This window comes from Parasteatoda tepidariorum, chromosome 10 (assembly GCF_982258835.1).
Source record: "Parasteatoda tepidariorum strain Cologne lab strain chromosome 10, Ptep-v5.0, whole genome shotgun sequence".
Taxonomy (NCBI): Eukaryota; Metazoa; Arthropoda; class Arachnida; order Araneae; family Theridiidae; genus Parasteatoda; species Parasteatoda tepidariorum.
This window is the reverse complement of record NC_141764.1, coordinates 58,167,396-58,311,574: the sequence shown is the minus strand read 5'-3', so window position 1 is coordinate 58,311,574 and position 144,179 is coordinate 58,167,396. Positions and strand designations below refer to the sequence as shown.

Here is a 144,179-nt window from a genome sequence, read left to right as displayed (position 1 = left end):
TGATCAATTGGATTAAAATCCGATACCTCGTCGGCCTTTCCAAGCGCAGGATATCTTCACTCCCAAACAGCTCTATGACAGCCAGTGTTCGATGAGTTCGTCCAGGAAGAGATAGAGAGAGAGAGATGAACTCAGAATCCAGAGCACCTCTAAAAGGACGCACATGAAGAAAGAGAACCTCGGTACAACAGCGTGCACCAGTGACTGAACCACCTTTGGAGATGTGTAGTACTGATACCAAGCAGAGGAGTTATTACGTGTTCCTTGCTCTCTCCACACGTGTATGAGTCCAAAATCACTGGTCAGACTAAATCCGCTCTCCGTAAAGAGCTCACCATTGTGCATCTGATCAATTGTTGTGTTCCTCGCATCGCATTAAACGGCGTCTCCGGTCAGCAGGAGTTAATGAAACATGCCATACTGATCATCATGCAAATAAATAATGCATATTCTGTATCCTGGCCGCGGTAAAGCACGATATCGGGAGTCCAATACTTTGCTTGTGCCTAGCGATTTCTCCTGCTGTCAGTCGTCTGTTCTTTCCGGTCAGTAGGACTATTTGCCGGACGTCCGCTACCATGGTTGAGCGAGGGCGACATGGTTGAGCGAGGGCTACTAAACCTCCGGATAGCTCATCCTGTTCTCTGAAATATGTTACAAGTTCGTGAAACGATACTGTAAGCCAGTGTTTCCCAAACTTACGACTTTTACGTACCTTTTCTAAACTTTTCGTAACGCTGTGTACCACTAATAAAAAAAAAAGAATTTTTCTCTATCAAAAGTTTTTACAAAAGTTAAAAATCACAAATGGCTGTTGACACCATTAATTATTAACTGTTAACTCTGCAAAAAATAGCCAATAGAAAAATACGTAATAGTACATTTTCATGGTTAGCTTTGTTTTTAAATAATTTTTTTTGAAATTTTCGTTTGTTATCGCATAAAAACGCTTACCCCTTTTGAACTATTCCCGTACCCCTAGGCGTACGCGTACCACACTTTGGGAAACACTGCTGTAGGCCATCCCTAACTCAGCAGCCTCACTGGTCACACTCAGGGCTAAAGAGAATAGAAGGGCTAGTTCACTCCGCTCTTAGAGCTGAAGCTACGATTTCCCTCTTCATGACGTCACTGTGTCCACAGATCTCGGAGATCGCAAGCAAAGATATTATAACTTTGCATCTTTCACTTTGTAAAAATAAGTTAGACTTTTTCTGGTTATTAGTTTTCAAACTTTACGTAATTAACATATTATTTCCGTTCATAAACATAGTTCAAAGAAACTTTCTTGGCCATTATATTAAAAAAAATACCATTTTAAACTTATATAAATATTTTACTAGCTGGCGAAAATGACACTATAAATACTTTATTTCAAAAAGTTCAGTTTTAACTTTAATTATTAAGAAAAATGAAAGCATGTATCGACACTTTGTTTATCTGCATATTCTTTTATAACAATAAGTTGAGTTAAATTTAGAATACCTGATTTTAAAATATGCCGTTAATAACAATTTGTTCATACTTAATCATTAGGAAACATCAACCTTAATCGCTAATTACTGAAACAAAATAATAATTTAGGTTCATAATGACATTGGAAATTTTACAATTGTTTATAGATATTTAAATTTGCTATGATATAATTTATAGATATTTAAATTTAAAAGAATATAATTTTTTAAAGAAATCATAAATATTTAAAATAACTACATTAAAAAATATGTTATGAAATTAGGAGAATTTTAACTATATACTATACATCTTATTTATACTTTTTATTTACATTTTAATTTTCTTTGACTTTATCCATTTTTTAATTTTTTTCACCTGCCTTTCTTTTTTAAGTAACGAGGCGGTTTCTATTTAGATAATGAATTTTATAAAAGTTCTTAAAGATAGAATAAACGTATTGCTGTTTTATATTAACTGTGTCATTTCGGAATCCATTCTTTACATAGTTGTTCATTTACTTTAGGGAACACGCGGAAAATTATATTTTTTCCCTTTGTTTTTCTATCAGAATTTTTGCAAGTCGCACTCACGCAAACTGGCATTTCGAAAATAGTTTTAAATTTTTGTAAATTCACTGCAAAAACTGAGGAAAGTCATTATAGAAAATAGCAAATGTTTTAGAATATGTCACAAAAAGAAATGCTCCAATATTAGTTAGAGCTAGTAAGGCCGAACGCTCCATCTTGAAGTATAAGTGCGAGCTTTGAGCCAAAGTAACGTCACTAGAGAAAATCGGAGGATTGGCGCGGCGAGAGTTTCTTCGAAGGAGTGAACCAGCTCTTCTATTCTCTTTAGCCCTGGGTAACACTTCGACCTTCTACCATCTTCTCAATGATTCGATCTCGAGTAAACTCATCGAGATGTTTCTTTATGTGTTGTTTGTTGGCCATATCATACCGTGCAATATCATTCACATAAATACTGAGTTTCCACCACCAGCTCGTTTTATTTCCTTACTACACGCCCCCGTGTACGTCATGAAGCATATATGCCAATTTTCCACTTTACCTTACCCTACTGGTTGATCTTCTTAATGACCTTCCCCTCCGTTGTAACTGTCTCTTTTGTTGTTATGCCAGATTTTCCATTTCGTCCTTAATTTTTGCTAGCCAGTGTAATTTAAAATTATTTTCATAAAATAAAATTTTTACAATTTAAACTTTATTTTTTTAAAATAAAAATTATAGTTCATGCATTAATAAACTTAAGGCACTTTAGAGAAACTATTTCCTATTTTCAAATTATGATTTTGCGTGTTTAACTAATTAAGCAAAGCTTAATTAAAAAATTCTTCTCTATAAAACTTTTAATTAATTTAAGAAATACGAAGTTAAATTGAATGGAAAACAATAAAAAGTGGTTGTTCGTATGTTTCCATCAAGGAAAGAACTAAAGCTCCTATTTTATGCACACTGTTAATTATTTCAAACAAAACTTTTTTATTTTTATCAATACATACGGGTGCTTAACTACTTAACTGAAGTGAAAATTCATGATTTCGATAAAGAATGTTTTCTGATAAGATAAATAAAAAAACTCAACGAACTGTGAATAATTTTCGCTTTCTAAGAATTTCCTTAATTATTATTATTTGATTTACAGATGTTTGAATACTATATTAGTTTAAAAGATAAAAAATATTCAGATATAAAAATGTGAAATTTTTTTAGAGAAAAATGTAACGATATAAAACTATTAATTTTCTGGAGAACTTTTAGAGAATTTTCATCCGTATAACTTAAAATATAATTTAGTTAGCATCTTGCACATATTAGTTGTAAGAAATTAATGATTCCTTCGAGATTTTTAAATAAGTAACATATATATATATTTAAAACATTATATAACTTACAAAACTGAACTTTTATTTAGAAAAGGAAGAATATAGAACATTAATAAACTTTCATATAACTGTATTTACTATTATCTGTCTGCCTTATTCGACATTTATCTCGCCTTATCTGTTTATTTTTCCTTATAATTGCCGGCATTGTTTGAATTACTGGCATTTGAACCTAAGCTTAGTTTTTTTAAATTATTGTAATAGGTTTGGCTTTATTTTTTTTTTAATTTCCTTGCTTATCATAAAAGAACATATTTTCAAAATTACTTTGTATGTATTAAAGTACATATCGCTTAAAAAGTTCTTGAGATATAGCGAAATAAGCAAAAATCAAATTTAAATTAAAAGGTATTAACTTTGGATCGCTCATCTGACCAAATTATTGGGGCCATATGAAAAAAATCTTTTCGTGTCTGATTTTGCAACTTAAAATATCGTCTGCACTTATTAATTAGCATATTTGAGAGCACCTTTTCGAACCAGTAAAACCGAGTCTTGAACGTTAAGATACAATTTTCAAAGATCAAGACGTTCATGTTGGCCCATTTTTCCTTTCTTTTTTTTTGTTCTCACTTGACGCTTCTACTTCAGAACATAATTATCTTTATTCTAGAACAAAAAATATAAATACCTTTCTTTATAAGATTTTACTTCTGTTTCTGCGACATGTTCATGCTCTATTCGGTTCTGTCTTATGCTAAGAAATAATAATTATTGCAAAGCAATTATCGGGGCTGGTGAGCAGCACTGAGCAGGGGGGTTAGCCCCTTATTATATAAAACAATATGCTAACTTACCTTAATAAGAATATGTAAGATGAATTGAATAGAAAAATATATTTAACAAAAAGTGTCCCAAGGCAAAGTAATCAAGTAATCCATTCATAACTACAAATAGAACAAATTTTTCCTAAAGAAATATTTTTCTATAAGTAAACGTTTTCTTCTTATTATTAAATGTTTCATCAGAAATATATATTAAAGAAGAAAATGTAATATCAGTAGTCATTTTTTTAAATTAAACTTTTATTCGTCTTCAACTAAGTAAAATTAATCAAAAGTGCTCTTCAATCGGAAAAGACTAACATTCTTATTGATGTTTTGATTTTTCCCCCTCTGAATGTATCTTCAAATGCTCCTTAACAATTTTAAGGCGATTAATTTATTTAAGAAATACCTTCGAGAATACAACGATGTAAGAAAATAAATTCGAGCAGAAGACTAAGAATTTTTATTTAACTTAAGAATACAGATTTCAATTTAAATATTGCAACTCAATGATTTCTGAGGAAGGTATTACTTAATTAAATTCGAATAAACTCACGCAAAAAGTAGTTTTGACAGAAAATACTGATTTTTAATTTATTTTGAATTTTTTATTGCTTTTGATATGCATAATATGTATGGATATGCATTGTACAATGTATATGTTACCGTGAGTAATCCAAATCAAGAGAATGTTGACTTTCACCGGTGTATGTCAACAATCATATAGTCGCTTTGGTGAATGTCAGAAATATTTGTTATATCTGATTTGATATTAATTTATTCTGTGATATTATTATATTTATTCGATATTTTAATATCTGCTATGTATAGATTATGAGAAACACCAGTGTTTGGAGTACTGGTTAAATGCATACTGGACTGTGGCACTTGACCTTAAAAAAACATTGATGTAGGTCATGCCGGGTAAAAACTCTGAGCCTTAGAAAAACATTAATGTAGGGCATACCGGGTAGTGGCACCTAGTCTAGCACTAGACCTAATATATATTTCAGACATTTACCAGAGCGACTAGGAGATTGACAACCTTCACCGGTGGAAGACAACAACCACCACTTATAATAACATATACACAATAAATTATTTGGTGCATAGTTGGCTCCAATTTTGGTGATGGGGCAAACTAAAATTTCTAACAGTGCATGCAGTCACTTTTTTTTATTTATCCTGCCACTGGTATAGTTTTATTTATCAATCCTTTGTTTTTTTATTGACAACAAATATTTTTATGTACATTAGAATCAATTTATGCCTTCATTACGAGAACATTTCGCTCAGAAAACAAGCACATTTTTAGTAATATATTGGCACTATTTCTTTCAAACAATTGTTATTTTGCCATTTTTATATATTATTTGCATGCTTTTATATTATTATTATTTTAAAAACACATATATGTCATACACAAATTAACTACACATTTAATACCTAAATTCAAAATAATTTTATTTTACTGGTTATAATATCGATTGGTTAAATAACAATCAGAATGTTTCAAGCGCTCAAAAACAGGCGACTTGTTAGACGTCAAAGACGTCAATCAAGACTTGTCAGACGTAAATAAGAAGTAAAAAAAAGTGATTTGAAATATGAAACGAATAGTTGCCAATGAAAAAAAGAAAAATAGAGACGAGAAGCAAAACTAGAGAAACCTCAGTTGCAGAGAGGGAAGAATCAGAATAAAACGCATTTCCTGGCACTTTGGAGAAATGATGAGGAACTAAAGTCGTAATCAACATTCATATGACCTTGACGAAAGGAAAAACTATTTCCACCCTACCTACATCAGCTCGCTTAGATGCCCTGGAATCTTGTTTTATTCATATGAATGATGATTGCCTTGTTAAGGGTATTATTTCCTCACCACCTCTCCATAGCGCATGGAAATACATTTTAACCTGATTCGTTCCTATTGACCACTGTGTATTTTCTTGTTCTGCTTTCCATCTTTTTTCTCTCTCGGCAACAGTGGTTGGTCTAGTTTTGCTTCTATCCTTTATTTTTCCGTTTTTCGTTGGAACTTTTCGCTTTATATTTCAAATCACTTTTGTTTCTTCTCATTCAAAACTGGCAAATTTTGAACACCAGCGCCTGCTTTTGAGTGCTTGAAACATGTCGACTGTTATTTTCTACTTATATATCATTAAAAAAAATTGAAGTTTTTAATCTGGTAATATCTTACTGTTTCAGTTTCTTGACATTATTTATTTAAATTACCATAATAACAAATTAAAACTTCATTTTATAAATTTTATTTCAAACATAAATATATTTCTCAAGTTATTTCCATTATACATTCGGCGTAAACATATACTATTCAGTGATGGCGTATATTTGCATAACAACTCCCATGTGAATTTGATTTAAGAAGACACCTGCGGTACAATAAAATTCCCTCGGCATATCTTCTCCCAAGTCTGAATGTGACGACAGAGTAAAAGATTTTCTTTTTCACTTGAATGGCTCTTGACAGCTATCGATTTCATTTTGTACTCTCTTATGGGGCAACATTTATAATCACAGGGGACGGACATCTTTCCTCTCGAATGCACAAATTTATTCTTCATCCTTGAATGAAATTCTACTTATATGCTCATATGTTCCTGAAGTTATGTTTAGTATTTTAACAGTATTATGCTTGCTTAAAAGATTAGTGATAGTTTATGTATTGCATTAGTTAGATTTCGAATTAAATTTTTTGGATTTTATAGTATCGTTGTGTTTTTTTTTTTTTTTTTTTTTGTATATTTAATAGTTCTTTTGTGATTAGTGAAATTTTATCAATTATTTTTATTCAACAATTGTATACAACTAATAAATAATTTTGCGTCTTATTAATTCGTTTTAAAACAGTTTCTTAAAGGTTCTACCACCATATTAAAAAGAAAGTTTTTTGATGAATAGTTTGCTATTTTCATGCCTGTTGCTAATTTAGAATAATTAATCATTGTCCTCATGCTATGGTTTGTTTATGTTTAACCAGCCTTAGCAATGACAATTATGAAAATTGCTCATACTGTGAATGCGATGAAAAGCAACAGTTTAGGGAAAATAAAAAGATTTTGTGTTCTGAGTTTTAACCCTTGAAGAATTATTCCATACTATAATATTGTTTAACTTTATAAAATTTGTTAAAAATGGGAATTATTCATTAATTTTTATAATTTTGATCTAGATTGAAAAACCGCATAAAATCGATGCTGTTCTCTAAGAAAGAGTTTAATAATATTTAAAAAAACTTATTTAATCAAAGTACAGCTTAGAATTTAAAAAAAAGTTTCTTCGAGTTTAAGGCACTGAAACTGTGATTCTTTTCAAATTATCTTTGAAAAACATTCTTAAATTAAATAATTACACACACAGGCCATTGAATAAAAATCCTACACGATTTTCTGTTAATAGTTCGCTGGCAGCGAAGTAAACAAAATCTGTTTCTTCATGGAAAAAACCTCATTAGAATGAATCCACTTCAGGTGTGTAATTATCAGGTATTAAAATTAAAATTTTATCATATGAAAAAGAGCTTATTGTTGGTTCCAGTTCATCAAGAGCCCCGAATATAAAAGCAGCAAACCTCTCCTAATCCTTAAGAGCAGCCCTATCAATGGTTTTCAAAAGTGGTAACAGAACCCACAGAATTATCAAAACATGCTGTAGTTCAAGCACAATTAACCAAAACCGTGATCGGCATCGTCTACTTATGTCGCAAAAATAGAGGTTCAGCTCACAAAAGCCTTCAAAAAATTACTTTCCCTGCTAATTTCGACAAAAACCATGCGCAGAGGATGTATGAGTAGTGTGAAAACCCCAAAATAAAACCTCTTCTTTCTTTCCAAAGTGCCAAACTTCGTTTTCATACGTGTCGGTAACGACTGCACTGGAAATCTGCGATTCAGGAACGGTTTATATGGACAGATGAAACATCCTAAATCAGTGAAAATGTCGAGAATCAGTGAAGACATTCTTGGTTTTCATTGATATTTATTTAAACGTCAAACTTCACATAAACCCCACGAATCCATGATACCAACCAGCCTTGTTCACACAGTTTAATGGCATCATGACGTTGGTCTTGTTCTGCTGGTATAGAAGTAGTGCCCTGGTGTCCCTAAAATGACAAAAAAAATCCATGTTCATATTGATAAATCAATTACATACTGCTATGTTACATTTTCACTCCGACGTTGACAGATACATTGTGTCAGAAATGTTCAAAATTTGTTCAATGAACATAAATTTGTCTTCCAGCACCTATTTTTCTGGCCATCGTAAAACCCTAATCTGAATCTAACAGAAAAATTCTTAATCCCCATCAGGAGCCAAAATATTTACGATCTAAAATAAATATTTGTAATCCAACAATCCATATTAAGATTCTCAAATTAATATTGAGAACCACAAACTAGTATTAAGATCCGCAAACTGATAATAAAAGCTACAAACTAATATTAAGACCTACACATTAACATCAATACTCACAAATTAATTTTAAGTTTATATACAAGAATTAAAATTAAAGTCTTACCTAACAACGTTTATTGATTAGAATACGTATTAAGAAGGAATTTCCATTTCAATCTATAGTTATTGAGTATTCTGAAGCTCTCTCTTGATCTGGTCGTCTTCGATTACGATTAGCATGTGTTAGATTAAATTTTTGTTTGTTTGTATTACCGTAAAACCGTGCAACTAAAATTCAAAAACTCTACATTTCTTAATTTTTTTTATGAATTCTATGAAAAAGCTGTAGTTTTACAACTAAAAAAAATAAGTTAATTATTCTTTTTTAATATTTCTATTTATTCAGAACTAAGCACGGAAATCCATGAAATAACTTGAAAAATAATCTTTCTGAAAACCAAACAATTAATCTTATATTATACCATACCAATCCAACCTTAAGCCACTGCTAGAACCACGTTTAAACAACGTTTATTATCTCAACTGATTTAACCCATTACAAGGCTTTTATATTTCTTGCATGAATATATTTATATAAAGAATAAGCAACTTAACTTATGCATAATTCATGAATTACATTTTTCGTATGAAACGTGTGCTATGAAACGCAAATATTTTGTAATTCTATTGTAGGACAGTCAAAAATCAATTCTCGAATCAAACAACAATAATATAGAGTTCATTACGGAAGTTATCATTTTATTCATTTTATTAGTTTTCAACTGAAGCGAAAGAAAAATTGGGAAATAAACTATTTCTCGAAGTAACTTATCTTGGCTCTGACAATAAAATTCTAAATAGCATATCCAATACTACGAGAAACGAGCAATATTCTATAAAAATTTCGTAAAACTAACTTTTATTTAAGTATTTCACAAGGATTATTAAGTAGAACATATTTTATTAAAAAAGAAAAGGTATTCAGATAAAAATGCTAATTATGTACTATATAAAAACAATCTAATACGTATCATGCATATTAACCATAGAATAAAACTTCGTAGTAAAAAGTTGGAATCTATTGAAAATAATTAAAAAGTCTAACCCAAAATGACATTTAGTAAATGAATACAAAATTTCATACCATAACAACAGCAGACAATTTGTTTTCTTTACTTATCAGTAAAATCGCTATCAACGGGTATTTGTTTATTGATATATCAAACTTCTTCTCCAAAGTTCAACATTAGACTACAGTTACGCTCATGTATCATGGTTTTTACGAAATAATGTCATTTAGTTTAAAAGAATTATAAAAATAAATATTAAGAGGGGTGGGTATGGAACACCATATATATAAAAACTACATTTTACATACAAAATTTCACATCCATTTCACAAAACTTTTATGAAACCCATACATAAATTCAAATGTGTTTTAATCAATTTAAAACACATTTGAATTACCCTTCTGAAACCCCTAAATAATAAAAGTTTGTAATTTTAATCGCGTAAAAAAATTTTTCAATTTATTTTATTAGAAATTTCTCCTCTACTTTCTAAAGAAATATAGAAATAAATTAATCAAAAAAACTCCTCAACTGATACTAAATTATATTTTTTACTCATAAATTCTAATTTTGTTAAGTTTTGTTATTTTGCACCAGCTTGTTATTAAAAATAAATTACTTCAGAATATAAAAAAATGATTGGTACGGAAAAAGTATAAAGCAAACAGTAACAAAAATAAAAATACAACAAAACACAATATGTTATCACAACACGTTCTATTTATTTTAAAAATAGCTTTCTTTATAAGAAAATAATAACTTATTTCGTAAAAAAGCTTATTGGTTAAATTTTTTTCTTTTTCTTTTGAAAAAAGTAACAGTTGCCGACGCTTTCATGGTTTCGGGTTTCTGTCATAGTGTTACACTTTGTTTCTCCACATAAAACATTTTTTACACAGAAAATCAATAATTGACAGATGTCTGTAAACAGAAAAGTAAATACATTGCATCAGAATAAAAAAGTTTAAAAATTCATTAATTAGTTTTTAGCCATGTGTCGTGTGCAAAACTAGAAGCACCAACCTGAATAACTTTTAATCGAATGATCGGATCTTTATGTTAAAGCAATCAATCTTAATAGTTTAAGAATGTCACCTTAAATATGCTAATTAGTTATCGCAGATTTTAAATTACGAAATCAGGTGCAAAAACATATTTCTTCTGAATAAAATTACCTTTTTTACGACGGATTTGGATTTTTAACCTCCAAAATAAAGGTGGTAGTCGTAATCTAAGAAATATGGCCCTAATAGTTTGGTCAAGAAATCGGTTCAAAGCTTGTACCCCTTAATGTTAATTTTGCTTTTTTTCGTATTTTAACATATCTCTAAAATTTAAGCGAATCGAAAAAATTTTGTCAGTATTTGTAAAAATCACTTATCCAAAAATGATTCTATGCAAAAGATAATTTTTATAATCTTTCATTATTTTAATTACTTTATTTAATAATGGTCTAAAAACTGTAACGTTTAAATTTTTTACATCATTTTAAAGAACGTAATTTTACATAGAAAAATACCAAATTTGGTGAAATCGGTTAAATATTTCCTGAAAAATTGAATTTTGAACAGGACGTATTTTTAAAATAATGGAGAATACTTACATCATTCTTCCACGCATTTGCACTATTTATGAATTGCTTTTGCCTTCAAAAACATTAATTTTGGCTGCGTTTTGAAATTGTCAGATGACAACGATAGCACGAGAAGGATTAAGTTTTTGCCGTCTCACACGTTGTTAGAAACTTCACAGAAACTTATTTAAAATGCGTATATGCTTTTTGTTATGTAATAAAGATATGTATGTTCTCAAAAGCGGACCTATCAATTATATCAAATAATTTTATTACATTTCATTTTTGTTTACTTCTATTCTATTAAGCTTTCTCTACTAGAGCTTTCATTTTGAAATTGCGGTAAAATAACCGACAGTCCATCTAATTAACCATAAAATTTATGGTTAGGATCACTTCTTTATCTTAGTGGCTTTGATACCTCATACAACTGGTACGGTAAAAAACCGTGTCAACAAAACTATATTGTTTCTTTTTCCATTTACAACTAGCATAGTTTCTAAACCACGTAAATAAAACTTAAATGGACATTAAAACTCTGTGGCTGCTCTCTCTTTTTATGCGTGAATAATAGTTTCATAGTCTAATAGTCTAGTAGAGTAATCGATTGAAGAGTGTGGGACAAAAAAAACTCTTCGTGTATTGAAAGAATGGAAGAATTATTGCATCAACGTTTGGATTCGAACCCCTGCTCATCTGGTCAAGAGATTGACCAAATTATCCTCTCAGCTACAGTATGTACAACGAAACAAAATGGCTTCCTATGAGGTACAGAGATGCCAATTGCTCCGGACAAGCCAAAATAATTTTAAAAAACGGTAAATAACTACAAAGTAAATTTTGCTTTTTAAAATTTACAGTATGACATAAGTACCATAAAATGGTGAATTGCATAAGCCTACGAATTATTAAAATCTACTAAAGTGAATTTATTAAACCAAGAATCACAATTGATAAACTACCACTTTAAAATATATATCTGCCGTCCGGAGCAAGTTGGCATCTCTGGAGGCACATTTGGCACGGACAGAATTATAGTTGTTAAACCGTATTTTAACAATCAATAAACGCTTTCTTCTCACACTTAGCAGTTTGAATATTTTTATATGGTTGACTGTTTGGTTTAATATGGTAAAATAACAATTAAATAAATTGCTATTTAATCATTTTAACCGAGAAATATCTAATAGTGTATTTAAATTTTTTTCATGTTCACCCAGTTAATATTCCCCTGCAAATAAATTAATTAAAATGCTATGACATTTAACTTAAATATTATTTAACATAAATAAATGCGTATATTACTAAAATAGTAATTGTTTTGTGATCTAAGCCCTATATTCAATTTTATATATTTATTTTTAAATCTGAAAATACATAATAGAAAACAGTAATATATAACAATGTCCAAATGCTTTCAATTTTTTTTCAAACATTTTGCTTTCCATTGAAAATATCTGGATCTGTTTTATCCAATTGAGGAACCTCTTTGTATGGTAATTTTCCCAAGAGTTTGATTTGCAGACCAATACGGAACAATGCGTTTCTCGCTTGTATGTCTCCATTGATTGATCGTGATGACTCAGTAAAGGATATCCATCTTCCATTTCACTCTTTCTTGGTAACTATTGATTTCTATATTGTGCTTATACAAGAAAACATTTGTAATCACAAAAAATAAATAAATATGGATTTTGAGTAATCATAGTTTTAGGATATGAAAAGAGATGACGAATTTTTTTAATACAGGAATCATAGTTTCAGTATGTAAAATGTAAAGAAATATTTTACTCTGTTATTTTATGTACAGAATTTAAAGTGAATTGAAGAAATTTATAATACAAATCTTAAATTCAGGATAAAGATGATTGGATACACAAATGAATACATATGATTAAGAAATATTTAATGAAATATATCATAGTTACAAGATAGAAAAGAAGAATCACTCAGTACAATAATCATAGTTTAAAAGTTCAAAAAGAAATGAGTTCCTTGCTAATATGTCTCAATTTATTGATGGTAATGATTCAGTATAGAATAAGAATCTCCTATTTCACTCTTTCTCGGTAACTACTTATTTCAATATTGTACTTATGTCAAGAAAACATACGTAATTATAAATGAATAAATGTGGGTCGTGAGTAATTATAATTTTAGGATATGAAAAGAGATGACGAATTTTTTTAATACAGGAATCATGGTTTCAGTATGTAAAATGTAAAGAAATATTTTACTCTGTTACTTTATGTACAGAATTTAAAGTGAATTGAAGAAATTTATAATACAAATCTTAAATTCAGGATAAAGATGATTGGATACACAAATGAATACATATGATTAGGAAATATTTAATGAAGTATATCATAGTTACAAGATGGAAAAGAAGAATCCCTCAATACAATAATCCTAGTTTAAAAGTACAAAAAGAAATGAGTTCCTTGCTAATATGTCTCAATTGAATGATGGTGATGATTCAGTAAAAGATAAGAATCACCTATTTCACTCGTTCTCGGTAACTACTTATTTCAATATTGTACTTATGTCAAGAAAACATTCGTAATTATAAGTGAATAAATGTGAATCTTGAGTAATTATAGTTTTAGGATATGAAAAGAGATGAAGAATTTTTTAATACAGGAATCATAATCGCAGTATGTGAAAATTTAAAAATTCGTTAACTTAGTCATCTTAATCCAGGATTTTATAGGAGTAGAAAAATTTTTTGATTTAAATCTGTGTTTTAGGATATGGATGAGGAAATATTTAATAAAAAAAAGTATAGCTTCTGAATGTGAAAAGAGGTGAAGAAATATTTAATGGTATTACAGTTTCAGGACGTAAAAGGAAAAAATAGAAGCATTCAATTCAATAATCATAGTTTAAAACTTGAAAAGAAATGAGTTTCTCACTTGTATGTCTTCATTTTTCATTTCACTCTTTTTCGGCAACTATTGATTTCTATATTTTACTTGTACAAGGAAGCAATCGTAATCAGAAAAAATAAATAAAAAATGAATTTTGAATAATCATAGTTTTTGGGATATGTAAAGAGACGAAGAATATTTTTAATATAGGAATCATAGTTTTTGTATGTAAGAATTGAAGAAATGTTTAACTCAGTTTTCTTATATCTAGGATTTAATAAGAGTAGAATTTTTTTTAAATTCAAATCTTTCTTTTAGGATATGAATGAGAAAATATTTAATACAGATTATGACACTTGGATATGAAATGAGATGAAGACATATTTAATACGTATTATGTCTCTAGGATATTAAATGCGACGAAGAAATAATTAATACAGGAATCATTGTTTTGGGCTGTAACAGGTGATTGAGATTTATTTAATGCAAACATCATAGTTTCAAGATGGGAAAGGAAGAGAAGAAAAATTTAATACAACAAAATATAATAATCAAAGTTTCAAAGTACAAAAAGAGATGTAAAAATACTTAATTCGGAAAGTGCAATTGATTGAAATATGTATTAGTGTCAGATTATGAAAGAAAATATTTAATATAGAAATCGTAGCACCAGAAAGTGAAAGGTAATCAAGAAACATCTGATACAGGACTAATAGATTGGGATACAAAAGAAGGTAACAAAAAACGCATTTGATGAAGGTATCTGAGCTTCAGGATATAGATAAAGAAATATTGAATACCGAAATCATATTTTAGGCTATCAAAGGGTATAGAAATATATTTAATGCAGGTCTCATAGTGTTTGAATACAAAAAAGATAAGTTATTTTACACACGAGTCTTATTCCTGTATTTAAAACGAAGATAAAGAAGTATTTAATCTAGTTTTTTTAACTCTTTGTGTTTAATTTATTGATATTAATCTGCAATATGTCTTGGTAAGATTGTAAATATTTTCATAATCATTAAAATCTGAACTTTTTCATATTCTTATCCACGTCTAACTAAAAGTAATAGCAATAATTCTTCAAAATTTGAAACATCAGCTTTACTGATACAAAAACCTAAAAAAGAATCAAAGTTTATTATTCCCAAGCTAAAAATTGAAACTTAAAGATACTTTAGATGATATCCAATCTTCTTTTTATATATATATATATATATATATATATATATATATATATATATATATATATATATATATATATATATATATATATATATATATATATATATATATATATATATATATATATATATATATATATATATATATATATATATATATATATATATATATATATATATATATATATATATATATATATATCTTTTTCCAATAGTAAATGTCAAATTAACTAGCAAGTAAACTATTATTACATTTTTTTGTGAAACTTTCAACTGGCATGGGAACTAAAACTTGACTAACGAGAAATAGATTGGTTTTTATGACATATATTAGAAAGAGGAAGTAATATTATCTTCAATTTTTGTTTCATATAAAATATAATCTCATCTTTCTCTCCAAATAAGCGAAATTTTGTGTAAATGTTTATTAATAAATCGAGTACCGATTTAGATCGAGATATTTTCTTAAGTTTTCAAATTTTTATTTGATAGTTTGTAAACAATCACAATTTCCTCTGTCATGTGATTTCGGCGCAATTTAGAAAATGAGAATTTTTGTTGTTGTAAATCATTGTTGCAGATTAAATTTTCCTCAATATCTTTTGAAAGGCTTTACAGATTGCCATGACATTTTTTGTTACAGTTGCTGATGAGACAGAGTTGGATCATTTCACGATATTTTCCATTCCTCTACGTTGATTTTATAGTTTGAAATATTGAAAAAACATATTTTCCCATTGTTCTAACATGCGTTGCATGGAAACAGTATTTTTATAAAATTTTAAAAAAATGAAATTGGGAGAAATCTCTGTAAAAAAATTTAACAATCTTGAAGTTCGCTTAAAACAAGTGGAAGCAAAAACGCCTGCTAGAAACAAATGCGCAGAGACTAAAATAAGTTATCGCTACATAAAGAAATACTATATTTAACCGTCAGTGGTAATTTTAAACTTAAATATGCTTATTCTCATTCATTCTAAGGGGTTTATATTTATTAAAATCTAATACTGAAACTTTTTATTACCAACTATTGTAAATAATAATTAACTGTTAACATATTTTTAAACACTAAGGTTTATTCTCAAACTTTATATTATTTTTCTTTAAATAAAAAGATCAATAAACTTGAAATAAAATATTTTTTTGCGAACGATAGAATACATAGCTGCATCAAATAGGACAACATCGTGAATTGTATATAAAGGGATAATTGCTAAATAAGGCACTATTGTGAATAATAATTAATTTTATTTGGATAAATATAGATCAATAAAATATAGACAAATAAAAAATAATGCAACTGAGCTGGATTGGGAAGGAATCGTGATATACCTTTTGACAATGCATCGAGATATTAAAGTTTTGAACTTATTAATCATGGGAGTTAATGTTTGCGGGTGACATGACAGCTCGAAAAAGTCTCCAAAACATGGTCCTTATAACCGATAAGTAGAAGATGGTGATAAACTTTTAAGTCATGGATGTTAATGTTTGTGTGGATGACATGACAGCTCGAAAAAATCTCCAAAACATGGTCCTTATAACCGATAAGTAGAAGATGGTGATTAACTTTTAAGTCATGGATGTTAATGTTTGTGTGGATGACATGACAGCTCGAAAAAATCTCCAAAACATGGTCCTTATAACCGATAAGTAGAAGATGGTGATTAACTTTTAAGTCATGGATGTTAATGTTTGTGTGGATGACATGACAGCTCGAAAAAATCTCCAAAACATGGTCCTTATAACCGATAAGTAGAAGATGGTGATTAACTTATAAGTCATGGATGTTTATGTTTGTATGGATGATATGGCAACGCGAAAAAGTCTCCAAAACTTGGTCCTTATAACTGATAAGTAGAAGATGGTGATTAACTTATAAGTCATGGATGTTAATGTTTGTGTGGATGACATGACAGCGCGAAAAAGTCTCCAAAACATGGTCCTTATAGCCGATAAGTAGAAGATGGTGATTAACTTATAAGTCATGGATGTTAATGCTTGTGTGGATGACATGGCAACGTGAAAAAGTCCAAAACATGGTCTGTATGACCGATAAGTTGAACAAGATGGTTAATTCGTTAGTCATGGGTGTTAATATTTATGTGGGTGACATGACAACTCGGAAAAGTCTCCAAAACACAGTCCTTATTACCGATAAGTAGAAGATGTGAGGCTAGGAGATAACCGCGGATAGATGCTTTAAGCGTACAAAAATTGCATATTTTAGCACACAGATTTAAGACTTCAATCAACTGAGTCTCAAATTCAGATAAATTTTAAAAAAACTAAAAAACAAACAATTTTCCATCTAGTCTTATAAAAGTGAAATAAAACTAGTTGGCAAGCTAAAGTATATAGATATTAACTACCAATTAGACGCGTCAGATTAATATGAAGAATTTAGACTAAGTTAGATTAATATAACTTTTTAACGCCAATGCTTGATTGTACTGTCTTATTTAATCAACCCCAATGTCTAAAAACTAACTGACTGCTAATTTATTCTATTTTTATTATTTCAAGTTTTCGTTTATTATTATTTAAACATTTAAATATTTATCAACAGAATCCTCTTAAAAATAAATTTATAAATTATTAAAAATAAATATGACTTCCCCTGTTTATAAGAGCAACGAAAATTCCTTACTAAATATAAAATAAGCGACTTGAATCGTCAGACAAGTTTTGTTAAAAATTATTTCGAGAGGAGCATTGACTCGTAACAGGTATTCGTTTAATCATCTTGAAATATATAACTTATTTTTATCTTGTTATTTACCGTCGATAGATCAATAAAAATGAATAATGGTACTCTTCAAATACTCCTACGAAAAATAATATATCAAAAGAACATATGTACCTGATATTCGATTATGAATTAATCTAACTAAACTATCAGAATAATATATACAGAACTGTTGAGCAAAGAGAAATAAAGCACTTTATCATTATTAGTTAGAAAGATTCGTATAAGATTTTACCTATCAAATGATGAAGAATTGTTATCGTCAATGAGATCAAACTATTTATTATTTTTTTGCAAATTTATTAAAAATGAGTTTTCAAAATAATTTCGATAGTTCTTAGATTAAAAATTAGGAAATTATATACTTTGTCTGAATTGTACTTTAAAAATATCATCGATTTTTGAGGATCGTATTAATGCAATTTTATCCGAAGCATTTTAGAAAGGATTTAAGAAACTATAGGAACAGCGAAAGGAAGTGGGAAAATAGGGTGCAGACCTGGAACGGGTGATTTTCTCATGCATGAAATATTGCACCATCTAGAAAAAAAGGCGAAATACAAACTTTTGATCAGACAACGCTTTAGCCTCATCTGTATTAATGTTGGCCTCTCAAAAGTTAGGTCATTGCATACAGTGATAGCTTCAAGTCCTAAAAATTATAATAGTATTTTTGTCGTAAACCCAAAAATTAGGTCGGTAGTCCAACGACGATTTTGACGGAAAGAAATCGTGAGGGCTCAGGGAATAGAGTGTTCACCCACCAACGAGGTGAATCCCAACGATAGCTGGTCAATACAAAGTCCACAGCCGACTCGCACCGAATACAGTGCTGACGCAAAATATCCTCAGTGATAGACGGATCATTGGTTATAATCTCCTTTCCTTTTGGCTAACCAAGGGAGGTTTTCGAGGTTTTCCTCTCCATGTAACACAAATTTATTTCCATTAAAAGTTCCATAAAAATTCAGTTACTTTAATCAAAAAGTCCTCAACGAAAGAAAATTTCTTTCATTACTTGATTCCTTTGTCTTCTGGATTACGTTCAAAATTACAAGGCTACGGAGTTGAACATTAGTAGTCAATAACCCAAGATTGGGTCGGATGTTCATCATAAAATATAAAACAAAATCAAAAATAATTGTTTTATAAAAGCATAATTGTTGTTCTGTTTCTGCAAATCTCTCTAATTCATATCATTTATTTCAATTTAGAATTTTTATTTCATTAACTCATTATGGACCAAAAATTCTAATTTTTTTATGAAAAGAATTAGTTTTAATAATTTTAATAATTGTTTCAAATTCTTTTTTACGCAAGAATATATTTGAAAAGAGTTTAATTTAGTAGCGAGCGAAAGGAGCTTGGTTTCCAAAGTAAACCATTTACGATTGCTTAACAATTTTTAGGGGTTTGGGGAATTTCAGAGAAAAGGTGGTGAAACCCACTAGTTTAAATTATTTCGAAACATAAAATGCTGCATTAAAAATTCAACAAAATATGCGTAAATATAAACTCATATTGCACAAGTAAGAGGGGATTTAATTTTCACGTCTATTTGCATTTTCAGATGTTGGGCATTTTGGAAACTCTTTAGATTTGACAAAAATAATGGTTATACATCATAGTGAATTTGCAATTAGAATGCTCGGTACAACATTTTCTAACATTTTAAACAAAAAAAAATGCATGCTAATTAGATCAATGACAATTTTGAGAGATAATAAGACAAATCATGCATAAAATTATACATAATAAAAAAATTTAATTAAAATCAAACTATGAATTTATTTGCAGCAACTTTCCTTGGGAGTGAAATTAAAACTTTCTTTTGAGAGCTAACTAATTTTAGGTGTACGAGTTCTTGTCGCAAAACTAAACTTTTAACTATAATAACTTTTTTTAGTTTAAATAATACACGGATCTAGAACAAGCAAACATTTTAAAGGAAAAAATTTAATAAATTTAAAAATAATAATTTAGTTAAATGACGCTGTTGAAGAAATCAGCAAAATATGAAAATAGTTTGAATTTATTTAACCAATTTAATTAAAATCAAACTATGAACTTATTTGCTTTACTTTTCGTTGGACGTGAAATTAAAACTTTCTCTTGCAAGCTATAAATTTTATGTGTACTGGTTTTTGTCGTCAAAACTAGACTTTTAACTATTATAACTTTTTTTTGTTAATATAGTACATGATTCTTAAACAATTAAAAATTACATTTTAAAGCAAAAGATGCATTTAAAAAAAATTATTTAATTTAGTCGTGCTTCCTGCAAAATGGGCTGCGAGTATTGAGTAAATATATAAATTAATTTGAAATTTATTTTACCTTAAATTATTTTATGAACAATAATTTAATAATTCTAATCAGTTTGCTATATTCAAAAATAGTATGAAAATGGTAGTATTGCACTATCGAAAAAGTAAATTTTTGGATGAACAATATCTTCGTTTTTCAAAGATCTAATAAAAATTTGATATTAGAAATTTTGATTTAATTTTTCGAATAATTAGATTTTTAACCCATAAAAATATCCTTTCTTATTTTACTCCTCGTGTCTAAAATTTTTGTTATTTTTCTTTATAGTTCATCACAATCTTCATATAATGATTTAAAAGATTATGGGATTTCTTTTCTTTGAAATAATGGTTTATAAAAAAATTTGTTATGGTTTGAGAGCATCAAAGCATATAATCTTCTCATTGAAAGTTAATTTTTTATTTTAGTTTCTTTAAATAATACTCAAGTCAAACATTGTTTCTTGAGATGCGAAGCATTTGAGATTTTTATGAGTTTTAATTGAGTTTTAATTAATGAGATTTTTCTGCAAGTTGAAATTCCTTTATATTTTCATACATTTTAAAATTTAGTAAAAAATGTATAAAACTTAATTGAAAGTTTTGCGTCAGTTTAAATGAAAAAAATTCTTAAAAGTTCCACTTAAAAGGTTCACTTCCACTTTAGACTCACATGATTAAAAAATAATTATTTATTCATATTTTTAAAAATGGATGTAATCTTTACTTAGCAACTTGTATCAGAAACATAACAAAAATACTAAAGTAAAAATGATTTATTTTTCATTTTTTTAGTATTTATACTGTACATCAACAAGAAAAATTCTAAATACATAAATATTTAATTATCTGACTCCGCATTCCTTTCAGAATTGGAATCTAATTTCATTATAAATTCCTTAGAGTTCCCTCGATGATTGAAAATTCCTAGCTCGGAAAGGATTAGAATACAAAATATAATAGAAAGTATTTAAAATTTTTATAATTTGAATGTACAAGAAAGTTAAACCAAGACATTCACAATAATACTGGTAAATATACTGATATGCCTGTATAAAACCATTTATTTCACACAAAAATACTGTTATTTAAAAACAGATGCCTGTTTTACAAGCTGATAAGTATTATTATTTAAATAAAAATCCTTCTTACCTTAACAAAGTCTGAATAAAGTGACTATGACAGTATTGTTGTCGGTGCGAGGCGAGAGCAGCATTCATATGACCAATCGGCTCTGAGATTCGGGCCTATATCATCTCATTAGAAGGCGTGCACCCTGTCCTCTGACCTATCGCAACTCTTAGTATCTCAGAATGAAGAAATATATTCAACTGTTTTTATCTTAAAAGTCTTAGTTATTGAGTTATTGAAGTAATATTTAAGTGCAAAAAGTATAAAACTATGATTGCCCACCCGTTTATGTAATATATATATATATATATATATATATATATATATATATATATATATATATATATATATATATATATATATATATATATATATATATATATATATATATATATATATATATATATATATATATATATATATATATACAGTGGAACCTGTAAAAGTGACCACCTGGGTAAAGTGAGAATCTGAGTAGGGTGACCATTTTCTGCAAGTTTTATTTAAAAAGTCTTTTTTAAAGACTCTTCATAAAGTGACCACCTCTATATAGTGACCATTTGACTTGGTCCCGAGGGTGGTCAATTTAGACAGGTTCCACTGTATATATATATATATATATATATATATATATATATATATATATAGCATAATATATGAATACAAAGAGGACAAAAAGAAAAAAAACGAAGAAAATTAAGAAAAACAATAAGATTTAATTGGTGTGCATAAATTGCAAGTAAAGGTAACTCATAAAATAAGTCCAAAGTGCGGGAAAAACAAGGAAAAATAAAAAAAGGGAAGAAAAAAAATAATAAAAAATCAGGAAAAAGAAAGAAAAAAAATAATAATCCGGAGATATATAATATTTTTTTCAGATGGATATAATATTTTCATTATCTCGCACGATTAAATCCTCAAAAAGGAGTGCCTTCTAATATTGTATAAATATAGCCAAAGCAAAACATATCAACACAAAAATGTGAGGAGCAGTCAAAAAAATTATATATAATATATATATATATCTTTATATATATATTTCGTCTGTTCGTGTGTTTGTCACTGAACTCCTCCTAAGCGGATGGACCGATTTAAATGAAATTTTCTGTGTACCTTCAGAAGGATTCGAAAATGGTTTGTCTCTAATTTTTTTTTTCATTTTTTGGACAGATTTAACGTATATTTTAAATATATCTTTATTTAATCGTATTCGGATCCAAACTAGACATAGAAACATAATAAATCAAAAATAATATTCACGCACGTTGCAACAAGTCATATTAAACTCTAATACTTATGCATGCCCTTAAAAGAAGAGCATCAAATATATTTGCAAGTATGTGAATAAAGGCAATGATATAGCAGTATTTCGAGTTGAAAATACCAATGTGACTGCTCTTCCAATGTGCTCTTCCAGTGAATAACAACGACGAAATAACGCTGTACCAAATGGGCCGGTACATCAGCTCCAATGAAGCTGTTTGGCGTATCTTTGGTTTCCCAATTAATGAACGGGATCCAACCGTTATTCATTTAACCGTCCATCTTAGAAACGGTCAGAGTGTATATTTCACGAACGAGACAACGATTGACCGAGCTATAAATCCACCAAAAACTACACTCGCCAAATTTTTTGAATTGGGTAATCGTACGGATGCTTTTGGCGTCTTTGCACGGACATTACTCTACTCAGAAGTACCACCCTATTTCACATGGGTTCGAAAAAATGGACACCCCACAAGAAAGGCACACCGGTTGATGCATGTCCCGGTTTATTCAAATCAAACGCCTTTGGGAGAATATTTACAGTCAATCCAAGGCAGACTGAGTGCTTTTATTTTCGACTGTTGTTGGTTAATTACACCGGCTCATTGTCATTTCAAGATATATGTAAAGTCGATGGAAATCAACATCCAACGTATAAAGATGCATGCTTTGCACTCGTCTTGCAGGAAGACGACAGCCAATGGGAATGTATGTTTGCTGAAGCAGCATTGAACTGTACTGCAAAGCAAAATCGTCTACTATTTGCTATAGTATTAGCTACATGTTTCCCGTCCCGTGTAGAAGCGTTATGAGAATATCACAAAGATTCGATGACTGATGATATACGGTATCAATATCGCACACGTTGCAACGATCTAACGATAGTATTCAGCGATGCTATGTACAATGAAGCACTGCTTGTTATTGAGGATCTTTGCATTATTATTGCCAAATTGCCACTCAGTCATTTCGGTATGCTTTCGCCAAATCGAAGTGTATCTGATTTATTAAACACTGACATGAATCGTGAACTTCAATACAATACGATAAAAATGGCAGCGATTGTTACTCGCAATGTTCCACTAATGAATGAGAAACAATGGAGCATACTTCGCTAATTCTCGGTGAAATACGATCAAATAATGGCATCGCGTTGGCCGTTGCATCATCTGGCATTGCGGCAATTTTATTGGACGGAGGCGGAACAGCTCATTCAGTATTTAAGCTGCCACTAAATATTCAAAACAACCCAAATGCAGTGAGCAACATAAAAAATATTTCTTGCATGGCCACAGTGTTAAAACACAGTAAAATTATCATCTGGGATGATTGCACTGTGGAACACAAAAATCGCTTGAGGCGTTGAACAGGACATTGAAAGATATAAAAAAATAATGGCAAATTATGTATTTGGCGGCACTCTGTTACTCCTTTCAGGTGATTTCAGACAAACACTTCACGTCATTCCGCGTTTAATGTACGCTGATGAGATCAATGCTTTCTTGAGATCATCTCCACTTTGGCGTAATGTTGAAAAAGTTCTACTGAAAGTAAATATGCGCGTCCAAATGCTTCAAGATCCATCTGCTGAAACATTCTCAAAACAATTGTTAGATATCGGTGATGGAAAGGTTACTAAGGATGAGACTGGCTGCTTAAATTACCGGACGATTTCTGCACAATCATTGATTCACAAGATGCTCTCATTAGCCTAATATTTCCCGATGTACACACGCAATGCATTCATCATGAGTCCCTTAGGAAAATTTGCCATAGGTTTGCCATAAAAAATGCCATAGGATATTCCTATGGGGTTTTGCCTATGGCAAAATTTTGCCATACACTTTTGCCATACATGTATGGTAAAATTTTGCCATACGTATATGGCAAAAGTGTATGGCAAACTTTTACCAAAGGCAAAACCCCATAGGAATATCCTATGGCAAATTTTTGCCATACATGTATAGCAAAATTTTGCCATACGTATATGGCAAAAGTGTATGGCAAAATTTTGCCATAGGCAAAACCCCATAGGAATATCCTATGGCATTTTTTTATATGGCAAATTTTTGCCATACGTATATTGTAAAAGTTTATGGCAAAATTTTGCCATAGGCAAAACCCCATAGGAATATCCTATGACATTTTTTTATATGGCTAAATTTTGCCATACGTATATGGCAAAATTTTACCATAGGCAAAACCTCATAGGAATATCCTATGGCATTTTTTTATATGGCAAATTTTTGCAATAAAACTAAAATGTGCTACAGCTTATGACAAAATATTTTTCCATAGGCTATGGTACACCTTTGCCATACAGCTATGGCAACATTTCTCGTTGATATTTTACCATACATCAAAAAATAGTTACTTACAAGAATCTTTCGCAATGGATATTAAAAATGCAAAACTTAATAATTGTAGAATAAATATATATCCAGAAAGCTTTTTTTTTTTTTAAATTTCTTTGATAAACTTCCCCTGTTTCACTTGCAGAATCCTTTCTGAATGCTGATCTTATTCAAATAAATTTTAAACGGTTAGTACTAACCGTTAGAAAATGGGTCCGGTGGTCGGAGTGAGTGGGGAAAATATTGGTTAATGTTGATTGGGAACAAAATATATTGAGTACAGGCAACCAATATTTGTTAAAACTGTAAAAAACAAGAAAATAGAAAGTGGGTCTGGAGGTCGGAGCGAGTATAAAAAACGTTAATTTGATTGATTGGCATCATAATTAGTTAGTAAGCGCCAGATATTAGAGGAACCTATTTAAATAATGGTCGGAGCGAGTATTAAAATTTTTGAAGTTTTGATATGTGATACTAAACTTAAAATTAAACAAACTACTAAAACAATAAAATACTATGAAAACACAAAAGATAAAGAGTGGGGCTGGTGGTCGAAGCGAAATTAGTTTAAAATTGACCAAACGGGACAAAAGCCGAATATGTAACGGTGCAACCAGTGGTGGCATGTGAACAAAATTTTATCTATAAAGAAGAGATGGTATTAGACTATGAAAAGCTAAGAATAGAAAACATGCTAAATTAGTTGATCCCCTACTAGTGAGGGATATAAAACTCAGAAAATTTATGTTGAGTTGTGTTTAGCACAGTTAGAAAAGAGAACGCAATATAGAAACATTGGTAAATACAAAACATGTTTAAGACATGATTAATATTGGTAAAATTAATAAATGCTCTTGACACTTGGTCAGGGATAGTAAATAAAAATTAATTGGGTATAGGGAATCGCTATGACGAAAAAGTTGTAAACTTAAGGAAATGATAGATTGTTAAAAGCATTTTTGGTAACAGCAGCAGATGATATGGCCAGGGACTGTCCCGTTGATGATATTGAAGCAAAATAATTGTCAACCAGTAATCCAGCAAATCTAGTTAAGTGATGACCCTAAGCTATGTATAAATATGTAACAGAGCATTGTACAAGTATATGTGGATACTTAAGAAATATTAGTAGTAAGATAGTAAAACGCAGAGGCATAATAAAAACCAATTTAATGGCAAGCAAAAATTACACACAAAATAAAAATATAAAGCCCTAACATATGTAAGAAAATGTAAAAAAGCATTGCAAGAACCTAAGTGGAATTAAAATCAAAATCTAATGAGAAAGTAAACACTGACTTTGATATTGATATATGACAGCAATAAAATGAAATTGTCGCGGAACAAGTTAAAAGAATTAAAAAATTTTAATTATTAAAGAAATTATGGATCTGGCTTGATGATAAGAACTTCACTGCGTTTTTCATCATGAAGATTGTTTACAAATTGCTACGGGGAATAGAACATCATCAATAATGGAAAAGTGATGTGACTTTAAAAATTTATATAAAATCAGCGGGAGGGGATAAAATAAAAAGAAAGATGTTGTTTAATCAGAAACAGTTGGGAGAAAGAAATATAAAAATTTTAGATGAAAATATAAATAGCAAGATATTAATTAAAGTGTACAAAGTCAGCGTTAACCAATAGCAAAATTTAACATAGCGAAAACCTATACCCAATCGCGACATATTTTGAAAAGATACCGATAATAAAAGTACCAGACAGCCGGTAATTAAAAACTTAATAAATTCAGATAGATAATCGCATATGCGTTTGCAATAAAATGTTTTAGACCAAGAATGAGATCGAAAAAATATTAAAATGAGTAGCCAAAGTTAGCGAAAGATTCCATTAGTAGTGGAATACACGTTAATATGGCGGTCTGATACTCTAAGCCTAAATCAATGGAACATCAGATTTCAAACACTCAAAAATGGAAATATTGGCCACCCGGAGGCCGCAAAAGACTCACCAGGAATACCTTGTGGGATAGCATGTTGAATTTAATTAACTTCGGGGTGGAAAAATGGATATTTCCTTCTTTTAGAAGATATTTTTGAGGACTCCATAGAAGATGTTGTTTCGTTGGTGGGGATCTAGATCAGCTTTTCCCTATGGTATACTGCCATACAAATCTTTATAGTTACCATTGGCCTATGGTATACTGCCATACAAATTTCTATGGTTGCCATAGGCCAATGGTGACGTGCCATACAAATCCTTCTGGTTACCATAGGCCTATGGTATACTGCCATACAAATCTTTATTTTTTCCATTGGCCTATGGTATACTGCCATGCAAATTTTTATGGTTGCCATAGGAGAATGGTGACGTGCCATATAAGTGCCATGCATGTCTCTATGGTTACCATTGGCCTATGGTATCTTGCCATACAAATTTCTATGGTAGCCATTGGCTTATGGGGTTTTGCCATACAAATTTCTATGGTAACCATAGGCGTATGGTATCTTGCCATACAAATTTCTATGGTAGCCATAGGCTTATGGGGTTGTGCCATACAAATCTCTATGGTAACCATAGGCGTATGTTATCTTGCCATACAAATTTCCATGGTAGCCATAGGTCGCCATAGATTACCATAGGCTTCTCTATGGCAAATTTTCCTAAGGGGTGGCTGGCAGAAAGGGTGATTTTAGCAGCAAAAAATGCGGACTTCAACGAATTGAATCTGTAGATGCAACAGTTATTGCCAGGTAACTTGGTGACATGCAAATCCGTTGATGCAGTTTGCGATCCCATTGAAACTGCAAATTTTCCAACAGAGTTTTTAAACTCATTGGATTTACCTGGCATATCACCGCATAATTTGGTACTCAAAGTTGGATCTCCGGTTATTTTGCTTCGTAATTTGAACCCACCTTGGCTGTGCAACGGCACGCGATTAGTAATTAAAAAATTAATGAACAACGTCATCGAAGTCATTATTTTAAATGACAAATTCCGGGATGAAAGTATATTACTTCCACGAATCCTTATTATGTGCCAATCCCTATTATGCCCCCTATTATGCCTATTATGCCCCCACACATGTGCCAATTCAATTTAAACGCACTCAGTTCCACATTAGATTGGCATTCGCAATAAGGCCAAACAATGTCTGTTTGCGTCTTAGATTTGAACACACCATGTTTTTCGCACAGATACGTGGCATACTCTTTAGTGGGCAAACCATCCAGTTTATTTGTGTTAGCTAAAGATGGAATGACAAAAAATATTGTACACTCCATTGCACTAAGAGATTAATATTGTTGACTAATATTTTCAGAATTCGTTGTATATATAATTTATAAGAAAAAGTTGCAATAAATTTAAAAAAATTATTATTTGGTGTGTTGTTACTTTCACATTCCGCCATTGTTCACAGCGCTCCATGCCTCTTCCACTCATATACCTTATACGCACACATTTACAATAAATAAGATACAAGGAGGCTTTGCCCCCTGCTCGCTGGCTCACGCCAACCCCCGGAACTGCTTTTGCAGTTCATTTCGGATAGCTTCGCAATCCGATGCTCGCTTTGCTCGCTCATTGGATACGTTCTTAACGTCTAGCTTTTGTATACTTTTTTGAACAATGAAGTTCTGAAATCTTTTCACTGTAGAAAATTCTAAGCCTGTGCATTTCAATATTAATTTGAAATTGAAAACAGTTCGCATATTTTTCTTAATCACACTATTCTAAATTTCAGTTGTTGAGAAAAGTAACTGTTGTAAGTTTTGTTTTAAAGTCTTTCCCACCAGAGGGCTAAAACCATGTGTTGTAAAACAATATGTAATAGTAATGAACGCCGGATGTAAAGCATCGGCTTCGATGAAGATAATTTTGTGAAAATTTTCTTGATAATTCGGTGAGAATTCACCCGATTAGACATATGATATTCACTACATGCTCTTGCTCGCCAAAGCCTATCAATTAAAACGTAATAGCGTTTTATATAATATAGATTAGCCATATGATGCTCACTACGTGCTCTTGCGCGCCGAATCCTATCAATTAAAAATGAAAGCTGTTGCCAACGCGAGAAAAGAAATATCATCGGTTTTATTGATACATACATACGTAGTAGCGTTTTATATAATATAAGATATATTTTCATACTCTAGAAATAATCCATATGGCAGAACATCGTTTGCCGGGTCAGCTAGTATATATATATATATGTATATATATATATATATATATATGACGCAAACAGACATTGTTTGGCCTTATTATATAGATGTAGGAAGCGTATTCCATACGTCATGCACACATACATATATCATTGCGCACCCTCCCCACGCATATCATGGCGCACACCCTTCCCTCCCCACACACATCGTATGTGATGGTAGCCGACGAGGCAGACGGCCTCTTCTAATAAGTTAAGTGTCTTGTATTTTGTGTATTGTCCAGTGTTATGTCCTATATGTGAATAAATGTTACTTAACGTAGTTCTGATGCTCCTTGCCTTCCCCCATATTTTGGGGGCTCGGCCTTCCCTCCTGCAATCCTAAGACAACAATACCCCTAGATACCTGAAGCTGTCGAAAAATAAAATGCACCAAAGACGTTCTACATTTTATTTTGATGAATTGCATTAAGACGTTAACAAACAGACGTGTTGTGTTAAAGGCAATAAATGAAGTTCTTCTACTGGACGATATGTTACAATATTTTTTTTTGACGGACGGACTGCACCCAATACCAAGGTAGGCGAAATTTTATTAATTTCGTATTCAGAATTTTTATGTTAAATAGAATTGAATTCAAAAGATTAGTAATTTTGAACAGTTCCAATTTCCGCGTTAATTTGTTTTGAATTGTTTAATTCTTAATCTCTGTTTATCTAATTTCGATTTGTTTAAATTTTCATTGTAAATTAATCATGGCACTAAAATTAGGAGACATCCCCCTAATCGCCAATTCCTTAAAGTACGGAACTACTCAGGCTGTTAAAGCTTTAAATTCAATACTAGCACTCCCTGTTTTCGATAGAACATCGAGAAAAAAGATAAGAAACTTTTCAGCATTTCCTGATGATTTTGATTTCGAAAAACATAAGGAAAATTTGTTAGCTATTCTCTCTTTAAAAGAATTTATTTCAGTAGCTAATTTGTTGCATTTAGAAGTTGAAGGTGATGAGCAAATTTTATGTCATAATATATTAAACGCTTTATCAAATATTATTGAATTTCAAAAAACATTAAGCACAGATTTTTTATCGGAAGACGAAAATGAAACTAATAATCCGATATTCCCGCCGAATCCAATAAATCAGAATACTAATGCTTATGATTTTTCAGTAGGCGCCAATCAAGGTCAGCCAACTACCCCCGTTAGTGAAGAGCTTGTATCAAATATTCAAGGTCTTTCATTTTCTTCAAATCAAAATGATTCATTTAGTAAACAAAATAATGTAAATTCTTTTTCGAATGAGTTAGCGAATTCGGAAATGAATTCACAGTTCTGGTTACTTTTAAGAGACATTTCTTCTAATTGTAGAAAATTTTCGGGTGAAGATTTTTATTCTATTAAAAGTTTTTTTCGAGATGTTGAGGAAAATTTTGATTTATTCCCAGCTATAAGTTCCTCTCAGAAATTAATTTTTGCCAAGCGTTTGATTTGCGGAACTGCCAAATCATTTTTGTTTTCAAAAAGAAATTTAAATACGTATGACGCGTTCAAAGATGAATTAATTAAAGAATTTTCAGATACTGTTACTTCAATAGAAATTCATCGAGAACTTGAAAAACGTAAAATGTTGAAATCCGAAACTTACTTACAATATTTTAATTCAATGCGTGAATTAGCTAATAGATGTGACTCTACTATTGACGAAACATCCATAATTCAGTATGTTATAAATGGAATTAACGGAACACACTCTGAAAAAATTATTCTTTATGGAGCGAATTCTTTTTCGGAATTTAAGCAAAAATTACATACGTATGAAACTTTTGTAAACAATAGAATCAATAATCCAAGTTCGTCAAATTTTCCCCATACACATGATAGCCAAAAATAAAACAACTATAGAAAGCCTTCAAAATTGAATGTTTTGGAATCAGCTAAAGCTCCTCAGCGTTGTTTTAACTGTAATGATATCGGTCATTTATCTAAATCGTGTCCTAATCGTTTACGTGGTCCCAAATGTATATCATGCAATCTGTTTGGTCATAAATCCACAGAGTGTAGGCGAAATAATCGAAATGATAATTCTGCACCACATGCCAATGTAAATACCGTTCACGAATCTCCTTCTCATATTAATATGTGTAAAGAAGTAATAATGTCTGATCAAAAACTTAATGGTTTAGTAGACACATGTAGCAATTTGACATTGCTAAGAAAAGTGGCATATACAAAATTAGGCGCTCCACCATTAAAAAGAAACAATAAATTGTTAACTGGTTTTGGTTTTTCACAAACAAACATCATCGGTTCTTCTGATTCCGAAATTATTATTGATGATCAAAATTTCCCTGTAACTATTTCTGTTGTGCCGAATAATTGTACAAATTATGATCTAATAATAGGTTGCGACGTTATTCAACAAGCAAACCTCTCTATTTCACCTGCCGGAGTTCAATTTACAAAAATTTCTAAACCCTCTGATAATGTAATTGAAAATTTCGTTATGACAATTTCTGACGATTCTCCCTCTTATGATATCGGTCCTAACGTTTCGAAACAAACTCGTATAGAAGTTGAGCAACTTCTAATGGCTTATTCGCCAGAGAAAAAGAAAACTGCTAATATTGAACTTGATATCGTACTAACTGACGACGAGCCAATTTTTCATAAACCCCGACGTTTGCCATTTGTTGAGCGTGGCATTGTAGACGAACAAATTGATGAATGGGTTAAAAATGGAATTATTGAACCTTGTTCATCCCCGTACGCTAGTCAAGTTGTGGTAGTTTGTAAAAAGGATGGTAAATCTCGAGTTTGTATTGACTATAGACGTTTAAATCGAAAATTAATTAAAGATAACTACCCTCTTCCTTTAATTGATGATATTTTAGATTGTCTTCAAAATTCTAAAATTTTTATTACACTTGATCTGAAAAATGGGTTCCTACACGTTCCGGTTAATGAAAAAAGTCGTAAATTCACTAGTTTTGTTACACATAATGGTCAATATCAATTCAGACGTATGCCCTTCGGTCTTAGTAACGGTCCATCAACTTTTATGTGTTACATAAATGCTATTTTTCGAGACCTAATTGCTAAAGGCATTGTTTTGCCATATATGGATGATATTGTTATCCCTGCTGCTAATGAATCTGAAGCTCTTAAATATTTAAAAATTGTTCTTGAGGTAGCTCGTGATTATGGACTTGAAATAAATTTTCAAAAGTGCAAATTTTTATATAATAAGATTGAATTTCTTGGATACGTAATAGAAAACGGAAAATTATCACCTTCTCCGTCTAAAACTAAAGCCGTTCTGAACTATCCAGATCTCAAAAATGTTAAAGACGTACGACGATTTCTCGGACTTACTGGTCATTTTAGAAAGTTTATACCCTCGTATTCCACTATAGCAAAACCTCTAAGTGACCTCCTACGTAAGGACAGCCCCTTTCAGTTTAAAATTGATCAGAAAGCCGCATTTCAGAAATTAAAATACTTACTTTCCCAGAAACCTGTTTTAAGTATTTATAATCAAAATTCTCCTACTGAGATTCATACTGACGCATCAATAGATGGTTTGGGGGCAGTCCTACTTCAAAAATCTATACATGACAACCAACTCCATCCAGTATTTTTTATGTCAAAGAAAACATCGGACAATGAAAGAAAATATACTAATTTTGAACTAGAAGTACTTGCAGTTGTGGAAGCACTAAAAAAATTTCGTATTTATGTGCTTGGTACCAAATTTAAAATAGTAACTGATTGCGACGCCTTAGTGAAAACTTTGAACAAAAGAGAACTTAATTCCCGTATTGCTAGATGGGCACTATATCTTCAAGAATTTGGTTATACTATAGAACACAGAACTGGTTCAAAGATGTGTCACGTAGATGCTCTTAGTCGCTCTCCACAGTGCATGGTCATTCAAAATAGTTTACATCTTCAGCTACTAAAAGCGCAACAAACTGATGACCAAATAACTGTCATAAAAACTCTTCTTCAAAGTACACCTCACGATGATTACATACTAAAGAACAAATTATTATACAAAACTGTTAATGGAATCGATTTAATTGTAGTACCTGACGAAATGCAGACCAACATCATCAAAACTGCTCACGAACGTGGTCATTTTGCCGTATTACGTACACAAGAATTGGTCAGTAAAGACTTTTACATACCACATCTTAAAGACAAAGTTGAGAAATGCATTAAAAATTGTGTTTCATGTATCCTAGCAAATCGAAAACGTGGCAAACAAGACGGTATGCTACATCCAATCGAAAAAAATGACTCACCTCTTCACACTTTTCATTTAGATCATCTAGGTCCGCTGGCAACCACCTCGAAGAAATATAAACACATTTTCACAGTTATAGATGCTTTTACTAAATTCAGTTGGCTCTATCCCACCAAATCCACAGACGCTGCAGAAGTCATAGATAGACTAGAAAAGCAAAGTCATATCTTTGGAAATCCAGCCAGAATAATAACTGACAGAGGATCTGCATTTACCTCTGCTGCATTTCAAGACTACTGCAATAAAGAAAAAATTGCTCATGTTGCCATAACAGCAGGCTTACCAAGATCTAATGGCCAAGTTGAGAAACAAAATTCCACCATTATTGCCGTCCTTTCTAAACTCTCAGCAGACAATCCAGAGAAATGGTATACCCATGTTCCCAAACTGCAACAGATACTGAACTCAACGTTTCAGCGAAGTATTAAGATGACGCCCTTCGAACTCCTCATTGGTACGAAAATGAAGTCGAAAAATGATATCAAGATCATAGAACTGCTAAACGATGAGACAACAGCTAATTTTCAACAGCAACGAGATGAACTACGCAAAAACGCAAAGAACCAAATTTGCAAAGTTCAAGATGAAAATCGCCGTTATTATAATCTCCGTCGTAAGCACGCACAAAAGTTCAAACTTCATGATTTAGTTACAATTAAGCGAACACAGTTTGGTCCAGGTTTAAAGTTAAAGCAAAAATTTCTAGGACCCTATAAGGTGACAAAAATCAAAAATAATGACACCTATGACGTAGAGAAATGTGACTTCGTCGATGGACCTTTCAAAACCTCTACTTGTGCAGAGTATATGAAACCATGGCCTCACGATAATGAAAAAACTTAATTTTCTATTTGAAAATAGTCACTTTTTTTTCATGAAAGACTGATTGACTTTATCAAGAAACTAAACTTTTTTTTCCTTCCTTTAATATCATTGACTCTAAATTTTATATTTAATGATTTATTTTTATCTTGTTTTAGAGAAAATTTACAGTTGCAGATTAATGTTTCATTGAAATGTGAAAAAGCTGTTACTGATATTTGTTTAACTATCGGTAATGTATGAAATTTTTTTATATTCTAATATTTCAGAAGATTGTAATGTAAACAGAAAATTGTAATACTGTGTTATGAAAATGTTTCATAATTGTTTTGCTAAAATTTTTCAGATTAATTTTCTAATTATTTGATTGTATTGTTAAATATTAGTCAGCTTAATTTCAGCTTTTTTTTTTAAATTGTATTGGTAGATGTAGATAGTTTTCAGATTTAATTTTATTGCTTGTAACACCAGGCGAGGTCGCCTTCCTGGTCATGATGGCCGATGTAGGAAGCGTATTCCATACGTCATGCACACATACATATATCATTGCGCACCCTCCCCACGCATATCATGGCGCACACCCTTCCCTCCCCACACACATCGTATGTGAATATATATATATATATATATATATATATATAAATGAATAAATGAGCACATAAATCGAACCTAAAAAATTAGACGTTTTTTGAATTACAGGGCAGCTAAGAACGAGATTGGTCAAATTGGCACCCTCCATCATTCCGGTAATTATGCTTTGAACACTGAAAAAATACTTAAAATTAAAAAAAAAACATAACTAATCTGTTTTTTACCACTACATATTTCTTTAAAAATTCAATATAGGAAACGAAAATATTTTCGCCATTTTTAAGCACGATGCTGAAAAGAAATATTTTCTTTCGGCCTTCCCTTATCTAAAAATTCTCTCATATCGCAGTGTTATATAGATTTTCAAAATATTTCAAATACCTTGACACATGTTTAACAGTACATATTTAACAGTACAGGAACTGTTTTTGACCAGGATTTTCAATAACAACTTGATCAAATCATTAAAAAAAGAAATTGACATTCGTAATAACTAATTAAAAAAGCTTTTCAAGAACCAAGAAATAACGTATAGTGCAATCCATCAAAACTATAACTTGAATATTCACTTAGCCACAAGCGAGAGAAATTAGTTTCATGTCATGAGTTGAAATAAAGGAATCAATTTAGGATTCGACTCGATTTTTATCAAATCTTTCTGATAGAATTTTTCAGAAAAATTGGTAGAAGCATTTATTTTAAAGCGCAGGAGCAAATCCATTTTATTTAATACCATTTTTCAAGCAAAAGTGCCAAATGGAGCATAAAGTGGAAAAGCAATAAATGAAAAATTACCGCCTCCAGAGAATATTTTAAAGAGCGTTTCAGTTCACTTTTGTAACTTTTCTTTTCAGATAAGAGAGAAAACATTTTTTTCATGAAATTGATTGCCAAATGTTCGAAGAATGGCACTCTACTTTAACATTTTGGAAAAGAAAAAGTAATCTGACTTAAGATTTTTACTTTTGTTAATAAATTTTGACCCACTTAAATGATAACTTGTCATACGAAAAACAGGTTAGTCGTAAGTTTTTAATAAGGGTTTCGATATAAAGTACTTGGTAGATGGTAATTGGTTGCAACGAAAATTTTAATATATATTACAAGATATTTAGGAAAAGCGAGGATGTATTTTAAATTTCTTGTGTGTATAGTACAGCTTTAGGTTTCTCAAAAATAACCATTTAAAAAAAAACAAGTTTAAAATAAATAAATAAATAAATACCAGAAAAAAAGAGAGATATATAGTTTGGAGTGTTATGCAAAGAAAGCTGAAGCTTTCATTCCTTAAATAGCTTTTATTAGTTTTTTAATTCGTTTCTAATTTAATCAAGAGATGGCACAGTTGACTTGAAAAATAAAAAAGCAATGTTTATGCTGCATTTCAGAGCATTCTGTTTCATGCAAACATGAAAAGATGGAAACACACTGATTGCTGTTCTCTGCTTAGGAATCTGGTTGCATTTTTTATTACAAGTTTTATAAATTAGTCATAAATTTAATCAACAGATGGCGCTGCTGAAAAAACTCTTTAAAAATATTTTATTCTACATTAGAAACAGAAAGATATAAAAATGTAAAGTTCTATTAGTGTTCTGCATAAGAATCTGGAGAGATTTTATTCTACGACTTTTTTTGAAAAAGTTATAAATTTTATCAACACTACTGACTGAACTGTCAACTAATTTTTTTGCCGTTTTTCAGACTATTCCAATGGAAATATTGTTTCTTTTACAGTTTCGAAAAGTTATTTTCATACACTATTTGGAAGATATTATTCTTTTTCCCAGGACAATGATGGCAGCTAGGGACGTTTTGTTTCTGTAATAAAATACTTTTTTCACAGGACAGGTTATAAGCAGTTATATTCTTTTTGTTTCTGATTATATATCCTTAAAATTTATTTTATTGCATTGTTTTTTTTTCCATCTGTCCTAAATTTCCATTTTCTTTAATGGGGAAATATTTATATAGTATAAAAAACACTGGTAGGACAAAGGTGACGGTAACAACCGAAAACAAAATAAAAATACATTGATAAAGAATTAAAGCGAAACATTGTTTTATTAAGAAATATAGTGACACCAATTCGAAAATAAAGCTTTGGGAAAACACACTTAAATTTTTAACAGATTATATAAATACGCTACGCTTATTTAATGTATAATATGCTATAAACGCGCTTTAATATTTCAATTTCGTTTCAAAGCACATATTTTTCGATTTTTTTTTTAAACTTTGCAAAAGTTTAACTTTTAATTACATCAATCGTTAGTTTGGTAAAATTACTTCTTAGTAAAAATTCTAGCACATTGTCAAAAAATTCCGTTCTGTATTTTATATTTTATTATTTATTTTATTTTCTTGATTTCTAATACAGTTAATATCCTTGCTCATGTATCTGAATTCCTTTAGAATGAGTTATACTTAAATAATCTATTTTTGTTATTTATGCTTTGCAGAACTGTCTTACAATATTATAATAAATGTGAAACAATATACAGTAAAACTTTAGAATTTAGTTTAATTTGGATTTATGTTCGTTTTTTTTTTGTTTCAATTTTAATATAAGTAAAAAAATAATTTACCTGCATGTTTATTTCAATTATTTATTAATTCATTTTGAAATCGAAACACTTATGCAATTTCTAGCAAATATTTGACGTTTAAATATTTATCATTTTATTTAAACTATCATGCTCGACGCAATATATTTGAAGGAAGTGTTCCGAAATTTCACGCATCCTAACCAGTTTCAAAACACATATTTTTCGATTTTTCAACTTCGCAAAAGTTTATCCTTTACTGACATCAATTGTTAGTTTGGTAAAATTACTTTTTAGCGAAAATTCCAGTATATTGTCAAAAAATTCTATTCTAATCTAAACATTGAGTTATTTATTTAATTTAGATTTCAATTGCATTAAATATCCCAGCCCATGTACTTAAATTCGTAAGAATGAGTTATAATATTTAAATGAGTTATAATTTAGGAAGAGTTATAAATCTATTTTTGTTATTTATGTTTTGTGTAACTGTTTTATACTATTATAATGATTGTGAAACAATTTAAATTACAACTTTAGAATTGGTTTTTGAGTTTTTATTATATTTTTTTGAAAAAAAGTAATAACTTATTTGATTTAGTTTAATTTGGATAAATATTTGTTGGTTTTTCTTAATTTGAATGAAAGTTCTAAATAATTTACTTATGTGTTTATTTCAACTATTTATTAAGTCATTTTAAAATCGAAACTCTTATGATAATTGTAGCAAATATTTGACACTTAAATATTTATCGTTTTATTTAAGTTACCATGATGTTCTACGCAATATATTCGAAGGAAGTGTTCTAAAATTTCACGCATCCTAAGGCAACGAAATTCATTCCGAAAGTGCCATTCCCACATACTCATCGAAATATGCATATATATTAACGGAGTTCTGATTTTCGACGACGATCGAATGATATGCCTAACTCCATTTCGAACACTCTCGAACAAATAATTAGATTGAAAATTCTAAGTAATCCGATTTTCAAGTTGAAATTGCATTTTAATAAGGTACTTGAAAATGCCTATAAATTAATTTTGAAATAACATTAGAAATATTTCGTTACTGTCATGCCTTTTTTATATCATTTGTACTTGTTAACTAATTATATCTCCTTAAAAGGGCTTTTAAAAAAATTGATCAAATTTCTGTTATTTTAAATGACCGTTTGCTTTGAGAAATTTCTCCCCGAATATATTAATTCTCATTTGGAGGGTTACCTTCAGGCAGTACAGGATTTTATTTCTTCCATGTCTATCTACAGAAAATTATACATTCGGATTTTCCTTAATCATTCTGTGATTTATTAATATATTTTCTATATTTAATTACCTTTTAATCATTAAAATGTAATATAATGCTTATTACCTAGTAATAGTAAGTTATAGTTAACTAGTAATAGACATGAATGAGGAAAACAAAATTTGAAACAGTAAAAATTAATTTTCCAACGGAAAATGGAAAATAAAGGTGAAAAGCAAAGCTAAAAAAAGGCAGTGGCTTTAATAGGTAAAATGCATTTCCAATGCCATGAAGAGGTGGTGAGGAACTCATGTCGTTAGCAGGTGAATCAGTACTTATATGAATGAAATAAAGTTTTGAGGCATCAAGACGAGCTAATGTGGCAGGGTTGGAATGATTTGTGTCATTATCGAAATTAAATTTATATCCGGTGATATCAGCAAATTTCATAGTTCCAATTCCAATTTAAATGTGAAATACCATTATTCTAAGGCTGGTGGCGGCTAGAAGGTCGATATTTGCCAATTTGTCTGGGAAATAAATGCAGTCGATATGCAATCCCTTATCATGCTGTTCGTCACGATATTGTGAAGCCTTAATTTCTTCAGCCTGCAAGGGAATGTTTGTAGTGGAAACATATTACTACATGGAGAAAAAATTTTTGACAAAATAACCATACATATATGGTGAAAACACTTCTGATAAAAAAGCAATAATTTTGGCTACTAAGCCAAATTTTATGTTAAATAAGTCATTAATTTGATATTTTTTCAGTTCATTATGGTAATGATCAACCGGAAATTCTGATTTTTAAAATAACAGTTATAACTATTATACCTTTAGTAAAGCGACAGAACTGAAAAGCAAATTTAACCGAACAAGTGGTTTTAATGCCATTCTCTATGGTATCATGATAATATTATCAAAATGTTCATCAGAAGTATTATACTTTTAACATTTATTTTTTAATTTTAACATTTTGATGTTTGTGCATTTTATTAAATTAAATAGTAATAGACCTGATAATCTGTTTATATCTCTGTGGTTTAGTTAAGGGCGGTTTACTTAAATGATGGATAGTAGAAGTAACGGTGAATTAATTTCCCTTGATAATATTTTGCAATTATTACACTGGGAAAATGAGCCCAAATAGTGATTTAAAGTGTTTTAAAAATGCTATATTTTGATTGATCAAGCTATGGTGTTTATTTTATGTATCTCTTATGGGGTAGTTGAATTTATTTACCTATTAATGTCCAGTGCGAAAAAAACGGACAAACCTGAATAAATTTTGATCTAATGATCGGGTCTTCACTTTCTAGGCCTCAATCAAAATGGCTCAAATGGGTGACCTCAAAAATGCTAATTTTTTAGTGCAGACAATTTTTCAAGTTATAAACATAGCTTTTTTCGACAGAGTCGGATTTCTAACATCCAAAATATAGGGGGTAGCCCCAATTTGTGAAGTGTTTTCTTTTTTATTTTTTGTTATACATGCATATGCAGATTCAGGTACTCATTACAAAACACCGTTAATATACCCTAGTAAATTAGAAAAACGGATACCTCAAAAACATTACAAAGATGCATCTATTGTATAGTGGAGTTAAGAATACCGCCATATTCCTGGGTATATGTTTGGGGGCTTCTCTATCTTATGTTACCTGTATTTCGACATGACAAGAACTTTTAATTCGAACTTTGTAATGAGCAAACAATCCATCACATTTGTGTGTAACAATAAATAAGTCAATATAAATAAATTCAGGGTAACGATGGGATTCAAACCCACTACTTCTACTCTTCCAGTTTAGGAAGCTGAGAGAGCCTTGAGGCGTAGCAGTTTAGTTACTGATTTAGTTTTACTTTAAACAGACATTTGTATCTTTACAAATCCGCATTTTTTATTATTTTAAATGCTCGAATATGCCAGTTTGTAGTTTACATAAAAATAAAAACAGCTAAGTGTCGAAAAACAAATTCAAAAGACGCTTACGAAATAAAATAGAAGATATCAAACTTAATCTTTTTGTGGCATCTCAAATTATATTATCACTATCAAAATTACCAACTTTTTTGATAAAATTACTAAATTTTACCCCATTTACCACCAAACAGAGGATAATAATGCCATAATGTATTGCTAATTTTGAAAATTTTTACTAAAGTGCAACGATAAAGAAATGCAACAATTTACGGTGTCCTGACAGAAAGCACTAGAATGTACAGTAAACATGTTTTTTTTTTCTCATAATATATAACAGTAAAAACTTGAGAATTATCTCATTTTACTGAGACTCAATTCACTTCATATTGGGGCCTATTATTCATAGATATTTTAAATAATAAAAATCTTTTAAAATTAGTTAAATTTTATATTTATGATCTTTTAAAATCATTTAATATTTCAGTAATAAGTGCAATAGTTTTTTCTTAGTGTCTTTGTTTTTATAGTTACAAAAATATTTTTTATTCTGAATATAAATTCTTAATGTATATACAAATAACTCTTACGTGTTATCCTTTTTCAACACGCGGAGTATCTTATTTCTATAAAAGTCGAAAAATGCACTGTCCAATATATTAGATTTATCAAATATTTCTTCGTCTCTAAAAATCAGAGAATAAGTATCTTAAATTCCTTCCGTTACTTTAAACTAAAAAGACCTCTTAAGCAGCTTGTAGGTCGAGTTTATTGAAGTGAATTCTCTAAGGACTTGATGGTTGTTTCGTTTCAAAAAGCATTTCCGTACAAAAAAAAATAAAATTGTACAAAATTCGTGAAATTCATGTTGATCGCTGGAGGGGTTTCAAGTAGACTCTGGAAACATGTAAAAATCCACTTTGTATAAAGGTGCTTTAATATAAGAAGATTTAAATGTAATATTTAAAGAATGCAAAATAAAAAATACAAGCATGCAAAATTTTATTCTAATGTATGCTTCGAAGAACCAAAGACTAAGGAATATTCCAGATGCAAAAACAAGTGTTTCAGCACTGTTAGAATTTTCATTTCAAAATTATGTTAAAATAACTGGCAGCATTCGGCCCAACCAATTAACCGTAAAATTTGCGCCAAAGAATAATTTTTACCTCTACGGCTTGAAATCGTTTGCAACTAATGGTTAAAAAAACTATGAAAACAAAACTAAACAACTTTTTAATCATTTAAAAAAGAAATTCAACAATTGTATAAAAGAAATTTAATTGGACATTAGAGATAGTTTAGCAGCTCTTTGGTGCTACCATCTTTGCGTGAATGAGAGTATGGTATTCTAATAGGCCAGGTTGACAAATCTGAGAGTGTAGGACACAGGAAAGGAGGAAGTTTTGTGGTGTCAATGCTGAAACTCGAACCCCCGTTCCGTCATTCATAAGATTCACAAATTAGATAAGAAACTATCAAAATCCAGGGCTAAAGAGAATAGAAGGGCTGGTTCACTCCTTTGAAGTATCTCTTGCCACGCCGATCCTCCGACGTCACTCTAGTGACGTCACTTTGGCGCAAAGCTCGCACTTTTACTTCAAGAACGGAGCGTTTGGCCTTACTAGCTCTAACTAATATTGGATCATTTCTTTTTGCGAGATATTCTAAGACATTTGTTATTTTCTATAATGACTTTCCTCAGTTTTTGCAGTGAATTTACACGAATTTAAAACTATTATCGAAATGCCAGTTTGCGCGATTGCAACTTGCAAAAATTCTGATATAAAAACAAAAGGAAAAAGTATAATTTTTCGCGTGTTCCCTAAAGAAAATGAACAACTATGTAAAGAATGGATTCCGAAATGACACAGTTAATATAAAACCGCAATACGTTTATTCTGTCGTAAAGAACTTTTATAAAAATTCATTATCTAAATAGAAACCGCCTCGCTACTTCATAAAGAAAGGCAGGTGAAGAGAATTAAAAAATAGATAAAGTCAAAGAAAATTAAAATGTAAGTAAAAAGTTTAAATAAAATATATAGTATATAGTTGAAATTCTCCTAATTTCATAACATATTTTTTAATGTAGTTATTCTAAATATTTATGATTTTTTTTAAAAATTATATTCTCTTCAATTTAAATATCTATATATTATATCATCGTAAATTTAAATGTCTATAAACAATTGTAAAATTTCTGATGTCATTATGAACCTAAATTATTATTTTGTTTCAGTAATTAGCGTTTAAGGTTGATGTTTCCTAATGATTAAGTATGAACAAATTGCTATTAACGACATATTTTAAAATCAGGGATTCTAAATTTAACTTAACTTATCTTTATAAAAGAATATGTAGATAAAAAAAGTTTCGATATATGCATTCATTTTTCTTAATAGTTAAAGTTAAAACTGAACTTTTTAAAATAAAGTATTTATAGTGTCATTTTCACCAACTAGCAAAACATTTTTATAAGTTCAAAATGGTATTTTTTTAATATAATAACCAAGAAAGTTTTTTTTGAACTATGTTTATGAACGGAAATAATGTGTTAATTACGTAAAGTTTGAAGGCTAATAACCAGAAAAAGTCTAACTTATTTTTACAAGAGAAAGATGCAAAGTTATCATATCTTTGCTTGCGATCTCCGAGATCTGTAGACACAGTGACGTCATGAGGAGGGAAATCGTAGCTTCAGCTCTAAGAGCGGAGTGAACTAGCCCTTGTATTCTCTTTAGCCCTGATCAAAATCAAGAAACTAATAAGCTTCATTAGGTGATCCTAATTGGTGAGATAAAATTCTGGTTTTTTTTTAACCATATTAGGGGAAAGCACAGTTAATAAACGGTTTTTCTCACAGTTGACAGTTTGAATACCACATTATTTACGATTATTTGACTGTTTTGTTTGAATATGGTGGAGTAACCATTAAATAGTTTGCGATTTAACCATTTTTTCCGAGAAATTTCTAACAGTGTGAAGAAATTATCCTCTTTGCCCTCCCTCCATTGCAACGCATTTTGAGATAATACAAGACTTATTAATATTTACTTTTATCTAAGTTCAATAATTTATTTTATTGCTTTTTGGGTTTAATTAAAATCACCAATTACATATAACTAGGAGGCTCCGCCCCCTGCTCGCAAACGCTCGCCAACCCCCGAGAATTGCTACGCAATCCTATGTGGTTCACGCCGTGAACCATGGCTCGCTGCGCTCGCTCGCCAATGAACGCAATGTTCTAGCACAAAGACATAATATATTATCATCAAAGACATAGTATTTTATCATCAAAGACATAGTATTGTACTTATGTAGAAGAATTCTACCAATGTTCTTATTGGCTTTTAAAAAAGTGTATTAGCTATTTAGATTGTACATGGAGAAAAAATCAAAACATTAGCTAAATAAGAAACATACTAGCAAAATAAATTATCAAATATTGCATCACTAATATTCTGCATCTTAAAGCGTGAAAATTCAATGCATAAATAAACGCGAAATATAAAAAAATTCAATGCATTCAATACAAACACTTAAACGTTTTTAAGACGTTTGGGTAGCTCCCAGTAGAAAAATATCAATTCAACAGCGGCCTTTTAAAGTATTCTCACTTCAATTAATTAATTAATTCCTAATTGAGTTTAAATTAAATTCGCGATCGCAACGAACTATAGGGGGCGTTGTTGTATGAGACGCTTACCTGCGATTTCCATATGAACCGTCATTCAGTTACTCTGGAGACGTCGTTAATGTAGCGTGTAGCATTGCAACGTTCCTTCTTTAATGTGGCTTATTAAACTTAAAAAAGAAAAATGCTTGATCTTCTTTCTTGTGCAACCGAAAACAAAATGGTATCTCTTTTTATTAGAGAAGGAATATCCAAAACACATCGGAAAAATATTTGTACATTAACAGAAAAAAATATGTATATTCTTATAAGAGTTAAAACCTAATGCCCGAGAAATAGTATTACTAAATTTAATGATATAACATGAAAGGCCCATTTAAACTTTACATTCTATAGTTTTAAGAATCATATTAGTTCAAAAATTAAAATGAACAAAAAGTATACATAAGCCTCATAATTTTATGAAATTTAATTTTGTAAACAACGTTTTTTGACAACAATTTTTATCAAAAAATTTCAAGTTTCAATAAAAATCATTATTTAGAAACTAAGAAACGTAAAATAAAGAATGCTGACGAAACAAAAAAAAAAAAAAAACAATTCTTTTTTGTCGCCATTTTTAGTGCTACGAATATTCGTCTTTGGGATTTGCCAAAAACAAAACAAGATGCAATTTTATTTTTTCAGGAGGGAAATATTTTACCGAAAAAACGAAAATGTACCAATTCCCACAACATAAAACTTTATCTTGGCAAACGTACGTTTTGGAAATGTTATTTCATTTGGAATCTTATTCATCAGAGTTCATATGGCGATATGATTGTTTTGAATCTATGCTAAACTCTATATCGGCTCATTTTCCACCGAAATCCAATTAACTATTTTGATTTTAAATAAAGTGTTTTATTTTATGAACTGCGCAAAAATTTTAAGTGTAGATTGGCGGCACTTAAAAACCGCCAAATCTGTAGCGGCGGTGGCGTTAATACGTCGTAAGTACCGAATTTTTATTCCATACTTTTCTGAATCATATTATTTCAAACATTGGAATATACAAGAAGTATACATAAACACATAATGTTATACCATTTAATTTTTCAAAAGTATTTTGAGAACAATTTTTATCAAAAAATTATAAACTAAAAAACGGAAAATAAAGAATTCTTAGGATAAAAAAAACGATTTTAAGAATTATTAACATTGAAATAAAAACTTTCATATTGTTTCTTTTTTTATTATTCTTATAGTTCTTAATCAGACGTAAAAAACCATTCTGTAGAGAACCATCATCAAATGAAAAAAAAATATTTACAAGCAAATTTTTTATTGTAAAAATCATTGCACTTACCTGATTTATGATTCCCGGAGAATTCCAAAATGATAAGTTCCTTGTTTGAAAACTTTATTCTCAAATAATAGATACATAGTTTATACCTTCATTACTTTTAGATAACATACTACACAGCAAAATTTTATAATTGATATGAATTTGAATATGTAGCTAAAAACAGAATAGCTGAATTCTAGTTGAACTTATTCTTTCAAAATTAAAAAAAACTTACCAAGAAAACGATTTAAATTAATTAAGAATCAGCACAAATGGCACTATTTCAAGTAACTTGGATAATTTTTTATTGTTGTTTTCCGAATTATATGGATACAGAAATATATACTATTCTATAACGAAGAAGAATATGCTATAACTATTACAATTCTGTATGTTCTGAATTCATATTTATTCACTGGAATGACGAAAGCAATGTTGACTTCACTTTAATTCGTAATGAATTGAAGACAGAAGAAATGCATTTTACCTTAATACACACATCTGTAACAGTATCCGAAATCGGAAGTCATCAGTTGCAAGTTTGTTGATAATAGAAATTAAAAATTATTGAGGAATTTTTCTTCAAATGTTTGGCGTGTTCTGTTCCTGAAAGATTTACTAATATTCTGGAGATTTTTTTCAAGTTCTTCGGCCTTTTCCTTAGGGAAATTTTGTTTCTTATTTGCTGCTAAAAAATGGCGTCTGATTCAGTCAATGACTTTGATGGAACTAAATGAAAACGTGATAAATTAATGTCCGATATTTACAGGCTCCCGCTAGACGGCGTACTCGAGCGTTGCGATCGCGAATATTGTCATGTTTTTAGTGCATGAATCTGAATTGAACAACCTGATAATGCTCACTCTGGTTATTGTTATCTGGTTGCTCACTACGTGCTCTTGCGCGCCGAATCCAATCAATTAAAAATGAAAACTGTTGCCAGCGCGAGAAAAGAAATATCATCGGTTTTATTGATACATACATACGTACGTATTAGCGTTTTATATAATATGATTAAGTAATTTTCATTTTTTATAAATATTTCACCTATTATTTCATTAATTATGAAGTATATTCACAAAAAGCAAGTAAGGGGTATTATGAGGCAGGAATTAATATTATTTGTCTAGCATTTACTCTTATACGAAATGCTCGTAATCTAATCTTCATTTAAAAATTTTAATACATAAAAATTCACAAACAGTAAGTAATATAAATCTTTGTAAAAATAAATTATGTTTTATTAAAAAATATTATTATACGTTATACAGGTGCTTTTCTGTTTTAAATTTGGCATTTCAATGATGTGTGGCAATAACGTATTGATAATAATAATCTAAACAATGAAATAAAAGTAACAATAAAAAGTCATAGTAATAATACAATAGCATTTTTAAGTAAATGAACATTTCCAAATAATCTCAGCTAGCATTGGATGAATTATGCATTCAAGAATTCAAAATTAATGTTTATGATTTAGGAAATTAGCGATTCAAATAAACAGTCTCAACGAATCTATCGACTACTGTTTGCTTTGTCCGCTGTTTGCTTCGCATACCAGTCCCTACGATTGCTTCATAATAATTTTTTTCCCAATGATAAGATGTTTAAATCAAATAGAATTTTATTTACTTAAAAAATACTAAAATTTTTCATTTTTGCTTTTATTGACACATATTTAGTTCCTGATTCTGTTAGGATAAAAATTGTTTACTACAAAGATTCGTGAAGAATGTTATATTTTAATATATTCTTTATAAATGAAACAAAAAGGTTAAAAAATAAAATTGCGTTAAAAGTTTCAATAGATTTTCTTTCTTTATTTATCATGTAATCTGCATACGTTAACTGAATGCAAATTTTAAAATGAATTATAAAAGTAATTGTAATTTATTAAAAATTAAATTCCTCGTTTAATAAGTTTAAAATGTTAACAAAATATCTTTATCATAAAATTCTACACAACACGGTAATAGAATGCTTGTTTTTATAATGGAATAAAGATGCATTACACAATATTTTAAGAAATTTCTGAATTATAACCAAAATAGAAAATGCAACAGTAACAGAGAAAAACCTTTGCCAATGTTCTGAAAAAACATGGATTTTCAATTAGAATTTAATAAGCTATTTCAGTCTGAGTAATATTTTTTCGCGCATTTAAAATTTGCATAATGAAGTATTCTTTGCTTTTAGTTTGATTTTGTTTACATAATTATTTAATTACTTAAAAATTTTAAAATTTGGTAACTTTTTCGCTTTTAATATTTACCAAGAATCCAATTTTTACTGGGCGAATAAAATATGTATGAAATGTTAAAAGGATAATTTTACCATGTGTTAGGATAATACCACGTGTTAGAAAAGGATAATATTACCACAATTCATAATTTTATTTTGAAATTGAAATATTAGTTTACAACCAATTGATCTATTTTTTCAACATTAGCGTTTCAGCAGATCTATTTTCAGATTTTATTTAAATTATTGACGTATTTTGTATTGTTTTCATTAGATCGCCATGATGATATATTAATTCAGGGTAAATATTGATTTTGATATAGAAAAGGGGGATAAAGGTGTTAAGGTTTAACTTCTGTTGAATTTGCAGGTGGCTAAAATAGTGGCCGAGTATAATTCTATCCCTAATATTGGGTATGAATTCATTCATTATTATTATTTTTCTCTTTTGACAAAATGCCAACTATTGAAAAAGACTTCCTGATAACATGATGTCTTTTAGGAGGGGTTTATATTTTCTCTTATGTTATTTGACAATGATAGAGTTATAATTTAACAACAAATGAGATTTTTCAATGTGTTCTCAATAATGATATTGAATAGATCATTGTTATTGATATATTTTCCCTCCTACGTCTTGTCCTTTTTATTATTTCCAAGATTTCTTTGGTGTTACTCAATTAGTTAAAGAATTATGGGAAATTTTTTCACTGTTCCATTTACATACTTTGCTTGCTTTTAGCGCCAGATTCAAGAGATTCCTAACAGTACACGGAGCCTTCCTAGAGACTCTTTCTGATCCAAAGTTGGAAGATTTAGAGATTTTAGAGACAGAACTTGATGCACGAAAGAATTTATAAAGAAATCAGTTTGCAAAGAAAACGTAGATGAAAACAATTTAGAGTCTATTATGACATTCATTCTATGAGATAGATCTGTGAAGTTGTCTATTCTATAGTTTTTATAAGTGATATAACAAATGACGAGAAAAATCAAATTCCAGGCACACGTTCAAATAAAAAAAAAATGAATGAATGATCTGTTATAAAATCAAACAAAAAAATTGAAAATGCTTTAAGCAATCATGCAAAAATGCCTAGAAATCATGAATTGTGCTTGCACTGATATACTTAAAAATCTTCGAGAATATGTAGAATATCTCATAAATAAATAACATTTTAAGTTTAACTAAAAGTATAAGCTATTAATACATTTCCATAATTGATATTTGGGCGAAAGGTATTTAGACATTAAAATGGAAACTATCTATTCTGACAGAATATGCGCACTGGAACGCAGCTAAAGTAATCGTAGCGACCATCGGTAAAAGAAGCTCCTGCCAAGGGCTCATGTTCCAAAAACGGAACATCGTTAAAATCGCACTTAATTATTTTCTCTCACACTTCTTTATTTCATTGTATTTAGATACTCTTTAGTCGTAAACTTATCAAAATTCTAGATGTTTGGGGATAATCCTTTCCTAATTCGGTGTTTAAACGGTTATAAATCAGTATTTATAAGTAAATATTGCGTCAAAAAAGGGATTATAATATAATTTACTGACAAATATTTTTATAAATTGTATTAATTTTATGCTGATGACAGTAAAAGATGTTTGAATCTTCTTTATTCATTATAGATTATATCAAGTAATGTTTACTAAGAATGTATGAAATGGTAAGCTGACAATTATCTTTATATGATGTACGGAGCAGGAAATTGCACACAGATTGCACTCAATTGCTCCAGATGTTTCCATTTATTCCTTAAAGATTATATCAAATATTGTTCACTTAGAATGCATGAAATGGTAATCTGACATTTACTTTTATATGATGTACGAAGCAGGAAATTACACCAGAATGTACTCAAAAGCAACTCACGTTGATAATAAATTAATTTAGTTGTTATTGTGTACAGTTCGGGTTTCCTTTTGTATGTACAATTTCAAAATTTTGTTTGACTTTATCATTGTTACCCAACGATGTCTTTGTCTTACTATATACGCCCTTTTGACAAGAATGAAGAGGAATTACAGCAAGAACGTACCAGTTCAGATTCGTAATCTAATAATTCCACAGCAACTACCACTGAACTTGATTACTTCTTTAGTGTCAAAAGTTCTTCTGCCATCTGCTCCGGAATGAATCCATTGTTCTTTTATCGTGAAAGCAATAAAGACTATAACATGCTGACTTGAAACACAATTTCATGAAGCAGAATTGTTTCCTGCGCTTCACGAAGTCAAGGTATAACCTGATCAGAAAAGATATTCATTTTACAAATAAAAATAAAACTTACTATAATGCTTCTGAGTTTTGCAGGTATAAATCTAATTTTTGTGTGTTAATAACTGGATATGAGCTTTGATTCTCTTAATGAACATTCTAATAGTAAGTTATTATTTTAAAGGTTTAAAAATTAAAAAGAAGAAACTGCGATTTGGTAGTCTTAAACCTACTTAAGTGTTTATTTTCAAATTTTTCAAGAAACTCATTAAAATTAAAAATGTTTATTTATTGTAAATGTTATACAATTAACAGGAAGTTAAAATTGAAACCAAATCGTAGAAAATTCTAAATTGATTATTTAAATGATCATAAGTTTTATCTTATGACTTACTAAAGCAAAATAAATTTCCTCTTTCTTTTACATTTAGTTAATGCGATATTTTATTTTTCCTTTTTAAATACTCCTCAATCTCTGGTCGTGGGATGGTGAGCAAATTTTAACTATGAAATGAGGAACAACAGTTTTAATTGCAGATTTGGATTCTCCACAAATAATAAAATAATTTGACTTACTGGTACTTGCATATTTTGTTTCTGGTGGCACTGTAATTACAAACTGAAAATTAAGTATAAATACATTATAATGTAGATGTGCTTCAGAATAAATGTCAGATCATTGAAATAAATTTTATCCTGTTTGATCTTATGATAAACTTTAGTAATGACACTGAACTTGTTCGCCACCCACAACCTCAGCTCCACCTCTTGGGAGTCATCCCAGTCTATGGGTCGGGATGGGGTAGAGTTTGATGAAATTGATTAAGTTAGTTAGAATTTTCAAAATATAAAACACAAATATTTTTGTATTCCAGATGCGCGCATTTTAAACAAATATAATATTTTACGATAATGGCATCATATGTAAATACAAAAGGCGTCATCTGATTACAAAGAACAGCAAGTCAATTTGAGATTTTTCTGAAGAATACAAATCTGAAATAGAAGAGTGTGCATCTTAAAAAAAAAATTGAAATTGACGTTCACTACATCTTTAGAGGTTGAGATTGGAGAGTCGAATATGACACCACTTAATAATATCTTGAAAATATTTTACTCAAGTGTTTTTAGATTTTTTTTTATCCTATGCATATAGATGCATTTGAGCATTTGTATAATTTTTGGAAACCCTCTACCCCACATTGTCTTCAACTATTACCAATCCTTTTCTTTATACAGGACTTTTTCTAAACCTCTAGAATGATTTTGATATGCAGGTTGTGTTTTTCGATTCTCACTTTCTTTCTTTTATAATTTTAATTGAGACCAGTGCTTGTGGACCTTATCTTGGTGATTTAATTGGTCGAAGATATTAGTCTATCATGTTGTAAAATCATGAATGTTTTATATTCATTTGTTTTGTTTTATATTCCACCAATTTTTTTAATAGATCTTGGATACCTTTACGTCGATGATTTCAAATCTGCAATTGGTCTCTCTCCCTCTCCAAGCTGCAGTTTTTATTTTAATTTTTTTTAATGATATTTTCGGTCTAATATTTTTTTTGAAATGCACACGTTTAAAAATTTTAAATAACACAGGGGATAGCATAAATGCAATGACAAGCTCCTATGGAAGTTAGGACACATCACTTTGATTAAAATTGCTGTAACCCATGCCCGAAAATGCCATCATACGCCACCAGGGGTGCTTCCCAGTCACGAATTGTTTCTTCGTGTTGTATTGAAGATGCTGCACTAGGAAATCGTCTCTAACCGCACACGATGACATTTTTGGTCATGGCCTTTCATGCAATTTTAATCCCGATGATGTGCCCTAACCACCCTAGAAGTTTATCGCATCATTTGCACCACCACCCGTTATATGTACCGTTTTTAATCTTGTACATTTAGCCAAAAAACGAAATAAAAATTCCAATTTTAAAAAATCTGTAGCTTTAGAAGCGAAACTAATTTCAGATTTGAAATTCCAACATCCGAATTAGATAAATTCAAGTATTTGTATAAATGTAAACCAAATGTACTCGTTTTTCTTAAACGAAAACAAAAATCCACAATGAAAAGTTTAAACAAGCAATTTCGCCATGTGTTGATCATAGACTAACTATGCACAGCACAAAAATCAAAACAAAAATTTAGGTTTTCAGTTGTATCCGTCAAAGTTATGCTGCATATAAATCAAAAGAAGAAAATTGTGCAAAACATAGCTCTTTTTTAGTTGAAACAAAATTTTCATGTTTTAAACTTTATTGTAATAAAAATTTTGAAGATTGTAAGTGAAAGCGAAGTTTTTTTTTATTTTTTCGTGCATGAAGAGAAATGTATTTTGTTTCTATTTGAGTTCAAATATATATTAGGTAAAGTTTTCTTTTTCAGCAAATACAGTATCTCTCAAATATTTATCGGAGTAAAGAAATATATGTTCAATGTAATGGTTCACAATTTGTTCCTTTAATAAATTTAAAAATTCTTCAGAAAATGTTGACCTTTGCTTGCGTATTAAATTCTTCAAATTTATTTTCTGATTTAAATAAGTAAATTTAATTTATCATGAAATCGTACAGGGTAATTATTTCATATTAACTTTTAAAATAGCAAGAAGTTTAGAAATTTAATTATATATATATATATATATATATATATATATATATATATATATATATATATATATATATATATTTATATATATATATATATATATATATATATATATATATATATATATATATATATATATATATATATATATATATATATATATATATATATATATATATATATATATATATATATATATATATATATATATATATATATATATATATATATATATATAAATAGATAGATATATATAGATATCTATACACCGAAGAGCCATTACATTATGACCACCCTGCTAATAACATGTAGAACCAACTTTAGCTCTCAAAACTACTAGCACCCACAGTAGGATTGATTCCACAAGGTGCTAATAGGTAGTCTGAGTTATCTGGTACCAAGCGCTCGCCAACTGGTCCTGCAATTCTTTCTGTAACAGAGACAAAATTTTCTGTAACAGAGACAGAGATCAGCAGTAATTTTTTAAATACAAATTGATTTTATAACGTTACGTTGCTTTACAGTTGCTTTGAATAATATTTCACGACGAATAATATTTCAGAATAATTCATTATAGCATTATCATGATGATTTTTTCAAATCTTTTTTTTTTCAATTTATGGGTCGCAGAGTCTTTAAGCAAACATTGAAAAAAATTATTAGTTCATGCTGATGATTTTAAGATTCTATTTTCCACAATGTATTAATTTATTTCTGTCCAAGTTCTATCAGTGTTATAATTATATTTGTATTTCTAAAGTTGTGTTTTTTCCTTCATTTTGATAAAAATATATTGAATCAAGATGTAATTGCATAAATTTATGGCATTGGTTTGAAATGTTTTATTTAATGTATTTGTGTATAAAATAGAAATTTCAATTCAATACCAAATCTTTTATCTTAGATTTTAGTTCTATTATTCACAAATGTTTCTGTAGCATTTTTATTTTATTTTCTTATATGATAAATTCTACAATGCCAAAATCTTCATTGATAAATCATTGAAGAACATATCAAAGCACTTATCCAAATTTATTCTTCTATTAGTTTAAAAAGATTAATGGTGCATGTAAATCATATAAATATGTATTTTATTCAACATGGAAATAAATTTACGAAATAAAAAAAAAACACTGGCAAATTTGCATGTCAAAATAAAATCGCTATTCACTTAAGATATCATTAAGACAAAATGCACACTGTATTTCTTAACACCAGACATCCTACCAAAACATAAATGGTTTTACAAAATAATTTTATAAATTCAATCACAAATAATAAAAGATAACGATAAACTTAATGTTTAGCTAGTAGTCAAGCTTTTCACCACAGAGGACTGTTACTTCCATTTGTTTGTTAAGAATTGCTATTTTTTTTAAAAAAATATTCTTTTAAAGTACGTTTCTATTTTACATGTCTCTGCATTAGAATGGAAGCTCTCTGTGATGATATAAAAATTCAATTATTTTTAACTGAATGTAATATCGCACAGCGGTATGAAAAAAAATTTACAAATCTGTTATCATTATTGAATAGTTTTGCTATTTTTGGAAACAGTTTTTCATACTGGCTTGTCTCGCTTTCACAGATGTTCCAAATAAATTGAAGAAAGTTATGAAAACTCCTATTTTTACATCCGCCATATATGAAACCATCCGTGCATAAACTTGGAAGGTTTTTTCCGGTGTTTTTATTTTCAAACTATTTCTGTGGCATAGTACATTTCCTAAGGGATTTTTATTCCACGTAGGGATTTTTCTTTCCACGCTGGCTCTATTTTCGCACACTTCTCTTGTGACGCAAAGCTGATTCCTTTAAGATTTGGCCGAGAAATTTAAAGAAGTGTTTCTTTTATAAAACCCAAAACACGGGATTTCGCTTTGTGTGCGGGCAATAAAACCTTTTGAAATTATCAAAGACGTTGCAAAATTACAAAGTATAAAATTTTACCTTATGAATAAAACATGGAACGCATATTATGCGTTCATATATGTAGTGTTTGATAATTTCTTGTAAAATCATTTCCATGTATCAAGCATAATAATCAATCATTGTCAAAATATGAGAAAAAGGGCTTGCTGGTTTCAATTACTTGATTACTGAAAATTTGAATATTAAAATAAAGCGTTGTTGTGAAATAATGAAAAAAGTTTATTTTCGTATTATTTTATATTATGATATATAATTATATTTATTTTGTATTAATACCTTAATGGATGAAACAAAGGGGATAATGAGTAACAAGGTTAAAAATGATATTTTGCATGGAATTATCTTTGAATAAATGAATTTCATTTTTGAGTTCAAGAGTTTTTCCATTCACTAAAATTCTCGATAGATAGCGAAGTAAGCTAAATTTAAAATCAATATTAAGAGGTTCAAACTTTAGACCGCCGCCTTGACCTAACTATTAGTACCATATTTCTCAGATTGCGGTTACCCCTATATTTTGGGAATCAAAAATATGATTTGGACAAAGAAAAAAGCATTTTTATACAGATAAAGTACTTTTTAATGTCTGATTTCATAACTTATATCATCTTTACTAATAATTTTTTTGTTTTAAGTCACTCCTTTGAACAGTTCAGATTCAGTACTAGCAAGTAATTCAGAGTGTTCAAATTTATTTATTTTTGCATACTGCACATTTGCATGAACACTCTGGTGATGCTCATGGTCGTCTAAGCCGTCGCTCACATCACTCATGGAGAGCTGTGGATGGTAAGTTCGATCCTGGAATTCCACAAAACAGCTGGAGAGTATATGAAATAAAGTGCATGTTTAATCTTTCGAATCTGAAAGTTTTCTTGTTGATAATGCGTGGAAGTTTAGAGAGAAGAGTACCAGCTCAAAGCCAAAATTACGTGGCATTCCTACCATGTCCGTTAAAGGTCCATTAAAGAGCCGCTAAAATGATGCTAGGTGCTAGGTCATAGTTGGGTTAAGACAATGATGCACATTAACAAGCGTATGATAAATGAAAAAGTTTAGGTAAAAGTTTTATTCTCAGTTATTTATGCAAACTTTTTATGCATTTTTCTGCCCAATAATGTCTGCAATATTAATTATATATATGTTTTTTTTACTTATTTGATATCTATCTTATGTAGATTTTTAATATAAAATTACAACAGATACAAAAGTAATATTGTTTAGACTGAAATCAAAAATCTATAGTTCTTCCTGCTTTATTTTTGATAAAGATTTAAAACATTACTCTTTGCTTACAAATCTCGACTTCCAGGTATCATAAATTTACAGAGTTCATCTCAAACACGTCTTCTTTTTCCAAATCCAATAATTCCAATTCACTTCCCCTCAATTAGATTCAGCTGTCGACAATTTTATTGGCTGATGTCCAAAGGATGAGATCGAATACGTACATGGTTCATACTTCTTTTTAGAAAGATTTTTGAAAGACAAATGGAAGATTCAATTTTATGTATTAAATAAAATTTTCTCAACTTTTATAACTTAATATCTTTTGAACCAATAATTTCTTACAAAAGTACAATGAACCAGTAATTATTTTGCCCGGCATTTAACTATTTGTATATTATAATCATAATCTAAGACCTTGTGTCTGTATGTGTGCTTCTCTTAAAACTCCAGAAGCATTTGTTTTTAGGCAGTGGCAGCAGAGGTCAATTTTAGCTCTCGGTTTTAAAATTTGTTCGAAATTTTCAATTAGAGATCATTCAGGAGAACCGAATTAAAAATGAAATTTACTCATTGGTTAAATGTCAGTCATTTTAAATTAAATTATAGTTAATTCTTCAACTATTTTAAAGATAACATCAGTGATGTTTGCTAGCTTATAACTCTATTTGGTTTTAAAAAGGGTTTATTGTACGTATTTAATTATTTACTTATTTAATTATATTATATATATATTTCAATATATATTCATTGCAATATTTCTCTATAAAAGCAATAGTCCTGAATATATGATCACTAATAACTTGAGAACAGGAGCACCAAATTTCGATCAAATTTATTTCAGAAGGTTAAAAATTTACAAGAAATGGTATGAAAACAATCACCTCTCTTTCTCAGTATCCATAGTACAAATTTCATTGATGAAAACCATCGTTTTGGATCAAAACGTGTGCTTTCATGGAAATGCCATCTTTAAGAGATATTTAAAAAAATCGAAGAAGAAGAAATAACAAGGTAAAATTAAATGTTCATAAAGCTTTCTAAATTCATAGTTTTAAGTCAGAAATAAGTCGTGGTAGATACAAATATGCAGGCTAATATAAGTTATCGAAAATTGAGAAACATTATAATTCACCGTCAATGGTAGTGGTAAAAATTAATATGCTTATTCTTATCCGTCCAGTCGCTGTTTCAATTTTAAGAATAGATATTTTAATACTAACTCTTAATAAAAATATTTAATTTTTCAATCACGAACTTCAAAGTCTCAAATTTTATATTATTATCTTTTAAATTAAAATATCATAAATGCTATAATAAAACTCAGTACTTGTCAGTTATTGATATCATGAAGCCAAGTTAGCCAACAAGTAGACTTACACAGGTCACCGACTATCGATTATACACATAGGTGTATCAAATGTGTCAATATATAGAATATTAACATATGGAATATAACTATAGAATATAAGATATAATATAACATATAGAATATAACTTATATAGAATATAACATATAATATAACATATAGGATATAACTGATATAGAATTTTACATACAATATAACATATAGAATATAACTATCATTCTGAATTATAAATGTGATAATCATTGTGCACGTTATTACTGCGAATGTTGTCAAGTTTTATTTCAGCAGCAAAAATATTGACACAAATGTAGAAATTATTTCAATATTTCAATCTTAATATGAAAAGTTTCATCCTTTTTAATAATATTTTTTCTATCTGATTTCTTTATTAAGTACAACGTTTCCTTCTCCTCTAAAGCAAGGCTTTTTTAATTTTTAATTATTTAGCAGAGTTTTTCATTTTTCATTTCGTCCCTCTTTTAAAACATCTCTAGACCTGTTTTCTGATTAAAGTTATGACGCTCAATTGGCATAACACTAAGTAGGACATAAATGAAAATAGAGTGTTATTTGATTCAAAGTAACAATTTTCAGTTTTTCAATTTTTCCAATTTTTACGCATTATATTATCTAGTTTAGAGTGACTATACAAAGCTTTTGCATGCAAATTTTAAAATATCTTAGACGCATTTTCAAAATTCGCTACTATCTAAGTATAACAAAGCTGATTTTTTACAATACTGCATTGAAGGGGCAACTTCTTACATACTTTTACGAAGCAAAAAGAATTTGAAACTTGTTTTATATTTAAAAATAAATATTAATTTAATGAAAAAAATGCCTTTTTAGGTCGAGAAATACTTTGTTGTTGCAAAAAGTCTTTTATTTTACACATATTGATATCAAAACATACTGGAACATAATTTTGAGGACTCATTTTTCAAGAATAATAATAATAAATAAATAAATAAGAACATGAATATAAATATAATATCTTTAATAACAAAATGTAGAGTTTTCTAAGTGCGGATGGGTCTATGTGTGGCTGCGACTGTAAGTCATTTCAAAACCGTTTGTGCTAGAGTTCTTAAATTTTAACAGTGAGTGAAAGGAGCAATTAAAATCATCAAAGAATTAATTTCATTCATTTTGGAGAAAAAATAAGCATTTTCTTTGCAACTTCATTAAATCCGAAATTCCTATAAAAAATATCAATTCAAAAAACAATCGAGTATGGTAAAAGCATCATTACGCAGCTTTTTTCCTTTGTGAAAGCTAAATAATGTTCTAACCATTAACATTATATTCTAAAAAATTGAAATCTCAGTGAAGCCCTGGAATTTGAGCAAAATGTCTCGAGTCTTACTTCTATTTCAAATCCCTTGAGATTTTTCTTTTCTAGTCAAGAATTGCGTTTCGAAATTGCTTTCCATGTTGGTTTTGGTAAAGAATGAAAAGTAATCTGGAAGTCAAATAAGTCTGGGAATGGATTAAATGTCAATCTTGTTAACAGTGAAAAAAAATTTACTACCCGTATTAAAATGAAAATGGCAACAAAAAAACACGATTTTCAGATGACTATTGTTAAAACGTATACACTTTCTTCAACTTAAAATGCAGTCGATATAAAGTTGCAACTTCAGGCGACTGTTTACGTTTTTAGATATATTTTTTAAAAACAGATTTTTCGGCATAATACAAGCATAGTTAACTAATTGAGGCATGAAATTAAAAAAAATTAATCAAAATTATACCAATTTATCATATAGTTTTAAAAATTTTTGAAAACTTGGAAGATAATATTAGCAATTTCAAGCTTACGCCGAACACCGCTCACTTAATTCTAATCTACAAAATCTGATTTTCTTCAAATTTCATACTATTTCTATCCTTTTCTATGATCTTAATTAAAATTTTAAAGTTTTCAAAACTTGCTAAAATTCTACTAAACATGCATTAGACAAAAAATTTATGATATTTATTTCAGCTCTTCAAGGTTTACATGCACTACAAAAAAATTTCATCTCAACACCAAAAATGGTGGTAACTATTTTACACGAAAGTGTTTAATATATTTTTTAAAAAGTTCATTCTAAAAAAAATTACTGAAGGATTAAAGCAATAGAACGACATCTGAGTGCAAATTTACTTGAATTTATATAAAAAAACAAACATTTTCATTTAAGAAATGTGAAAAATGGAATCAAATGCTATGCCCATTTCCTTAAATAATTATATCGTTTTCTTTAAACACACATTTCGACTTACGTCCATTTTCGTAAACATGCATTTCATGCTGTATCCATTTTGTTAAATACACATTTCAAGCTGTATCCATTTTGTTAAACACGCATTTCAAGCTTTATCCATTTTGTTAAACAAGTTTTTTGAGCTGTGTCAATTTTCTTAAAAGCGGATTTTAAGCTATTTAGGAATAAATCTCACCACCGAAATTCTTATGCTGAAATTACCAATGAGATTAATTTATTAATCAGTTCATTGCAATTGTTTATTACGTCACAGTATAAACGTGACGCATAATTCTAAAATTTATTATTCAGTGCAAATGAAAAACAGAATACAAACTCGGCAACTGCTGTTGAAATTCTGAATATCAATACAGATGAATTGATTGTGAACTGTGCACTATCAGTTTAAACCGCCCACACAAAATTATAAAAGGGAAAATAAGAGGAATAAATTTTAATTGATATGGAATTTAAACATTGAAAAAGTTGTAAGATCTATTTGATTCTTGCATCACAGTATAAGCATGATGTCACAATACTTTAATAATCAGTCAGTACAATTACAAGCTCAATAACTGCAACTAAATTTCTGAACATTAATATAGATGAATTGATTCTGAACTGCAAATTATAAATTTAAACCGCTCACCCAAAATAATAAGAAAGGAAAATAAGATAAATAAACTTTAATTAATATCGAATTTAAATATTTATTAAGTATTAATATCCATTCGATTGTTGCATCGCAGTATAATCATGACGTCACAATATTTTAATAAAATTTATTAGTCAGTACAAATAAAAAACAGAAAACAGACTCGATAACTGCAATTGAATTTTTAAAATTGATAATTGAAATTGATCAATATTGATAATGTGATTGTGAATTAAAAATTATATGTTTAAACCACTCAAGCAAAAGGAATACGAAAGGAAACTAAGATAAACTTTCATTAATATAAAATTTAATTATTTATAAAGTTGTAATATTTATCAGTAGTTCATTCAACTTATTATTATAAAAGAATTTTAAATTCGTATGCATACAAAATGAATATCGATGCCTTTTTTCAATTTTACAAAGTAAATATTTTTGGACTAAAAAATTTTTTCATTTTTTTTTTATCCAAATTCTTTTGTTATTTTTATTAAATTCTTGCTTCGATGAGTTTTGAAGTTATAACATAAAATTTTTTTGATATATTTGGGTATTATACTTTTTGACGTCTCTGTATTCTGTACTAGAAATAAAAAAGGAAATAAACCAAATATTTTTGTCCCAGGGAATTCGAAAGAAATCATCAATGTATGGTGCAATATTTTGTCTTCTTTCAAAAAATTTTATGTTGTAAAGATGCTTGAGATGCTGTTGAGTGATATTTTGCTTAGGGGATTTTCTTCCCATGTTTATGTTATTCCTAAGTACAACTCTTGAGATGTAAAGTACATCTATCCCTTAAAGCTCTCTTGGAGGATATTTAAAGAAGAACTTCTTTCAAGAAGAACTCCATGCGAAGAATATTTTTTTCCCCTTCCTATCAGAAAAAGTTTTTGACACTTTCATGAAAAGTTTGTAATTTAAAAAGGAACAAACACAAAAGAAACCAGTTTATATTAAGGCATTTTTAAAGTTCTATTATTTTTAATAAATTCTATATAACTAAATGAAATAAATCCCCAACAGGAGGGAAACTATTTCGCGTTATTTTTTTCCGTAGACATGCAAGACAGATGGACTCAAATTTTTGAATAATTTCTATGAAATATACCATGCAATTTACTCTATTAGACAGTATGGGTAATGTATCATTATTATTCCAATGCTTGATGATAATCTTCCGATACAAATGGTTTTTATTCTTTTTTTGAAATTTGTTACTATTTTTTTTTATTATTTAAAAGACTTTAATTAGTTTGCTATATTTCACCAATGTACGAATCATTCGTATGTAAAACAGTGATTTTAAGTTCCAATCTAAAGAATTTAATTAGTTTGCTATATTTCACCAATGTACGAATCATTCGTATGTAAAACAGTGATTTTAAGTTCCAATCTAAAGAAATTTTTTTTTAAAAAAGAAAAGGAATTTTTATTTCCAAACCAATTTAGATAAAAAAAAAGGAATCTGTTTTAAGCAAATAGGCTTAGTTTTTTGGTAGATAATGATCCAGAAGCATTCCCACATCTCTTTACATTGTTTCCTTAATTTAGGGATGGAAATTACAATTTTATTAAGATTTAAAATAGTTTTTCAGGTTTGATTGGTTTTGAAAATGAATCATATTCAAACATACTCATATAATTTATACAAAAAAATACTTAAAACAACTTATCGTAACTTACCTTTTAGGTTCTATTTAAAAAAATACATGTAACTTTCAGAAGTGCTACCTGATTTTTCAGCAACTACATTGTGATTTACATTGTGATGTACAGTCAGCAAAAAAAAAAAGATATCACCCTGAATAACTTTTGTTCTAATGATCGGATTTTCACGATCTAAGTGCCAATCTTAATGGTTCCCGGGGGTGACCTCAAATATGCTAATTAATTAGTGCTAACTATTAATTAAGTTACGAAATCAGACACAAAAACGTACTTTCTCTGAATAAACATGTATTTTTTTTACATATTTGGATTTCTGACCTTCAAAATATAGGGGGTAGCCGCAATCTGGGAAATGTGGTCCCCATAGTTTGGTCAGGAGAGCGATCCAAAGTTCGTACCCCTTAATGTTAATTTCGCTTTTTGCGTTTTCAGTCATATTTTCAAAACTAATGAAGCAATTCAAAAAAAAATTGCACCCACTCATAAAACTCATTTACCCAAAGATAATTTCATGAAAAAAATAATTTTTAATATTTATTTAATATTTTTTATTATTTAATTAAAGTGAGGATGAAAAAATATTGAATTATAAGGTATGAATTTTTTTAAACCATAATAATCTACATATTTTTCAATAGAAAAATCTAAAGTTTCAACTGTTTTTATTTATTAGAATCTGAAAAAAATTAAAATTAATTATTTTTAAAAAAATAATTTGGCGACAATAAAAAAATTATTAAATGGGGCGATTAATATCAAAATGTGATAAACTTGCGAGGAACTTGACTTCGCGCGCGTAGTGTAAAATTTCATTCATATTTTTTTCGCTAATAATCGTTTGCTAATCTTTTTATTTTTATTTCTTTCAAACTATAAAATACGATGTTTCTTTTTAGTCATTTAATAATTTATTTGTAATTCAGTAAAGAAATTATGAATAAAACATTTTGAATAAAAAACACTTTATTCAACGAATGTCTAGTTTTATAAAGGCGTGCATCTGATTGAATATGATTATGCACCAGATTGTGCTTACTTAATGTGATTATTTTTTAATTTTTGATTTTCTTTTTCAATAACTGATACAATTTCAATAATATACATACGTATGCATAGATTTGGAATAATATATTTATCAATTTCTTGAATATATATTTTATAATTATTAATACGAATGCGTAGTCAACATTTTTAATCATCTTAAAACTTCGCCCGGTGGCTGAGCGGTAGCGCTTCGCGATGTCGTTCCTCGGGCCGGGCAAGGCTGACTCAGCCTTTCATCCCTTCAGTTTTTCGATAAATAAATACCAAGCATGATTGGGAACTAAACACTGGGGGTTCCGCGTTCGGCTGACCACCTGACCGGAACATCTGCTCCTGCACCCCAGAGCCCTAGGTCCAGAAAACTGAGGTGGGTACAGTAGGCCTTGGCCCTCCATGGGCTGTCGTGCAGCTGAGTTTAGAGTAGAGTTTTTTAAAACTTCTTTACATCTTATATATCGCCTTAATCTTAAAATAAATTTGTAAATTACCTGTCTGTGCGTGTTTCGCAGAATTATTTTTCTAACTTTTTTATTGAATTTTAATGCAATTTTTTTTTAATTCTATTATGTATATTTTTTTCCAATAATATACTAATCAATCATTTAAGTACTTTAATTTATGTTTTTCTTTAAAATAAAATTACTTTTTAAATTATTGCTAAGTTCTTATTGAAAGAAAACTTAGAATTATTGCCAGCTATCTGAGAATTAAATCTTGTTAAGAAATTAAAAATATTCTATTTTTATTGCTTCTTATTTATTCGAGTAATGAAAAGTAAATGCGTATGTGCGCACAGGGGAACTATGGGCATGTTTTGTTTTTAAAATTTTGTTTTGTTTTTTAAATGAACAAAAAACTATGGGCATGCAATTTTAATTCAACATTCAAAGTTAATCTTGTGCGCTAACCCATTTAAGTTACCCTTTTGTCTTAAAAAGTTGAAAATATTTTCTTTAAAAGTTGTTTGTATGATTTCTCAACTTTTGCACAGTTCAAAAAAAATATTGCTATATCAGGAAAATGTTCGATATGCCTTGTTTTGTTAAACAACTACTGAAATAAAAAATTGTAAAAAGATTTCAAAAACGTGCTATTTTTAGAATCATCATCTCAAAAATTGTTCTTTTACTCCATTTGACTTTTTTCTTCTTAAATAACTTATAATCATAGTTTTAACACACGTTTTGAAGAAATTATGTATACAAGTTTCTCCTAATATTTCGTAATAAAAAAACAAGAATATTAATGATTTATTTATACAGTGAAACCTGCCAAGTTGACCACACTTGTAAGTTTTACACCTGAATAAGTTGACCTCAATTATCAAGAACGGAAATTTTCCTACATAATAAAGAAGCAAAACCTTTGTAACTTGACCACCTGTCTATCTTCTATGTTGACCACTGAAATAAGTTAATTTTGTCTAGGAGTACTATAAAATTCTATTCTAAAACCCTCATAAGTTGACCAGAAAAAAAAATTCAGAAAATTTTCTGTCATTTTGCATGTATGTTAATATTTTACTTCTTTGGTGAAATAGTGTAAAACGCTAATCTAAACCCTTTTGTGAGTTGACCATCTGGGGAAACTGTAGGGAGTCAGCTTTTGACCATTTCTTTCATTCATTCATTGAAAACAGGTGTGTTAGTTGAAAAGTTGCTCTTCCAGTTGCAATAGTGAGCAAATAGGTTTGCATGTGTAGTAATAACAGAATAAATTTTGAAGTGTTAAAATAATTTTGTTTTGTTAAAGTTTTCAATGTTTTCGTGTTCTGATATTTTAAGAAATTATTTTTATTAAACACTTCACATGCATAACTAACAAAATAATTTTTTTTTAAAAGTTAGTTAAATATTAAAATTATTTCTGTGTAACAAATTGAAGTTCGTTTAGGTTTAAACACATTTCTTGAGATATTCATTTGGCCATTTGCTAAATCAAATTTTTAAGTCAAGTGAAAAAAAAATTTAAATATATAGCAACATGTGGGAAACGAAAAAGTAAACAATGTCCCACCCCTTCTATAAGTTGACCACTTGTCTACGTTGGCCACTAAAACAATGCACATGAAGTGGTCAACTTACACAAGTTTTACTGTAATTGTTTCATTAAACCAGAGTAGTTAATTGTTTTCGTAATAATCGGCCTTACAACTATTTAACTTAGATTCTTTGGACTAGGCGTCACTTCATGCATGTCTTTCGAGATTAAAATTTCAAAGATAAAATGTAAAAATTACAAGAATGCGTAAGCTGGTTTCAACTAACAAAAAAAAAAGGGACAAAATCGTTGGCCATATAACATTTATTAAGTTTTACAATTTTATCGAAAATAAATACCGTGATCTCTATAAAATTTTGCGATTATGCATCAGAATAGCTATCTTTTTTCAGGTCCACCTTTGCTTGATCACTTTTTTTTCCTTTCCTAAGAAACTCGAAGTGAGGGGCAAAAGCATTTAACCCTACAACTCTTCATAAATTTATGATAACTTATGAAAATTTGGTTTTAATTCAAAACTGTCATACAAATTACATTAAAACAGCTTTAAAAAAATAAATAATGTCAGATAAAAAGTCAAAGATTCTATAATCTTGGAGAATCAAAAATAATTTATTAATTTATTTAAATTTCCTTTTTAAAGGAGATTTAAAAAAAAAAAAAAAAAAAAAAAAAAGCCCAGAAAGCAACGCGAAAAATTCTTTTGGTTGCTTAGCAACGAGAAGCACTATCTTTTCCCATCTTGTCATTCATTCAGTTTCTTTATGGTTGTTATAAATTATTTCCCCTTCTATGGCGAGGTAATTTGGCATATTTTTAAACCATCGCCAGATATATAAATCCTTATTGCGACCTAATTTACAACCCATTTTTCTCGAAATTTTGTCTACCCCCCCTATTTTAAGGGTCAGGATTCCAAATATGTAAAAAAAAATACATGTTTATTCAGAGAAAGTGCGTTTTTGTGTCTGATTTCGTAACTTAATTAATAGTTAGCACTAATTAATTAGCATATTTGAGGTCACCCCCGGGAACCATTAAGATTGACACTTAGATCGTGAAAATCCGATCATTAGAACAAAAGTTATTCAGGGTGATATCTTTTTTTTTTTGCGGACTGTACATTTATGTTAAATAACAACACGATTAAGAGAATAAGATTTCCTTTTAAGTTAATACTAAATCGATTGTTCGTATATGTACTTTAAAGGGTGCTATTAAATCTAAACAATAATATTAAATGATTTTACCAAGTTCACGCACATTCACGCCATCCGTTATATTTCTTCGTTTCCAAACACACCAATTTTGACCTACTTTGGCTATTGTTACTAGATTGCTTGCAATCAATTACGAAATAGCATGAGGCTGATGCTGTTGTTTTCAACTGCTATACATCTATAAAAACATAAGTCCCCCTTACAAAAACAGTGTATATTTTTAGTTGTGTAATAAGGATAATTATATTTTAATTTTTATACATGCATTAATTGTACAAAATAGTTTTATAATATTCAGCTTCTATCCACTTCGTCTCTTTTAAGCTTAACCCGAACTAATATTATATTATAATTTATTATATAATATTAATTAATTATATAATATTAATTAATTTTATAATATTATACGAATTGATATTATATTATACGAATTGATATTATATTATTAACTTAATATTTTCTCCATGTTACACGTATGCTTTAATTACAAGTTTATTATACCTTAAGAATTAGCGTGAGAATGTTTCCAGACTGTTTTTACTTTAAATAGTATCTTAAATATAACTTAACTAACTTCAATGTGTATAATATCATGTTGTCATTGTAAATTAAGGAATTACTATAATTATACCAAAATGGGGCAGCTACTTTACTTCTAGTAGCCCAAAAGAGCATTGACTAAACCGGGAACTATCCCTGGTTCTTAGTATAGAAAAATATCAAGAAGCAGAAATTACCTAAGGTATTTCTTTACACAACTTTGGTGTAAAATAGTTGCCCTTACCTTTGGTGATGAATTATCTAAAATTTTTACAATTTATTCAAAGGGATAAAACGGTCAAAGTTTCAATGAGTTGAAGATGAAAAAAAAATATCAAAGTTGTCATTTGTTGATAGTTAAAAACCATTAAAGATTTTTTTTAAATATTTCATGTTTTAATGATTTTAGGATTATGTTTTAATAATTTTAGGATTTAATTCAATACATTGTTGTAAGGTAATAATGCAAAATTTTTAGGAAAACTTCAAATGGAAATGTTTTTTTAATCGATTGTAAGGCTTATTTTTCAAAATTTCATTTTTCAATTCTTTAAAATGAAAAATACTTATAGCTCATCTTGCTCGAAATAACTTTTTCTCATGTTAACTTAATAGTGAAACAAATAGGGGAATGATTTATATATGTATTCAAGTTACATAAAATGTTTAAAAATTGGAAAATAAAAATCATGTCCCTATTATTTTGCAAAAATATGATCTTAATGACAGTCCCCCTCTCCCCTCAAAAAATATGCATAAATCATAAAACGAGTAGAAAGCACACTGAATAGAATAAAATGACTCACAATACATTGTCCTGCACTGTAAAAAAAATTTCATGTATCTGAAAACCAACATTGGCGGCAACTACTTTTCATCAAAATGGTGTTCCTGTAACTATATCACTGACACCAAAAACCCGTGGCAGAAAGAATATTAAAACACATTTGGACTAGACTTAATAGAGGAGTGTATGGAAATGATACATTAAGAAATTGAATACAGTTTACAGAGATTTAAAAATTAATACATAAATATCCTTATTACGCAATTAAATGCCTACATACATATTTTTAACGACGAAGTTAGTTTCTGCTAACTTGTTATCAATTGCAAACAATTAGAGCGAAAATAATTGCGACCAATTCATAACGCGCCAACTTTGGAGCTTTTGGAAGCATATAGCGTAAAGGTGATTTATCTTGATGTATGCTTTATGATGCCCTTTTGGTGTTTAGAGCTTTCATTCACTCTTTAAATTGTATACGAAAGCTCGAATCAGTGTTAAATAGAATAAAAAATGTTCCTTTACAAAAATTTGTGGGCCGTTCAACAATCGGAAAAATATTACACTACAGGTTTTACATACCGCCATATAATTTTTTTTAGGAATCTTAGTAAAAATAGGGTAAAAATGTACAAAATAGTGTCCTATTAAAGAAAAAATAGAAAAGTTTTCAAAACTAATTCTTTATTAGCATATTGGATTAAACACAACTTACCTGATTAAAAACAGCAGAATCAGTTGAACTACTATTTGAAACTTGAGAGAGCGATTTAAATAGTTGCCTTCTTGGTTATCTTCCATGAGCTAAGTTTCTGGCCAAAGATTTGTCAGGTTTTAGTATATAAGTTGTTTTTTTCTCTCTTAAATATTGATTCGCATATCCTAATGTAAATATTTTTTTACTTGATTATTAAGAAGGGTTCGTAAAATGTATATTAAAAAAATTGCTTATATCAAACATTTACGTTTCTTTTTTTTTGGGGGGGGGATAAAATATCAATTCCTCATTCTTGTAAATTTCAACACAACAAAGAAAAGTTTCAAATTTACTGAAATATTCTTTTTAAAAAAAAATGCTTTTAAGTGAATTATTTACAAGTCAATACGAAATATATTTCAAACAAATTTTAGTCCTCGGTGAAAGAACTTTCACTCTACATAGCTTTGTTTTATTCCTGGGAATTGTTTTTTGTTAAATTCAGGGTTTTATTTATATTACGTTCCTTCGATCTCTTCTCTTGGAGGTCGTGATCTGGTAAACCGAAATCTTTCTTTATATGCTAAAAACTCCTCACATAAGAATTTTTTTAGGCCTGTTTTTTCTGCCGATACAGATTCTAGAGTAAGAGGTTTTTGCATTAAGGCTCCCTTGAGGAAATCGTCAGTGAAATCTTAGGATATATCTTATTCCTACTGAATGCTTTCTGGCCCTACTGAATTTCTTTTTATTCAATGTAATCTCTCTGAAGATATATTACAATCAGAAAATGGATCAAATCATAATAAAATAAAGGTGCTTTTCTTTTTCATTTTTCTTTTCCTTTTTTTCCCCTTCTAATCCTGATTCGTGGTTCATTTATTTCTCCTTTGAATTGCTTTCTCCCAGCTTTGTTTATGTCTTATCACAAATAAATAACGGCAGTGAAGAAAATATTTCACTTAAATTTCAGGGACGGGAAGAATACTTCCCAAGGAAACACTTGCGGTCATAAAAAATTCTGTTGTTGTTGTTGTTGTTGTTGTTGTCGTTTGACAAGTGCAGAAAAGTGCAAGTCAAATGGGACCGAAGGCAATAAAAAATGTAAAAGTTAGTAGTGATTATTTCTCATGAAAAGATAAGAAACATATTGGAATGCCGAAAAGTACATGATATTCTACACTAATGTAGTGGAACCTCTTTTTTCGTCCTTTGTGCTAAATTTTCTACCTTATTTTTAGTTGTAAACCAACAACCAAATTTTCTAATTCTATTTAATCGATTAAGCAATAGGTGGCAGCACAAAATTGAAACTGGAATTAGCAATCCTATCGTTATAATAGAAATGCCAATTTTTTTTATAATGGGTTTTGCGTTTCCCTCACATGTGTTTTGTAAGATCACGTAGAAGGGAATTAATCTTTCCAAGACCAACAGAAAATGTAACTGTATTCATGTGTTTTTAATCATCTTTTATTGTAGGATAGGGATTTAAATGGCTTTTCAACCATATTTATTCCTTGCTTCGTACACACTCGTACCACTCAGTAGTTATATTCTATTTTCTCGTCGAGAAGAAATAAGATAAATGCTTGCTAGGGCAAACGGCCCCCCATTTATTATTAATTATTTAATGTCTTGTTGCTTGTACTGTTTGTATTAATGAATTCTTTTCGTTATGATAGTCTTTCAATGTCTTTGACCATATGATTTAATGCCTTTCACCACATTATTTATTGATTTATTTTTATTTATGTTAACCAATGAGAAAAATGCACCGATCACCTTCAAAAACCGTCCAGTAAAACATTCGAAAATGAAACGCTTTCTCAATTTAAAATTGCCAATTAAAAAATTATTCATTTAAACTTCATCACCATCCAAATTCTTTAGACCCTCCAATCGACCAAACAATAGATAGAGTAATCTGGCGTAAGCAACATGAACACAGCTTGCACCTTTCAAACTCTTTAAATAACAGTGTTTTTATAAATAAATAAAAATATATCTTTATTTTAATTTTCTAAAATTGTTTATAATTTAAGCACAATTTCGACCATTAAAATTTTGTTTGCCGACATAACTTATATTTATAGAATATAGGATGGGTAAAATGCAGGTTCTATACAGTACATAGGTTATGATACTGGTTACGCTTTGTACTTGTTTATATTCTGCGTTCAAAGAAAACTCTTTGCATTTTACTGAATAAATCATCGTAATTAAGTAATTTATTGCTACACGCAAAAGACATATTTAAAGTGATATGTTTAAGTATTTCGCTAAATTTTAATTTAAAAAATACGAAAAATGAAAAACACTATGCAACGCAATACATATTTGTAACTCCTTCTATGTTAATTTTACTTTAAATTAACTGTTTTTATAATCCTGATTTTAAAGCAGAAGTATAACGCTCTTACAAATTCCAGCGTGACAAATAAAATGTCTCATAAATTCACAATATCTTAATGCATGGCATATGTAAAACCAAACCAAATTTAAGTAATCAAGGCTACTTAAAAAATTTTTTTAGTACAATCGTCTTTTCTATACGTGTTAAGTAGATTTATTTTTAAATATAAGGTATAAATGTTACAAAATACTAATTTTTAGGGGCAAGTAATTAAGAGAATAATTTCTCACTATGTAATCTACTGAAAGAACTAAAATAAAGAGCTTTCTCCATATCACATCTAATCCTGATATTCAGCTTTTCGAGCACTTAATTTTATTATCCATTCCAATCATTGACATTCCATTGTCAATGTCATTGAAGTAGAGGATTTTTAGCTAGCATGAATCAAGCATATCTAGCTGGCATGAAAATTTTACAAGTAGATTCAACGTATGGATCATTTTATGGATTTAACCTTTTCTAATAAATAAAGCTGTATAAGTAATATAGGTAAGATAATGGAATAAAAATGTACTATGATATACTATACTATGATAAGCAAAGTAAGTAACATACAATACAGTATAATAAGTTGTATAAAATCCTTACAATAGGCAAAGTACGTAACATACAACACAATATAATAAGTTGTATGATAGCCTTACAATAATCAAAATTAGTAGTTAAAACTTTGAAAAACATTGAAGAGAATATTTTCTATAAATTAGATTTCTTTTTAAAAACATTAAGAAAATAAATAATAATAATGTTATCGATACTTAATTATGAAAATATTTTTTAACTATAAATGAAAAAAAAAATTTTATTTCTTTAAAAAATATTTTTGTAAAACAATTTTCAATTTTAAGAAATACTTCAGATAATTGTCAATATAAAACATAATTTTTTCTCGAGGACCTCAAGTATTGAAATGCAAAAAAACATAGTATTAGCAAAGCTTATTCTTAAATAGTGACAAAAATTACAGTAATTGCCTATTACATAGCATTACTAAGATATTACTAGAATAAAGAAACATATTTATCTCAAGAACTTAACTTCGTATGGTAAAGTACAAATTTTAAGAAGAAAAAAAATTAACTGAAATAAATGTTATCTCTATTAACTCTTATTAAACATTTTTATTATCTTCTTTCTACTCAATAAAGAGTTACAGAAAATAATAAAAATATTTTTAAATTTGAATAAAAGCTACTTATATTTGCTCATATAACGAGATTCTGTATTACTTCAATTTCCTTCCTTTTAATTATTACTTCAATTTACATGTTCTTCTTCATAATTATACATTATTTATAAAAAAAACTCTTTGATATAGTAAATAAAACTGACATTTCAATAAAACTGATAAGAACATAAGAAAATAAATTTGACATTTCAATGAAGTTTTGAAATTTTTTTAAAAAGACAAATAGTGATTTATTTTAAAATATGTTAACTATTTGGAATATACAGGTGATTATCGAAATAGTGGAAACTATAAATTGCGAATAAAAGGGTTATTTAAGAATTCGCTTCATAAGCATTCAAATATAATCTTAGCTACCAGTTTTTTTTCAATATAAAAAGTACATATATTAGGTGGTATGAGAGAGCTTTAGCAGAGTTGTCTACGTTTTGATTTTTTGTCAGAAGCGCAAAATGTCAGACCTCACCGATTTTCAGAGAGGCCAAATTGTAGGAGCCCGACTAGTTGGAGCAACAGTGACTGAAACATCCCAGCTTTTAGGCGTTTCTAGAGGTACGGTGTCTAAAGTCATGACAGCATACACACAGCGCGGAAACACAAGCAATCAATCTAATTTCAAAATCTAGGGTGTTTCCATTATTTTGATAACCACCTGTATTTCATTGAATAATATGACACAAAAAATAATTAAATAATAGGATTAACTACTCAATAAAAATGGAAATTGCTTTCTCATAACTCTCCTCACTGTCAGCAAGGAGAAAGCAAAATCCATTTATGTTTAGAAAAATAACATTGATACACTAAAAAAAAAATTTAAGATCAAACGCTGTAATATAATATTTCACTTATCAGTTGCACTCGACAACATAAAAAAACATTTCCTTGAGTAATTAAGTAATTGACAGCATTTGTCTTTTAAAAAAACAGCAGAAATAAGAAGATTAACTACTTAATAAAAATAGAAATTGCGTTCTCATAACTCTCCTCACTGTCAGCAAGGAGAAAGCAAAATTCATTTATGCTTTAAAAAATAACATTAATACACTAAGAAAAATATTTAGGATCTAATGTTGTAATATAATATTTCACTTATAAGTTGCACTCGACAACATAACAAAATATTTCCTTGAGTAGTTAAGTAACTGACAGCATTTGTCTATTAAAAAAGCAGCAGAAATAGAACTAAAATCAAGCTGTCTCGAGCTGCCCAGCATTATGAAACTTTCTTCGATTTACTTTCATAAGCAACTCAATATTTCTCCATAAGTGAATTTATCACCGAAACGTGGAAAGTTATAAGACTTCAATATTAAATCTGAAAAGAAAATTTATCACTGCAATTTAAATATTGGTCTTCCTTATTTATTTTAAATGAAAAATAAGTACAAGGAATTCTTGAAAGTAATTCAATTTTTTATTTCCATATAAATAATAGCTTTTATAGTAAATTCAATTATTTTTCGGTTTATAAATTGAGTTAGTTTTCCTCCAAACTTAGAATAGGTTGAGATTTTGGAATAAATTAATTTTGTTCTTGTCATAAACTTCTTTACTGGAGCTGCAATCGATAAGTTTATCAAATTAATTTCAAAATGAAATTGTTGCCTTTAAAATAGGGCGGAAATTTTTGATCGAAAACAATTTTGTGTTTATTAGTTAATATGATTTTTACGAGATCGTATAACTTTATCAAACTGTTCTTTAGTACTGTTTTTTCTTTTTTTAGTTTTCTAGATTATAATTTATAAACAATGTACGATAACGAGAAAACTGCAAAACTAAACTCTACCAATACTATTTACACTATAGGAAATTGATTTTTAAAAGATTTTTTTACCGCAAGAGTTTAAACTTGCCTAAAAGGCTATCTGTGAAATAAAACAGAACATAAAATACAGAAACTGTACATTTTACGTGCATTTTAATATTGATATTGCATTTTTGAGAATCAGTGGCAATAGCAATCTGAACGCTTGGTGAGCGATCAGCGTGGAATATGCGTTTCACTTGCAAGCTATGAGATTTTTCAACTATGTAAAGCAAACTTCAAACAACTTCGTTTCTACTTAAAAATCTGAATGCAACATGCTATTGCTAAGAAGAAACATGATCACAAAAATATTTTATTAAATGTAGGTGTAAAATCCAACCTCCAATGTAAATACCATACCGATAATAAAGTGCATTTAAAATGCTAAGTTTCTGTACTTACTGTGTCTATGTCTACAAAAAAGAAATTTACAGCACCATTTGAACCCCTGGTGACGAAAAGTCTAACAATTTATTTTTCCTTTAAAAAATTGAATTCTGATGTCAAATCAGAATAATGCAATTTTGTTCGTGTTTGGTTCAGCAGTTTTAATGACCCTTATTTTAATTTTATAATAATATGTATAATAACAAGTATGTTTTTTAAGTACATTTTTAAGCACGAACTTAGTTCTTCTCATTTGTTTTATTTATGGTTTTTCTCAAATCTTACCATTTTTTTGTTCCTAATTGAAATAGACCGATCAAAATATATTAATCTAAATCTTTTCATTTGTATTTCAAACAAAAATGTTTTAATTAAAACAAACGTACTATAGTTAATAGTATTTATCAGTAGAGCAGGAAAATGTTAAACTTTAAATTACCATCTAAGTAAAACTGAAAGTTTATGAAATGTTGAATAAAACTGAAAGCTTATGTGTTGAATAAGTAAAGGAAAAAATATGTTTTATTACATTAAAAGTCACCGCACTTAGCTTGTTTTTACCCCCAACACCCATAATTGCTCGCTAGGCATCCTTGTTTCTCGTTTTAAAGCAGAAATTTTACTAAAAAACTAAATTTATTCTGTTTTATGTATTTTCTTTTATCGTTTTGCATGTCGTAACGACCTTTTCTTACTTAATTTTTATATTTTTCCGTTCCAGTTATAAAATCAACTTTTGACAGGGAAATAAGCTCATCTTAAAGGAGTACTTTTCGTATGAAATTACAAAGCTTCTAAGTTAATTATCTAGAGAGAAAGACTATAAAAGCTCTCGAGTTTGCCCTCAACAATGGGACTCTAATCCAATTATTTTCCCTCATAATAATTTTTGCCAGCATTGTATTTTGTTCTGAAAAACTTATTATTTGTAATTATTACGCTTTTTAAGATTTCACGCACTCTCTTCACCGAACCCATTTTTTTTTTAATTTTTCATCGCATAGTAAATTTTTCATACGTAAAACATCCTTGATTGGGAGTAAATTTCAGACAATAATGTTCACTATCGTATTCTAGAAATTCAAGGCTCAAAACAACTCGTCACAAAAGGGAGCAACTCAAATCTCCCAAAACTAACACCTGAGCAGACAAAATGATTACATCCATTAAAAGTACCACAGATATATTTTGCAATGTTAATAAATACAGAACGTATACTATTTTCGATACACTTTCTATTTAGTTTCTCTTAGTTACATCGTCTTTAATTCTATTTATTTTATTTTATCATGTTCACTATGAGCATCTTTGTAGCAATATCGTATTAAATAACAATATCGAATTCTTTCATTTTAGTACGTCCAGTAAAACTATTGGTATAAATAAACAAATCATACACCGTATTTATGTGAATTGTATTTTTTAGATTCAAATCAGAAGACAAGTATAAAGATTTTAAAAAAAAACTATATTTAACAAATAACAACTTTTAAAAAAATTAACTTTTGCTTGAAATCGATATATTATTAATAAAATATTTTTTAAACATATTATAAAATTATATTATATGGAAAAAAATCAGGAAAAGTAACAGTACTGTATAATAAGGACATTTCCGGTATAAAGAATAATAAACCATATTTCTGGTTAATAAAACCAAAATCATTACCAAAGCATATTGGTAAGAATTACCGATCTTTTTAGTGTTCTCACAGAGCCAAAAACAGTAAATTTATCATATTCTGGTAGTTTTTACAACGTTTTCAATGTAGGATTTTGCATTAATTCTCACAAAGGTTTGATCTTTTATTGTTGTCAAATACTTTTGTCACTTTCCTCTTTTAATTTATTATTTGCGTCTGAATTTTTTAATAATTTTCCTGAAAGTTTATAAACGTTTATATAATAATTTAAAATATTGCTTTAAGAAGTATATAATTCAGGTTAAAATATAGCTGGAATATCATTTATGATTATTTTTTTTCTCAAAAACTTTTAAAATAAACTTTTAAAATCATTTATTCTTCATTTTTTCTCAAAAACTGCAGTTATACTAAAACTGACTCTGTCAATTTAAAATTTCATCATGACCCTGTAAATAAAATTTTTAAAATTTCTGTTAACATTTAAGACTCAAAGTAGGTTTTTTGTATTTTTTCCAAATTCCATGACTGTTTTAAAGTCATCTTTGTCTTTCGATGTGAAACGAAGCTCCGTTAAAAAAATTACTTCAGTTTTCCACGATGCAATGATGAGAGCATTCTTTTTTTAATTGTAATTAGAGAACGAATGCTGATAAACTAACAAGTTGGTCATCTGGGTGAATTTTTCAAAAGAAATTTGTGATCCTTAATTTAAAAAAAAAAAAAAAAAAAAAAAATCATGTTTGTCATACATTTCTTGAAACTTTTAAATCAAACAAGTTAAGTAATCAAATAAAGTATTAGTATATTAGTATAAATTATAAAATCAGGTTTAATCAAAAAAAGATAATTATCACGACAACATCTTGCCGATTTGTCTTCCTGTAAGAAGATAGAGAAATAGTCTATTGAGGAGAAACACTCTTCCCATTTCGCCAATTTGCTAAAACGCCAATGAGTAGAGAAGGTTAGAGCACAGAATAGCGAGCAATATTCTCCATTGCCGACAGTAGTATGATCCTATTTACCTATTTAACCACGATTGAGGATAGTTTTTAAGCAGTATGGTTTTGGCAAAATATTTTTTTTTCATTTATGGTAGTACGAAGTTATTATAAAAAATTTAGGTAAAAACAAAAAAAAAAAAACATATTTAATTGCAAAAATTTGAAATACTATTCTCTGCAACAGAATAAGTAATCCTGATAATCACTTTGTTTTATATATATATATATATATTTATACTTAATTACGAAATAAGGTAGGAAAAAAGGCAGTCTTGCTTTGTGACACTATTACTACATTCAAGACAGTTGACATTTATAATAAGAGCGGATAGTAAAAAAATACTTATTTCCTAACTTGATTTTTCAAACACACTATATTTTTCGAAAAAATCAATACGCCAATTAAAGTTACTGTTAATAAAATCATTACTTTGCTAAAATGCAGCATTTCTATCGATCCATTCTTTTCCTTTTTTTTTCACTTTTAACTTGAACAAAGACAAACAATGAAATTTCTCTACTTCTCTTTGTAACATTGTCATTGTTTAACACAAAAAAAGATTAAAAGATGAAATTTATCGGAAGAATCAATACGTCAATTAAAGTTATTGTTAATAAAGTTATTACTTTGCTAAAATGCAGCATGTATATCAATCCATTATTTTTTTATTACTATTAACTTGAACAAAGACGAACAAGGAAATTTCTCTACTTCTCTTCGTAACATTGTCATTGTTTAACGCAAAAGAAGATGAAAAGATGAAATTTATCGGAAGAATCTATACGTCAATTAAAGTTATTGTTAATAAAGTTTTTACTTTGCTAAAATGCAGCATGTATATCGATCCATTATTTTTTTATTAGTATTAACTTGAACAAAGACGAACAATGAAATTTCTTTACTTCTCTTTGTAACATTGTCATTGTTTAATGCAAAAAAGGATAAAAAGATGAAATTTTTCGGAAAAATCAATACGTCAATTAAAGTTATTGTTAATAAATCATTACGTTGCTAAAATGCAGCATTTATATCAACCCATTCTTTTTTTTTACTATTAACTTGAACAAGACGAACAATGAAATTTCTCTACTTCTCTTTGTAACATTGTCATTGTTTAACGCAAAAAAAAGATGAAAAATAATTTTAAAAAATCATTTAAAATTACAATAAATTGAAATCAAAATTTCGAAAATATGGTTCCATAAAATATGGTTCTTTTTGCGAGTCGAATTTTAATTCTCTAGTTGTATTTCTGTTGGCTGCAAATTGAGCAGCGTGTTATTTTTTACTACAAACTAATATTCCTCGAACTATTTATTAAATGTTCAAGTTTTTTATTCGATTGTACTCATGATTTCAAAGTAATTAAAATATACCAAAAATCATAGGTATTAGTCCCAATTTAACTATTCATTTTTCATCAAGACTAACTCCGTCTAAATGAAGAACACAGTTTCGCATGGTAGATTCCTCTTATGAGATCAGCTTTATCAATTGTATGGCTTGACAAACATTTGTTTTTCATTTTTTTATAAAAGTACTTCAGATAAAATTTTCCTAGAAAAATCAATGTTCCGATATAAAAAAATATTTATATATACATAATTTCCTTTAAGAAAAATATTTTTTTTTCCATTTAGGCTGAAATTTTAATTATTTTTTCATTTTCATTAAATCAATAGTTTTCTTTTCGCTTTGTTTGGTTAGCAAAATATAATAATAAAAATAAAATTAAACATCAAAGCAGTTTTAGAAGAAACAGAAATATTGAAGTAACTTTATTATTTCACTTACATTTTTGTACTTCGGATATTGAGTTTATTTTAATGAATAGTTATTGATATTATTTAAAAAAGTCAATTAAAAGCTTTTTTGTAACAAATAATGAAACAAGAACATTAAAAGAGTGTAACTAAAAAATTCGATAATTTAGTTTTCTTATAAAAACTACACTCTTTTATTACTTTAAAAATGATGCATAATGACAAGTAAAAAAACTTATTTAAACATTAAAGGAAAAACAGCGTAAAAGTTTCACAGCTTAAGGAATGGAAAATTTAAACTACAATAACGACTTAAAAATAAAAAATAATTTCTCAATCATTACATAATAAGAATAATGTAAAGAAAAAAGTCATTAAATAAATTAAAGTATTTCATGATAATAATAATAAATATATAAAAGAAGTAGGATAAAAAACAGTAGCACCCCAGTTTAAGAAATGATAATACTTTTCACCTGTTTAACCTCAGAAACTTTTGCACCATTAGCAATTAGATATCAAGAAGATAACCAAGAAGCTCATTTGACACGAGTCCATCAGCAGTTTTTTACTTCCACCTATTTTTTAATTTTATAACAGCAATTTAGCTGCCAGAAGACTTTTATTTTATTCGGAATGTTTGATCAATAATTGGTCTGCATTAACAAATTCATATAGTTAATTCATTCGTTTTTTTTCTTACTTTTAAGGATCTAAAGCATTTTTTATGGATAAATTTTTATTACCTTCAATTTTGTAAAATTGATCATTTTCTTATCTTCCATTAACATTTTCTATTTAAAAAAATCTGTATTTGTTATGCAATAGATTTTCACAAATGGAATTTATGTTACAAAATTTATAGCTCTAATTTCTTACCGCAAATGGAATAGCCTTTTCCAACAGATTCCATTTGCGGCAAGAAAGATATTTTTACAAAAATGAACAGACAAATAGATAAATAAATAATCAGCGATCATAATCTTCAGGGTTCGCTTAGTGCATCACTGACAAATTTGCACTTGCATTTTTTATGTTTCACATTCCAGATGTAAGCAAGATTTTTAAATCATATGCAATCATTCTTAGGGATTAGTTGATTTGATTCATTCTCAAAATTATCTTGTATTTTTCATTTAAAAAAAAAACTCTTGTATTTTCGATTTTAAAGGTCAAAGCTTGAGCAAAACATGTTTGTGTAATGGGAAGATTTGAATAGGATATTATATTTTTTTTAAATAAATTGAAAAATCAAAATAAAAAGTAATTTAATTAAGAAAAAATAATTAAAGTAAATAAAATAAGTCATTGAAATAAAATATTTGTTAATTGAGATAAGCAAAATAAGTTATGAACTGAAAAGCAAAATTAACAGAGGAAAAGTTTCTTATTCGTTAAAGGAAACCGTCAAAAATTGTCATTGACGCCAAAGATGCTTAATTAATTTTGGTTAAATGTTTTATCTAAATTTAGAAAATAAACTATGTACTAAAAAGCTTATTTAATGAAGAAAGGTTCATTTAGAGAGAACCGGAAAAAATACTATTAATGACACCAATGATGATTTGGTGACTGATGATGATTGAATGGGCGACTGAAAGAAGAGAAATTTTCACTCGCTATTTGTTAAATTTAATCAGCCTGTAGCCGTTAATGTTGCTCTATGTGCACTAGTATATTCGGTATGTATTAAAATTGCATCAATATTGTGCAGTTTTAATATAGATGATGTGGAATTAAGTTTTTTACCGTTTTTCGAAAGGAATAAGCACGGACGAAAAATTTTTGATTGTGTTAGATTTTGACTATCATGAGTTGACCTCGAGTAACAGCATTATTCCAAATAATATTGAATGCAATATATGTTTTAATTTAATGGAATGAACAACTAAAATAGTGTTTTGTTTAATCTATTAGTGTAAAGGCACCGAGAAGAGCAACAAATAATAATAAATTAAGAATTAGAATTATTTTAGCTTTATTAATTGTGTCGTTGTAAGTGTAATAGTTTTGTGCCTGATTTAGTAAAGTCATTTAGTATTATTTTATTGAATATTTTCTTTTTTCCACCTCTTTCGAAGAGCGGGTATTGAGCTAGTACTATTTTAATAAGTAATTTGAAAATATATCATAATTATATTTCAAATATATCAGATCAAATTTTTTAAGATTAGGTAATTCAAGAAAGGAAATATTAAAACTAGTTAACATAGATAGCGAAACAAATTAAAGAACTTTCGCATAAATAAAGCTTTATCTGTTGCCATTACGTTTAGGGTTAATCATGGTAAATAAAAAATTGGTAATTTTTTTTTAATTGCCGAAAGGAAATTTATATGCAATAGATACTACATACATTTAATTTTATTTTAAAAGAAATGGTCAACAGTCAACCCAATTCTGTGCTTACGACTGTCGATGTTCCACTCTGTAGACTTGTAATTTTGAACCCAACTCAGAAGACAAGGAAATTCCTGGATCAAGTATTGAGACCTAACTAGCCTTCAAGGAGAACTTTTTGATGGAACTAAAAATGCGGAGAGGAAAACACCGAAAACCTCCCACTATTATCCCCCTATGTAGTGAAGATTCTAACCCATACTAGTTAAACTAAACTTTTTGTGCTCCATTATTTCAACGAAATATGTGAACGATTTTTTAAGTTGTTAACAGATGTAACTTTTAAATGAACCAAAATCATAAAGAATCATAATATGAAGCAATAAACTGAAAAAATGAAAATATATTGCAAAGTAATAAAATTAACTTAAAAAAAGTTTGCCATAAGGTTACTATGGTTTCAATATTATTCACGCATAATTAAAAGTCACTTGAATAAGAAAAATACCATAAATTTAAAATAAACAAATTGCTCCTATATTTTAAACATTTCATATTTGTATTCTGCAATCTTTCTGCCCTAAAATGTCCCTTGTCATTTCCAGCTCTCGTAGCGAATTCCTTTTAGCACTATGGTCAATCTTGATTACTCCAGAGTCAATATCAGTTATTTACTAGCCAGTTCTACATATTCTGTCACTAACATCGACCTTACGAGTAAAAATTTTACCCTAATATTTAATAAAACTATATTATAAAATATATCTTTATATTATGGTTCCTGTGGTCCTTGAAAAATTTTAGTAGTGGTAGTAAATTTAAATTAATGATAGAATATATTTTTATTTTATTTTAATGTCCAACTTTGTCGTCAGAAAGGTGGAATTTTCATGCATATATACTTTCTTTGGAGAGCAATTTTCAGTGGTGGCTACAGAAATTAAAATATAGACATTTGTTTTAGTTTCGTTACCACTTTTTATGACCTGCACTTTTTATGACCCATTTCATTACCCGCGAGAAGACTGCATATTTACAGTGATTTTCTCAAAGTGATTCTTGTGTAAATTTTATTTTAGCATTAAAAACTGTGTCCAAAGGTCTTCTTTTTGACTTACGGTGTCTCAAAATATAGTTTTTGTTTTATGTATTTATTTATTTTTTTCTAGTGGATTAAATATTATGCACTCTAAGAAAAATAGTTCAACCCTGTATCACCTTTTAAACCAAAATATAGTAAGAATTTCCTACAACCTATTAAATTCATTAAAGTGATTCATTTTTAAGAAAATTAACTTGGAAACACTTTAAGAAATAGATGCAATGAGATTCATAATTCTACATCTAAAATTTCAATCCTTAAAATTATTAATATAGTAATTTTTTATTTAATTTTTTTATATATATCAATTCAAAGACAATCAAAATTAAAATAGTTTAATTACAATTACAATGTTTAAATATAAAATTTGAATTTTTAAGTTTATGAAATTTATATTGCTGACTGATATATATATATATACTAGCTGTACCCTGCGTGCGTTGCAACGCTTTCAATTTGAATTTGAATTTTGTATTTAAGTGTGTAAATGACATTTGCGATTATGATTTGAAATGCAAATTTTATTTAATGGTGAAAAAAAGCAGTTAATTCTCTAGGATATCATTAGTGCATTTTCAAACAGACATGTATGGTGATGCACACGGAGCATGAAACATATTTTGGACAATGATCTGAAATAAGACTGGATCTATGGTGACATCAAGAATTTCTGCTGATATCTGATCAGTTTTAGAAGGTGGTTTTTTTTCAATAAGCCAAATTAGAATGTGTGCCTGAGGCAATCCTCGTTTTTGCCATTCAATAGAGTACACCCAACACCGTGTCTCTCTAAAAACATGACGCTTCACAATGAAATCAAGTAAAGATTATCATTTTTGTTTGAACACACGTGCTGTAATATCATGACGATCCGATGATGATTGTCCTGGTAACAAAATATCTCTAATTTCAACCCAAGCAGAATTGCACGTAAATGTAATAAATAAATCTAGGAGCCCATATGCGAGAACATATGTCATTGCATCCTGTGAGTATTCATACATGTGCCTTGGAGTCCAAGGCACATGTATGAATACTCAGACATGTATGAATACTACATTTGCAGGGAGTCCAAGTTTTTCTCCCTGCAAATGTAGTCGGCAATATAATCATTTTCCCCACATCATTAGGATTAACGTTACCATCATTAATTATTGCATCCCGTAAATGAATGCATTCTTCTGAACGTAATTTGGTTTGATTTAATTTAATATACAGTAGGCGTTCAGTTTCAATTTTCGCATACATATCGACAATGTATTGATGAACTAATTGTCGACATTTTAAAGTATGATTATCAGCGTTTTGGCAATCATTAATCTATATGCATAAAAACTTATTGCACTTGCTTTCTTATTGGTTTTCTCGCCTGTTTGCGGACTTCTTAATTTTATGTTAAAATAATATCCCTCCTCTCCTCACCAAAATAAAATAGGATATTGCAATGCATCATATGATCGATACGTTTCTGAGAACTCTTTGAACGTCACGATTTCTGCGATGAAGAACTGTATCGCGGGAGGTAAATTCTTCGCCAACTATAACAATAGCCACTTCATCCAATGTTGGCGCATTGTATTTTTCTTTGTGGTGGCCTACAGGTGTTTTTTCAGCTCTAATAACAACTTTGTAAATATCGGATGACATTTAGTCTAGGGCAATTGTGAACAGCCTAATTAACTGATTATGTTGATCGAAAAATTTTGTAATACGGTAACAATTTTTCGTTTAGTGCCATTGTTTACCTGACAACGTTGATTGACTTGATCATTTGTGTTATCCATGAAATAAATTTGTAGAAATTTATGATCTGCGTTAGGCATTGAAAGAAGTGATCCTTGCACGATGATAAATTTGGCCTTGCACTTTGAATGTTGGGATGTAATTCTCGTTCAGGATACGTGTAGCACTGAATAAAGTCATTTAGAAACACGAATTGTACCGGCGTATATGCGCCAAAAAATGTTTCGATTGGTTTGTTTGACCTGATACGAAGGTTGATAATGTCTCGGCAGGCGACGTAAAATCTTGTAGTTTCTGTATGCTTCTAGAACAGCAAATTTCAGCTGTTTCATTTTTAAATTTGAGAGCATTACAAAACATACATAATTGATATATTTCTCCGATGATGACACTTGGGGGAAGACTATAGTTTGTGGTCGGATCATAGTGAAATGCACTGAAATTCAAATCAGAGTATTGGCAGCGTCTGAATAGCGAAATGCGTTCTCGGTCGGTTTTCATTCTTGCTTCCCGTTGCTCTGATGTTTCCGACGAACGGGCTTGTGTAGTTCGTAGTTGATTTGTTGACAGTCTTCTTTCCTGTTGCTCAGACGTTTCTAAGGAACGGGCCAAAGCATTCTGTTCTCGATTAGTTTCAAGTCTTTTTCCCGTTGCTCCGATGTTTCTGAAACACGGGTAGTTCTCTTTTTGCGCGCTTGAGATGTCGACCGACTAAGAGCGATTTGCTTAGGCGGCATATTTTTGCAAATATTCTTTCTGACAACGAAAAAGAAATGTAAAAGTTGGCAGTGGTCGCAAATTTGCTAAATCGAAATATCACATACATATTTTAAATAATAAAAAGAGCAATAAAAATGAGATGAATAAGAAATATGAAAATTATAAGATTTAAAACAAAAATCAATTTTATAAATGAAAGAAATAAAATGGATGAATTCGAAAACTTTGCATAAATAAACAAACAAACTAATAGTTTTCAAATGACAACTGTCACAGCACTGAAATCTTCGAAAAGTATATTTAATTTTGCTAACCTAAAATTACGTACTAAATATAAATATTTCTGAAAACGTGCAATTTGAATGAAATTTGCTTTTGTCTTTATATTTATTAAACAGTTTTCACAGTACTGAATCCGTGATACGACCAACAATTAAGAAATCTATTCTCGTTGATTTTACTTGCTTGTGCTCACCTGACATAAAGAAAAGCGCGAATTAAAAATTAAAGTATATGCAATTTACTTTAATTTACTTTTCTAAATGAATAGAGTTATAAGATAGAAAATATCACTGTTGTTATCTTCAAGATATTTGAAAATTGAATCGTTTATAGCAAAATTTAAAACAATGGCTAGCTTTTAACCAATCAGAAAATTCCATTTCGACTTTCACTGATATCGCTGGAACGGTTTATCGCACGGGATAAAAAGTATCCTATGTCCTTCTCCTGGCTCTAAACTACCTCCCTGCCAATTTTCAGCTAAATCGGTTCAGCCGTTCTTGAGTTATAAGTGAAGTAACTAACACGACTTTCATATATATATATATATATATATATATATATATATATATATATATATATATATATATATATATATATATTCATTATTTACCGCTTCAGGGTTTAAAATTTTTAAGAAGTCAAAAGCTTTTAAAAGGTATATTATTTTTTAAATAATAATATAATATTTATTTTTCAAAGACTAAATCGAGTTCGGTCATAATTAAAAATGTGTTTGTATACTGCAAGTAGGTTTAATTTTATTAAAATTTTTTCTATTAATTTTTAAAACGGAGAAAAATTATTTGAAAATATTACTCGATGTGTATAAGAATAATTAAGAAGCATTAAAACTCTTCACGCACGGTATGGGAAAGTTCATAAAATGCTGTAGTTTCGGTAGAATCGTAAAATTAAAGTGGTAGAATCAATAAAATAAAATAATATTACCGACTTTAATTTGTGAACAGATTATATGCAAAATGCAAGCCCATTTTGAAATTTTCTTCTGCATCAGAAAATTCGCGGTACAAAGTTTCAATTATTTCCTAATAGATGACGCCACCATTCAAGTTATTTTATTAAAAAAAATGACGGAATATCACTGCTTGAGTCTTGTGCCATCTATAAATGGAAAGAACAACTAAATATTTATCTAAAAAGATTCACTCTGTCTTAAATTATTTCTTTTCGTCATAACTTATGGTTTTAAAATGATTAAATTGTTCATAACAGATAAAAATAAACACTAGATTTAATTTTTAGATATAGAAAAATTAGAAAAAAAATGATAATAATAAATAAATTAATTAAAGGAATGATTCCAACGATGGGTAGTCTTTTCTTAAGTCGAATATGAATCGTAATTATTTTTTAATTTTAAATGAGAAAACTTCTTAAGAAAATAATTGAGCCAATGTGTCGGTACTTTTTTCTATTAAAACCTTTTAATTTTTCTTCCATTTTTGTTGGTAATTTTATCTGTTTTTTTTTTTTTTTTTTTTTTTTTTTTTTTTTTAAGCATGATACTTTTTTTAAAAAAAGTGCTAGGACTTTTAAGATAAATTATATGAATAAAATATGAAACTTTATGAAAAGAATTAAATGCCCTCCCAAAAATCTAGATAAATATAAAACTAGTGTTTATATTTATCTAAACTAGTGTTAAACTAGTGTTATATAGTATTATAAAACTAGTGTTATATAGTGCGAACTCATAGAATTAATACGCATTATATCAAGTAGGTATTTTTATTAATTTTCACTTATGGACTCATTAATTAGTGTGTATGACAAAATTTTAACGTAGTAGCAAATATGTTTGGTGAAAATAATCAAATCAATTTTTTGTTATAATCAATTGAATAAAATGACAAAGCACTTTATCTGATAATTAATTACGTTAGTTTCTTGATCATTATAACAAAAAATAGGTAACAAGCTGAACAAAATAATTTCTGGGGAAAAAATTAGAGGAATTTACTATATTTACCAAATTCCCAGATTATAGTGATAAATGATTTCTTAACGATCTAAAAATTTCTTAATTTTAAATATTTCAAAAATTCTGCGCATGAAATTGCGATTATTTTACAGTTTGATCTACATAACAGTAAAATAACAAGTAGATAGAACTACTATAATCTCGAAATAAAATTTATTCCTTTAATTTTGAGCAGATTGACTGAATAATTTCAGAAACCTGATTTATCTATTGATAAATCATCTGTCTTATTTTCAAATTAATTTCATGCTTTAGTTAAATTTTCTAGTTTTTCGAATGAAACAAATTCTTAATAATGTATTTTGATATAGTCTATTTAGTTATAGTTATTATTTAGACAGTACAAAATATTTCTTCTATATAGAAAAAATACACATTTTTATTGCACATTTATTACAAATTTTCCAAGAATTTCGCATGTCGCAAGACACAAAAAAAAAATCTTATAGTTTATTTTTAAACCAATATGTTTTTTTTTTCGTTAAATTAGGTAGCCCCACACTCAGTTTTATTGAATATATACCTATAGTGTTGAGGAGCGTGGTCTTCCACAAATACTGATACAAAAATATGCACAAGTACTGAAGCAAAAATAATATATATGATGATATCATTCATATAATCCATAACCTTATTTTGCTTCTCATCGTTAAGATCATAACGTTCCTTAAGAAACAGCAAAATGGCAATTAGAACCTAAAAAGAACAAAAAAATATAAAATTGTTACTTCTATAATAATATCTAAATAAATAAAAAATAGATCCCAGCCAAAAAAAAATAAATAACAAAATAAAATAAGATTTTTTACAGCGCTAGAAGGCACCTCCGGGGTTGCTTTTTATTCATTTTCTTCTGCGTAAAAGTCGATCGAAAATTCCATTTCGTTTATAAATTTTATCGATAACTGTTAACTTTATGTAAGCACATTTTCTCAATATGTTAATATGTTTATAATGGAAGAATACCTGGTTTTGAAAAATAATCAACGGTACTCGGAAAAAAAAGAGGTAAAAAGGTTTAAAGTATCGTACAGAAAATACGATACAGTAAAGGGAAGAACAAAAATGAGGTCGAAAAACTTTGTTGTTGTACCATAAAATTTTTTTAAAAGATTAGGATAAAAAAAAACAGGTTTTTTTCATTTTTAAAAAACACCCTTTTGAGATTTTTGTAGCGAAATCATATGATAACGAACATTATGAAAAAAAGGGGGGGAAAACTGGAGTCTGAGAGAAGAAAATTTAAAAAAAATTTCTTTTTGCTATAAAAAAACCTGAATTATTTTGACTAACAATATTTCCTTATTTTTATTAAAGATATTTAAAAGAATTTTTATGAAAGGAATTTAAAGATATAGAAAGACTTATATTTATTTCGATTTAAAAAAAAAACTTTCTTCTTATTTTTTTCTAATTGAATGATATGGCATTCAATATTATTGGGAAAAAAATGAAGTTAAAAAATTCGCCTTACGTGCTATAAAAATATCCTGAAATATTTCCTAAACATCACTTTTAACTTTTTTAATCACCAAAATAAAACATTGTCTTGCTTTTTTTTATATTAAAGACTTGACATTTAACAATAGAGAGAAAAAAATTTCAATTCAACTGAGGTTTTTGTGCTATAAAGAATCTTTTTTCGTGATCAGAAACAAAAGCAAAAAATTCTTCTTTGTTAATTTTATTTTAGAAAAATATGACATTTAATATAATAAGAAAAAAAAGTATCAAAAAACTTTGTCTTTGGGCTGTAACAAAAAAATCTCGAAATATTTTGACTACATACCAATTATTATTTTTTTTTACTACCGAAAACTAAAAAAAAAATCCTCTTGATTTTTTTATATTGAAAAATATTGAATTTAACATTCGAGAGCTAAGTTTGAGGTCAAATAACTTTGATTTTGTGCTATCAAAAATTATTTTGGCTCAAAACCTTTTTATGGGATTTTAATTATCAAAAAAAATAATAAAAAAAAATACGTCTGGATTTTTTTTTATTGAAAAATATGACATTTAACATTATGAAAAATAAATTAAGAAGATCAAAAAATTCATTTTTGTGATGTAAAAAATTAATCTTCAATTATTTTGATTAAATACCAGTTTCGTTACAGACTAAAAACAAAAAACATATCCTTTTGATTTTTTTATATTAAAAAATATTACACTTAACAATGCGTTTAACACTTAACAATGCAAAAATTAAAACCACGATTTATTTTTTAAAGCCAAAATACGAAGACCTTCTTGATGTTTGATGTTTAACATGATATTAACCATTATGAGAACATATTAAATGTGATATTTAACATTATGAGAAAAGAAATTGAGGTAAGGAAAGTAATTACTTCTCAGTAAAAAAAAAATTTGAAATTTGCTGACAAATTCTTCGAAAAATAATTTCAACAAAACTTTTTAAAAACTTGTATTAAAATTTTAAGCATTTTATTTGCTTTAATAGCATAGTGTAAACTTTTCTTTCGAAAGATACCGAAATGTTAGCAAATTTCGATTAAAAATATAGACATTTTTGACATGAAAGTCATTATTTGTAGCTAAGCCATTTTCTTAAATTGAATTGAAGTTCAAAATGGCCCCCTAAAAAGTTTCACGAAAATCTGTGACGTGACGGCGTTAAGATTTTTTTTTTATTTGGATCTATTTTACTAGGAATGAGCCCCAACTAAAAACATGCATACATATTTTAATGGCGAACTTTTATTTCTGTAAATATATAGCAGCATTAAAGGCAACAAATAAATGTCGCCAACGTGTATTAAAATGTATTCAAATGTAAGCAATCTACAGACGATGTCCAAAGTGCACTAACATTGGCGCTTTCGGAAGCAAAGATATTTAATGCATAGTGTGAAAGCGCGAGAGACGTTTATAAACTTTTCGACTTATAAAACTTTTAGAATTATTAACATCCATTAAACTGTATATGAAATCTCGATTTGATGCTAACGTGAGCAAAGAAAAATGTTCCTTCCCACTAAATTTTTGCGTTGCTCAACATTAAATTTTAAGAGGTAGTACACAATGGTTTTTACAGAGAACTAGTTATAATTATTTTGATTTAATTAGAAGAAGGTTGGTACCAACGGACCCTAAAAATCATCAAAGTTGACAATCTAATAATTTTGTACATCTTAATGTAAGTAGCATTCTTAAAAACAAACGCATCTGGAAATAAACGTTACAAGTGCATTGATCTGCATAAAGCGTCACGTGTGAGTATAAATTGTGAGATTTAATTATGTCACAATTCAAAAACCAATCGAACTTCACACATGCGCGTAAAATCCCTCGCAGTTATCCAAATTATTGATCATGAAAATTAATTACCCAGAAAATTGATTCAGCTCGATAATAAATCAAACATAATAATCTTATCATTAACACGACATGCACAATCACGTGATTAGGCACATGCATGTGATTTCAGCGCTATTCTATTATCTTCGTTGCAAATATCCAATTATGAATTGTAAAATAAAAATAAGAGCCATTTTCCAAATTACGGACTCCAATTGATTTTATTGTATCAGAGAATTGTCATAAGCGAATCATCAGCTATTTTAATATTCATTATTATATCCCTTTATTACAATTCAATGAAACATTTTAAAACTGTTGTGATCATTATTTGTTAATGCAAATGCGAGTCAATTATTGAAGATAAAGAAACCGATAGTAAAATTAGATTATTGAATTCTAGATTTATTAACTGGCGGATTTTTACTAAGATACAATAATATTTTATTGTATATTGATTTCCTTAAAATTGGACAAGCAAAAGCACTGAAGAAATCAGAATTATTCGAGAAATATTTGTGTCTTGAATTTCTTTCAGTAGCCCTATAAAAATGAAAATTTTTCTTAATAAAAGAAGGAAGTTACTACTCATAATTATTATTAAAAATACATTAAACTGATTACAATTATTTGAGCGTGTTTTGAAACTACAGATGTTTTTTATTATAAAAAAAATCATAAAATATATGAATCATTAACACTTTAGCTCTAACCTTTCAATAAAGACGAAAATCTTTAAAATGGTGTTTGCTCAAGAAAGAAATAACAATTTTTTTTAAGAAAAGTATTGATTTCATGTCAAGTATAGGTGATACACAATATCTTTTTCCATTTCATCCATGCTATTGCGTTTATGAAATTGATTCATGAACATAGTAACTTGTTGCTATGTCTTGGCAAAACAATACAAACCTTTTGCACAAACATGGCTCTTTTTAAATAATTAGTAATTAAATCAAGGAAAAAAATTACCAATTTTTTACACCTTATGTAAGATACATAACTATAGGTTAGCAGATAATTGACAAGTGGCAGTTATTGACAGCTATAAACATGATGTAAATTATCCCGTCAAGAAACCGTTTATCAAATATTTAGGCTGAATATATATATATATATATATATATATATATATATATATATATATATATATATATATATATATATATATATATATATATATATATATATATATATATATATATATATATATATATATATATATATATATATATATATATATATATATATATATATATATATATATATATATATATATATATATATAATAAATACAAGAAAACACGAAGAAAGTTAAGAAAAACAATAAGTTTCATTTATTGCGCTTAAGCTACAAGTAAACAGAATCCATTAGATAAGTTCAAAATGAAGAATAAAGCAAAGAAAAATTATAGGCAAATGAAAAAGAAAAGCGGGGGGGGGGGGAATAAAAAGTAAGAAAATAACAAACTACAGTTTTTAAAAAAAAAAATATCAGCCTGCAGTCAAACTAGTCTTTATGTTTTCTATCAAGAGTTATAAGAATTAATCACTGTAATTGGAAAACAGTTTTTCTTCGTTTTTTCTTAAATGATCTACTGTGGGTACACTTTCTTGGTTTCATTTTCAAGAAAAAATATTAAATGACTATAATATAGGGCGGAAATTATATGGTGATACATGTAAATAAAGTACTGTAAATATAGGGTGGAATATTTTTCATGGGAAATATTCTGAGACATCTTTCTATTGATAAGAACTATTTGTCATGAATACAATTTTTCAAGAAATATATTTTTTTCTGTTATGCAATAGTTTTATTTTGCTTATGATTCTATTTAAAATAGGTTCCACAAAGTTAATTTTTATAAAATAATATGAAAGAAAATTATAAAACGTATATCAGTCATATTATACAAAAACATGTATTATTGTAATTTAAAAAAAAGAAAAAAATTGCTAAGCTTAAGAAAACTATAAAATATTTAATTTACTTAATTTCTAGAAATTAACAGAAAAAATATCAATTCAATAAAATCATTGAATCAGTCACATTTAATTAGTTAAATAGTAACTAGTTAGACAAATTACTTGACAAAAAGATAAACTAACAATTATTGTTTACTCATTTGTTAATTTTGTTTAATCTAATATGTAATGTAATGAGAAATATTAAAATCTATTTCATCATAAGGATTTGTATTAACACCCAAGTAGCACCAAAGTTTCACTATAAATTTAAAAGGCTGACTTTGGATTAAATTATATTGAAAAAGAGAGATGAAGTTTGAAAATGGAGGCAAAATGCATTTAGAGAATAATTTCTATCTTAAATCTGAATATAATTGTATTATCTGTATAGTTTGAATTTACTTTCCTATTAGAATAGAGTGCCTATGTATTAACAAGAAAATTATTTGTTTTTGTCTTGAATCACAAGGAATATTTACTATTTTGAATGTTTCTTACTCCTATGTACTATAAAAAAATTTAAATTTCATTATGTAAGAAAATTGCAATAATTTATATTCATTGGATTATGAAAGCAACTATAAATTCTTAACTACTTCCTTTCATCTTTATATGACGTGAAAACAGGATGCACAAACAGGATGAACCTAATGAATTAAAGACAAGAAAAAGAATAAGGGCAAGAACGAATTCTGATTAAAATTTAAATAACATTTGTGTTTTCATTTCAGTTATTATTGTAGGGTTATTATTTTGCTTATATTTAGGGGGAAATGAATCAATGCGTTTTGTTTAAATTTAGTTAAAGGTATACATTTTGGAGAGCCATAAAAAATTTAACTATTACTGTTTAATAACAGTGAGTATACTTACTACTTGGGATATTATATTGGATCATAGGTGTTGCGGTAACCGTTACTTAATATTAATAAACAATAGGTACTTAAAGTAGGAACTATTGAAACTACCTCACAGACCAAGTACCAAAGTGCATGAGTACCAAATTAAATATCAATCTATTAAATATCATTACCTAACTACTAATGAATTTAAATTAAAATATGGAGTAAAAAAACATTATCTTCTAATAAATCAACATATTAAATATTTTACTATTATATAACATAATTAATGATTATCATTTCTTATTTTATGTATTATCTTTTCATTCAATAATGAACCAATAGATACAAATAGATTGATTTCTAAGATCATGGAAATACAAAAGTGATTATAATGTTATAAATTTAATGAATATCATTATTTACTGATAATTAATTTTAACGAAATTTTAAAGATCACAAATAAAAATACTAGCAAATAAAAACTAACCTCTAATGTAATTGTAAGGGAGCATATAATATTTTGTACAGAAGTATTATCTTCCAATAAATCAACACATAAATATTTTACTATTATATATCACAATTCATGATCATTATTTCTTATTTTATGTGACATATTTTTCATTCAATAATAAACCGATAGGTTCATAAAGATCGATTTCTAAGATCATGGAAATACGAAAGAGACTATAATGTAACAAATTTAATGAATATCATTATTTACTGAGAATTAATTTTAACGAAATTATAAAAAAATAATAAGATAAAATGAAAATACTTTGCAAATAAAAACTAACCTCTAATGAAATTAATAAAAGTATTAGATTTTCATGTAATATAATTCATATTTAAAATTCATTTTTAAATAAACAAAAAAAATTAAACCCATTTTTAAACAAAATAAAATAAAAATTGAAATATAAACTAACTAATACATTCAAGGCATATTGATTTTAGTCTGTTATAATAGCTAAGTTCATATTAATATTTTCTTTTTATTTAATCTCAAAGTAAATACAAATTTTTAAAAAATTAAATGAGATAGTTCAAATAAACTCACTTCTAATACTATAGAAACTGATATGAGGCTGATTTTGATCATTCGTAAATTATCATGCGGATTACCTCTCAATACTTTAGTCAAATGTGCTGCATTTACCACCAAAAGGGCTATGTCCATTGAAGCTTGTGCATAAGTTTTTCGACGACAGTAATTACAAAAGTTCATTTTTATGAAATTTATAGTATGACACACAATATCACCTTTACGACATTGTCGCATCTCCATATTGAATTATCAATTTGTAAATAATTTTAAACCAACTCCGATGAAATATCGATTTGTAATTAGTTTTTAAGCAAAACTCTTTTCGTAAAATAAAGTTACTCATCCGATTCTGGGAGTAAACGACCTTCTTTCTCTATTCATTCTATTTCCTCTGAGTCAAGCACGAATGTGTTTTTGTAAAATATCGCCAAATTAACAGCTGAATCACGCCAATAGTATTGTTTTACAGGTCCATGAAACTTTAAATATTACAAAAGAGGTAAATAAAAGTCTATCATTGCAGTAAGACCAGAAATTTGCAAATTTCGCTGCTGAAAGATGAAGAGAAAAAATCAACCTAGATTTAAATGACAGGTTAATCGAGCTCGTTTACAAGGACTACTTGTTTCAAAGCTGAATTAAAGCGGTCTTTTTTTGTTGTTAAACCAAGCATCGCGTTGCTATGACAATATTGAGTTTATTCAGTAAAAAAACTGCATTATAAAAGCTAGAATTGAGTGATGTTCTTTTTCTAAGAAGGAAATACAATACATTATTTGATATAGATCATCACATCAAAAAAAAACAACTAATAAAAAATACATATCGTATTTTTAAGACCTGTTTTATGTAATTTTAATTCCAAATGTTTGCTAAGAGTATCGTTTTTTTAATGGGATACCAGCAAGTGACGCAAGTGATTCTATTTCGAGTAATCAAGCAGGGCCGTCTTAATAGCATGCAGAGCCCCCGGGAAATAAATCTTTTGTGCCTTTATAACATGTCATACTGCTTAAAATTGAACTAAAAAATTTCACATCCATAAAATAAAGCATTTTTAACATCTGTAATAATTTGAACAAATTTAAATGCATTTTGATTTAGATGTATTTAAGTTTGTTTTTAGTAGATCAAAAAAACTGAATTCACAGCAAAATTTCATTGGAATGCAGAAAAAAAGATTTCGGTTGCCATTTTAAGTTTCCCTGGTGATAAACTATTTAAATTATTGTTGTAGAAAGAAAAACAAAATACACACATTTTACAATATAATATATTTATTTTAAAAAATATATATGGATAATCTTGGGTGTGATGGATAAATGGATCCATCATACCATGGATCCATATGGATAATCTTGGCATCTTTTAAGGCACAGCTTCATTAATTACTCTTTTTTCCACAATTTGTACTATTACTACTCATTGGTACTAGTAATTCTTTGAGGACATGTGCTTTAAAACAGTTTTGAAGTTCCAATTGATATTTCCTCAAGATTTCCATTTCCTAGTTTTTATCTTCGTTTTTCAAGTTACTTACCGATCTATCTTTAAGTCTTAATCATCTATTTCAGCAGAGCTTCATAAACTACTTGTTCTGAATGCAATTCATATTATTGATATTCATTGGTACTAATAATTATTTGAGAACTCAAGTCTGCTTCAAGATATTAGCCCTCCAAATTCCACTAGTTTGTTTTCAAGATTTCCAGTTCATAGTTTACTGGACTTTTTTACAGGTCTTCCATTACTTCACGATCCACCTTTAAGACTTAATCATCTTTTAAGGCAGAGCTTTATAAATCACTTGTTCTGACCCCTTACCATTACTACTTATTGGCACTAATAATTTTTTGGGGACTCTAAGCTGCGTAAAGCTAGCCCTCTATTTTTAGCTGTTCAGGACTCTAGATATTTCATTCTTAGTTTTTATCTCTTTTTCAGGTTCTCTTTAACCTCTTCTAACCCTCTCCCCTTTGATTTTTTACGAACACCAGGGTTTGAACTGGTTACCTTTTACACAACTCAAATATCACTCATCCACTGAATGGTCTGCAGATGGAATAACAGGGAGCCAAATAGGTCTAGTTATGATCATTGATCAATAATAGACATGGATATCCGAAGATTTAGAGGTGTGGATTATGGTTTCGATCACTATTTGGTGAGAATCAAATGAAATACTGTTCATTAAAGTGAATTGTGTGCAGAAAGCCCGAAGGTATCATTCCGAAATTCAAAGGATTACCAAATCAGACATCGTAGATACATTCAGAGAGGTCTTAAATAACAGGAAGTATGGCATGATAGATAGAAAAGCTGAGTATTGATGAAAAAGAGGGCAGAGTTAAAAAAATAATGATAAGTAATATTTATGAGGAGATATTAGGGTAAACTGACAGTGAAAATCGAACTTATTGATATGATCTGGTCAGAACAGTTTGCATTGTTGATAGAAATGCAATTCGTTTTTCATATTTGAATTTAGTGTTTGGAAAGAACATGAATTGTAACCTATTCTGAAAGTGCGAAAATAATTTCTCTGTACAAAAATATTTGCGATGTATTTAAATACTTTCCGACATTGTAAAAAGCAACATAAAAAACACTTAAAAAAAACTAAGAATAATTTTAGAATCCTAAAAAAACAGTTTTCTCTTGAATGATTCTTTTAATGAAATAATGCACTTTCTGTAATAATGAATAATAATAATAATGTGAAAAGGAATTGAATTTTTCCCTTCCTGTTTTCATTTGCCTGAATCGTGACCAAAAAAAGCATTATTTATACTGTTTCACGACTCGTTCTCAGAATACGCGTAGAGTGACATTTCTCACTAACTCAATATTTTTTGACCTGTGTGTTCAGGAAATCGAAACATGTATGTCAGGTTTCCTTTGAAACGTTTAAAGTTATGGTTACTTGTAACTTCTGCATATTGTTTTCCTTTTGCATTTCTGCAAAATCTATAATTCCGAAATCACGAAAAATGATAATTGAAAAAATAAACGAAGATAAAAGCGTTATACACAATTTGAGAAAAGAAATAAGTATTCAATAATAAATTCAAACTTTTAAAACATTTTTCTCCAAATTTTACGTTTAATTTATAAATCTCGTTTATCGATATCATAAATGTCTCTACATTAAAAAATCGCAATAGCCATTCATGCCACTGTTTTGGGTGCTTTTTACAATACACTGTTTTCCACAGCACGATCCATGTTCACTAACCTCTCAGGGGTTGGGTACCGATTTTTCCTGCTATTGAGTTGTCAAAATTTTGTCATCCTCAAAAGGCAACAAATGCCAATTAAGTCGGATTTTTTCGTAAAAAATGACATAACTGTTTGTTTTACTTGATTTTCAATGGTGAATGAGAAATAACAACGGGAGATGGTGAGCAAAGCGAGCTGAGGTGGATCCTCCTAGTTAAAAACAAAAGTAATAGAAAATACCTAATTACATTAAAACAATATAGTACTATATTCTTATTATAAATTTTGGAAATGCTCTTAAGTTGGTATAAGTAATTTTGTAAAATAATTTAAACTTATATGTTTAAAAGAATCTAACATTGTATTTAAACATATAAAATACTTTTTATGTATAATTTTGATCTTTTAATTATTTCTTTACTTAGTTTTCTTTTTTTTAACAAAAAAAAAATATCTATATTTATCTCTACACCGTAAAAAATTTTGTTGTGCATTGAATTTTTTTTTATTTGGTGTTGAGGTAAAATTTTTGCAATATTTTTAATCACATATTTTATTTACTTTCTCACTGTTATAGTTTTATTTATTTATTTAATTTTTGCTTGCTTGTTTAAAAGCAGCACATTCTTCTGCGCATATTATAATAAATTTACGACCTGATTGCAATAACCCTTCAATCAACTATTATTTTGACACTCAGTTTATAAATTTTCGCACGATAACTGCAATTCCGTTCTTCAAACTTGTTTGTTTGTTTATTGGCAGCACATTCTTCTGCGCATATTATAATAAATTTATGACCAGATTGCAATAACCCTTCAATCAACTATTATTTTGACAATCTTTTTATAAATTTTCGCACGATAACTGCAATTCTGTTCTTTAAACTTGTTTGTTTGTTTATTCGCAGCTCATTCTTCTGCGCATATTATAATAAATTTATGACCTGATTGCAATAACCCTTCAATCAACTATTATTTTGACAGTCTTTTATAAATTTTCGCACGATAACTGCAATTCTGTTCTTTAAACTTATTTAGATTAATTCAATACCAAAAATAGTGGCAACTATATTCCAAAATATTTTAAAATGTACATATATATATAAAATCGAAGGTTTGCTAATGACTCCAAAACGGGATCACCGATTTGGATCTAGATATTTTCGACAATTTTCAAATTTTCATTAGATGGTTTGTAATCATTTGTTACTTTCCCGCGTCACTTAGTTCACGTGCTAGATCAAAAATATGTAGATCCATTGCTGAAAACCATTGTTTCAAATTGAACGGTAATACCTCCTGTACGCCGAATGGTACACCGATTGGCACAGCGTTATCATTTCTCCATATTAGGTAGTTGTTGTTGTTTCTAGTGCCACTTGCCAAATACCAGTAAGCCTTCTTGGTGAAACCAATTAAAAATTTAGACTGTTGGTTTCTTGTTTTTCAGTGGCTCCATTTATTACCGAGAATACGTCTTCAGCCACACACACACACACATTGCAGCCCATTTTAAAGGGCGGAAACATTCATGCATCCATTCATTCATCCACGGATCGTAATTTTGACCTGAACCACAGAACTATCAATCTCCAATTCAGTACCCTAGAGGTGTTGTTGAAATGCAATATTGAAGTAAGTAGTCCCAGAGTAAGTATTTCACATGCAAAATTGAAAAAAAACGTGTATTTTCACAGTTTCAACACCTGCTGTCATGGAAACAACATCATTATATAATGTTTAAGAAAATTTAAGAGGACCGAATCTCGAGGAAAAAAATGAAATATGAAAATAAACACCGTAATGGACAGGGAATACCAGAAACAGTGGCACTTAACCTTAAAAAAACATCACTGTAGGGTATGCTGGGCGGATGTATACCAGACATTAGCTCTTAACCTTCAAAAATTATCAGTGTAGGATACACCGAGCATAGGCACTTAACCTTAAAAAAAACATTAGTGTAAATTATATCGGCAGTGGCGTTCACTTCCTTTTATTAATCAGATTAATTATAACAATAATCATTGTTATTCATAGATTATAATCTATCATAATCTATGATAACATCAAACATCAATAATATCAATAATATTATTGATATTATTGATGTTTGACATTTTATTGAGCAAAAAAATTCGTACATAAATTTGTACTTGCAAATTTTGCACAAAGATCGCTGTATACTTATAGAGAGGTATAGAGATTTCAGTTATAAAGACCGTGACACCAAGTTTGCAAACTCGTAGAAACTCTGTCATGTCCTGATTTGTACAGGTCATCTGCTACCGATAATACACATGGGTGCATCAATTGTGAAAATATTGGGAATATTATTGATAATTATAATTAGCAAATACGATAAGATCATGATCATTAAATATAATAATATTAAAAAAAATAATATCGAGAATATTTAACGATAAATATTGAAAACGATATTACTACCAAATTTTATTTGGTTCGGTTCACGAAAATGTTGACCTACGTAAAAATAATATAAATTATCGAAATTGGGAGAATGTCACAACGCGATATAGTTCGTTCACCAAGAGTTGGCACTTAGCTCCACCTCCTCGGACGGAGAGTTTATTTCAGTGCGGGAGTAAGAGGAGAAACATCTCCGCGTTTGAAAATGAGACAACCCTTAATGCGCTCCAAACGCAAACAGAGAATTCTTTTTCTGTCACTTACTTCGCTTTATCATCTGCTATTATACTTTTCGTTACTCCGGCTAATTAAATATATTTTGAATTTAAAAACTACTGTTTTCCCAGCAAAATGTCTCAAAAAGGACAAACTATTCACTCAAAAGAGAAAAATATCGTCAAATTTGTGAAATATTTAATGTTAAAAAATTGCGCATCAAACTTGCGAAATAAATATTTTTGTCATGCGATCACCAAATAGTAACCTTGTTCAGGATTGTTCTTATCCTTCTCCCTATAAAAGAGAAATAGTTTCGTCGGAAACCACGTGATGAAGGCGGAGCCAAGTGCCAACTACTGATGAACGAACTATACAACATTAACTGCCGATATTTTTTGACAATACATCTCGATTTTAAAATTTGTACCTATTAGTAATGGGGATCAATATTCGTGAGAAAGCTGGCAACAACTCAAAACAGCAATTGTCATTTCATGATTCCTACAACTGATAAATAGAAGTCGAGAAGGCTAGATGTCATTGTCGAATAGATGGCCTAAATTTAAAAAAAATGTATTAGAGTACTCATATTTAAGAATTAAATGAGTTAAGTTTCAAATCGTGAGTATCTGACGTAAAATATCTATAGTGGTAGACGGATCATGGCTTACAGTACCCTTGCCGTCAGGCTTACCGAGGTAGGTATTCGTGGTTTCCCTCTCGTTTTAACGCAAATGAAGTCAAAAAGTCCTCCACGAAGGAAAAATTCTTCCTATACATGATCCAGGAATTCCCTTGTCTTCTGAATCGGGTTTAAAATTACAAGGTTACGAAGTTGCACATTAGTAGTCGTAAACACGAAATTGTGTCGGCTGTTCAACGCCGGTAATGAAATGATAAAATCTTGGGTAACATTTTTAAAAAAAGAAAAATTGTTGAACAACAAAAAATCTTCTGTCTAGACTTAAAGTAAAATAAAACTGGTTGGTAAATAAAAGACCATTTTACTTATCAATTAATGCGTCGGATAAATGTCGAATCAAAATTTAACTTCTTAACGTAAATAGCCATTTACTTGGTCATTATGTCTTTCATTTCTTCAACATCACCATTAAACTTTTTTTTTTAACTATTTCTTGTTTCAGATTTGTGCTTTCAGAATTAAATGAAATTTATATCGAAAAAGAACTTTTCAATTGCTGGCACAATGATAAATCAGTAATAGCAAATACGTGCAGGGTTTCATTTTAACGAAATTGCTAATGAGCTTTGAAAACATTCAAAATATTATTGAGCCAAAAAACATACTTCATTTTGCTTAAAATGTTGGCATATGCTAAGCTGAACAGCTAATCGTTTTTCAATAAAATAATTACTAGAATACCTATTTTAGCCAAATCCGAAACACCCAAGATCTGAAAATGCAAAAATATTAGATGTGAACATTAAAGCCAGTACCACTTTTTCAATGTGAGTATATAGTTGTATATTGTTTTATATTGTAATGATTCATCATGAATTTTGAAATACTCTATTTAAATGACGCATAAGTTTGTTCATAACTCATTTATTAAATATAAAGAACATAGATGCAATTATAATAGTAATCCAGAAAGACAAAGAAGTGAACACAAATGAGAAGAGGTAAAAAAATGAGTATGATACAAAATGAAAAATCATAAAATCATTATTAGCTTAAATTAGATAGTTTTCTTCAGCTTTAAGATGTTGCCCCATTGATGGTTGATATAAGTGCTGTTTGAAGATCATCACTGTTTTTGATGCCAAGTGCTGAGATAAGGATGTTCAATATTGCGACCAAAAATACACCAACAGTAATGCTGTTGTTGAGATTTTCTGCTCGGTTTTGTCTTTTCACTTCGTTGAGATTGGTGTTGGCTACAACAAGCATTAAGGAGCCTGTTACGACCTGAAAATACACAAAAGGAAGCAGTGCAGCAGTTTGACAAAAAAACAATTCTGTTCTTAGAATTTGCAAAAAAACAGCTTTAAAATTTGCACAAAATGTTTAATTAACACAATTACAGCTTTGTTTTTAAATAAATTGCATTGGCTTTGGAGATTTAGGAGTGCTTAAAATAATTAAAATTTTAATATATAGTATATATATATATATATATATATATATATATATATATATATATATATATATATATATATATATATATATATATATATATATATGTGTGTGTGTAATGTGTGTGTTGTTTTCTTACGTTTGCTTAAAACAAATTATTTCAAAGGGACGAAATCTTAGCTCAAATATTTTAGTTGAACAACATTTAAAATAAAAAGGAAAAAATTTTGTTCAAATTTAAGGCACGTAATTAAAAATAACATTTCGTTAATCTGATTTGTGTTTTCTCAAAGTAGCTGAAACAAGGATTTATTAAATCTGTTATTTTCACAATCCTCTTATGCAAATAAATTATACATACCTTCTCATGTTGAAGAAACTTATCTATACATCTATACATAATAATAAAAGCGGCTGTGTGTGTGTGTGTGTGTGTGTGTGTCTGTAATCACAATATATCGCCCCAGAAGCCTCGCCCAGGCACGAAACTCGGCACATAATTGTGTTTTGACATAATGAAGAAGTATTTTTTTTCTTTTTCAAAAATTTGGATTAGTTATTTAGTTATCAGTCATTTTGTAAGTCTATGCTTTTCGTCTGCTTTTTCGTCTTCAAAGAGCCATATTCAAAAAACTATTAAAAAATGCATATACTTTTCCCCACTCTTATAAATGTATGCTAATGCGAACCTTACAATTGAAATATTTATTTTCGACAACTTAAACCAATAATATACGAAGGAATTAATAATTTAATTGTAAAGTTCGCATTAGTTTACATTTATTAAAGTGGAGAAAAGTTTAACTTTTGTATTAAAAATGTGGCAACATATTCGATACGTAAATAGAACGCTTCGCTTTGATATATTTGTCGCTGTTCATAATTGTTATAATAAGTTTTTCTTCTTTCCACGCTCTATTTTTTTTCTTAAGCGAAAACGATAATTTTTGTAGCGATATTGTAGTACTTTGTACAACTAAAAATTCTTTTCACAACACTTTAAAAATATTTACTTTATTTTCTTTATATATACAGAGAACAGTCGGCAAAGAATTCGATTAGGTTGAAAAACATTTCGCTAAAAAGGAACGAATTCCAAAAGAAAAAGTAAACAACTTAAAGAATAAAAATGCTGATGCCAGCCAATTTTTTGAAAGTTAACTTAATAATAACAAACCAAACGATGTTAAATAACAAACCAAACGATGTTAACAAAATGACGTAGAAAGCGCAACTAGATCAAAATTATACAAGCACAACTAGATCAAATTATAATACCTGAGTGCTTGACGTAACAGATATAGAAATAGAATTTGATACCATAAAAATTTATATAGAAATAAAAATTGATACCATAAAAAATTTATTCGTTTTCGTGTTCTTTTCATGTATTTGGCATTTTAGTTTTTTTTCCTTCTTAAGCGTTGTAGCTATATAATTTCAAACATCCTCAAGAGCTATAACACATCTGCAGCAGAACTGGATATGAAGACAAAATTGCAGGACAGGAACACTTTAATTGTCCACTAATCTTCAGATTTCCTGCTATGTTTTAAAAAACTTTATTTGTGAAAACCTTCAGCGTGGCGGACAGCTGGCCGCCTTAGGCGGCTAGTATTAAATAAAGATATTTGGTTATTTAAAAAAATTATTGAATTCGGCAAAAAAAAAATTAGAAAAGTTTTGCGGTTAATGAAATATATACAAGTAATTCTTAAAAATTAATCTGGAAGAAAAAGGCATATGTAAATTTTGCATGTCGAACAAATTAAAGGAATTCAACAATCTTTCTCCTATTTTATAAAATGTGTAACGAATTATTTTTAAGCAGTTATTAAAACTTGTTCAGGCATATTTTTTATCAAATTTTTTTCTACTTTTTTCATTCGGAATACAGTTTTTAGAAAAACTGTCTTTTAAATATAAGATAAAAGAGAACAAATTGAATTATCATTTTAAATATTAGCAAGAAATGTGAAACTGTAAATAAAATTTTGCATATTTATTTTTGAACGAAAAAAGCCATAAAAGAAGCCATTTGTGGTGATTTAAATCATTATTTATTGTTCTTAATGACAATAACAGTTAATCACATCGATGCAATTACAATATGTGACAATGAATAAAATAAGTTTAGCTTAGCATTAATAATGAAATAGTGTAGAATATTGAGAATATTACAGAAGAAGTATGAAATAGAAAACAACATGGACGGTAAGAATTGTACAAAACATTTTTTTAACATATCTTTTGAGTTTTTTGTATATAACATTTTTTAAAAATTTATAAAAATGTACACAATTTCAATATTTAATACTTAATTCTTAACCTTTTTAAATTCGTTGGTTTTCGGATTTTACTTATCAAGAAATGCTAATTACGCGTATATATGTTTATTTGAAATGTGATCATTTTTATATTATTAAAGAAAACTATATAAAAATACTGAAAAATTATTTTTTTTACTTTGCTCTATTTTATTGGAAAAAGAAATATTGAATTGCAGAACCAGATTTTTGTTTACTCTTATTTTAACAAATTTCGACTAGTAAATGTTAAATCAACTCAATCAAGTTAAAATAAAAAATTAAAAATCACAACAAGATAAATAGATTTTTCGCTCACCATACTTAACAATTGCCTGCTATGTTTAGTCAGCTCATGCAAGTCTTTACTTTTTAAAGTAAATAAAATACTATTAAAGTAATTACATAATTTTTCTTTCTTTTCTTCATTCACTCATTTATTGCCTAAAAAGTCAGTTGAGGTGTTTCTCCCTTTCTTTTTTTCTTTTACATTTATTTACAATTTCTTTATTTATTTCTTTTATATATTATAGATATTTTCCTTAAAAATATAAGGTTTTTTACCTCTTACTCGGAGAAAAAATTCTGTTAAAATTATCATACTGTATGGTAATGACGTTTCTGGTAAAACAAAACATTATTCCGGATATATAAAATAATAATATACTACATTCATACCATTTACACCAGAAACTTTTTAGTTCATATGGTTAAGGTTTACAATATATTCTGATATAGTTGTTATTACCACACATTTAGTAAAAAATGTGAAACTGAAAAGTAAATACCGAAGATAAATTACTGAACTTTTTGGTGTGCCCATAGAAAATTAGAAAAAGAAAATAGAAAATTAGAATTACACTATCCTTGTAGTTTTTATCATATATTTTCTCAATGAGCGTAAAAATTTTAAAAACTGAATTTAATACCTCCTCACCATCAGCACTACTATAACTTCTACCAGTTGTTAAAAATTAATGGTTAATATTTTTACATTCGTGATAAATGTAAGAAATACTTAAGGCAAAAATAAATTAATATTTGTCAGAAATAAGTACTTTATCAATATCAAGCAAAAACATGTGTAAACATTAATCTAATTTTACTTTAATTAATGCCATAGAATATGTCATATGCTATACTCCACTTCTTTTAGAGTATTTCTAACAATACAACATCGAATAAATAACATGAATAACTTGTTTCAAAATTGGTTTTACATTAAATAACATGCACAAATTGGCTTTAAATAAGTTACAAATATAAATATATTTATCAAAACTGTACAAAATTTACATTGTGACTAATATATATATATATATATATATATATATATATATATATATATATATATATATATATATATATATATATATATATATATATATATATATATATATATATATATATATATATATATATATATATATATATATATATATATATATATATATAATTTATTTTACTAACTGGTCTTAAAATATTTTTGCGGTCATATTTCATCTTAGCTTAAAAATGTCATTTTTTAACAGTTTGTAGTTATTTCCAAAATATTTCAGTTGCAAGAAAGAAAAAAGTGTACTAGATAAAACTATACGCATCATTTTCATACAATAAATATGATATTCAAATGCAATTAATGAAAGTGCTTGAATATATAAGTGAGTTTTTTTAATTTTGTTAACAAGCCATGATATAAAAATTATATACATTTCTAACAACGAAAAATTGTGACTTAGAAGCTAAGAAAGCTAGAAAATAATTTAGGACGTACACGTGAAGCACAGAGTTAAACAGGCAAAATTAGAAGTTGTAATAAAATAAGAATAGAATGTATTGATACTGGGAGGACCAGAAGTGGTGAGACATAAAATTTGATTAGCTTTCTTTTCATAATGCACTTTATTCTTATTTATTCTTATTCACTTTATTCTTATTAAAGCTTTACGCATGATAAATAAATATGCATAAATTTGGGACTCAGCAACGCTCTAAAAAGATCTAATTTTTATCTGCGTTTCGCATTAATTAAAGTCAGGAGAAGAACAATTATTGAACAGTAAAAATGGCTGTTGAATGTGTAGAAACTTAAAATAAAATGGTATATGTGGATTACAATTGCCAAAACCAAAACGAAAACACATTTTCCAAAAAAATCGCTTTATTAAAGAAAAAAAAAGACTAAACGGGAAAAATAATATTTGTAAATGTTATTTCGATGCAAAATGACCTGAGGAATTCGAAGCCAATCACGTGATTCAATTCTTCTTTAATTTTGAATTTAAAATTACTATTTTAAGAAACATTTTGCTTAAGTTGAATGTATTTACACTCAAAACAAATCCATCTACATCTTAAATGATAATACCCATCTAATTCTTATTACTTATAAGTATTTTTTGTGCTTTTATTTTTATTATTATGGGTGCTCTTCCAGTTAACAACACACTTTTGACACTGAACACATTCATATATTCAATGATATTTTTTATAATATTACCACAAAGTATTTGCATACATATAAATTGTACTTTAGTGCTAACTACTATTAATAAAAAGTGTTTAATAATCATAGTTCCTTCCGAGAAAGTGTTCGTAATATTAATATTTAAATACACTTTGATTTGGATTGGCTTTAATATGGAGTTGAATTCAATCCATGACTAGACATTTAGTAGACAATCCCTCTTTATGTGAACACCTATATTTTATGCTTATTATTAGTTTCTTACAGAATAATAGCAGTAATGTTTATGCAATGCAATCAGAAACGAGTTATTTGAATCAAGATGATTTTCTTCATTTTCCTATTGAAAATATAACATTTTCAGTTATAGAAAAAAGAGTTGCCACTCATTTAATTATGAGTTTATGAATCTTTAGTATTTCAGGCACATCGTTTGAGAGAATCTTTAGTATTTCAGGCACCAGATGTTTGAGAGACGCTTCATTGTAAGGTCAGGTAAAAGTCATAAAAACGAGAAGGCACATTAGGTTCTGTGAATTTTTCGGTACCCTAAATTTAACACGAGAACCGATCTGTTAGTAGTCACTATCTGGAGTTGGAATGGATGCATTAGTTCTAAATGCTGTATAGCTCGCAAAGGGTTTCTGTTCCTCGGGAGCTATGTGAAATACAGATAAGAAAGCATGGATAACTGTTGATGCATAGACGATCCACAACGATGCATTATTGAGTCTGTCAGCTCTGCCTTGCTGACCAGCATCATTGATGTCGCATCGGCCTTTGAGGATGAGGACAGATCCAAGGCACATCTACAGAAAATAGAGAGAAAGTTGGAAGCACGCCCCCCAAAAATGTCATAAAATAATAACAAAAGATATCAAATACTAAGGTCGAACTAGAATGTGCATCATGCAATTTTGTGCAACATCAACCTAGTTTGTTAAGAGTACTTTGACGCTCGTTCTTCCATTTTAAAAAAACTATTTAATAATGAAATCATTTTAATATCGTTTAGTAAAACTATCAATTGAAATAAAAATATTTATACTTATCACACAATACATGCGTAATAAACCATAACATTGCTTGAACTTACCGCCACCTTTATATAGTGCTAAATTTAACCATATTATGATACTTCTTAAATTTGGTAACCTATGACGTTATGGCTCAACTTACAACGATAACATCTAATTCAGATTGCAGTAAACTTATACTATATTATTGTATTACGGTTTCATGTGGCATTAATGTTTCATGTGCCTTAATTCGATTTTCCGATTGAACTGATTTTTTGGAGACTGTTCTACTAATAGAATCGAAAAAAAAAATATTTAAAAAAAAAATTTAAGTTTATCAGCATGTATACATACAATACAAAACTTTAAAACAATGTTTAATATAAGTTACAGAAGTTAAATACAAACCTGCTTTTAAAAAATTACATCAATGTTTTTAATTAAACTCTAAAGCGCAAATATGCCTGATTTTGTGCAAGACTTTTGAAATATTTCTGAAAAGCTTCTAATGTGATTAAAAATCCTTCTGATACATACTAGAATTATTTAAAAAATAAGATTCTAGAATTGAAATATTTAAAACACAAGATTATAGAAATATTTTTAAAAATCAAAAGTCTCAGAAGTATTTTAAGGATAAGGTTTGTAAAAAGATAAGATTCCAAAAATATTTCAAAAGCTAAAACTCATAATTATTTCATTGTTAAAATTAAGTGATGCTATATGTGCTGTTTGTACTGAATTACTACATTGTATGTATATACTGCATTGTTAATCAGATAAATGTATGAACTTACTGTCAAAATTACTCTCAAATTCAATATTTAATTTGTAATTAATTGTTAATTAATTGTAAATTTAATTTCTACTTAATTAGTTATTAGCATCCCAATAATCATTAGAATTATATTTCTTAAACCAAATTCAAGCATTTAAATTTTCATTTGAGAAATTTTTTTAACGAAAAACTGAAACAGAAAAATATTAAAATATTAAAAGGCAGTGTTTATCTTTATAACTTTTGTTTTGTTCCAACTTCATTTACTAAATGAAGTTTTGATATAATTTTTTATCAGAAATAATATACTACATTTAAAACTTGCTCAAAGAAATATGTGACATAATTCTATTGCATTTCTATTATAATTAAGGAATTATTATTGTTTGACAAGTTCTGCGACCCAAGAGCTTATTTAATATTATACAATTGAAATATAAGTTAAAATTTACAGCCTGTTGAATACATTTTTAATTTGAATTTTATTTATTATTAAAGTGCTGCATTTTTCAAACAATTATTTTACTGAACATGAAAATCCGTTTAACTGACTCGATTATTTTTTTCGAATGGTAAAAATACTTTGAGATTAAAATTTAGAAGGCAAGTGTCAATTTATTAACCATGACGGATTATTGAGACAAATGTTTAATTTATTAAAACTGAAATGTTGCATTAATTTTTAAAGTATTAATGAAACATAATTTAATGTGGGAACTGTTAATTTCCTACATTATGCATCGTCTTTATAATTATGCAACATGAGAAAATTTTTGTAAATTAAAGAGGATATTTTTTAATAAAAATGCAATATCAATGAGCGTTTACATACAAAAACAATCCTACTCAGCATATTTTTACAAAGTTTCTAAATGGTGGTTTATAAATTTTAATTTCTAAATAGCTAACTAGTCAAAAATTATTCTTATTCTTATAACACAGCTAAATACTATACATCATTTTTTATTATTTTTTACGTTTATTGTTCAAATATTTCCTGAGTCAATACTTAGAACTAAATATAATTACGCTACATCATATTTGCTTAATAAAGCTCTTCATAGGATAGCTTAATGTAATATATTGACGTACAACGAATCACTGAACAAAGCAGATCACAGCTTTTCGTGACATGCGTCTTACAGTTACAAGAATTATCACAAATTTTATGTCATTAAGCAGAATAAAAACATTCACTGCCATTCCCTTGTTATATTCATTCCTATGGTTCGCATACGTGAATCCTATTTATTTATTTTTATTTTTTATACGTTACACAACTCTTTATTTTATTATTTTTTTTGTTGATAAAACAAACAGTTTTTACGTATTCATACATTATTTGTTACAATTCTTAAATTGTTTAAACACACTTTCAGTGTTATTCTTCTGTAAAACTGTATTTGATTTTAATCACGAATAACAAAGTCTTTTTACTACACAGAAAAAAAATATTTCTCATTAAATGAAAAAGAATGATTTTAATCTCGAAGGGGAAGTTTTTTTTAGAAAAAATACCAAGTCTCATTAAATTGGAAAAAAAATGCATTACTTTACTCTCATAGGAGAAAGATTTTTACTTAAAATTAGAAAAAAATTAGTACAAAAAAATAGTAATAATGAAAAAAATAAAGGCTATTATGAACGGGATAAGAAATGATATTCTCGTTACAAAAAAATATAATGGGCTAATGTATGAAAATTAAACAAGAAAAACACCTTTGCTCTGATATTATATTCAATATTAAGGATTGCAGTAATTTTTAACTTGCACGTTTTGAAGTGAAAAGTTTCAGCCATAAATAAATTTGTATATTTACTTTTAAAAGCATGCTGCAAATTCGAAAGCAATCGTAAGTTTACATATTTTTAGGTGAAGTCGTTTTAAATATTTCATAAATAAATTTTAACAATTTGTGCAAAGCTTCAGAGATTAATAATTAAAAATAATATTTATAAATCTATCTTGTAATCAGCTGTTCTAACTATTAAAATCTGGTATAGTTGATTAACTAAGTGTAAATAACAACAAGATTCATAAACCGGAACGAAATCTTCAAAACTTCCAGCGTATCCTTCCTATGTTTGTTTACGAGATCATGAATGACAAGCTTCCTAATCTAGAAAATTTTATTATTGATATTGTATTCAGATATACAAATAAATTTACTGTTCGTAAGATCTTAATGTATTTTAAAGATTCTAAAGAATCTTGAAAGTCGTGAATTGATTCAAATAACTGAATATTCTAACATAAATAAAATTTAAGGGAGTTGATGTTTTTAACATAATCTTAAATTTTTTTCTTGTTTTTTTATAATTTCAGTTAAGGTAAAATAGATTTACAATTGTAATGGTAAAAATCGCAAGTCACATTGTTAACGATTAAAGCACAATAACCAAGCATGATGACATGTTTTTTTAGCTTAGACTTAAAAAGAAATTGGGAGTATTAACCCGGAATTCTTATTACGTAATTTAACTGATAGTACCACACGTACTTAACTTTACACGGTTTACCAGCCATAAATCAGTTGTCCACAGGAACTATTTACCTTTGAGTCGCATTATTTATGAATAGCCATATAAAACTATATTTACCTGTAATATTATCGACAAACTAATTAGAGTCATCATAACATAGTAAAATTCATGTTCTTTTCCAGCTTGTAACAGATATTTTAGCTGGGACGCATTGGCAGTTAACAGTGCCACGTCCAAGAGACCTTGAGCAATAGTCTTTTTGGTAGCGTAAACATTGGCATCTAGAGGGCCAATGGTCAGTGGTTTCGAAGGAACGGCATCACCATTGCCAGTCTTAAAAAATATAGAAAAAATACAATTGTTAATTAAACAGTAGATAAAAATTAAGCAGATAAAAATTAAACTGAAAACACACTGAAAAAAGTCTTATGATTGATATTCGAAACAAATATTATTATTTTTCAATATAATGTTAGCTGGGACGCATTGGCAGTTAACAGTGCCACGTCCAAGAGACCTTGAGCAATAGACTTTTTGGTAGCGTAAACATTGGCATCTAGAGGACCAATGGTCAGTGGTTTCGATGGAACGGCATCACAATTGCCAGTCTTAAAAAATATAGAAAAAATACAATTGTTAATTAAGCAGTAGATAAAAATTAAGCAGATAAAAATTAAACTGAAAACACACTGAGAAAGTCTTATAATTGATATTCGAAACAAATATTATTATTGTTCAATATATTGTTACGCACATTGCAAGACATATAATTTATGATGTTTTTAATGGGAATCAGAAGTTACAAAAGTTTTTAAAAAAATAAGCAGTGTTAAATCTAAATAATTTGATGGTATATGCATTCTATATAAATTGATATTACATAATTTACGTATGTGACGTCGTTCAGTTTGCATACCTTGATTGTAGGTAGTTATGTAATTTAGCAGTATGCATACTTCAGAAGAAAAGTAGTATAATTTGAAAAACATTAATTTAAAAATGTACACCCTTTTGAAAATAAAAGAATTGTTCTCTGGCTTTCTGATATAAAAACGTTTTTATGATAAACGTCCTTTAAAATTTTTTTAAATATATTTGATCAATATTCGAGTTAATGCAGAAAAACGTCGCATCTTTTGTGAGACATTCAAACAATACTTTACTTACACAGAGAAAGAAATTTAGACAAAACTACCAGAATATTTTAAAATTTAACGTCTTTCTGGCTCTATGGGAACATCAAAGCTCTCAATAATTTTTACCGCAGATCTTTGATAAAGATTTTGGTAAAATTAACAATAAAATATGGTTTTATAATGTGTGATAAAGTTTGATAAAAGGGTAAGCATTTCATAATTTTGCATTAATAAAACACAGCTAGCGTGGCGAAGAAAAACATTTATTCGGTTAAATTTTTATTTCAATTGTGAATTTTTTTACTAAATATGCGGTAATAAGAACTACTTTTTTAAAAAAACAGAATTTCTAGTAACCCGTTATCATAGAAACGGAAAGATTACCAATTGAAGGGTTTAAATATTGTTTCATTTGGTTTTATTAACCCAAGCAATTTTCAAAAAAAATGTCATTACCATACAGTATGATAATTTTCCGTGTTAATATAGTTAGAGTTTCAATTTAAACTTTTAAATAAATTTTATAAAATTTTGAATTATGTAAAAAAAAAAGGAAAACTATATTTTCTTGGCTTTTACAGTGATCATCCTAAGAATATTTGGGTGTTTAATATTGTTGATTAATTATCCTGTAAATAAATAAAGTTCTTGTGAAAATTCTTAACGTTATCTGGCTTTCAAATTTTGTTCGTTGACCTTGTTTTTCTTAATAAATAAATTTAAATTTTTCTTTTAATACAATGAATAACACACATGCTTTATATTTATGTCACACATGATTCCCTTTGTAAAAAGGAATTAAATAAATTTTTTTCCGTCAACCATCGTGTATCAATTTTTAACTGAATAAGTATCCAAAAAATATAGCAGAACTTCGGTAACATTAGCTTTTGAAAAGTTTCAACTCAAATACTCTAAACATGAAATTTAATATTTTATACATCAATTTATCCAATGTAGTTCAAAAAATGATTATTATAATTTTCTAATTTAATTCTTGTCATTTTAATTATAAGCCAAACTTAAAACAGAAAGTTTAAACATAGGTACCGTTTCATCTTAGGTTCTTGTTATTAAACTTCTCAAAAGAAGAAGATAATGATGTGCAATTTAGTATTAACGCGTAAGCTTAAAATATTTCATAACTAAAACACGCTTGTACCATATTTAATGTGCACGTGCGTGTTTTACGAATATTTACTTTCACTCCAGAAATTTTGCATACGCACACTGTAAAAAGTGACTGTAAATTCTACAGAAAAAAGATTTTTTAAAGAAATTTTTTTTAAAGTTAAATAGATATTTTCGTCAAATATGATATGATATGATAAGATAAATAGATATTTTCGTGTTTAATCGTCTTCTGCACGCTGCAAAAAATTTCCGCGTATTTTTACAGATTTTAACCGTATATTCAAGCTGTTTTTAACTAAAGTTTTGTTTTTTTTTCTCCCAAATTATAAACGGATTAAACTGTCATAAACTTTCAATTCAAATTCTAGTTTTTGCCATACAGTTTTGTTCACCAAAAATAAGCAAAAACGTAATATAAGGCAGGAAAATGAATTTTTTCAAATCATTTTAATATAAGTTTCTATACATATTCTTACTTTTCAAAAATTACTTTCTAGTTTTAAACTTTTATTAAAAAAAATTGCGATAGTTTGACACAGTTCAATAAAATGTTTTTAATTCATATAACAGAGTTTTTTTGTTAAAATAACAGTACATATGTGCTTAGAAACAGACGTCTGTTTTTAAGTAACGGTACTTTTCTGTGAAAGAAAGAAACGGTTTTATACTAGGATACCAGATATAAAAATTTTTTATAAAAGTGAAAAACTTTCACGTGAAAAATACGTTTTTCATTATTATATCTGGGAAATTTTTAACTTGAACAAAATTGTCTAATTTACAATATATTAAATGCGATCCAATAAACCCATTCGAACAGACTTAAGGCAAATTATTTATATTTTTTTTTATTTTAACGAAAAAGGATTAAATATTTATCACTTACAATATTTTCTACTTCTTTTCCTGAAGCAATAGTAGTAATATTATTACGACTTCGAACAGAGAAAAATTTAGGTAGTTCTCTTTCCATGAAATTAATAATATGCCTGCTTTTCATGCTCTTATACGAAACACGTTTTTCGCCATTATGACATAAAATCAAATGAAAGTTAAATATCAAATGAGTGATACCGTACTAGGCGTTGACCTAGACACGCTGCTTTTCAGAAAACTAACTTGCGTGATGTGAAAAATTAAAAAGGTCATTTTATAACTGGTCTGCGGTAAAAAAAAAATCATTGTTAGATAAAGAATAATTGGATAAAAGAATAAATCACTTTTACAAAAACAATTCAACAAAAACAATGCAATTTTAGAACTCAAATTAAATAATTTTAAAATTGTATACAATTTTATACAATACTAATTTTATTATTATCTGAAGCATTAATGCGTATGTGGTCGTGAAACGATGATTTTTTTTATCTCGTGCGGTAAACGGAAAGCCGAAAGAAACTGAGCTTAGGCAAAATTTCGAAGTTAAAGTCAAACTGTTTGTAAAAATTGATGAAACTATATTTTTAGTTTAATTAAGCTTATTGATTTAACCATATTTGAAGCAATATTTTAGTTTTAATAAAAAATAATAATTTACGCAGATGACAAAATCAGTGCAGAAGCCACGAAAATGGGTGAATGTTAAATAACGTTGCTCATCGATTTGACCTAAATTTGTGCTTTAATCTTGGTATATTACCCTCATTTTTATATACTTAGTTACTTTGCTCGTTCTATTTACTTTATCTTCGACTTTTTAACTCTTAAGGATTCGTAATAAAAAATATTTAAAATTGCCGTGACTCCAAACGCTGAATTGTGTAAGGAGGGATTCTATGAATTACTGTTTCCTATTATTTTCATTAAAGAGTAGCATTAAAATGTATGTAATCGTATTGCGCAAAAATTGAATAAAATCAGGGATAGTAAGTTACTTCTACAATAGTAAAAAAAACAAAAATCCTTTGAAAACAATGCCTTGAAGGAAATAGGTTTTCAACCCAAGTAAAAGAAGTTTTAAAAAAAAAATTTTAAAAAGAATTATCAAATATGTAAACAGTTTATAGCTGTTATTAAGCTTAAATAATACTATTGCTTTTCATGATGTTTAAGGGATCACTCTGTGAATTATAAAAAGTATTCATTAGAAAAAAACCAATGAATTTCTTAAGAAATTTAGGTAGTTGTAGTTTATCAATGTTTTAGTTAAATCAGTTTACTAAAATCTATTTTTATAATTAAAGAAATGTTTAAATAAGATAAACAAATCTTACTAATATTGCTAAATTATCAAATCACATACTAAACATATTACCCTACTATAAAACAGATATTGAATTCAACAATAAACAAATAGCATACTTTCTTTTATAATAAAATACTGTTAAGAATAAATACCCAAATCGATACTTTCAAAATTATATAATATGATGTATATTTTTAAAAAAAATTCTGATCAAAAGGCAATATATATATATATATATATATATATATATATATATATATATATATATATATATATATATATATATATATATATATATATATATATATATATATATATATATGGAAAAGAAAACGTGAAAAAATTATATTTTTCCTGAATTATAAATTTAATTGGTTAAATGTAGGCTTACACTTAACACTAATTGCTAAATAATCGTACTTATCTCTTTTAGTTAATTATAACTTTGAATTAAATGCATATAAATAAATTATTTTACAGGATGTATATCTTGAATATTTTTTGAACCTAATATTAAAGAAATGCTTCTATTCATACAAAAATAGGCTAATATACAACAGTGTTCAATGAGGTAACAAATCAAATTCGGATTATGAAGCGATTACAGAAAAAATGTGATAGGACTCCCTATAGTTCATTTAAAATAAACAGGAAAGCAAAATTGAAAGAAAACATCGTAACTTAACATCAAAAAATTATCGATATTTAGTAAATGTTGATACGTTTTCAATATGACTAGCAAAAAATGTATTTAATGAGTGCTAAGATAAAAATTAGTAAGAAAAAATGAAAAAAAAAATTTAAGTTTCAATTTCGGGAAAAACAAAAATAGCATTTTTTAGTTTCCAATGCAAAAGCATGACATTTGCCTTATATAATGGATCTATCTTAAACAGTATTGTATTTCTAGAAAAGTGAACAAAACATGAGCCGTTTGCTCAAATTTTCGGTGAATTTTGCCTTGTTGTCGGGTCATTCCTCTCGAAGACAATACGTGATTACTGTACTAACTGCATTGCTTTCTCATTTTTCTTCCTTTCATGGCGATTTTTAACAACTTCCAGGTATAAACGGTCGAGTGGTCAGATTACGTCGTCCATCGTTGTATTTATCATTTATACGAAACACTTCTCACGCGTAACGCTTGTGACATTTCCTAGAAAATTCTGAATGAGTGTCCACCATAAAAAATAAATAGCCCTTACAAAATAAAGAAGAAAGTTTCGAAAAAACATGAGTAAATTTCTCTCTTTTTTTATTATTATTATATTACAGTTACTGAAATTGAGCTTTAAGAGAGTTTCACTTTAAAATTAAACGTTAAAAACCCAAAAAAAAAAAATATATATATATATACATATATATCAATTCCATTCTTATACACGTTTTTACTTTCTTATGAAACTCTTCTTCTATTGAAACTCTTATGAAGTTCGAAAAAAAAATTGCAATGGGACATTTCTCATGCAATCTAACAATTCTCTTTCTTTCACGTCATAATGACACGCATTCAATAAAATAGTACCATTGCCATTTGATGAAGGACAAAGATTCTTATTCATAGAAATGCTTTGAGATATATCTATTCTTCTAAACTAGGTCAGTTCTAAGATACTTTCTACTTATCCAGCACTCATTTATATCACAATAGCAAATAGTATGCTATTTCACCAACTTTCCACGCAATTTGGTCTTATTGAAGTCAAAACTAACAGAAGGACGAGATTCAGATCTATCAAAATACCATAGAAACTTGGGAACAACATTGGAAACAATTTTTAATAATATCTCAAATTCTTAAACCGACATTCGATCAATATCATTTGCTTACAAATTGATTTATGTAATAGCGAAGTCTTGAAAGATTCAGATATACATGTTTGAAGAAAGTCTTTTGTAACTAGCCCCAAAAATTGTTATTTGATGCTTGTTTTGTCAAATAGCTATCGAAGTAAATGACAACAAAAGCATTTTTATTGGTAGTCCGATTTACGGAGAATATCTTATAAAAACATAACAATATAGGTAACAAAGTTATCGTACTAAAACTAAGACTGATAACATCCGATCATTATTTTGGTTTCACTGGGTATCAATTCCAGTTTAATAATTCAGCATGGAACAATTTTATTTAACAATGCAATTTTTACGTGGAAATTTAGATGAGTTATCATTTTTAGACGTGTGCACCAAAAAAACCTGTATATATATAAGGGCATTTTTTAGTTTATCATAAATATAATTTTAACTTTTTCATTAACTCTTCACAATGCATTATTTTTTTAAGTAAAACAAAAGCATCAATGCTAACTTATACTTTTTTTCCCTCTCAATATGAATACTCATGATTGCAAGAACCATCATGTCGCTCATTTGGTGAAACAATGACGTAACTGCAAAATGGAGTTACGTCATTGTTTCACCAAATGAGCGATATATAGAACACTCTATTCCCGTTAAAAATTGAAAGAGATGTTAAAAAATAATAAAAAATAAAATAAATAAATAAATGAAAAATTAATCCGAATTTATCCTTTTTTTTGCCATTGATAGCTGTTTTTCAAAGGAAAAATAATATTTTTCATATCGCTCATTTGGTGAAGCAATGACGTAACTTGATTTTTCAATTACGTCATTGTTTCACCAAATGAGCGATATTCACTGTTTAGTTTATTAACTGTTTTGTAGGTTCAATATTTTATTTTTTTAACATTTTTATATTATGTTTATATTGTTTTAATATACTTTTTCACTATTTAAAATAATTTTAAACAAAATGAAATTAAATGACGGATTAAAAGGGAGCTGCTGAATCAACATCTTGAAGTATTGTCATGCCGACTTTTTCATGGCGGAACTTTTATGGTCAAACTTCAACGAAAATTACTCATTGCAACAGGCACGAAAAAAGCCACACTTCTTTCAACTAGAGCCCCTGAATTAGACAGGAGATGATAGTATAGGAGCCTTACTTTCAACGAATGTTGAATGAAGGTCAACATTTTCAATTACACTTTTGAAAAAAGCTAAAACCTAAAGAAAAAAAGTTGTTTTCTTTAGGTTTTAGTTTTTTCTTTTCATTCGGCTTGCTTGAGAAGTTGATGTCTGACCTGTGAATAGTGAGTTTTTATTTTTCTGATGATTTTGTTTGAGTTTCTTTTCTTAATTTGTTATTTATATTGTATGTTTTTTTTCCTGGACTTCTATGCAAAACCATCGGGCTACTGAGGGAGTTAATTTAAGCATTTGCTTCTCCCTCAATTAGAAATAGTTTTGTTTTTATGGCTACCGGGACCGGTACCCCCTGAAGACGTCGGCTTCGGTGGTCATATTTTCATTTTTATTTCTTCATTTTCTTTTTCTTTATTGCTACTTTTTTCTGAAATTTCTGCTGCTTTTTAGCGCATTTTTTTCAAAGAAGTTTTTTCTATTTAGAATTGAAAATATTTGTGTTTTCCTTTAGTCTAGTCACTGAGAATGTTAGTTTTTAAGGCATTTCCTACATTCATAACGACTAACTGTTTTATATAAAATTTGCAATAACGTAAAATGCATTTTTTTTTAATTAATGTCTACCAGTTCTTCAATAAATTGGGGCTTTTAGGCCTTACTAAAAATAAAAGTAAATTAAGGATGTTTATAAATAAATATGATGAATAACTGCGTAACAAATCCTACATATCTTACACCCCCACAGTTATTCAATATTCATTGCCTCGCCTTAAAAGTTTGAAAGGTAGCCAAGAGACACAGGAAGTATTTTCGGTTTCTTTTGAGTTAATGAACCAACTTTCATAAATTAACTAACTATAAAGGTTGCGACTTAATTTTCAAGATAACACCAATGGGGAAGTGCTTATTTCAAGGTTAATTTTTTATCCCAGTTTTGTTCTTATTCATTTCATTATACATAACGTTCATAAAAGTAATATGAGCAAGAATTTTAGCAATATTGTTTTCCGAGTTATTTTAGATTATTCTAATAGAAATTATCTAAATATTTTTTTACCATCGACAATTGCTATGCATTTATTATCAATCTTAAAATTTTTTTATAACATCAACTACAAAATTAAAGTGTAAGCCATATTAATGAAAATTATTAAATTTTGTGTTTTGACTGAGAACTTTTCTGAGAAGTGATTTTGTTGTTTTTTTTAGATTTTTTCTGCACCTTTTGAAGAAAAAAAACAATGAGAACCCTGTGAGATTGTTTTGTAAGATTAAGATTTTTAAACGAAGTTAGTATAAAGAATATTAAATTTATGTTATATTATGGTCAAACAACCGTTCGCATGATTAGAGCGTAGCACAGAATGGACTCGAAAACGATTCCTCGAAAGGATGCATAGATGTGCAATGATTTTTTGGTAGTGAAAGTACTGTATTTTACGTTTCCGTGTGATACAAATGATTAGTCAAATTTAGTTTTATATAATTTTCATGTTTTATTTAAATACCAAAGCGCACTTACATGTCAGGTCTATTTGTATTCCTGAGGCGTTGAGGGTCTCATTCAAAGCTAAAACTCGTCACCGAGTTTTAACTTTCGCACTGTGGCAAAAAGTTTAATCGGTTCTATTATTCAGAAAAGAGGTTGAACTGGATGACAATTTTGAGTGTCTTAAAAACCCTAGTGCTCATGATTTACACCAAAACTTTTTAACCAAATGTCCATTATAAATTCATAAAATTTTAAAAGATAGTTTGATTTCAAAACAATGAGTTAAACTCATTTGTTTTTTTGTTTTGTTTGAGAATTTAATCATCACTGCAATTTTATTATTATATTTTCTGATTTCGCACATTTTATTTGATTTTTTGATCGAAATTTTATTTAGATTGATTCTAATATGCCTGCCTTGTTAATTTAAAAAATATAGAAAACAAACTTGCTGTTTTTAATATTCTGCATTCAATGAAATGAATTAGCATAAAATAATGAAGATGAAAGTAAATTCCACTTGTATGAAATTTATCAAAATTCAACTAGAAAAATGATAGCTTTTGATCACAATTAAAATTTTTAGAAAATTGTTATTGTTTTGTTAAAATAATGAATTTAAAATGAGATAAATAAAATAAGTATCAACAATTTAAATCAAATCATTTAAAAATATGATTTAAATTGCAATTTTAGAGACAATCATTTTTTAAAAATATATATACGCATTTATTTGAAGTTATATTTATTTGGAAAGCTAAAACGCTCCTCTACCTGCTCGCTCCGCTCTCTGACCCACGCAATTTTACTCATTTATTCACTTGTCCTCATTCATTATAGTTCATTTCGTCTGAAACGTAAATATTTCCCACAAAACACTAAACATTTTAGTTTCATTTCAAAATATACAATTGTTGCAGTTTTATGCAGAAAAATTTTGCTAAATCGTAACGAAATAATCGATGATTACTTAGATTTTAAAAATAATAATCTGTATTTGGCCAAAAAATTTACCTAAGGAATACTGATTTCGAGACTGAATAAAATGAAGTAGATGTGAAACAATTTTATTCTTTGACTGGAATTATAACAATTAAAAAAAAAACAGTTTTTGTCCCTATTTACTAAGTTATTTATTATTAAAAATTTCATTGTCAATGTTTAAATTTGTGTCTGACGACATGATTTTTCTCTTTCTATCTCATTCTCTTGCTACTTTTGATTGATATCTACGCGAGAACTCTTTACTACTCTTTCAGAAAACATATTGACTAAAATTCAATATTTAAAAAATAAGTTTGGAAACTACTACATAAAATTACAGTCGTGTCAGACTAAAAATCTAATTTTATGCATAATGCCTATTAAAACAAATAGCTTAAAGAGCCAAACTTCAATCATTAAAACTCTGCTTTATTTTTGCGATTTTTAATTTTGTTTACAACATAAAATAGTTTTAATAATTTATCCATTGATATTATTTAATAATATTTAAATAATAGTTTGATACTGGGAAAGGGGAATATGGCAAAATTGTAATTCACCATTTTCTCTCCTACTTCTATGGAAAATAGATAATTCGGTTGACATTTTTTCTTCCATCTAATTGTTCAGATGTTTCAGATTTATCGCCCAATTCATAGCAACGAAAATTTACTATAACTAACATTAGAGAAGACCTAGCATACTAAAACTAACAAATCTCAGAAGAAATAATGTTTCAGAAGAAAAAACAAATCAAAAAACGTTAAGTGTATCAACCAGTTGACTTTTTAAATCAAAAGTTACTGTCAACGCTTTCAATTCTTTAATTTTCAAAAAAAAAAAAGAAAAAGTTTTGATAAAATTCTAAATCCAAAGGGAACTGTGTGAAAAAGTGCAATTACAAAAGAACAACAATATGCATTTTAATAATTTTATATTTATCAAAAAAATTAAAAAGAAACAATCAAATGTAGCAGTATATACCTTTATAAATTTTTTTATATATTATTAATTATAATGTTATATAGGATAAGAATAAATCAGAACGTGAAGAAAGATCGCGTGAAAATGTAAATAGAAGCTTATTTAAGAATAGTAGACTGCTAACTGTTTCGACTAACTGTTCGTAAAGTCGTTCCATGAATTGAACCCAAAATATGAGGATTTTTTGAGGCCCTCGACGCCTGAGGAATGCAAGCGGACCTATTTGGCACCGTTCTTTTCCACCAGCATGCGATAATAAAAGCAAACAAAAAATAATTTGGTGCCATGTATCTTGAGGTTTAAAAAGTTTCAAAGAATCAAAAAAGATGAAATGCAGTATATACATGGTAAAAATATTAAAACATCACACATCAATATTTTTATATTTACCGTGTTTCTTTAATCCTTTAAAAAAAAAGAAAGAAAACTTGAAACTAATAAAGAGTATACCATATTGTATATTGTTTAATCAGTTCTAGCATATATACTTAGAAGTAGTTAAACAATATAGGATACATCCTTTTAAAAAACGCATTAATTATGGATGACTTCTTTGAGAATTTAACAATTCTTTAAAAAAAATGCCTTAGCTATGTCATTGCTTCAGTTTTTTAAAAATTATTTCCGTTATTATTTAAATATAGCTGGAGAACTTTAAATGTATATCTATGCCTAGTTTTCAGATTTAACTATATTCTCTTCTTTGCTTTAAAAAACTAAAAATTACTCTGCTCGCAATATTAAAACAAAATGAAAGTTTGTCCAAAATAAGAACGAAAAAAAAAATGAAATTTTAAGCCATTTTTTTCTTATTAAAATACATTGTCAATAATAGTAGAGAAAATTATAACAATTGACACTTACTATGGCATTGGCGTTACTCGGGGTGATGGCTGCCATAAGAGTAATGAAAGTTTCACTTTTTCTCTTCCAGTTGGCAGCAGTGAAAATATCAGACAAGATCTAATGCGCGCGCATCAGATTCTACGTTACCGTGACGACGAAATGCGTGAAATGAAATACAAATCGTTCCCCTTCACACGAACCCACTCGCTCTGTTTGGCGCAGAATTAAAAGGTGAAACGCAACACGATTTTAAATGTTTAAACACAAAAAAAGAAATTTTTTTTCTACTTCAGTCGTAAGAAAGACAAAATTCGCTCTTTGCAACTGGTTTAGTTTTCATTTTGTCATCTTTCACGGATTTTTTTTTTCTTGTATTCATGAAGGATTTATTTCATAAATTACTTTTTGATGATGACTGTGCCTGAGTCAATTATTGTTTTAAACGTTCTTTTTATTTGTGAAGCAAAGCGTGACGACTTGTTGCTTAGACTATTCACTTATTCAATTCTTTCAATACTTAAAAAAAACTGTCAAATGAGCATTTATAGTGAGATTCTGAGTTTATTGACTATTTTTAGTCATCGCTTGACGGTGCTGTCATTTCTTTCTTTCTTTCGTTTTTTCTTCCTTTCTTTATTGAATTCAATATACTTTCAAAAAAGTATTTGATTTTTTCTTTCGTATGTTGGAATGAAGTTAACTTTTACAAGTAGATGGAAAATTATAAGGGCAGGTTATTTAAAAATTTTAATGTTTGAGAAAAATCTTTAGGTAATTATATTGTTTTTATTATAAACAACAATTTTCTGGCAGTTTTTGCAGTCAAACCATTAATTATGTAATACAAGAAAAAATATCGAGCTATCTTCATAAATAAATAATAAAAGAAATTGAATAACTTTAAAAGCCCTAATTTTGCAACTAATTCTACTTTCGCCATGATATAGTATAATAATGTAGTATTAAAAATAATAATAAATAAAATTGACTAAACTATGATTTTTAAGGAAATATGAGTAAATAACAAAAAAAATGCAAAGAATTCACACTTAACGCATGACTTTAAAAGGAATTATTCAAATTTAATTTCAAAAATATAGTTTCCCCTTTTCAGTCCACAAGTTCACTATAGTTTTACCCTTTCAGTCCATAGTTTCACCTAGCAGTTCACAAGATTTTTTTAAAGATTATTGCAAATTTTGACACAAATCTGTTCTAATAACATAAACTACTAATTGTCCATGACATTTGTCCTGAGAAATATTTTATTCAGAAAAAATGAGTAGGCGAATTTCTCTTCTTCATTAATATTTTCCTGGGAACTTCTTAAAAGTGGACTTCCAGGTAAATCGGAAATGTTAAAGTAGTGCTAGAACAAGAACACTGTCCGATGATTAAAAATACTATTAAAAAGATAAAACATGCTTTTTAAAAAAAATATAATATAAAAATCTAGTAAATTTTTGTTTCTTTGAAAGTCGATGAATCCATTTGGAAGGCGTGTTCTTGTTAGACTTCAAGTGGTGTCAGAGGAATAACTATTATAGCTCATCGCTCGTTGTAGGAAGCCGTTACTAAAGCGAAACAATTGACAAAAGTCAAAGAATGCAACAGTTGATATTTTTCTGAGTATTTCCTCGGAAAAATAATGTGGAATTTCATAGCTGAACAACTGAACAAACTATTCAGTCCATAGAGACTTTTTTCTCTTGATTTGACAGAACTTTTTACGAGGATATATAAACGTTCTTTCATTATTAAAATTTATTTATTTTTATCTAAAAGAAGAATCTTTCAACATCTAGATTATTATTTATTTAAAATATTATTTTGAGCTGCAATAAGAAGTATATTGCTACGATAATAAGACATGTTACTGCAATTGAATTACTCCTGCGATGTGCTAAATCATTACTGATGGAAATACATTGCTGAACTTTTGCAATACAATACTTATTTGTTGCAAGAAGTTGAAAAATTACTTGCAAATAGTATACTTGGGATATAATTAATGACATAGATACAATAGCAACAAGACTAATCGTAAATTGTTAAAAGGAACATCATGTATTTTAATGAGTTAAAAAAAATTCTTTTTGAAAACATTTCATTTCCAAGTTCTTAATTAAGTAATTCGCTATTAAATGTCAATTTGATAGAAATAATTCGGTTTGAATAATACTTTTGTATTAACAGGTTTGATTTTTTTTTTTAGTATTTCCATATTATACTAAGATACAGGAATATTTTAACACACACATTTTAGTGAAATATTTTAAGTTACATCAGTAATTCTATTGAAATTGCGATTGTCATTCGCAAAAGTACTCCATTATTTACAAATAGAGCTTATAATTGACATTTGCAAATACTTTTGCAGAAATTACTACACTGTAGAAAATTCTGGATGAAATCATGGTATAAAGTACCGGCACTTTAGGTACATCATCCATAAAGCTCATTTTAACGTAAAATCTATTTTTATCGTAAAATATTATTCCGTAATTTTCACAGTAATATTTATCTAATTAAAGGGATTCTGGGATTTTATGGTAGTTATTACTGTAAAAATTATGGTATATCAAATTTTTTTATCCCGTAATATGTTATGGTAAAAAAGAATTCTGCGATAAAAAGTGTCGATACTTTTTAGTGTAATTTCGCAAAGTTTAATCGCAAAAATGTTATTAAAAAAATTTGGAATTTTAAAAAACCTCAATTTATTAGTCCACTTTTCAAACGAATTTCGCTTATTTTTTAATGTAACTGATATATTAGTCAGCATATTATTTTTATTATTATTTTAGTATTTTTCACTAAGGATAAATTATACTAAAAAGGTAGTTTTTGCTATGAATTCATGATGTCATTATATTGTATTTTCAATATGCAGTATTAAGGAATTATTACATGAGGAATTTAATATTATGTTATTTATTGTATAATTTATAAAATCAATATAAATCAATATAAATTAGTATTAATCTTTCAGTATCAAATCTAAAAATTATTCTTCCTATATATGCTTCCAAATGTTTTTTTAAAAAGACTAATATCTTACTGTTCGAAAAACAGTAAGATATTAGCCTTTAGATTATTAGGTAATAGAGTTTGAAAAACCATATCTTGAGAGTTTCAGAGTTAAAATTCTGAAATTTTACAGTTACAAAAATATTTGCAAAGTCATATAACATTTATTTTTATGTCTTGAAATCAGATTATTCAAGTAAATTATTCATCATCTTAATAACTCACATCTGCCGTCACATTTTTGGGAAACTGTTGACGTTCCTGAAAAATTGTGCGCAGTTTAACCTAGTTTATTTGCAAATGCAATCTGGAAAATATGCAGGTACGCGGAAGTTGAAATCCATGTTTTGCCTTCATATCGATACATAATATAACCTTATTACGAAAAGTAATCGTTATTAAAATGTTATACTATTTGCTTTATATAATAACTTGAAATTTAAAAAAAGTTTTCTCCAAAATTTTTTTAAAAAAATAACTGTTTTTTTTTTAAATTTATAAATTCAAAATAATTAATTTAAACTCTAATGTTCCATCACTGAATAATTATTAACATTTCAAAGATACATAAAGATGTTATTCAAATTCTTTTAGTGGTAGAATAACACAAAAATATTTAAACTTATTTTAATTAGTATTTGTAACCATTAATATATTTTGTCTCGCGACAAGCTAAGACCAGAAGAGATTAATATAGATAGATTTTATATGTACGTATTAAGTAATATTTAAAAATTTTGTACTCTCTCTAAATTTTAATCATGTTTTTTTTCTAATTCACAATGCGCTTCCGGAAAATGATCAATAAATATGATATCACATGACTGTAGTAAGCTATTAGAATATATGTACTAGGAAATCACTTTTAAGTTCAATTTTCTTCCAACTAAACATTGTAAAGGCTAATCAAAAACGGTTATGTTGCATATCATAGAAATTTAAAAACTTGAACTTTATGTAAAATTAGACTATTCAAAATGGCAAAATAATAGACTTCATATTTTTATACATGTTATTAAACAAAAAAATCTCTTTTTTTCGTTTATTCTTTCTAAACCACTTATAATAGTATATTTATTTTTAATTTGATTCAGATTTCTAAAAACCACTTACATTAGAAATTCGTTCAGATTTCCTCGTTTTAAAATGTATCTTATAATAGCATTAAAAAAGCAAGGTATTTTTTATTTATTCTAAAATTTTCTACTTAAATTGGTTATAAGTTTTGCACCAAGCATCACTTTAATAAAAAAGGCTGACGTTAGATTCTTGACTTTTGTCCTCCAAAACAAACAGTTTCCTAGAAATTATTATTTTTTAAATAATAATGATAATGATTTTTCTATAAAAAACTACAATCTTATCACTTTTTTACTAAAAATCTAAACCTTGATGTTATTGATTGTTAAGATAAAACAAAGTCCTTCACATAACTAAGTTAACTCTAAGCCTAAGTCATATCCATGCTGAGCTACGAACTAAATTTTCGACTCATTGATTGGAAATATTCTGAACAATAACTGTGAAATTAATATGTTCAGGTAAACAAAACACTTTTAACATTAAAAAAGTTTTAAAATTAGGTAACTTCACATATGGTACATCACTAATTTGCCTGTGAAAACTAAAAAAAGGCTTTATCTGTTATATGTTTTCGTAAAATGTGACAAACCCAACATTATGAACTCAACGTTTGGCAAATTTGTATATGGATGATTCTTTGGAAACGTGACAATTCGGAGAAAAAAAATTCTTCAAATTCAAAAAGTTTTCAAAATAATCTTTTTTTTTTGTATATTTATTTAGTTACATTTATTTTTACATTTAGTTACACTTACATACAGTAGTGTAGTTTATCGACATTTACTCAAGAAAAAAAAATAGAAATTCACCAAATGTTGAATGCCAGGAAAATGACATAGCTTAGAAAATAGCTTAGAAGTTAAGAAAACAGTCATTTTAAGCTAATGGTAAGTAACTCAACATAAGAAACTCAAAAAGACAAATTTGAAAAGTTAATTTTAACTTTAGGTAAATAAATTCCAAAAATAATTATTGCGAACAATTTGAACATACCGCTTCTTCTCGGCTTCTCGTTTTTTTTTTTCTTAGTTTACTTTTCCTTGAATGTTTTTAGGCCGCATGTTTTAAAATAACCCAGTAAAATTAATTTTATAATAATTTACAACGGAATTTTTTTATTATATTATTTAAATTTAAAATAATTCACATAATTTTATTTTACAAATTTATTACATTCCTTAATTTATACACTCATGTAGAGTTTAAAGACTATGAAAGAATTAGATTGTACAGTGATATTCTTATTCTTTATATTTTAACTATCTGTGTTTTGAAAAAAAATAACCTAAAGCTTTTGCATTAGATGAACCGTGAATTGTTTAAATTAATTCCTTTACTAACTGTAGAAAGAATCAAAAATGTTTTTGATGTTGATATGTACAGAATAAAATTGTGTATAATAATCAATTATTAAATAAATAAATAACTTTTATTACATACAAGCATATTGCAATCTTACATGAACTGGGTATTAGGTTGATATTTGCTTTCCCTCTTAGCATTATACTGTTTAAAAAGTTTTCTAGTAACTGGCATTCATAAGCCAAGAAAATGACAGCCAGGATAATGACAATTTGAAATTTTACAGCATTTAACTTTACTTTAATTTAACATTTTGGCCTAAGACATTTACTTTCCGCAGAAAACAACAGGATTTCTCGATATAACTCAGGTAAATCTATGTAGCTTACGTTATTGATGATTTCAAGAAGACAGGAAAATGATAACATAAAAACCTACTCACCTTGAAAAAAATTTTTTAATAGGTTTTGAACCTGAAAGTTGGTACTTTATTCATGCAATAAGAAATGTTCAGATAGAATGGTATTCTAATCAATCTATTTTGGTTATAAATTACTGAAAGAAAGTGGCCAGGAAAATGACTGATTTTCAAGTGACAAACAAATTATTGACAGAAAAAAAAATTTCAGCGAAGTTTTTGGAAGTAATACATGTATTCTGGAAATGCTTACAACAGTTGAGATAAAAAAAATAGACATTGAAAAATTTAAGGAAAGTTTTGAAGCAAGTTAATATTGGAAATATTGTTTGTGACATGGCAGGAAAATGACATGTTGAAATTAAATTAAATTTTATTAATATACAAAACAGTCAATGTTAATGCAAAGCTATTTTAAAATGCTAACAACAATGCTATTTATTAATTTTTCTTAAAAAAGTTCTTTTATTGGTATAGTATAAATCATTTAACTTTATGGAGCTGATCTTGGAGCAAAAGACTGTCAGTTGTCGTATTTCGTGAGAATCATCCATATATCTTAAGAAAAAAAATAATAAATACAATAAAGTCAAGCAGTTTTAATAATTTTTGGCAAAATAACTCTTGATGCCATTTACACTTACTGCAATTTACTAATTAAAAAATATTTTTAAGATTTCAAGTTTCTACCAGTTTAAACAACTTGTCTTTTTTAAATGAGTTATAATTAATTAATGTCAGCAAATATTACAGTCCTAATGGCTGAATTTATTAGTCGAGTAAAAATTTAACAATCATGTTATAAAGTAGCGAACATCATATAAAATAATTAAATTGCTATATTTTGGACTTGAATTGATCTATTGATAATCAATCAATCTGTGTTACTAAAAAATGAATAAGAATTGCATTATTAAACAACAACATTGACCGTCCTTTTATTTGGTATTGAGCTTTGTTTATCCGAAAACTTGTTTCCATAGAGATGAAAATATATTTTAAAACGTAACAAAAACACATTCCGATTTAAAAGTATAGATCAAGCGAATTGGGTTTCATTCAAGAAAGTGAGGCATCAATTAATTTTGCAAAAAAATTAATATGACAATTAACAAATTAGGAAAATAAAGCGACTTAAAGAATTTAAGCCGCCTTAAGTTAAGTTCTCGCTAAATCTTTGAGTTTAATGCAACTAAACATATTAAACTGCTAAGAAAAAAACAGTAACCCAGCAGAAGAATTATTTATGTCTTCAACAATAAGATGTTTTGTGGACAAATGTTCTGTGGGCATCGTAAAAAGTAAGCAAGCAGCTCCTCCTAGCTAAATTATTGCTATTATCGAAAGTTTCCTTTGCAACAGTTTTCGGAAATCCAAATATTATTTTGTTCTTAGCAGTTATTTTCAACTTGATATGTTTAATTTCATTAAACGCTGATGCAAGCGTGAGCTTTAAGCTTAATTTTTTTGAAAAAATTGTTTTATTTTCTTAAAAAAATAGCAATTATTTAATTAGTGAGAATCATTTGTTTATTTTGAATTACATTTTGCAAATTAAAAGTGCAGTAAATTAGCCTTATTAAATTAAACAGCAAATTATGTGTAAATCAGTTGGAGTAAAAATTATCAATATCATTCGAAATTTTGAATGAGAATTAATAAGTCTTAAGATTTTTAGAGAACATTAAAGTGTCTTAAATATAGTTTTCGTAAGATTGGAGCGACATAAATAGCTCTGCATCACACTGATAAAAAAGTATGTCAAAAAATACTAGAATATGGTAAAGTTAAACGTGTCTCTGGCTCTATAGATCCTATAGAGCCGGAAAGCTAGGAAATTTTTACCAATGCGCTTTGGGTAATAATTTTGATGAAATTAACAATAAAATATAAGTTTATAACATGTGATAAAATTTTGTAACCTTTTCATGATACCTTAGACTTAGACATAGAGGTTGAACAGCTCCAAAAAGCAAGACACATCGACCAGAGGTCTATTGTACCCATACCCTAAATCATGATTAGCGAAATAGCTTAGAATTAGCCAAATGAATGGTTTAGTTATCGTGCTTTTTGGTTTTACTTACCAGAATTATAATTTCTTTTTTTCACCAGAAATGTCATGGCCATACCGTACTTTACCAAGTTTTTCTTTTTCCATGCAAACATTAGTTTTTTTTTTTTTTTTTCTTCTTTTTTTTAGGCGACGTGCGTTACAGTTTCTAGTACGTTCTGTCTTAAGGAGCTACGGCTCCCAAACGTATCAATTCGAAAAAGCACTTAATGAGCACTTAATTTTCCCATGACTCCAATTTTTCCTCACAGTTTTAATTACTTTGACAACACGACTGAAATGCCTGGTGCTAGGACCATGCTAACTCGAATTTATTTTCTGAAAATAATTTAATGTATTTTTTACTGCAGTCAATATAGCTGTTTCTTCAAAAACCTGACCCAAAGGTAACATCAGTTCTCTGGTAAATAGTTTAAAAAGAACTAATCAAACCATTGGACTGTTTTTTTTCTTTTAAAATTCATTTGGCCCACCATCAATTTATGAATCTTGACAAAAAGGCTATTCTCACTGAATGTGAAAAATTCGCCTACTAATTAGAACCTAATTGGTAAATTGTGCATATTCTCCTGTAAATAATTAGCTAATCAGATTTTCATTGGTATGCAATTTTCTTGTATTAAGTGAAAATATCTCCTTAGATTGTTATTTACTTGATTAAATTTATAGTTGCCTCATTTTAGAGCTTCAAAAGAGTGTCACTAGGCCTACCACAAGTCAGTATATTTTTTTCATAGTTTTTATTTCAAAAGTAAGAGCATCAACATTTTATTATTGTTGTCGTTGGCCATTAAGGCATGGGGTGCGATTGTTCTTGTTTTCTAGCGGCACCATCTATGGCCAAGAATTCAACTTCAGCCACTCCCGTTTATAGGGCGTACCCATTTATATATCCATTCATTCATCCACAGATCATAACTTTGATCTGAACCAGAGTACGATCAATTCCAATTCAGTACTGCCAGAGGAATATTTTGATAAGGGAACATGTAACCTGGCAGATTTAACGGGCACCAGTCACCATTTACTACACATGGAGTCTTCTGCCGGCTGGATACGCGAACGTGAGTCCAGCGCCCTTCCTACCAGGTTATCCCGGCCCGGTCAATATATTAGCATATGTTTATCAAAAAATAATTTCAATAAAATTATAAGCCCTAAAAGTATTAAGAATAGTATTTTTTTTTTTCAACAATACCACAAAAGATATTCTAAAACTAATTTATTAACAAGTTAACAAAGATTTTTTTTTTACAATTTAACATGTGCGCATTGTTACTGCCCTATAGAACTAATCGCTCTACCCAGAATCTCCAACATCATTTTCAAGGAAACTCATACAGAAGAAAAAAATACTTACGTTATTTTTAATCGATCCCTTAGCTGCACAAATTGATTACTTCCTATTTCTTATAAATCCAAAATTTAAACGTTAAAGCACTCGGGTTAGTTTTAGTTTTTTACATTTATAAAAAATTTACGAAAATATATGGTGTTAATGACAAAATGTAGTGAATGTAATAAGAGTAACAAAAAAAAAAAACTTCAACATGCGAACGTTTATAAAATTAAGGTAATAAATTGCTAATATATCTGTCAAAAATATATAACAATTGCATTATAACGTCTTGGAATACTGTTATTTAAAACACGATGCTGACAATTATACGAATGCTGTAATAAATTTGTAATATATATTATATTATATTATAGGAATAAGAATATTATATTATATTATATTATATTATATTATAGGAATAAGAATATTATATTATATTATATTATATTATATTATATTATATTATATTATATTATATTATATTATATTATATTATATTATATTATATTATATTATATTACAGGAACATTATATTATTTATATTATAGGAATAAGATAAATTAGATAATAAGAGACGAAATAAAATAATTTTTGCATTTTCTTTACAGATATTATTAACATTTTTTAAAACTTAGATTTTGATCTAGAGACACAGGAAACAATTTTATTGTTTCTCGATGTGAGCTGGTAGAATAAATTTCCTGTGTTTCATTCATAGTTACTTAAAATATAACTTCAAAGCTCTCTTCCTGTACAATCCCCATCTCCCTCCAGAGGCAAATATTAATAACCATTAGCGCTTACATGCAACGAAACTTGAATTTCCGCTGACAGTATATGAAAAAAGATTATATTATCTTGAAATTTAAGAGATTAGATATCCTTAATAAAAGATTAGATTATCTTGAAATTTAAGAGATTAGATATCCTTAATAAAATAAAAATGAATGACGGAAGATAAAATTTTGAATACAAAATATGAGACACACTAATAATTTTTTTAAGAAAAAAAAATGGTTAAAAATTTGAGGTATTATAATAATGGATTTACAAATCTAAAACTCCTACTTAGTTGTATCAGTTTTTATCATATGTTGCAATGTATAAATGAAGTAACTAAAACTGAAGCAAATCTAAAACTCCTACTTAGTTGTATCAGTTTTTATCATATGTTGCATTGTAAAAATGAAGTAACTAAAACTGAAGCAAATCTAAAACTCCTACTTAGTTGTATCAGTTTTTATCAAATGTTGCAATGTATAAATGAAGTAACTAAAACTGAAGCAAATCTAAAACTCCTACTTAGTTGTATCAGTTTTTATCATATGTTGCATTGTATAAATGAAGTAACTAAAACTGAAGCAAATCTAAAACTCCTACTTAGTAGTATCAGTTTTTATCATATGTTGCATTGTATAAATGAAGTAACTAAAACTGAAGCAAATCTAAAACTCCTACTTAGTTGTATCAGTTTTTATCATATGTTGCATTGTAAAAATGAAGCAACTAAAATAACTGCATTTAAATCTTTTTTTCTGCATGTCCACATGCAGAAAAATACTTCTATTTGCTGTTCCTTCAATTTAAAAAAGTTAATCTTCCCGGAGGTTTTTAATTAAAACCAATTTACATATTGAGATAAAAAGCGAAAACTAATCTCTAAAAGTACTCCTCAATATTTCTGACAAACAGAGAACATTTTCATACAACATTTTTCATTTAAATTCATTAAAAGTGAAACAAGAAAGAGATTAATTATTTGTCAGATTTTTATTTGATTTAAGAAATTTAATTTATTATGAGTGAAATTTAGAGAAGTAGTTTGACTGTATATTTTAATTTTGCCCCTTGTTAAAAATTGGACACCTGTGACTAAGCGTCACAGGTGTCCAATTTTTAACAAGGGGCAAAATGTATAGTAAACTGTTATGTATAGTAAACTCATTACAAAAAAGGGTTACTCAAAATTGAAAAAAAGGTGTCAGAAAAGATCAGAAACAAATGTAGTTGAATTTGAAAACTCCAAGTACTTATCATTTAGTTTGGTAATTTGTTTTTTGATGAAAATTTTGTCAAATTGTTATGAAATTGAAGAAGCTAGTGATGGTCTCTTTAAGTTTGAAAAACGATTGCAAACATGCCATTTAAAATTATTACACTCATACGCTGGCTAAAGTGAAAATGTGTCTTCCTTTATAATAATTTTATTTATTTTTTCAAAAAAAGAAATACCCTTATAGTGGCATTTAAAAAATTTAAATTAAAAGTTTAAAATTTTTTATTTTGCTATGTTTAATTACTTAACACTTCTGTCCTCCTCTATAGCTGTTCTTAAGTTTGTGCAAAACTCTTTGCAAAAAATTTCCAAAATATCCTTAACTCCTTATTATAAAAGAATATATTTCGAATTTAAATTAAAACTTATTTATATCAAAATAAGTACATTTTATATTTTTTTAACCATCCACTTCTAAACTTTAAAGCAAAAAATTTCAAGTGGATATTGTATTTTTTTTCATAGCGTTTTCGTTGAGCTGTGAAAACTTTCATAAGAGAGCAAGAAATTCAAACGTCTGTTAAACGTTTTCAATAACTCATTTGTCCTTGACGAAAGCATGTTCGCAGGTGGCTCAAAAAATGATTAAAAAATTAAGCCATTGAATCAACTTTGTTCTGGCGGCTTCAAGGACAAGAAATATAAAAACTAGAAAAGGAAGCTGATACTATGAGAAAAGCAAATTAATAGGTGAAAGCTTTAATTAATAGCTTTAGAAAATTAATCTAAGGACTTCTCGTTGTCTGGATTCATTACATTCTTCGAATTTAGAAAACGATGAGTTTGTTTAGAAGAAAAAAATAATCCTCAATAGAAACATGATGAAATATTTGTATTTATTTTATAGAATGGATATTGAAAGATGCTTTCCAACCGTATCCATGGCCATTACCATTGACAAAAATTTAATAGTTCTTGAATTGTGGTCAATTCATAATGTGAAAAGAATAGCGTAAAAATATTTATTTTGAGAAAAAAATTATTCGAATACGGACTGCTATTATTAAATAATTATAAGTACATAGAATTTTTCAAAAATGCAGCATTTTAAACAATAAAAATTACTGCTTCCGTCTATTTCAAATTGAAATCACCGAGTATACAGGTTTAACATAAATGAAAACCGGATTTTAACTATTTGTATTTTCAAAACTATTTCACCTTGAAAGAAATTTAAAAATGAAATTATTTATGTTTGTTTTTTAAATACTATAAGACCGTATTACTACACGTAATCAAATTCGTTACACACAATTTGTATTTCCACAATATCTGTGTTTCTAAACAAACACACCGATTAAAAAATTTGTAATATTTCCAATATCAATTACTCTGAAAAAGTGTCTGGGACGTACAGGTAGAAAATGATTTTTTCTTTATCAAATGGCCACCAAGATCCCAGACCTTACGCCATTTTCTTTAACATAGACTGTTAACGAACACTATAAAAACTTAAGGAATGCATTTGTTTAGCAATTAGGTACTCTAGACAATGTTTTTTTTTTATCTATTTAACTCAAATGCAAATTAATTTACCTCAAAAAAGTCTTCCGTAAATGAAAGATTTTCCTCATTGTTTGATCTTTTCGAGTTAAGGTTCGAAATTACAGTACTGCGAATTACAGTGGTGCTGCTAATCCAATTTTAATATGCTGCTATTCTCCCACATTTCCGAAAAATAAATAAATAAAAAACTCTAGAGAGTTACGCTAGGAAAGATGTATATAACTTCAAGCGGGCTTTAAGAACCTGCGGTTTAATTAATACGGGTGCATAGTTCTAAATAAAATAATTGATATATGTGTATAGTTTAGAATGAAGGTTAATATTTTCAATTTTGCTTTACTTAACTAACATTTATGTGAATTGTTTTTCATGTAATTTACTATATTATTAAAAAACCTTGAATGTTTTGTTTCGAAATTATTTTTAATTACTAAGCCGAGGAAGCCAGAGCAAAAAGAAAGTAGTTTCGATTTTCAAAATAACTTGTGATAGTGAGCTAATCGATGTTTTATTCATTCATTCATTTAATTAAAAAGAAAAAAGTCTGAGCGAGAGAACGCATTGTCTCCATAAGTGAAACTAAGTTCAAACTTTTTTTGAAACTGAATTGGTAGTCGAATTAGAACGCGAATAATACATAACTATTATTTTTTTTCTAAAATTTCCGTACGTTTTTTTAATTATTTATTTATTTATTTTTTCATCAAATTTGGTATAAATTTTTAATGAAAATATTTCAGCCAACAAAATTAATTTTTATAGTGCTGCCATCTACATACTTCAGATATAAATTTAAACTCCACTCAATAACTATTCATTATAATTAACTGAAAAGATTATGATAAAACAATAAAATGCTAACCATAGATGTTTTTGTTCTAGTTAAAAATGTATTTCAATAGCAATAAGGTTATATGATATGCTGTTTTAAAAAGAGCTAAAAAGTGTTTATTTTTGCTTACACGTTAAATAATCTTACATAATTTTGTTAAACATTAACGAAAATACTTACACAAAGCGTATTCATTGCATAAAACCAGTATTTTTCTGTCTTTAAAAATAATTTTTGATACTAAATTCTTGGGACTGTGATTTCTCAAGAAATAAATATGTTTTAAGCTTAAATGTAAAAAAAATAATCAGTATAAATCAGTCAACTTAAAGCATGTTTCATTTGTGTATGCTAGTAATTTTTGTAACATTATTTTGCAAGCTAATAAAATTTTCCGAAATTATTCGTTCCATAATATATATCCCTACTCAATGTATAGAGACACACGGAATCATTTAATAATCCAGATAATTTTAAATAGCATGCGGTTTATATTAAAATGAAATGCCTGAAAGATTTTTATGCAATTTTTTAAATTTAATTTTTGCTGTGTTTTTGCCATTCTAACAATATATTTCACTCGTGGTTTAATTTTTTGTGGAACTTATACTATTCTAATGAAATATCTCATATATCTTTGTGTAATTCTTTTTTTCTGTAACTCTTAAATAAAGAGAGAGAGAGAAACTATCAAGCACTAAATTAAATATTTTTATAACAAATTACTGAAAATTTTTACTGATTGAAATTATAATAATAAACTTTCTTTTTTTCAATAATCTAGACTAAGCTGATCACTAACAAGGATTCGTTTTTCAATTGGATTTTCGATCAGCATAATTAAGAATGTCTCTATTAATATTGATAAAAAAATCCATCATTAATCCATCATAAATCCATCACAATCTTTATTGTTGTTCGACTTAACTATTTCGACTAAAATCAATATTTTATTTGAAAGCAACATTGACCTATTAACAGAAATAAATAATCGATCCACGATATTTTTTGTCCAATATTAATTTATCAGATGGAGCAAAGAAAGAGAACAGGAAAAAGCGCATGTGATTGGTTAAGTTAGTGGCCAATCAATACGTTATTGTGTATTCTGTCACCTTCAGTATCATTTAACTGTTTATCAAGAAACGAATCACTTGTTGGATTGCAAGGAATTTTTATGTTAACCATTCAATCCATATTCCTTTTTACCCTGGTTGTTAAACTGATCTTACCAAGTGAAATTTACCAAAATATTATTCCTTGAAAAGTTGTTTAAGATTATGTATTAACTTACTAAACAACTTAATTAGTATTATTACATATTATTTTTATTATTGACTTATAATTATTACTATTAACTTATAATTATTTTTATTATTAACTTACAAGTTAATAATTATTATTATTAACTTATAATTATTATTGCGTATTTTTACGTTATTGTGTATTCTGTCACCTTCAGTATCACTTAACTGCTCATCAAGAAGCGAATCACTTGTTGGATGAATTGCAAAGAATTTTTATGTTAACCATTCAATCCATATTCCTTTTTACTCTGGTTGTTAAGCTGATCTTACCTAGTGAAATTTACGAAAATATTATTCCTTGAAAAGTTGTTTAAGATTATGTATTAACTTACCAAAACAACTTAATTAGTATTATTACATATTATTATTTTTATTATTAACTTATAATTATTAATCTTGAAAATTTATTGAAAAAATACTGTATGAGCTATAAACCTGCATAAAACCTGTACCTATGCCTTAAAGAAAAGAAAATTAATACATAAGGAATGTTCATGTCATATGTGAATTAAAATATAAATCTACAATATAAAATTACAATATAACTACACAGTTAAAAGTCCCGGATCAAATTACTGTAAAATATACTGGTACTCAGAGTGACTTTTTTTTTTTACGGTAGCAACGGTACTTTTTTCAGCTAAGTACGTAACGAACAAAGCAACGGTGCTTTTTTTAATATCGGTCGGTTTCGATTCTTTCATTCTATAATAATTGCAGCTCTGTAAAATTTTCGGAATCAAATTACGGTAAAAAGTAACGGCTTTCAGGATGCCGGTACTTTTTACAGTTACATCCATTCTTATCAAAACATGAACAAAGATCTGATATAGTGCAATTTTTACAGTAACAACTACCGCAAAGTTGCTGAATTACTCTAATTATATAGATATTACTGTAAAAATTATGGTACAATATTTTATGGTAAAATGGAATTTAAGGACCCTAAGTACTGGTACCATATACTATGAAAATTACGGTATAATATTTTATGGTAAAAATGGATTTTATGTTAGAATGGAATTTAATTCAGAATCTTTTACAGTGTATTTTCCAACAAGAATCCGTTTTCCATCAGATTCTTCTAATTTCGAATTGATTATCATAATTAAAAAGATTTGCTTTATCGATATTTTTAATTTTTATTTATAAATTATTATATTAATTTATAAATCAAAACATTATTTAATTTGAGTTAAAAGTAATATTTAATTAAAACAAGTACATTCAGTTTCAGGCTAATGAAAAAACAGCATTGACCTATTTACGAAAATAAACAATCGACCCACCACATTTTATGCCAATGTTAATTTACTAGATGGATCGAACAAAGCAAAAATGAAATAACACATGCAATTGGTTAGGTTAGTGGCCAATCAATACTACATGTAATTGCGTGTTCTGTCGCCTTTACAATCACTTAGATAATTGCTTAGTAGAAAACGAATCACTTGTTGCAAATATATGCATCCCTAGGGATTTTCAACAAATCATTAAATCTATTCTGATGTTCCTTTTTCCCAGGTGATTAAACTGAACTAACCTTGGTGAACTTCATGAAACGTTCTATTAAGATTATCGATTGGAAATTATTTAAGATTATCGATTGGAACTTTCTTAGAAAGCTTCTCACGCAGTATTATTCGATATGAAAAAGGCGTATTAACAACGAAATTATATTTAACTTTGAAAAAATAATTAAAATTTTATGTGTGCATTTTTTAGTTTTCTTACAAATTGCTGACAAATTGTTCAGTTTTAATATAGTTTAGTCAAATAACTCATTTTTTTTAATTCAAAATAAATGTAATTTTTTGTAACACAAATTAATCACTTAAATAATTGTGGAAATATATTTTTCCACTGCACTGGCTGCAGTGTTATTTTTTTAAGTTTTAATTTTTCTTTAAATTTTATATTCATTTTAAGTTTATCCAAGTAACAGTTATGTTACAGTAATATTTACTTGATGCAGTAGTAAAACAAGTGTGATGCTCGTAGTAACAAAGATAATGCTGTAACATGCTTAAGAGAAAGCATTAAAAGCAAGTTCTTTAAACTTTTTACCAATTCCGGCTCATTTGAAAATATTTTCATGGACACTGATCTTTGATTTGATCCTAAATAGTTAAAAGTTTGAAAGTTGCACCCCAAACACCGTTCTTTATGATAAATTAAATAAATTTAATTTGCATAAAAAAAAAACGAAGCATATAATTGAAAATTAAAAAAAAAATAGATCACTCTTTTTGCTTTACAGTTGAAATGGAAGAAAAGTCGATCGTTAAAAACACGATGTCCTAAAATTCTAGGAAATTTTCAACCTACATTTTTTTCAAACAAAACAAAAAATTTTCCATCAGTATATTTTTAAGTTTATTAAGTTGCTTCATAGCATTTAGTATCAATATATAAAATGTATATGAATGTATTTACATTCATACATTGAGAAAAAAAAATGTCATCAAAATTATCAGAATATGATAAAAATTACCGTGTTTCTGGATCTATGGAAACACTAAAAAGCTTGGTAATTTTTATGCAAGAGCTTTGATAATGATTTTGATGGAATTATTAATAAAGTATGGTTTTATATGTGATAAAATTTAGACTAAATTTTGCTAAACTTAGACATACTAAATTTTTAATATGTGATAAAATTTAGTAAGTATGGTTATATTTGATAATTTCTTCATGATATTTTTGAGGAACATGGTATAAAAATCAATTTACTCGGTTAAATTTACTTTTGAATTTTGTATATTTTACTAAATGTTTGGTAATAAGAACTACAATTTGTAAAACCAGACTTTCCGTTAAACCGTTACTATAAGAACGAAAAAGTTACTAAATGAAGGGTGTAAAATACCGTATATTTTGGCTTTATTAACCATAATTGTGATTTTTTACAGTACGATAATCTTAATAGAATTTTTTTCTCCTAGCGTAGACCAATCGTATTTACATTCTCCTTAGATATTTCTTAGTATCTAACTAATGTATCTAACTTTTCTAGTAATCACTTTAACTTTCGCCATTTTAGTGGCACTACACAAGGACAGATAGAACAGAGATATAAATTACACCCCTGCCCGATGTGGAATTTTAACCTCGGATCTTTCTGGTATGTGGCCTACTCCTTAACCACCATACAGCGTTCGGCTCAATTCGTCACTTAATTTTAGAGTATCTAATCTTTATTTTAGTTTCGTCACTCTAGTTAACTATCTCTCACAATGCACAACGATTAGATTTCGAGTCGAGGAAACTTTTTCGTCATATTGTGAGTTCATGTTTCATCACAAATCACGTGATTTCATGACGAAATGATTCTCAAAATTAACGAAACATTGTTTGTGATTGTCGAACCGTTAAAAGTGAGAGTTTTATTTCTTAGAGTAAAGTTATTATTTTTCATACTATACACAATTAGAGATAAACATAACAAAAAATCACCTAATACAAGTACGTAAAACACTTAAGAGTACCAAAACATGCAGATTACTATACAACACACGCCATTTGATTTTACATTTTGAAAAAATTTCAAAATATTAGCTATGATTTCATTATTTTGATTGGGCCACTAGCTCAATTATAACAACTCAGTCTGACTAAGCAATCAGTTATATAATATGTCCATGAATTAAAAATTCCCAATTAAAAATCCAAATACACCAGCATTGTTAATGTGGTTAAATACCACCGATTTAGCACAGTTTTAAATATTATTAGCAATAACTAAAACACTAATAACCTTCGCATGATATCCATTAATTCTTTACCTTTAAAAATTGGAAGAAAAGTTCAAAATTTGTGTGTACATGAATTTTGTTTAAACGTGAATCAAAACAGTGACATTTAAACTTCATAAAGTACACTAAAAAGTCATTAGATAACAATATTAGCATGATTTAAATCATTTGATTTTCTGATTTTCATAGATTTAAAACACCTGATTTTTTTAAACCATTGATTTGAATTAGAAATAATTTTTATCCAGATTGATTTATAAAATTTTCCTCTTTAACCATAAGTTTGTGTTATTTTTTAATTACTGATTTACTGATATTGAAGGAATATCCAGAAAGAAAGGAGAGGAGAATGTGTATAAATTATTATTTGATGTCCGAAATGGTCTGATAAATAAAAACAAAAGGATAATAATTTGTGAATTTGAGCTATTTTCTACTAGATGCATCAAATTAATTCGATGTTTTTTATTAAACATATTTTAGTTATGCATATAAAGTTTTATGTTTATTTAAATTCAATACCCTTAAAACTTATTATATATGCAGTTTGTGTACATAAATAATGAAGGAAGACTTGATTTTTCATAATTTTTTTTTCAAGATTAATTTAGAATAATTGTTTGTTCTTTCGATCCTTGATCTAAATTTTAATTCCATTTGATATTTAACTGAGAAATTGGATTTCCTATTTACAAATTTATGGGGATTTTCATCTTGAATAAGCAGATCTGTGATTTAATTTATTCACTGATTGGTACGGTTTCAGTGATTCAGTACCGGAATTTAATTAGTGAGTGAGTTTAACCATTTTTGTTAGAAATATAAAAAGGTGTAGTTAAAATATTGTTGTTACATGATATTTAGCACTTTTAATACATTTTTCAGAGCTTTAATAAGTAAATGAGAAAAAAATTGGATTTAAATATAAAAAAATCCAATAAGAATTAAAAAAAACTTTTTTTTTAATTGTTTATTTTATTATTTATTTATTTTTTGTCAGTTTAACGAAAGTTTAAAATTCAGATTTTGAGCAATTTACTTTATGTCCCAGACTTCTACAGGTCAGTTTCATAATTTTCAAATGAAACATCAACTTTTCTAAAAGTAATATTCTTGTTAATTCTATAGCATTTAATATTGAATAAAAAATATTATTTATAGAATATGTCATTTAGGTATAGATAAATGAATATGATTATTTTTTATTTATACACGAGGCAAGAACTCCTGGCAAAACTACCGTACTATTTGGTAATGATGTTTCAATCAAAAAATAAACATAATTCTAGTTAAAAAAAAACTATATTTGGTATTTAAACTATTTATTTGATATTTTTTTCATTCATACGGTAACAGTTTACCGGAAATTCTGCTTTTGAAAACTAGTTCTTATTGCCCACATATTGTAAAGTAAACACGAATACATATAAATACATGCAAATATAATACAATTTTAAAAAGTAAATTTATCCGAATATATGCCCTGCTCTCAGGTATCATGATAAAAGTATCAAATTTTACCTCATTTACTAAATTTTACCACAGATTATAAAACTAAATTTTGTTGTTAATTTTACCAAAATCATTACCAAAGAGCTTTGATAAAAATTATCGAGCTTTTTATGTTCCTACAGAGTCGGAAACACTCTAAATTTTACCATATTCTGGTAGTTTTAACCATATATTTTTTTTTCTCAGTGTATAAAACATTTTACTTTTGCATTATTTTTTATATGAAATTCTAAATCAGGCAATAGATAAAGTCCACTACGTACCTTGGTAAATGAAACTTACCCTTCGAAAATATTTTTTAAAATAATCGGGATCCTCGTCTTCTGGTATCCAAGGTATGGTTCTATCTCCTCTTAACTCAGCCAAGCGTTTTCTTCTCCGAGTCTCAAAGGCTTCTAAATCTGAAATATCATTAACTGCTATGACATCCTGAAACGGACGCTTGCTAACCACAGTGTCCATTAATATTGCATTCATTTTAGGCATTTTGAACCGAATAAAATAAAACTAAAATAACCTGAACAGTTTAAATTAAAAATAAATTAAAATAAATTTTTTGTCTGTTTTAAAAGTTTAAAACATTAGAAAAATAAAACATTACATTACGAACAATTAAATCTGAATATTTTTCAATGGCTTTAACGATCGTAACTTATACTTAATTCCTTGTTCTTATAAACTAAGATATTAATTTTGCTGAAAAAGAATATTCAAATACTTTTGCATCTAATTTAATTTAGCATAATGGGAATAATAAATACTGGTAATAATATTTTAAGCATTATGATTAAAACAGCTTATAAGCTGTTGATTTTAAGCCATAAATTCAACAAATTTGCTTTTAAAAAGATTGTATGCGAACAAATTTCAATGTTTGATCGTCTGAATGCTTAAATTTAACATAATTATAAATAAACAATCACACAAATAAATGCAATACCTTTATACAGGTACAGTTGCTTCATGATTCTATTAATTAATTTGATTTCAGAAAATATAAACTATAAGAAAAAAAACTTTATCTAATTGATTTAAATTTTTAAATGCAAACATTATTATACTTCAAAAGCATTTTTTTTAAATATGAGAAATTATTTTTAAAATCATTAAACTATTTCAAATATTATCTTTAGCTAGATCAAATATTGAATAAAAAGGCTGCAGCTTCGACCCGTACTCGTAGAACAGTAATTTCGAATACATTTTAGAAGTCTGATTTTTTGCTACCAAATCAGATATCTGATTAACTGTGGTTAGGACCGTTCCTAATGCAATCGTAGTTATTAATGGAAAGAATTGAGTTCCGTGAGTATCTAAATTCGCTGAAAGAGAGGGTGGACAGTTGAAGAGGGGGGAGGAGTGTTGCCACCTGTCGATAGCACTGACGCTCCTGAACGAATATCTCCGGTATTGATTGGTCTATTCTCGTTTTTCTGGTGTTGCCAATAATTGATATAAGCTTCTCTGATTTGTTTCCAGTACAGAATTTTCTTAAAAAAATGAGTTTTTTTTTTCGCTAGCCCTATTACACTGTAAAAATTTCCTGATCAAATTAC

General features: G+C 28.1%; 2 protein-coding genes across 7 annotated transcripts; both read right to left on the bottom strand.

Moving 5' to 3' along the window:
- Nucleotides 1-86,836: 86,836 nt before the first annotated feature.
- LOC147802956 (ninjurin-1-like) lies at nucleotides 86,837-94,325 on the bottom strand. Of its 2 annotated transcripts, none has more exons than XM_087153803.1 (2): nucleotides 93,687-94,325; nucleotides 86,837-87,182 (listed from the first exon to the last, which is right to left on the bottom strand). In XM_087153803.1, the coding sequence occupies exons 1-2, from the start codon at nucleotides 93,912-93,914 to the stop codon at nucleotides 86,973-86,975; spliced, it is 438 nt and encodes a 145-aa protein (XP_087009929.1). In that variant the 5' UTR covers nucleotides 93,915-94,325; the 3' UTR covers nucleotides 86,837-86,972. The 2 variants fall into 2 exon arrangements, with proteins under 2 accessions (XP_087009929.1, XP_087009930.1); XM_087153804.1 differs by having other exon boundaries at nucleotides 87,054-87,182; nucleotides 93,752-94,301.
- A 6,770-nt stretch (nucleotides 94,326-101,095) lies between these two features.
- Nucleotides 101,096-143,917, bottom strand: LOC107448158 (ninjurin-2). Of its 5 annotated transcripts, XM_071183857.2 has the most exons (4): nucleotides 143,564-143,917; nucleotides 142,906-143,024; nucleotides 110,814-111,029; nucleotides 105,390-107,224 (listed from the first exon to the last, which is right to left on the bottom strand). In XM_071183857.2, the coding sequence occupies exons 1-4, from the start codon at nucleotides 143,586-143,588 to the stop codon at nucleotides 106,991-106,993; spliced, it is 594 nt and encodes a 197-aa protein (XP_071039958.1). In that variant the 5' UTR covers nucleotides 143,589-143,917; the 3' UTR covers nucleotides 105,390-106,990. The 5 variants fall into 5 exon arrangements, with proteins under 5 accessions (XP_071039957.2, XP_071039958.1, XP_071039956.1 ...); XM_071183856.2 differs by lacking the exons at nucleotides 105,390-107,224; nucleotides 143,564-143,917 and adding an exon at nucleotides 101,096-101,474 and having other exon boundaries at nucleotides 142,906-143,100; XM_071183855.2 differs by lacking the exon at nucleotides 143,564-143,917 and having other exon boundaries at nucleotides 142,906-143,145.
- Nucleotides 143,918-144,179: the final 262 nt, after the last annotated feature.

Excerpts from the sequence above, each read along its gene's own strand:
- LOC147802956 (XM_087153803.1), bottom strand. The coding sequence starts at position 93,914 with ATGGAGATGCGACAATGTCGTAAAGGTGATATTGTGTGTCATACTATA. Across the intron at positions 87,183-93,686 it reads CAGTTTCTATAGTATTAGAA|GTTCTAATTGCCATTTTGCT; the intron begins GTGAGTTTATTT and ends TGTTCTTTTTAG.
- LOC107448158 (XM_071183855.2), bottom strand. The coding sequence starts at position 143,109 with ATGCCTAAAATGAATGCAATATTAATGGACACTGTGGTTAGCAAGCGT. Across the intron at positions 111,030-142,905 it reads TTAAAAAATATTTTCGAAGG|ACTGGCAATGGTGATGCCGT; the intron begins GTAAGTTTCATT and ends ATATTTTTTAAG. Across the intron at positions 107,225-110,813 it reads GTTTGTCGATAATATTACAG|ATGTGCCTTGGATCTGTCCT; the intron begins GTAAATATAGTT and ends TATTTTCTGTAG.